Here is a 144,179-nt window from a genome sequence, read left to right on the forward strand (position 1 = left end):
TGTTACATGTTTCAAAAATATTTTAATTAGCTCTAAAAGCAGCATTGTCTGATTTTAAATACTTTAGGAATTTTACCCTGCACATAAACAAAAAGATAAAAACTACAAGATATTTCACCTGTTTTTCTATTTTATTTTAAAACTAAAACGTAAGTGACAGCTCACTTTTTTGCAGTCTTATGTTTTTTATTTAATTTCCAACACCTCATCTCTGTTCAAGCTTATGATAATAACCTTCTTACTCACACTTTTACGTAATTCCTGTTGAGAGAGGTAGTTTTTCATTAACAGGGTCAATTAACATGCAAAAACACTCCTACGTGTAAGTGAAAGTTTATATATTTTCCCATAATGTGACCAGTGTTCAATAACAGTGTGATCATAAAATACAGATCAAGAAATGATGAAGTAAACAGCTCAAACAAACATTGTAGGAGTTCCAGTTTAATGTTGAAGAACTTACTCAGTGTTTCATATCAGTAACATTGCAGGTTTCTTTCTGATTTCACAACATGCTTTGGGAAATCATACCCCAGGTCCTGAAAGCAATTTTTTATCTTGTGCGCATAAGATAAAACTGTGACTCTTTATGGTAAGAGACATAATGTATGATTTTTGGGCTTGTTCTCTCGAACCTACCTGGTTTGTTACTGGTGAGAAGGAAGACCACAATTGTTTTCCAAAGAAGTATGTGCCGTTTCAACATTTCTGGGCACCGTCCAGTGTGACATTATGTAACAAAGCTTGTTTAAAATATAGTCAGCAACCAAAAATACAGAATGAATGTTTTTTCCGCACTAGAGTGTTTTTACTTCTTCCCAGACAGACATGCAAACAGTCAAACATGCAGACAGACAGCCGTGCTGGTAGTCAGACATACAGCATAGGCAAACTGACTTCTACAGACAGTCAGAGCACATGTATAAATCTGGCATAATGCTGATTTTTTACTTTTCACAAAGAGGACTGCTAGCTTGGCAGAAAGGAAACAAGAATTATTCAATCAAACAGCTCTCCTTCCACATCCAGATTTGACTCCAGCTGCATAAAGCTTGCCTCATAATCCTTTTATCAAACCCTTCCGATGGAATACTCTTATTGGAAATGCCCAGAGAGAGAAATAATATTAAGGTCATTTCTATCTCTAGTTTATTTTGTCCTTTAAAAAAAATCACCCCTGCTTTCCGTTTTTATCTTGAGACAATAATTACTTCAGGTTTGCGGATGGAGACCTAACTGCTGATTATGAATGTTCTCTGACCACTGAGGAAATCTCTGCCCTCATCAGTAATAACTGAATCAAATTGTCCTCATTTAAAAAAAAAAACACCCCTGCATTTCTGGGAAAGTGTGTTCGTACTGTGCTGCGGTGAGCCAGGCAGGTTGGAGGGAAAATGTAATGTGGGTTGGCTGGTGATGATGCTGGTAGTACTAATATCTCTAAAGTGGTAGATATGGAAGCTGTGAGAGCTGCTGTTCTGTCCTGTCAGCATTTTACAGCTTTATATCTCAGCTCTCCAAAGCTCTGTGTGTGTGTGTGTGTGTGTGTGTGTGTGTGTGTGTGTGTGTGTGTGTGTGTGTGTGTGTGTGTGTGTGTGTGTGTGTGTGTGTGTGTGTGTGTGTGTGTGTGTGTGTGTGTGTGTGTGTGTGTGTGTGTGTGTGTGTGTCTGAGAGTTTAGGTTCCATGGTTATGTTGTATTAAAACAATATTCCCCAGTGGAATGAAATTATTTCAATTCTGCAAGCTGCTTTACCCTGAGAGAAGTTCTGGTGCATTCTGTGTTTCTCACTAATATCAAATTTTAGTAACTGCAATAACTTCAGGTGTAATGTTTATAACTGTTAGATGTCCACATTCAATGTGTACAAGATTTTCAAAGAAAAATAGGGGTGGTTGGTACAAAGCTGAATATGCATTATGTGACACAGATATGTGTGTAATCCAGCATTTTAAACCAGAACAAACCTGTCACTCTTAAATCACACCCTTACAAAAAGTTTCATATAAAAAACTCACTTGTTATAGGCACATGTGGTTTTCGGACATTTCCTATGTGAAATATTCACATGCACGTGCAGAAACAATTTCACATGAGCTTTTTTGTTTTGTAGGGGTGTTAAAATGTATTGTATTTCCTATTGAAATGTTAAATAAAAGGTTTTTCTTTGTTTGCCCAGTTGGCAAATATGCTGTAGGCAAATGGGGTGAATATTTTTTTAATTGTTTTTTTTTTTTTTTTTTTACATGTCCACTACATTTGGACTAAACTTAGCACTTTCTGGAGATTTTTCTTCTCAAATATATGTATGCTGAATAAAAATTTTTGCACCAGATTATGTGGGAAAACTCAATAGGGACAAATACTTTTCATAGCAAGAATATGAGACTTATTATCATCATTCTTCTCTGTCATATGGTTCACTGTAATGAAGGAATTTGTCATACAAATTCAAGGCTCTTTGTGTTTTTAATACTTTCTGGACAACAATGGAGTACTTAGGCACAGATGCATATGCTATATTAAGCTGTAGCTACACAGACAATAAATACAGGATACATTCATTGTTTGTTTTGGTCTCCTCAGAGGGAATGGTTGATAATTAAAGGGGCAGTGCACTGATTTTACACACCAAGTTTACAATTCATGAGTACTACTCAGTCTGTGACAACAGTTGAATAAAGACTTCTATGGCTCTGGAGAAAGTGCTTCAAAGTCTTAAAAGATTAACCTGATGATGTCATTGGGGTTTTGTGGGATAGGTTTAGAGACTACAAATTTACAACAGAAATCCTTAACAAACTGGGCATGGTGTTTAAAGACATATGCATTTACCCCCCAGGGTCTAATGAAAGCCGCTATCAAGTTACACAACGGGAAGTGTAGGATCCAGTGTTTTTGCAACTTCAACCGTACTAGGGACTAAAGGTCAGAATATCTCGGCCTCTGCTGCTTCAATTTTGACCATTATTTATTTTTTTTATCTGTCTTGTGAGAACCCCAACTTTTTGAAAGTGCAATAGTAAGTTGCTGGAGTACCCTTTTAATAGGTCAAGTAACACCAGTATTATCCTAGAATAGTGGTTTAGTAGTGGTTCAAGCGACAAGCTTAGTTATTTTTCCTTGACTCCATGTAGTTTACTACTACTACAAACTGTCAGTTACTTCAAAATTAGAGACAATCATGAAAACTGTTCACCCAAGTGTGAGCACACTATTAAAAATGTTGGCAATATTCCACCCTGCTGTGACACAATCTGGTAAAACAAGCCAGTGTCGATTGGATAGATAAGATAACATTTTGTACAGACATCCATGGCCCCCAGAGGATGAATCCTTCTGACTTTGGTGATCCCTGCAGCACCGCCAGCAGGTTGACATTTTTTGTTTTAAGTGAAATGCTTCAACAGATATTGGATGGATTGTCATGATAATTGATACACATATATATATATGTTTCCCTCAGGATGAATTGTAATAACTTGTAAAGTGATCCCCTGACTTTTCCTCTGGTGCCACCATCAGGTCAAAACTTCCAAAGACTCAGCTCTACTTTGTGTTAATGCTAATTTGCAAATGTTGGCATGCCAAGATGTTAAACTAAGATGGTGATCATGGTTAAAATTACACCTGCTTAGCATCATCATGTTAGCATTGTCATTGTGAGCATGTCAGCATCATGGATGTGGTTAGTATGCTAGTGTTAGCATGCAACTCAAAGTACTGCTGTGTATGTACAGCATCACAGAGCAGCTATAGACTTGTTTAACCATGTTAGCATTGTTAATCTAGGAATGGCAGTGTTGCTTGGTTGGTCCGACACTTTGGTCCAGACTAAATTATTTCAACAACTAGTGGATAGATTGTCATGAAATTTGATAAAGACATTTATTTCCGGCTCAGGATGAATTGTAATAACTTTGGTGATCCCTTAACGTTTCATCTAGCACCATCATCCGGTCAATTTTCTATTTGTCCAATACATTGGTTTATGACCAAATACCTGCAAATTAATGACATTCCCATCAGCCCCAGCTGTACTTTGTGTTTACTGCTAATTAGCACATTTTAGCATGCTAACATACTAAACTAAGAAAGTGAACCTAGTAAACATTATACCTCATAAACATCAGCATATTATTATTGTTGTTAGAATTTACAGCCTCACAGAGCAGCTAGCATGGCTGTAGACTCTTAGTATTATTATTATGTAAAATACTTGAATACAGCACAGATAAATTGAGCTTTTTCCAGGTGTAACCATGTTAAGATCCCGTTCTTTCACTCTGTGCACTGCACGTGGCTTGTTGGCATTGTCCCAGTTGTTCATTCCTGAGTAATAGAACAGTAGTAGCTCCTCGGTGTGTCAATCAGATCCTCTTTATATCAGAAAGAAGGAAAAACAAAGAGAAGGCTGCAGTACAATTTAAAGATTTACAACGATTGAATTTCTACCTGTGAAAGATGTCCAGTTGTTTTGGCCGATTGACCTCAGTGATGGTTACCGTTTTATCACACTGATGGAATGCCAGAGCCTGCGACCTGGACTGTGATGGTTGGTCAGTGGATTCAGGAATTAACTGACTCCTGTCCATTAGTCTTTCTAACCCAGAGTGGCCATGCCAGGTCCCAGATCATCACTTCATCCTACACTCTGTAGTGTGTGATGATATAGTAATGGGATAAGTCATAGTTCACTCTGGCTACTCCTCTGCTGCAAGTGTGTTTGTGTAGGGGGGGGGGTTGCGAGAAAGCTGGAGAGCTCTAAAGCTGTATGTGTGACTACAGACCTATAATTATCCTCCTGAGGAAAACAAGTGCAGAGTGAGTGGTCCATTGTGGAAACAGGATTATAGCCTGTGAGAGAACAGAACGCTCTACGCTTTGTGTTGGCTAATGTTTTCGAGTTCAGTCTAAGCTGTTTGATTTGAGCTCGATGTGTGTGTGCATGTGTGTGTGTGTGTGTGTGTGTATTATCAAATCTAGTGGTCAGAGTGTGTCTCATTTTATTAATTTCCTTCCTTTCCATTCTGCTGAATATGCGACTTTGTTGTCTTGGAATGTGGCCTAGTGTAGGGCCAGGGCAGGTGGTTATTAATATGACAACACACACACATGCAGGCAAACACAATCTTTCTTTCACAATCAAACACCTCACTTAGTTTGTTTTGATTAAGGTGTACAACCCAGAGAGAGTGCGAGGTGCAGAGACAAGGAGAGCGAAAGAAAGAGAAAGAGAAGGCAGGCTTTTCTTTCTCAGAGTTCCCCGTGTCAGTCGTGTAAGAAAGCTGCCAAACCAATAATTTTGTCAAGTTCTTTTTTTAGCAGAGCGGCTGAAGCGTCTTTGGATTGCCACATGTATAAAGGCAGCCCATATAACGCTATTCACAGCATTGAATGAACACGCCATCTGTGGGGCTTTCTTATTTCTTCTTCTCTTTTCTTCCCCTCCTTTTTCAAGCCTTGTAATCAAATTTGAGCAAAATCAAATGGCGGGAGGATAGAGAGTGAGCGGGGGTTCAATGAAAGTACCTTTTGTTGGTCTGAAACGAGCAAGTAATTTACAAAATGCCCTCCCTTTGTGCAGGGGGCTAAGGGAAGAAAGAAATCAGTAGCTTTTAGAAGCTAGGCCTTGCACTGCGACGGGCAAGATAATGAAAGCCGTCTTGTGTTTGTGGGCTAGAGAGCATCTCAAAGGCAGACCGGGCCCCGGCTCAGGGTTAGCTCGGCTGCTGAAAAAAAAAAACCACAACACTCTCCTCTGTGTATGTGCGTGTATGTGTGTGTGTTTGGCAAAAAGCGGCAAAACAGGACAGCTGTGCCCGGCTACTCTTGGCAGAGACACTCCGAGGAACAGACAGAGTTGTCGATGCTGAGGAGAGAAGAGGGATGAAAGAATGGTTTCACCGGCAGTGAAGGCTGCTGATCTTCTGACCTGTTGTCCTGTTGCAGGTGTGTCTGGCCAGCCCTACATTCAGAGGTGCAACACCTCCGTAGAGGAGTCTGGAGGAGAGATGAAATGCAGAGGAGGAAATGAAACATCCTGCAGGGATCATTGTGCTCAATGATTACGAAGGGCAGGAAGAGGATTTCAGCTGACTGTTTTCATCCTCTGTTCCTCTGCTTGGACGTCTCGGAGTAGAGCACCTGACTGCTGAAGAACACTCAGTGTTTACGTGCATGGATCTGCTGGATTATTACCTGAGTGACACCTGGGCAGACTGCTGTCGTGGATTATTACAGGTCAGACCACAGATTAATAGTACATTTCTATTTGTGCAAACTAAACTTAGCCTAACTTGTTGACTTGTTGACAGATGCTGCATGATGCCTAAACTGTAAGCAGGTCATTTACCCAGCTCACCTGAGATGTAGTCAAAGCAATGATAATTGGTTTTATAGTTGAGTTTAGTTATGTTAGGTCCAGTTCTGATGTTGCAAATTAGTGGCAGTCCTTCTTAAAGTTAAAATGATTAAATTGTTCATGATAACATGTCATTAAAGTTCAATTAAATGTCCGCTGTCTCTGGCCTATAGATTAGTTCCTCGTTTACAGTGAATGGGCTGTTACCTGAAGTCTCTTCCTGCGTTACAGAGACTGGTGAGTTTACAATTTATATGACAGCTATTACAGATATGTATTGTTTCTCTGTTCTTTCTTTCCTTCTCCTTTGTCTATATCTCTTGCCCCCTATCTGTCTGTCTATCTGACCCTTTACACAGTTGTTTCTGTGTATCTCTTAGACAGCCATTGCCTCTCTCCTCCTTACTTATTGTATATCTCCTGTGCCATCTGAAGTGACTGAATTGAATTAGGGTTGTTCACTGTAGTTTTGTCTTTATAGCTAAAAGCATGAATGAAATTTTATTTGAATAATTATCTTTGTTATTTCATGCTTTCCACCATGAGGTTTTGCTTACAGTCTCTTACTCACAAACATATGTAATGATACCTTGCTGTATAAGATAGTATATATTATCCTAGGATGGTGTCAGGCTACCATGAAACCTTGATACATTCACATACACAAGACATAAGACACAAGTACATTCATATCACATCCAAGCATGAATGAAATTCATTTAATACATATTACATTTGTTGTCTTATGTTTTCATGTACAGTATATATGTGTGTCAGTGTCAGTTTTGATGCTTCTCTCACTTGGTAGTGTTTAACTTAAAAAGTATTCCTGTTGTGCAAGAAAATCCCTTCATACCTGTCTTTTTATTGCTTTTTTAAATTCTCTTGAATTCAGAGATTTTAGTGCAACAGGATGACTACTGTCTTTGACTTTGTCTTGGTTAGAGTTACAGCTGGAGGCAGGAATCATTTTTACCACAGTTAAACAGCCAAAGGCAATACATTTAATTCAAACTTGGCAAATGATGCCACACATTGTGATGCTTCTTGTTAGTGGTGATACAACACTGTGATACTGTGAATACTGGGGTAACACTCCCAAGTTATCAGTATTTCTTCAGTACTTATAAGTTGTCAGTCATGGCTGCTAGCGTAACAAATAGCTGATTGTATTGTTTTTTGCAATAATTTCTATTCTAGTATAGTGCAATAGATGAAAACTAACTTATTGTTGCTTGATATGCCATATGCACCCATGATGAAACAGAATGCAATTAAAGTACAGTTTTTACTTTGCCACGTGGCTCAGACAATTTGTCAGATAATTCAAAATTATATGAAAAGTATCTTAAAAGTTCTTACCAAATCGAATCTTATCAAATAACTAGTGAGATGTAGACAATATGATGCCACTTTAACACATTTTCCATGAAGCTGTAGTGGATTGTGATGGTCAAACAATTGTTTTACTGCACAGGAACTCGACCCAGCAGGCACCTTGTATTGGGGTTGTTGAACAATATTCTGGGATGTGGAGTAAATGTCTAACTGAAGTAGACATAGATAACGAAGGTTGCCGGGAAGTAGGTACACTCAAAAAGTAAATGACATTTTATCACAAAATCCTTGTGTCTACTGAACATTACATGTTTATGGTATTGAAAACTGAGTTGTTTTTTTTTTCAATGACAAAACTACATTGTTTCTATACTACCTCAAAACCGCCCATTTCACCTTTCATATAATATTGTTACAGAGAAAATCCACCATATAACAGAACTTAACTGTACAGTGAAATCAATATTTATCAACACAAACAATTTTCTAAGTCAGGAATTTATTAAAACTGAAATATATGATGTGATCGGGTGAGCAGGCCTGCTGACAGTGAGATGGGACTCATAGAGGGTATATAGAGGGTTTATTATTCGAGATATTACATTTAAATGACTTCTATTGTGAATGTAGGATTTCAAGATGTGAATCTGGAAATGTGTCCATATGTCAGTAAAATCACCATTGCTGCTGTCTTACTTTCAGTGGTGGAAAGTTACTTCCTACATGTACTTGTACAGTACTTAAATACAATTTTGAGGTACTTATACTTTACGTGAGTATCTCTTCTACTTCACTACAATTCAGAGGCAAATATTGTATTCCATTATATTAATTTGATAACTTTAGTTACTAGTTACTTCAGAGTAACTTCAAAGTGCAAAGATTAGAGTAATAATACAAAATATAATGAACGAGTAAATGTGATTTATTATTATAGGTTAAGATAAGACTATATTGATCCCTGGTAATTAAAAGCCCAACTACCTTCAACATGTGATATACACATTAATGCATCAATAATAATATAACCTAATAATACAGTAAAATACAGTGCATTATTGTGAAATGGGCCATTCTGCAAAATGAGTAATTTTACTTTTTGTACTTTAAGTATATTTTGATACACATACTTAAGTAGCTTTCCACAAGTTAAAGATAGGAGCACTTTTCCCACCACTGCTTACTTTTCTAGCAGTTTTTCATTATTCCATTATTTACATAACGAGCAACTCCAGGATTTGTATTTAGATGATGCCATCACTACAGTGTGTTTCTGTTGTTTAGCTTAGAGCTGGTTCAAATTCACAAATTAAAATTGAGCTGTGCAAAATGTAGGCAGGAATGCACAAGGAGGTGTCCTGACAACTTTAATTATTACATTCATATCTCGGCTATTAATGACGAACAAAAGAAAGCTGTGTTTAAATCTAAGCTGTGTTGCTTATGCCATGGCCACTGAAAATGCAATGTTTCTAATTAGCTGTTAGGTTTCTGTTAAAATCACATAATGAGACACCTCAAGCAAACATCTGGGCTATGACTGAAATCACTCCCTAGTTCCCATTTTTTTTTATCTGAATTCTAAGTGTGAAATGTACAGTATGCTCCAAGTAGTGCCCTCAAAAATGACCACAGTGGAACAAAAAAGTAGAGTGAGCGAGAGTGTGCAAGGTAGGCCTACACTAAACTGTGGGTAACCATAGCAACAGTTCTTCTGCTTGATGCTACCACATAATAACTTAAACCAAAACTTTCTTAATCATGAGTTAAACTGAGCACAAACAAACTTTAAAGATAGATTATGATTTGAACATGGCCTACTTTGGTTTCCTGTGATTCTTGGCAATGGAATAAACGTGATAGTACACTCAGCAGAAAAAGACAAAGTGGAGGAAACGCCACTCTGCTTTGCGTCATTGTCTGTCATGTTCGCTTTCTCCGTCATTTTTTATTATATCAAGACGTCTGACTGTATTACACTTATTGGTAGTTCTTTGAACCAATTGTTATGTTAGTTTTATCAGTGAGTTAACTGTGACTTAATGTGAAGCACTGAAGTACTGTTGCCATGGTTACCTACAATGGATATACAGTACACCTACAGTACAGTTCAGTCCCCTAGACACCCTCCATTCCAAAGCCCCCCAAACCCAAGAGCTGAGCCCAGAAAACAGTCCCCTGTGTCAGTTGGTGCTTAGACTAACTGCCCCTCCTCAGACACACTCTGACCTCACAACAGCACTGCTTTCAAAACACCAATCAGACAAAACCAAATTATAATGCAATGTAAAGAAACCTATTTGGAACATTGGACAGAAGAAACTAAAAGCCAAAGTAGATCAGAATGTTATCTGGCCCTGAAAAGAGATTATGAATTGGCACAATATCTCTCTACTGTCAGAGACAGAAAGCAGAGACAGATCCTAACCAAGTACAGGCTCAGTGACCACAAACTGGCAATCGAACAAGGAAGACAAAAAATCCTGGCAACCAAAAGAAAACAGAATATGTGGTCACTGTGAGGTTGAGACAGAGATGCACTTCCTCTTACAATATGTAACATTCAGTGAAATATGAGCTCTCAAAATTAAAAATACTCCCAGGAGAAGGAGACAGGGCATATCTGCTGCCCAATATATATCAACATGCCACAACCTGAGGGACAGTGAATGACCTACACACACACACACACACACACACACACACACGCACATTCATAAAAAAAATATATATATGTTGCAGTGTTTATGTAGTTTTCACGTTTTTTATTTGTATTTTAACTGCAAGTCTACAATTTATTATTATTATTATTATTATTATTATTGTTATTGTTATTGTTATTATCATCATATCTTACCAGTCTGTATATATTTTAATATCACAATTCTTCTGTTTATGTATGTTTTTATTTTACACATGCTTTGGCAATGTTAACATCTGTCTTCCATGCCAATAAAGCCCAATTGAATTTAATTGATTTGGAATGTTAACCGTTCTCAAACTGTTGACTGAAATTCTGTTTGAGGTGTCCTGAAGTTTAACAGACACTTCTGGCTATAGTGTAATATAGCAATACCATGAGAGTTTTATTTTAGTGTGGATATTTGCTTTAAAATACATGTATCTTTTTTTTTAGATGTGGTTGAGGGCTGTCGTGAGATGTTATACATCTATGAACTACATGTGAGACTGGTGCAGCAGTGGATTGTGGATGCAGGGGGCTGTTTAATAATTTTTTGTGGAGTTTCAGTCGACGGCATCAAACCCGTAGCAAACACTACTGTTAGCTACAGTAACCAGGAAGCTCATTGATTCATAATGGCAAGTGTCAATTTTAGCAAAAACTTTAAGTTAAATTATTTTTTAAATTGGTTAATCCATCCGTCAAATTTCTGCCACTTATCTGGGTCCAGGTCACATGACTCGTTATATACAGCTGTGAAGTACTGACAAAAATGTGATATAAATGTCAAAATCATATTCTTAATGAATAACTGTAGTCCTTATTGTCCTTACTAGTTTTCTGTCATTCTTTGACATGTATGGCAGTGAAAACAGTTTGCAGTTGCATTCTATGTGGTCTTAAAAAGGTGTTAAAAAGTCTTAAATTTAATTTGGTGAGCAGTGCAGAAACCCGTTTAAAGTTGATTTTGCTTTACTTGAAACTACTCAGTCACCTTATCAGTAAAGTTTCACACTTCCTCCTCCACCTGTTTTTTTTTTTTATTAAGGGAACAATAAACAAGCAAGCCGCATTCAAATGAGCTGATTTCTCTGTTGGCATATAGAAATGTCAGAATTTGCACTGGAACAAATACGCTGGTTAAAATTCAATTGGAACAGAATGGGTAATAAGCTATCTGGGTGTTGCCACACACTAACAGGCAGAGTCCCAGTCTGTCTGGAGGGTTACAGTCACTTAGTCACATGGCATGCATCGCTGCTTTGATTGTTACCAACAAACCGCTCAACCCCTTGCTCCCCAGCACAGGTGTGTGTGTGTGTGTGTGTGTGAGAGTGGGAGAGGGAGAAAGATAGGAATACACTGGCTTTTCACTTTCTTGTTTCTTTAAATTACATCCCGTCACATGCCATAGTATTTCAGCTGTCACAGTATTTTAACTCTATTTTACTCATTACATTTTATCAAAAAATGTTGTATCTTTGGTTACGCACTAAAAACATTGCCAGTTGAACATTTTTTGAGGTTTGCATTATTTCTTAATTTCCAAAGTCCCTTTCATTCAATAAACTTTGAAAATGAGAATCTCAAAGACAGAAACATTAGTTGATGTACTGTTCAATAGTTAGTCATGTTATTCATTGCATCATATACATACAAGTGCTGAGCCCACATGGACTTATAAGTCTCCAAAAATATAATTGCAATGGTGATATCTTATATAAAACATTACATTGCAAATAAAGAATTTTGGACATTTTACAAAAGTTTTAAACAATTTAATTGAACAAAATTTTTCAAATAAATCTTCAATCTCACCTAAATCCCATAACAAAGCCTTTTCTCTTCAGAGAGCCCAGTAAACCTGCCTGTTTCTACAGCTAATGGTAATGTATCTGAACGTAACGTGCACTCAGAGATCTTTGACTTTTAGTTAAATTCTGCTTCACATAAGGTAATCTTTTTTTATTTTTTTTAGAGATAAACAACAATGCAAGTCTGTTCCCTAACCAACATTTCATTATTTATAAAACATCCAATCAGATATCCTATAGCATCAGTAGAACAAAATGATTAAAAAGACATTCACGCAGCTATGAGGCCAGTTAACATCAAACATGACTTGAAGTATCAAATTGAATATTTAATATTAAATTCCAGCTGCTTCTTGTCAGTGTCACACATTATTTTAAATTTGACTGTAGCAGCATCTTCTCTATTAACTCTCACGGGTTATTAATCTCTGCTTGGTTAGCAGTCTGTTGTGACCCATACAGCTCCCTAAGGACCCTCTAATAACCGCTAATGGGCTGTTAAAGTACTGAGCAGGGCCTCCGCAGCTCAGAACTGGATGGTCGGGTCTCACCACCAATTACAGCTCATCAAACAGGAGAGGCCCAGGGCTGATTTTGTCTGTAATTTGTGAGTGTATGTGAGAGTGCACCTGCATGTGCATGTGTGTGTGTGTGTGTGTGTGCATCTGTCAGTCAGGCTCCTTTTCCACACAGCTAGCTGTGCATAGGCAGTCATTAGCAGCAGCAGCAGCCAGTCATTAAGCCTGTCATTTCCTCTGTCCGGCAGCTGACCTACTGATTTGGACAGCTTCTGTACTTAACCTATGAACTCTGATTGCCATGCTCACTACACATGAGGAGTGTGTGTGTGTTTGTGGACGCAGTGGAGGGCTGTGTGTACAGAGTTTTACCATATACAGTGTACAATATATTTCTAAAAGAAGATGGAATATGTGCAGTGTTTGATTATGTGAATGTGTGCATGTTGATGGCATGCAGATATGTGCATGTGTGTTTTAAAGTGGGGTGTTGCTGACGGATGCCATGTCTACCCTAATGCTGATACATTTAAATCAATGTTAAATCAGTGTATGTTAAACCGGGTTCTGCACACAGCACTGTCTTCAGATGGTTGTCTAAAGGTCTGTTGCCAAAACTGAAATACTCCACCAAAACTTTGTGCAGAACACATACTCTTTGACATTTTTCTGTTTCCCTTGTGTGACTGCATAAGTATATCATACTGAGATGATCAAAGGCCATAAATGCAACCTTTTCTTCCAGACCAACAGTAATACCCAGGTAGTTCCATTGAGACCTGTACTAAAATCTGTATTTTTCACACATGCAGGTTTCTGACAGTATAAACAAAAAGATATGTCAATTAGAACACCTGTATGTAATATGTTAGAGTATACTGACATACAAAATGAGTCACAGCGAGGGTCAGTCAGAGCAAAGTATTTGTTAAATATGTTCGGTTTATATCCATTCAGACCGACTCCTTAGTAGATGATAGCTGAAATGCAGAATTTTGACAGTTTGACAGAGTAGGGAAGAAGAAAATTAACAGTTTCTCTACTGAATTGGAAACATGTGCTGAACCGTAAAGAAACTTGTTGAGAAACTGTAGAGGAAATCAGAATCAGAAATACTTTATTGATCCCCGAGGGGAAGCTCTTTTGTTACAGCTGCTCACTATCGAGTCAATGCACACAGGAATAGAAGTACTAATAGAATAGAAATAGAAATAATAATAAAATAAGTCCGCAATGAGACAATTATTTCTAGTAAGAAATAAGAGATGTGCAAATCAAAATATAATACACTATAATACAGCTAAGATAAATTAAGTACAAAAGTGGATGTAAAGTATAAAAGCTAAAATAAGTAAAAGTACAAAAGTGGATTTACAGGTTGTTAAGTACAGTATAATACAATGTAATAATATAAGTAATAAGTAATAGTAATATAAGTAATAAGTAATAGTGCAATAATGAGTACTGTCAAGTTAAGTGTAGCAGATTAACCAGAGTATTAGATGGTGGATATTGCACAGCAGTAATATAAGTATTAATAAATATCAATAAACAGGGAATATTAAACTGAAAACAGAGTATATTGCACAGGAGTATTAAACAGAGAATATTGCACAATATTTCAAGTATTGCAGTGATGTTAACGATCCAATGTCCAGTTTAGTGATATAGGGTCATATAGACTGACACTTAGAGGGAGGAGTTAAAGAGTTTGATGGCCACAGGCAGGAATGACTTCCTGTGGCGCTCTGTGGTGCATTTTGGGGGGATGAGTCTTTCGCTGAATGTACTCCTTTTTTTGACCAGCATGTCATGGAGTGGGTGGGAGATATTGTCCAAGATGGCATGTAGTTTGGCCAGCATCCTCCTGTCTGACACCACCGCCAGAGAGTCCAGCTCCACCCCCACAATGTCACTGGCCTTATGGATCAGTTTGTTGAGCCTGTTAGCATCTGCTACCCTCAGCCTGCTGCCCCAGCATGCAACAGCATACAGGATAGCACTGGCCACCACAGACTCATAAAACATCCTCAGCATTGTCCGGCAGATGTTGAAGGATCTCAGCCTCCTCAGAAAATAGAGGCAGCTCTGGCCCTCCCTGTAAAGAGCTTGAGTGTTCTTAGCCCAGTTTATTGTCCATGCATACTCCCAGGTACTTGTAATCCTCTACAATGTCCGCACTGACCCCCTGGATGGAAACCGGGGTTACTGGTGCCTTGGCCCTTCGTAGATCTACAACCAGCTCCTTAGACTTTGTCGCATTGAGCTGCAGATGGTTCTGCTCACACCATGAGACAAAGTTCCCCACCACAGCCCTGTACTCAGTCTCATCACCACCGCTGATACATCCCACCACAGCAGAGTCGTCAGAAAACTTCTGAAGGTGGCAGGACTCTGTGTGGTAGCTGAAGTCTGTGGTGTAGATGATGAAGAGGAAGGGAGAGAGGACAGTCCCCTGAGGGGCCCCAGTGTTGCTGACCACGCTGTCCGACACACAGTGCTGCAGATGCATATGCTGTGGTCTGCCAGTCAGGTAGTCAACAATCCAGGACACGAGGGGGGCATCCACCTGCATCGCTGCCAACTTCTCCCCCAGCAGGGCTGGCCGGATGGTGTTGAAAGCACTGGAGAAGTCAAAAAACATGATCCTCATCCAGTAAGATGATGGCGTTCTCAACTCCCAGCTGGGGCTGGTAGGCGAACTGAAGGGGGTCCAGGAGGGGTCTGACCATGGGCTGCAGCTTTTCCAGCACCAGTCTCTCAAGGGTCTACATTATGTGGGAGCTCAGTGCCACTGGTCTGTAGTCCTTGGAGCGACTGGGGTGCGGTGTCTTTGGCGCAGGAACGAGGCAAAATGTCATCCACAGAACAGGGACCCTTTGAAGACTCAGGCTCAGGTTGAAGACATGGTGAAGGACTCCACATAGGCCCGAACAGTCTGAAAGCCGTCAATGGAAATGTTATGATCCGGGATATCCTGGTTTCGCCATGTCTCTGATGTCTCTCACATCAGACTACACTCACGAAACTCCGTCTGACTCAAGAGAGCACTGTTTACAAATGTATCCACTATGGATTTTGGGTGTCTGCTTTGTTCGGATGGAACGCCACAACAAAGAGAAGAATAGTTCAAATTTACCTGACCTGAATGGCCTGAGTGTGAGTTTGTATATAGATGGGACACCATGATTAGGTTTCATGAACCATTTAGTCAAATATACTGAGAATATTTATTTTATTTCGCTATTTTATTAGTTCTCTCTGTCTCCCTGTTTTGATAATTTTGGCATCAAAGTCCTAATTGAGACCCAATAATTAGTCGAAGTACGGAGCATTTTTGCTCCTTAAAGTGAGATCCTTTTGAGTTGGCAGGTCACATTGAAAAAAGAGTGTGCAGTGTGAGTAAAGGTACAATCTGGGAACTTGCCTATCAAAATTGATTTTTCATTTAAAGTTCTGTGAGAGTTGGCAAAATTGTAGGAGAAACAACACAACAAAGGCACACTGGTAAATGGCCTTAAAATACAGATAAAATACATATAGAAATACATATGATAGAATCACAGTGAAAATGGTAGAGTTGGCAGGTATGCATTACATGCAGCCCCTCCATCGTGTTACAACCAAAACTGTACTGCAATGTAGAGACAAAGCACCATCAAAACGTAATTTCCTTGTGACTTCTGTAGGGCATGTTTCTGTTGAAGTTGGTTCTTTTCCTACAAAGCTACATTTCTCTACTGTCATGTTCCCACAAATATATCCTAATTTAATTCAAACATAGTGTACTGCACAGTTACTTTGTTACTAAACTTTATTTCTGTTTGCATATTAGTGTATGAAACCTTACTGTAGAAATAATGTATGTTAACCCACACTGAGTTTTTAAACAGGTGTGTGCTGGTCCCCTCATTTAAATATCCACTAATACCTTCTGACTTCTCCACTGCTGGGATTAACCTTGCGCTACTCTGTCTTAGCTGCCGCTCACTGTGGCTCTCAAGAAGCCTCCTGAAGCCCTGCTAGCAGCGATAGAAGCTGAAATTAGGCAGCTTTCTGCCCCAAAGCTGCTGCATTAAGACAGCCCTCACCTTGGCCTGCAGGAGCTACGTTAGCTGAACAGCTAATCCAAAAGCTAGCAAAGTCAATCAGTCAGACCTTAAGCTAACTAAAGCTACCTCTGCTCTGCCTTGTCTTCCCAAGATAAGGTAATGAGGATACAGAGGGGTTAAGGTGAAGTTTGGTGGTCTTGTATTTGAGTCTCAGGTGCCATCTGTAATGGATGACCAGTGAATATCTCAGTAAATACACTGACTCTGAGGTAGAAGGGTAGGAATCAGAGGGGTATTGTCTTAAGATGATAAGGCAATGAGAGGCTTACAGAGTTGTATCAGTGGACAAGGATGGGAAGACTCACACAGTAATACCTGCTATCTAGATGTGACACCACAGCTTGGCCCCTGAGCGGGCTAGGTGGTGTTAATATTCCCTTTTGTCTTGTCCTGATAAGTTAATGAGGGTTATAGCGAGGGGTGATGAGAGTGTTAAGAGCTGTATTAGTGGACGGAGAGGAACAAGGGACAGTCGAGCTGTTAAACCTCCTGGTTAGATACTCTAGGGCAGCTCTCAGCTCCAGAAATCAGGAGTTGTCTCGTGCTGATAAGGAGGAGAGGTGAAGGGAGAGTGCAGGGTTAAAGCTATGGGTACTAAAGGAAAAAATTTAATCCCTAAGGACTGTCGGAGATTTGTAATAACTGCCAAAATTGTTATTTTGATCCCATACAAATCTTCCAGGTCTTTAAATTGTAAAACAACATCTACCATATATTAGTCTTGACAGAGGTCTCTTGATTGATCTAATAACAAATTGAACTTTCAGTTGTTTCAGCCATAACATATATGATCTTCTTTATTGTCTTCTTGCTTCTTTTTGTTGTTTTACAACCCTGTCTCCTAGAAATTATTTTGATATTTACTACCATACTACTACTCAAAATGTTCAGTGACATGTACACTATCTGCTCGTATCGACTAAAGCTTTATTAAGCTTTTTTTATGGTTATGTTAAGGCACTCTCAGCTCTTGGTTAAGGTTAAGGAAAGATTGGGGTCTTGGTTAGATATTGAAAAAATATACAGTGACTTGAAGCACAAGACAGAATGTGTTTACTTCTTTACCATTTAACTGAAACCACGATCTTTCCCTGACTTCGACCAAAGTGCTTTTGCAGCCTAAACCTAACCACATGACTCAGGATGCAAACCCGGGTCTCTGGTGTTTAAGTCCTACGCTTTGTACAGGCTATCATTTGTGCACACACCCTACATTCACTCCTTACAGATGCAATAATCAATATTTTTATGTATCGACTGACAATGGGAAAACAATGTGACGATGTAAAAGGGGTCGCTCAGGTAATTATCACCCAAATCTGCAGCTCCCCTCGGCTTTACAGAGCTTTATAGTGAGTTTCAGCTCATTGTTTAGCTGTCCTGCCGCAACTTTACTGTTTTGGTTCACTTTCACCGCTCTCATGGTGTTGTTTTTGGCTGCTGCTGTTGTCATAGAAAACACTCTTAAAAACACACTATACACTACCTGCTCAGCAGAAAGGTGGCCAGAAACTCGACTCCAAATGAATGATAATGTTGCTCCGTAACTACTAGATGTGTTAATAAGCAACTGTTCGCAAACAAGTTTGTCTTATCAACTTAAAAGGAGATGATATGTCAATGTTGTGATCACAGCATGTTTCTGCTTCCCCCAAAATTCTGATTTACTGCTCAGATACAATTTCTTTTTTGTTAATAATCACATTGTGTTTTTAAATTTGGCCAATATCCCATAATAGTTGCCCTTCTGAACCAGCATGTACAAAAGAGCCAAACTAAAGATGAAACACCTGTCATCGCCCAGCTCCAGTGACTCTTGGTGAGTTTGTCTTTCTCATTGTAAAACAAACACATTATCCAGCCACCGACACTCTCTACTGAAGTGTTTAGCTTTATTAACTTTAGTTTTAGAGCTCTTAACATTACGTTGACACTGCAGTCACGTTCTGTTTAACCATATCTTTTTATATGACCCGCCAGGGCCACCAACAACATCTCCTGACTCCGGGTCAGTGTCTTGATAGGTAGGAGACAGAAGAGAGAGGTCATACAAGTCAAGAAATCACGACACCTACATTATGAATTTGTCCTCAAGAGATTTGTTCGGACACCTTAATGTTTCTTTCAATAAATAACAAGGCGGGTAAATGAAGCTAGAAGTTTTATGCAGTTATCTGCACCTTCTGTGCCAAATTAGTTTATTCTTACATGACAAACTCTGCATACATTTGTCACTTGTATTGACATTGATTTATTCTAACTTTCGTCCTATGCAACACTACCTATCCTACCTGTCTAGCAGTATACACATTTTGCTGTGACTATCTTGCCCCGTGGCTGTTCACCTCACCTTGCTAGCCACAACTCAGCTTACTGTTGGCCACACTGACAGCAAACGGTTGTCACCTAATGTCCACAGCTTAAAGACACAGACTGATAATGTAAATACAGTATCTACATAATTGTTATCATAAAAGCACATTGCACCTTTAAAGTGTGTGTGAAAATGGTAATTTTTGGCTTAATTGGTCACAAAAAAACATTTTTGAACAACTTTTTCTAAAATTGTACAAAACTCGTTTTTTTTTTGTACTTTGCCATTTTGTATAAAAGACATTCTCATTAAAGGAGATGCATCAACATTTTGGACATGCTTTTTCAAAAGAGAGCAGTTGGAAATCAGAATCTTCTTAATATGAAACTTTCTGAAATATTTTATATAAACAATAGGTAATAAGTTAAAATAGATTCATGACATACTTTTTAACTGAAACATCAGTCAAGAACACTTTTGACAAATCTCCTTTTTCTGTTGCATAATATTACAAATAGGGAAATGCTTAATTTCTAAATTGTATTAGTAAAATATAAATATATATTACCTTTGTCTTATTCATCTGTGTTGTTTCGCCGACTACTGTGGTGTTCTGCTACTGGTCTGTCTCTCTCCTCAGATAATTTTCTTTATCAGTTTATTTGCTCGTGTCTTGTCAGTTATAGACTAAGCTGTTATTTTAAGAGACTCATACTGCTGGTGTTATTTTGCTGACACACTGCTTTTTTCCATCATCTTGGCTGTATAGAGGGCCTGGTGGTGAAATCATAGCGAACATTTGGTCAGTAGGAGGTAGGAACACACACACACACATACATACACACAATGACTCAATCTCTCATATTCTCTCATTCATAGTTTATTTATTGAAACCACGTTCTGAGAAACAGAGTTCTGCATCACTCGACATTCAAACAACAATGTGGATAGTGGATTACCCATAATGGGCACACATTTAATCTGAGAGAGTGGTGAAGTGGATGGAAAGTAGAGGAAAGGGGAGGACAGGAAAGGAAAGGAGCCATACTTTCTACAGTATATTTAGGTTTTACTTTTTATTGTATTGTTATATACAATGTATTACCTTTTTTAGATTTCTAATTTTCTACTGTATGTCCCTTTATAAAGTTGGCTTTCTTGTTTTCTGTTATCTTGTTTTCTTCTTTATGGATCTCAACCATTGTAGCACTTTTATTTTTATTTTTAGCACTGTAGAAATGAAATATAATTTTGATTTGAAAGAGAAGAGGTCGATAGAGACAGTATGTAAGTGTGTAATAGATTAACTGATTGTGTGGGATTTAAATGAATAGCAGGAAAGGAGCATCACTGACCAAAAGACACAAAGAACGTCAATGATGAATGAAGATATAGAGAAGCCAAACAAAAACATCACTGTGTCCTAGTGTGTGTGCTGCCTAAAAGATACCGGCTTGATAAGCAGCAGCCGAGGTCTGTGTGTGTGTGTGTGTGTGTGGATCTATAACTAATAGTGGAGATAATGAGCCAGTGGATGAGGCTTCATATAATTGTCTGCCATCCATCAAACAGCAAGCTGACAGCATCACAATACACAGCCTGGGGAGGGACAAGTGACTCGAGGTGAACAGCTACACACACACACATGCGAGAATGCAGCTACACACTCATGCACGCATAAAGTGATGTAAACACAATTTAATGTCACAAAGAATTTGTGAAATCTTTACATTTTTACCGCTAACGAAGGGTTTCTGCTTTAAGTGTTAGCTTGATGTGTAACATTGTTGATTCATAACTGCTGAGAGATATGACTGTGTGCAAAACAGTCGTCTACTGACAAAAAACTGCTTCTACACACACACACACACACACACAAACACACATAGACACACACGCAACAGATGCTTCATGCATTTCAGTTTTTCAGCTGTAGTCCATCTGTTTGAAATTACAGTGATTCTTCAGAAACATATTAATAGTGCAATAAATAGTTTTTCTTGCTTTTTATGAGAGTACATTTTTCATATTTTCTACTAAGAAATAGTACTTGTAGTGACATGCCACCTGTGAGTTTGAATAGACCTACACCTAATATTGATTGTGTGCATTTGTGTGTGAGTGTACAGGTGTCTGCATGTGTGTATGAGCGAATCAGTTGTCGTTGATGACAGTGTGTGCATCCCTCAAGGCCTCTTGGCTATCTTATATATACACGCACACACACAACCGCATAGACACACACATCGACTGGCACCCCGCTCTGCTTTTAGAGCCATTACTGTCAAACAGCTGTTAGCACGTCAAGAGAAGTGGTGTTGATGGGATAGAGCGAAGGAGGGAGAGAGGCTGAGAGATAAATGGTCAGGGCCAATAGACAGATAGATAGATGGACGGATAATTGGGTGTAGAGGATAGAGGGAGGGGTGCGAGGGATGAAGTGGTGGATGAATGAATGGTAGGGTAGAGGGAGGGGAGGGTAGAGGGAGGGGAGGGTGGGGGCACAGGGCTGGGCTAGGCCTTCTCTAAGTAAAGACAGATTGATGTGGGTGTCAGAGAGGACTCCAGACAGGAACAGCCCTTTATTTGACGGTCAATTATCAGATAGACCCAGTGGCCTTGCAGTCCACGGCCGTCACCCTCATACAGTACATAAGTGGGTTTTAAACACTGGCTCGGCGCCCAGAGGTGGACAACTGGAAGATTAAATGAGGCCCATAGAGAAAAATTGTGGTTTCAATTGGTGAGGCTGCGTCAGTGAACCAAGTTTTTGTCAGTACGCTCTGTATCATGTTAATGTAACAGTAAAATTGTATAAAAATATCCAGTTTTAGTTCCATTCCATAGGACATTGCCACAAAAGTACAATCAGCTCGAATGTTAGTTAGAACAAGAGGATGCACTTTCAGAAGATGATGGGTTAACTTTGCTCATAGTGCAAGACGGACAGGACAACATTCATCACTGCATACTAATAAAATCTTCATATTAAAAAAAACATCAAGTACTGTCAATATAAATGATAAGCTAAAATAAGGTTTACAATTCAGGAGTCAAATATATTGGTGGTGCTAAACATATTAAAATACAAAAAATACCACAAATGATTACAAAGCAAACCATAAGCTAAAAACAAAATGTACAGCTGACTAAAGCAAGGAGGACAAAAGTATTAGACCTAGCATGTATAGTAGTGATTAGAGAAGCTTTGAAGTTATTGCATAGGTTTTTACATCTCAGTCATGAAACACTGTAGTGCATTGAGCTATAACTAATTAACTAAAGTCAATCAGCAGCCAACACATCTGGCATTACAGCAAAAACACTGACCTGAGCTTTATATAGTCCTCTCTCTCTTTTTAAATTGTTTTTCCTTCTGTTTGGCCCGTTTGATTTGGCATTTAAGAGAGTACAGCTTTTTGTTGAACAATTTTTATTGTTGATGAGTGATTATTAACAAGTCAAAGTCAACTCTAACATCAGGGAAGTTGCAAGTCACGTCTTTTGAGGTGCCACTGAAGTATGAGTTGTCAACTCACCAGTTTTGTGATTAACCATTCTCTGCAAGTACAACTGTTACTATCATACTATGTAAGGAACTTGGTTCAGCAGTTCATTTTAATATCTTAAAATTGTCAATTTCCATTGACAGTGCACCACTTTGTGTAACATAAAAAAATGGCCTTTCTGTGAAGTTTTACTGTTGGATTCTGTCTAAGTTTACAAGTTTGGCATTGAGTGGCATTACATTACATTTAGTTAAATTTTCCAAATGTTAAATTGTCAGGAATGCAGCTTATAACCATTTTTGCAAGGTTGATAGAGCTGAGTGTTTTGGAGTGTCACTGTCTGACAGAACGCAACATTTTGTAAACAAAAGATCACACTCCACTTTTACCTAAACCTCACTAGCTAAATCTACACCAACACAGCTTTGTTTTACATCTCCTTTTGTACTAGTTAACATTATGTTTTACCAGCAGTAGCTGCTTAGGACCAGTGGTGGAATGTAACAAAGTACATTTACTCAAGTACTGTACTTAAGTACAATTTTGAAGGTACTGCTACTTCATACTTCTATTCCACTACATTTTGGAAACCAATATTGTACTTTTTACTCCACTACATTTATTTGACAACTATAGTTAATAGTTACTTTGCAGATTTAGATTATTAATACAAAATATAAATTAACTAATAAATTATTTTTATGGATTAAGTTATCTAGCAGTATCTAAAGTAATCAAAATTAGCCCCACCTTTACCAGCTGCACCATTAGTGATGTTTATACATTGATGCATCACTAATTATAATCCAATAATATACATTATTCTGAAACTGGCCATTCTGCATAATGAGTACTTTTACTTTTGGTACTTTAAGTATATTTTGATATTTTGCTAATACTTTAGTACTTTTACTTTAGTAAAATTTTTAATGCAGGGCATTTACTTGCAACAGAGTATTTATACACTGTGGTATTGCTACTTTTACTTAAGTAAAAGATCTGAGTACTACTTTCACCACTGCTTAGGACTGAAATTCACTTGCACGATTCATTTAGCATACATCAGTGGTGACCTTCTACCAAATTATGTTCATATGTAACTATTGTGCAACTTGCAGAATGCAAGTAGTACTGCAGTATAAATGTCACACAGTACAAAACATGGGTGTGGCAGTCGAAGGGATGGATGGGCTTGGAAATTGGAATTGAAAACATCTACCTTCAAATGTTGCTGGTAATTGTTTAACCACAATGTTTAATCTTAACCAGTGGTTTTAGTTACATTAAGTTAACCATACTTTAACTGTACTTTAGTTGAAACCTGAGTTTGTTATAGGAATAACCAACTGAAACATTTTTGCAGATATGTACAGTATGATGATTAACAGAAAATGAATCCGCACGGCATGACTTCCCCCTCAAAATGTAACTGCACATGCTAAATAGTTTTAGGAGTTGTTAAAAGTCCCAGTACGTTTTAATAAGTTAAACTTTAATAATCTCAGTTTAGCAGTTTTGCAAAAGATTTTTGCAAAGATTTTTTTTTATCACCAGTGTGAGTCTCATTTGATAAATCCACATTAGGGCTGCACAATTAATGGAAATATTATCCAAATCGCAATATCCAAATCGCAGAAGCTGCAGTTTTTTGAAAAGGTAAAATGTGTGACAAAACAGCATTATAGTGAAGTACTGTAGTGCTGCGGAGATGCCCTGGCCTACAAATTTAGTTCTCCAGATGTAAGAAAACATGTTTGTTTGGTACAGACAACAAATGTCACATCACCATGATTTTAATAGTTTTTTCAGTAAAAATTAAAATTTTGATGAAAAAATTATCGTTCCCTCTAATTGTGAATCATATCGTAATCAAAATATTTGGCAAAAATGTTCCCAGTATGATTTTTTTACCATATCATGCAGCCCACAGAAAGCAATATTTCCCGTTTTTATTATCTCCAAAAATGATGTTGCCAATGTAGCAGGTCCTTTTAGTGAAGCAGATTATTAGGCACACTTGATGGGGATGGGGGAGTTTTTAAAGGGGCCTCGGTGTGCAGCGGCCTTTCAGACAAGGTCAGTGGAGTTGCGTTGCGATCTGTGGCACTTGACAATGGAGCCTCATGTGTGCTATTCAGTGTTCGGCCTTGAGCTGGGATGCCACGGGCACGGGTTGTGAAAAACCACATGTACACACACAAATTGACATGATTGGCACCCACAGGAACAGATATACTGCTCTTTAATTTCTCTGTGGTGGTTGTAGGCCATTTAAGCCACAGGGGACAGACTGGAATTTTGAAGCACAGTCTGTAGTGGAATACAACAAACCACTTAATATTTAATGTTAAACCATATACATATGTGTGACAAATTCAAGGAAAAAAGGGACAAAAGGGACTTTATTAAGGTGTTTGACCAAGATGAGCCACCATAACAGTTTCTGGAAGTTGAAGTTAGGTCTCTGAACTTTAAAGGAGGGATGGAACACCATTTTTCCAAAATACATTTCCTCATTTGGTCTTTTGATGTGGTGAAGAACACTGTCTAACATATCAGACCAACATCTCCCTTAGGTGTGCAGCTGGTTTGAGATCTGGTGACTGTGAAGGCCATAGCATATGATTCACATCATTTTCATACTCATCAAACCATTCGCTGACCCCTCGTGCCCTGTATGGAAGCATCTGCATTTGTTATGTTTCTCCACTCGTTATTCCTTTAATTTTTCACCTGTATGTACACCTCCTGTCTATCTCAACATACAGAGGCATACACAGTATTTTAAAGCTTATTACCTACAGTACTCTGATGCTTGTTATGAGAAGCACATATATGTGTGGAACCACGCAACACTGATTCTTAGATTACTTTTCAAAGTTACACTACATTTACATAAAAAATGCATAAGAATATGACTTACACATATAACCTCCAAAAATAACATCAAGACCTTCACAAACAAAACTAATTAATAGCCACAGGAGGAATTTTACCACCAGTAAAGCCATCAGTGAGCAGAGCGTATTTGACTCATGCTATTCGAGGGAGAAAGGCATTTCTCTGTCTTTCCTCGATTCAAAGTTGTCAATTTCCCACTGCACTTAATGTAATGTCAGTTATGTACTTTATATCCACAAACTAACTTCCATGCAGACATATATTCTTTACAGTAAAATGCCTCAGTTATGAAATATTTTGACTTTATTTAGAATTCCATCAAACAAAGAACATCAGTAAAACACCGGAAGCAGAAGCGTCTCACATAGATGATCACCCGGTTGAAAAACATTTATAAGCAGCTCATTTTGAGAAGGAGATCCAATCAACACCATTTAGAAACAAGACCAAATGAAATCAGAAACCCAATGATACAGCCTGTTTTGTCTTTACAGCTTTGCAGGGTTAGTGTTTGTTAATGTAAAGTCAAAACAGCCACTTCTATACATCAAACCTTTAACAGGTCTTAATTGATCTCGGTTCATCATGTCATCTCTTCTCACTATCCCTTCCTTGTCTTTGTAAGAAACATGTTGCTCTTCATCTTTATTAGGTTTTTGCACTCATTTTCACAGCCTAAACATCTTAGATCTTGCTTCTGTAAAGTGCACTGTTGTTTTTCATATCAGAGCCATTATTCTCAGTGTTGTGTGAGTTGAGTGATCACATGATGCTCATGTCAAAATAAGTCATTGTAGATTACCTTTTATTTTTCTGTGACATCTTTTTTGCTGGGAATTTAGGTAGAGGTGGAGCAGCATTGCTATAGTGTGGAGGAAACATGTAGAAGGAAACCAAACGGATCAAGCTTTTATTACCATTTCACTTTTCCCACATCTGCCTGATATTTCTCTATATTTCTACTGTATGCTTACTGTTCTGATACATGTAGCGTCTGTAGCTTGCTTCTTTGGGTCTGATTTTGTGTGAGCATTTGTTTGTTTGTTGTGTGTGTATCAGCAGTGTGCTATCAGTGCCCCCTGCAGTAAAACCAAAGGGAATAAAGAGACGAGGGAGCGAGAGAGACACCGTAGAGGAAAGATAGTGAGAGAGAGTGAGAGAACAAGAGGATCGTTTTCATTATCTCCAGCACACAGAGGAACTTAATCACACTCATACAACAGAGAGGTCTTATAGCCAAAGACTGGATCCTGTGTGCAGAGGTATCTGTAATATACAAACCATGCTGCACACTCTGGAAATTTATACCGCTCACACAAAAAAATACAAAAACTCCATTCTGAGATTTTGGAACTGGTAATGTACTGTATGTGTAGTTAAATACAGAACAGTATAAACCATATGCAGCATGAATGTTGCACATCACCTAAAAACAGATATAGAAATCTCAGATCAGTAGTGGCACTAGTTTGGTGGATTGTTAGTGAGATAATTAAATTAAATCAAATGTTTTATCCTTTTTAAAGATTGAACTTGTCAGTGTCAGTACTATAGGCCTAATAATATTGTCATTTTTACTATCAGATATCAGCTTGTCAATGTTGGGGTCCCTTCTCAAAAACAGTATATAGTTACATCTTTTCATGCTTGTTTGTATATGTTTTACAGCTGTTTGGGTTTCTGTGAAGACTTTTAGTGTCATGAAGGTCTAAATGCTGTTTCAAAGCCTTTACCACATTTTCCACATTCAATGTCTGTTTTTCATGACATAAAAGATACTGAATGTCTAGCAATTAACAATAAGTTCCATTTTATTCATTTGTTATCATAGTTTTTGCAAGAAGACTGTGAGCTGAGCATACACTCAATTCATCTAAAGATATTTTGGCACAAAATGTCACATACTGGCAGCTTGAGTGTAAAATGTTGAGTGCAATGACATCAAATTCTAGTTCGCATTTTTGTTGGTATAGGTTTATGTGCCTTACCTGGAAGAGATGAGGACATCTGGCATATCTGGCAGATTAGGTCTTATAGTACAATGACCGAGGTGCTTATATTTAAAATCTGTAAAACAATGAATGCACTAGCTTTCACCTTCTTGTAGCTGAGAGCAGGACTGACTTGTAGCCAGCTGCTGTTCATGGCTCATTTTTATAATTTTTAGATATCCAGGAGGTAAAATCTTTTTTTCCTCTTTAATCCAGAATCCTGCGGTATCTCATGACCTGGCTTCACAAAACAGAAGATCAATTTGTATTTGCTGCTATTTGAATAAGAAAAAATGCCACTAATAATTTTTTTTCAAAGACATAAATGTCAGTTGTTATTTTATTCATCCGTTTAAATTTAGACCACACACATCCAATACAGCTTCTTGCTTCTATAGCTATTTGTTAGTGATTTGAGTCTGTAAACTCACAATAGCAATATTCATTCAACAACATGCAACAATTTATTTTCTAAAAATTGTGCAAAGAATTAATTCAATATAAACGTTAACATTTGTTATTCTGCCAGTTGCCGCTTAGGTTTACATTTTACAAATCTATATTCTGTCAAATCTGTCAAAATAGGCCATCAGTTTTATTTACTCACCATTTATTTGTACGGCTATAATTGACCCATTATACGTTCATAATTCCCTTTTCTTTTGAACAAGATGAGGGCTTTGCAACTGCTTCTTTCTGGGTCTATCTGGCTCTGTGTGGTTTTTGCTTTGAAGAGGCTCTCCTCTCTGTCTTCATCCTGTTATAGAGGCAGCTGGGGCTCCAATAGATGGCATCACAGCACTAGACTTCACTCATCCTCTCTGTTCTGCTCTGCAGTGCTGTGGTGAGATGCTGTTCATGAGCCATGAGCCCAGCTGGGATATGGACTGCATTAGTAAACTAAAACAAACACTGTTTCAAATTTTAAATCACAATTTTCCTGGTTTTACTTCTTAACTGATGAAGCCAAAAGATTTTATTTAGTGTTTGAAAAATTATGAAGTGGTTTGATTTTAAATACCAAATATACACTGATTGTGACACAGATTTGTATTAGATTTTTATTTATGGCAACAGAAAACAGCAGACTGCTGATCTTTTGGTACAACGACAACTTGAGCACAGAAATGACACATTTGATAGATAAATCTATTCATACTGAATGCTTTCCTATTGCATTTTAAAAGCAGTTTTTATTTCTTCTGAATTAAAGAAAATGTTACTTTTCCAAAATCCTTTGTGGGAATCTTAGGTATTACAAATGCGTCTTTCATGAGTAACATTGGTGAATTAATTGGATATGACACAAAGAATATGACTCCATGTCATGTCCTTGCTAATTTGAGTGTTATTTTATTATGGAGTGGCCTGTTGAAGCCAGTCAGTCCTTTAACTCAGTGTGATCCACTATACCGTTGACAGTTATGACTCTGGATTATAACCTGTGTGTGTGTCTGTGTGCCCATGTCACTATACCATGTCTCTGTAATGTGATTAATCACACTCCATTATACCACCCTCATTTGTTCCACAATGCAGAGTTTTATAGGGAATTAACACAGGTTTTTATTGGCTTGTGCAATAAATCAACATCAGCACCTCGCTGCTCACATAAAATAATATTATTTGGCTGACATGAAAAAGCGTTTCTGTCAGTGTGGCTTCAGAGCAGCCATCCTTAAATCTGTCGCTCTCGCTTTAAACTGAAGATATGTGTGTGTCGGTTGACTGTAATGTGTTTTTGTGTGTGTGAATCCCCTGCTGGTCTGTTTCGTGCAGACACTCCAGACAGGAGAAAAGATAGTCGGCTTGGATAATGGAGCGTTTCTCTACAGCAAATGTATGAAAAGGGCTCCTGAAATGACAAATGATTGTGGCCTAAAACAGGCAGAGACAGAGAGAAAAAAAAACCGTATTCATTAGAAATTACACGTAGATGGCAAGGAGCGCCGTGTTGCCTTTCAGTGCGGCTGAATGTCGTGATGTGAATTTGTGTTTGATGCATAGAGACAATGCAAGTGAACGTACAGAGAGAAAAACAAACATCTATTTCTCTATTTTTTTCTCTCTTATACTCACACACACACACACAAACACAAATTTTCAGTTATCTTCAAAGGCCGTCTGCTATCTGAGAAACAGGAATTCTCATTTTCTTGTAAGTATAAGAACATACTGTTTGATCAAGCAATGTGTGTTCTCTTTAATTATTTATTTTTAAATATATATATATATATATATATATATATATATATATATATATATATATATATATATATATATATATATAAAATATATAAATGTACTGTTGTAACTATTATTTAGCTTAAATTATAATTCTACTATTTTGAACATGATTTAATTTTTCTATTTATATAGCACCACACTAATACTGTAGAGAGACTAAAAATACTCTCAAGACATTTTTTTTTAAGTAATGACAACAGACAGCTTTTGTATGGCTGTAATTTGCCTCAGTGATGTTGGTATCACATAGCAGCACTGTAATATTGAAAAGGTGAAAGCTCGCTGGATTTTGTCTTTTTCCTCAGATAGAGGTATCATATCAAAATGACAGCTGCTCCATTTAATGTCCTTTAATGTCATTTAAATCTCTAACTGTTGTGTGCAGACTGATAATCTTCCTCTTTGTGATCTGTGGACTAATGAGACCTCTCCTCTCTGCCTCTCTGTGGTGAAGTCTCCATCCTAATTTCTTAATGCTGAAACACAAAGACTTGGCTGCAGTGTGGCCTCAGTGGAGATCCGCACTGACCACGATTTGATTGAATAAAAGAAGACAAGAAAAAGGGAGAAAAGGGGGAGGTGGGGAGTGGGAAAAATAGAGACGGAGAGAGAAATAGCGGCAGTGCCAAGCATTTTTAAGGCAGTGTTGGTGAAAGGCTATTATTTTAGCCAATTAAAGGGATGTAGGGATGGAGAGAGGCTTGATTTTAACAGGTTGCACCTTTGCATGCATGGATGGAAAAACCCCCAGCAATCTTCTCTTTTCTGTGCACCTCCAAAGCAATGTCACATCCCTGATTAGTACAGAGAAGAAAATCTGGAATAATGTGTAACACCAGACAAGAGGAGGGAGACCTTTAGAGGAGAGTGTGGAGAACTGTGTCATATGCTATCCTGCTAACATCACCGCTCAGCCTAAAGGTTAAAGCACGGCCTCGGCTGCTAGGCACGAATGCAGAAATTAATATACATGTAGTAGTATTCTCGCTGTGCAGATAAATAATCTTCAGGAATCACGTTTTTTACTCCTTCAGTACAGCAAAATATTAAAATTCTTGTTACTATTTTTGTCTCAATCTGGCTTTTTTCTGTAGTTTAAGAAGCCAAATAGAAGAATATCAATCTCAACACTGTTACACGAAAACATTAAGTCAAACAGTACAATAAACATAATGTACAACATAATAAACAACATCAATGAAAGGGAGTAGGGGGGCAGCAAATTATTATAATGAGAATTAATCAATTCAACAAAGTAAAACAGAAATCCAGAAATTTTATATGATTAATACAAACTCAGGGAAACGTATGCTGTATATAAGACTGACTATTTTATAACTGTGACCTGATGAAGTCAAAGGGTCCATCAAATATGCTACAAGTGTCTTGTAGGACTTATACAGGACTTTTCATGTCAACAAGTCCAAAAGGTCCTTCAGCCAATTCTTAACATTAAAGCAGTTTAATAGTATTATTCGCTTGGCTGATAGGCAACCCATTAGTAACACTTCGGACTATGATTCTAAGAGTGTATAGTGTTTTCCACCAAGTAAACAAAATGTACTAGTCGACAATGCCAGAAGTGTATTAGTGTACCCTCCACATTGTAACCATACCAACAAAAGTTTGATACTCTACAGTCAATGTTCAAAGCCCTGTGCATTATTGCTATTGATGATATGATATGATAAAAAGAGAATCAAGGTATTTGCACTCTCTTCATTTCACCCCAAGACTTCATAATCAGGCCTTAGAAAATAAGTGCTCTCACCTCCGTCCATCTGTTTTATCTTATCCATCCTGTTTTATTTCCATCTCTCCATTTCTCTCTTTTTTTCAGCCATCCATCCTGAGAGGCCTGAGATTTCTGACTTGTCCCTCTCTTTTGCCTTTCATTCTTTTCATTCTTTACCGGGTAGGACATTACTACTACTATTACACACAGACTGTCTTAAGGTTGACTTTTATTGTTTATATTTCTTCTAAAAAAAAGTGTACTTTTACTTGTTTATAACTCTCAAATAGTCCCACTTTTTTATTTAATTTTATTTTTCATGTAAAATTCAAATTATTATTTTTTTGTTTCAATCATAAGACAATATGACAATATTCTATATTTTCTAAAACAAATCCCATGAAAAAGACTGAAGCCAACAATGAATCGAAGTATCGTCTGTGTATCGAAAGCCTGATATATTTTATTCCTCTGTGCCATAGAGCTCCATTGTTGTCCAAAAACTATTAAAAACACATCAGTGAGCCACACTGTCGCACTGGATGACATGTTCCTTCATTACCATGAACATGAGTACTGCAGTTTATTTTGATTTAATTCCACATAAGCCATCCAGCTGCCATAAAAGCGCACTATAAAGCACCAAATGTGTATTACTACTATGAATAGTCCCAGACAAATGCACTATTGAAACTACATACTTGTGACAAGTTTTTAAAGATTTACGTCTTTTTGAGGCTTGAGGCTGAGTGCCACAGGGAATAAGTGCTGAAAAATGGACTAACACATTGTGGGTTTTGGTCTTTTCATGAGATTTGTCAACAATAAGAAAAATATAGAATAACACTTGCCTTATCGTTTAAAAGAAGTGACATGATTTATTATTTCTGGTGTTGAATTGGCAACAGGAGAGTCATTTATAATGATGTTATGTCAACGTTAGATAATTGGATTAGTGTGAACTACATTTAGATAAAGTGTATTAAATGATTCCTGATTTCCATCTGCTTGGTGATTTACTTACATAAGAAAACACTGAGCACGGCCTCAAACCAGGCCTGTAAACACACACACGCACACTCTTCACACACACTCTCACAGACTATACTACTACTACTAGACTATAAATGTGTGCTCATACACATTTAATGTATTACTTGCAGATCAAATACAGGCTTCCCACCTCTTCCCTCCCCAGAGAGACTGAGTGTGTGTGTTATTAACCCCAACGCCACTGCTGCTTGTCTGCTGGCATTAACCCCATTATCCTCTCCTCTTTTCCCCCGCTCTCTTCTCCTATTTTCTTTTCCCTCTCTTTCCGACAGCAGTAATGAAGTTCAATAGGTGCGGTTTTCCTCTCCTCTCTCATGTGCTTATTCTTTCCTCGTTTTCTCTTTCCCTCCATCTCTCTACAGTTGGCAGTGGCAGAGGTTAGACAAGCACACTCCATCCACCCCTCCCTCCCTTCCTCCCTCACCAGGTCCCAGAGGTGCTTTCTGCTTAACGAGCCTGGATATCTGTTTCCTAAAATCAATCGTCTGTCTTAAATGAACATCCGCGACCATCTGCTTCAGGGGTTTTCACACACACACACACACACACACACACAGAACACACACACACACACACACACACACACAATTGTAACCTGTACCCTAAAACCAAGTCTTAACCCTCAAAAAGCAGTCTCTACCCATGGGGACCTCAATTTTGTCCCCATGGTGACACAAGTCCCCATGGGTTAGTGTGCATTCAGGTTAAAGTCACATGAACACACACACACACACACACACACACACACACACACACACACACACACACACACATTGCTCTGCCTTTGCCTCGCTGGAGCTCCAATCCCACTATTTGTCAAGTGTGTGATCCAGCATGCTCCTCGAGGGCCCCAGAAAGCCAGTGTCGGGGTCCTCCCGGGGCCCCTCAAACTGCCTTGGCCCCACTCCCTCCCTCATTTCTTCTCCCTCGCTCCCTCTGTCGCTTTTCTGTTTGATTAATCTCTAAATCTGTGTGACACATGGACGAGGCTCTAAGACTCTGCCAGGGAGCTGTGTGTGTGTGTGTGTATGTGTGTGAATATGTGTGAGTATGTGTTTGGGGGAAAAAAGTGAAATACACAGCTAATCCCTTTAGCAAGCTGTTAGCTGTTACATTGTATTTGGGTGGTAACAGTGGCACTAGAAGACCTGACAGTGTTAATCTCACATCTCTATAAGACACTCTCATCCATGTTGACCTTGTGACCTTCCATCTCAGTGATGCTCAAACTTCAAAGGAATGTTTCTAACGATCCAAAACTAATTTTTCCCAGGATACTCGTTTGAATCATTTCTCAAAACTCACCTTGACTGATAGCCATGGTGTGTTTTTTGTGTGAATGTGCCAGTTTTATAGTTGGTAAAAATTACCTTCACTGACACCAGCAGTAGCTTTAGATATCAGTTTTAGATTCACATCATTTAATGCCTCTCATGATCAAACCTATGGCCTGATCCAGACTTTGACAAGCCCTCTCAAATACTGTACATGTTCTTGCTACAAGTAATGATATATGATATTCTCATATCAATATCAGTTAAGGTAGTCTCTGTAACGGACTATAATTACATGATAGTGACTCACATCTTGAACACTTTAACCTTTAATCTTTAAAACAGCTGGGCTGCGTAAAAAATCATTCATTATTCACTATATGGAAAATTCTATGTAGAGGACTACACGCAGTAGGTCAAAGGGCAAAATAAAAAAAACTAAAACAAATAACTCAAACACTACTTAGGTCCTTCCTTTAACACAAGGTACATTTGTAGCTGTCTAAATCTGCCCAATTTTTGTCTGTGCTATGTGTGATGGTACTTAGCATACACTACTTTTTATGTCGCCTCATTTAAGTCCTATAAGGTATAATAATTCATACAATCAAATAACACCACAAAATGGTAAACTCATTATATAGTGGACTATAAAATGAATAATGAATGATTTTAGACATAGCTTTGGTGTCTGGCAGCTTCTTCCAGGGAAAAACTGGGAAGTGATGTATTTTCTTTTACAAGAGAAAGGGAAAATTTAAATGAGAACTTGGCCACTTTTACAACTGAGTTAATGACACCAGTGATGAAGTTTGTACTTTATTTATTAATGATAAGACTCATTGTATCAGCAAAGGAAACCCTATCGGTGTTCAGTGACTGCGACAGTGACTTTACTGTGCTCATATAGGTCTTCTGTTCTCAGCCTAAAATTGGAATAGAAAAATTCATATACCAGCCAGTCAACACCCCATATTTTCACCTGTTGACAATAGGAAGGTAGGTTGGATTCATCCAATAAAAGGAAAAAAAAGTCTAATTCTAGGGGAAACATTAAATGATCAGGTTTTCCATATTTTATGGGGAAAAATGTCAAATTCCAAGATACTAAATATGGGCTCTTGCCAGTTTCAACCCGAAACAGTTGGCATCACCCTTTAAATCTCATATCAGTTAAACCCCAGATTCCTCCCCCGTCCTCCCTCAAGTCTCTATTGTATTCCCTCATCCCAACCCCCTCCTTCAGTAATTACACCCAAAGTCAAAAGACGGTCCTGTCAATCAAACACTCAACTGTCACTCTCTCTGCTTTGTCGCTCACATCTCTGTCTGTCTGTCTCTGCTGATTTCAGGCTGGGCTGTCAGAACAGTGCAGGGCTGTTCTGCATGCATTTTGTGTATAAGTGTGTGCTTATTGGCAATCAGTCTTGTTAGTTCAGCTTTCTCTGTAGCCGATGTAGCCCAGTGAAGCTTTGCACATGCCCAAATCTCTTATGCTTTCAAACAGGTAGCCATGTGTGTCAAACAGTCAGTAAAAATTACCTGGACAGATATTGAGGTGGTAAAAACTTTTACACTGACAAAGCCAGCCACAGTCTTCTCTTCTCCTCTCTCATTGTGGTTTGGCATCGCCATAGATGAATTAACCTGAGAATGTCAGGATTGCAAGTAGACCAATAGATGATTTACAGGTATTTCCTTCATTCATATATCAACATGAACCTTTTCATGCACCAGATTGGACATTCACACCACTCGTTGACCTGTCATTGGTCTTTGAAAATCTGTCTTTCCCATATTAAACACTCACCACCTGTAGGCTTGAAAGGTGGCTCTGAAAAGTTTGTAGCCTCCTCCGTAGCAGAGGGTAGCTTCAGCTTGTATACACAGTAGTTACAATTTATTCCAATGATGACCCAGAGTCCCAATTAAAAAAAAAAAATCAAATTGTATACAAATATCCATAGAAACATCTTTGCTGTTGAACACAATGTCCAGTATGTTCCAAACAAACTTAATTTCTTCTAGCTAAATTCATTACCTCTGTGTCATAGCTCCAAAGCTCTGCTGGCAGTAGTGTATATATAACTGTTTATTGGCAAAACAATGAGTTTTGGAACATATACTGAACATACGGATCAGTGGATCAACAGTGGAGAAGTGGAATATGCTGCAGGAGTGGTTTCAGAAGTTTTGATACATTTTGACATGTTATTTGCTGTGACGCTGGGGCCTGTTTTACAAAAGTGATTTGTGAGCAAGTAGTGGCAACATCATGTTTCACAAATGACTGTCGCTTGCAAATTGCAGATACATTTGTAACTCCTGGAGGGGTCTTGCATGCTCATGTAGGGGTCACAAGTCTAGCGGTTGTTTCGATAAGTGAAACACACAAAATTAGCAAAGATTGCATGGTGCAAATCGCAGCTTGCATGTTGCTAGTTTGGTAAAAACGGGCCACTGGGTCACTGTTAGAATCCATTTTAACTGCTGTGATGCCAAGCTGACAAAAACTTTTGTCTGTGCAATTGCAGAATAAATTTAGAACTTAGTTTTAATTTTTTTTTTTGATGATCATCATCTGAACATTCACTAATTTGCCAAAACAGCCATTCAATTATTTATTGGTTGTGTCAGGACTAATATTTTGAAGCAAAAATGGAGCTTGTGAAATGTAGTCTGGCTGCACGGAGCTACTTCTATCAGGCAAATATAAACACACACGCAAATACTTTCAGTGAGCGCGGGGCTAATAGGGTTAATTGTCATGTAAAACCATCACTGCAGTCAACTTCATGGCCAATCACTCAAAATCTCCCTCTCTAACACACACACACACACACACACACACATATTTACACACCCTCCCATGGGATCTTGCCTTGCCCAGATGGCTTTTTTCCCGGTGGCTGTGTGCTCAAGCATGTGTGTGTGTTGGTCTGTGTGTGAGACCCTGGCAGGCCACAAGGGGCTTTGCGGTGAACAAGGCGCATCTTCTCCGTCTAATTAATTTACTATTATATAGCACCTGTTTCTGGCTAGATAGAGCTGGGGGCACACACACATACATACATAAGCTGATGAAATGGAGAGGTAGTGGGGGAGGTAGGGAAGAGAGGCAGGGATGGACAGATGAGGAGTAAAAAAAAGACAGAGGGAGGGAGACAGAGGTGAAGAAAGGATGGAGGATGAGGAAAGGAAGGAGGGTGAATGAAAAGGCGGGAGAAGGGAGCAGTGGAGGGAGAGGAGGGATAGAGGGAGACAGTAATAAATGGGTTTTGAACTGATTATATTAAGCCGATCCTTTGATCATGTTTAAGGCCTTAAAATGGAAATATGTTTTCTCTGATGGAGGGAGGAGGGGGAGTGAGGGGGGAGGGGTGGGGGCAGCTCATTACATGTCTACACTAGAAAAAATCCCGACAGCAACACACACAGTTAATATTCTCATCTATCACATGATTGTGGATTTCGCACCATTCAATTGTTCATCTTCATGACATTAAAGCTCTGGTGTCTGCTTAACTTTCTTTTCTTATTTAATTTTTAACTTTTCTCCCTTCTGTAAAGCTTCCCTTCTGTACAATGACAACATTGTAAGTTTATAAGTGACATAAACTCAATTGAGATTTGTGACACGATTTGTCACACATCTTTTGTGAAAAATATGCTTTTCTGCCACCAGCAGTTGAACATTTTGTTGCTAGTAGCAACCACTACAGACACAGTTTCATAGCAGTTTAACTGACATTTTTACATCCACCATTTTGTCAGATCTGTGACCAAGCAAATATTGACAGGTATATTTTATCTACTCAACGAATGCCCTTGTTGGAACATTATCTCTTTTAGTATAGCTGGTTTGTGATTGTTGATTTGTGATTTATTTTTTTTGTGATCAATTAAGTGTCAAGCAAGCTAGTCACTATATTAGCTGTCTGAGGCTAATGTGTTGCTAATACAACATTCTGAGTAACTGTTAAATTGCTTTTGGGCTAATTGTTATGTATTTTACTGGTTTTACTTTTAGTCTTGTGGGCTCTAGGTGTATGTTTACTAAGGCTAGATTAATGACTGTGTTGTGCTTCCTATGGAACTTAATGTTGATATTTCACTGGTGATATTGTGTCACATTTTAATGTGATGGAGCAGCCAAAACAGTAGCCAAAAAGTGGAGTATGAGTATTCTGAATCAGACTCATTCTGATGCGTGGATGATTTGGCTTCAGTGGCCACCATTACATACAGATACAGAATGGGTTTTGTGATGTTGTCAAGCAACATGGAAAAGATGGTTTATCTAACTTTGAAGCTGCTTAAGGGGAAATTTAAGGGAAGTATGGGAATATTAGGTTTCATGTGGTTAAATAGTGTTAACCCTGTGCATCAGTTTCCTGGCATTATTTCTTACATCAAACCCACATGATCTGTTAGTCAGTTAAGCGATCACTCGGAGTAACACATCATCCCAGAGCTGAATGCACTTTAATTACGCACAATGCGAGTTCTTTCCATCTGTGGGAACAAGTAAAATAAAGCGTCAATGATACAAGAACAACTCCGCTCCCATTACTGTGATACGCTGCCACCTCATCTCTCTCCCTCTTTCTCTTTCTGAGTTCATTAGTTTCCAGACCGGTGCTCCTCCCGGATTACCATAACCTGTCAGCCGTGAAACACCACAAAACAATTTTCTGCTTGTAAAAAAAAGAGAAGAAAAAAAAAAGCAGCCCACCTCGCTCTGCTGCCTCCCACAGCCACAGAGAGGAGAGAGGGCGGGGAGGTTACGCTACCTGTATGTTTTTCTAATGAACACCACACTGAACTAATAAAAACATGTCAGATGCTTGGAGTAAAGGGGTGGATTGAACTACTAGAAAGTGGAATTAATGCAGACAAACACCTGTGTTTCAAACAGGTGATAACTAGTTAAATATGAGTTACATGATTTCCCGCTGTGAGAAGCCTATCAGGCTGTATAATGAAACATAATGAAATCTATCTGCTAACACTGAAAGTGATAATGCTTAAAGGAAAATTCTGGTTTATTACAACTTTGATATAATTTGTGTACTTTTATTAATCATTTTTGTTGGTTATGATAACATTGTACTCAACAAAGTCATTGTTGAGACCTGTGCATATGTCAACATCACTACAAATCAAAAGGGGAAAGAAACATTCGGAAGATCGGAAGATCAAACAGGTTGTAAACAGACTAGTTCCAATCTAATCTCCAGATTAAATCTCTTTTGAGTTAAAACCAAAGTTGATTGTCTGACTGCTCACATTTTTTGCCCTGTTGGACTTCTTTTTTACCAATGTCACCACGTCCCAGATCTCAGTTAACTTGGTACGTACCATGTTATTATTGGAAATGATGGACAAATCTATGAAAATAAGTGTCTGGCACCATTTGGTAACTATCACAAGCTTTTCAGACATGGCAGTTAAACCAGGGCAAAATAAAAATTCTACTGTTTTTTAGCCACAAACAGGAAGGAAATATGGTATTATTTATCAACTCCACGCCTGGAACCTACTGCTTTTAGAATCAAATCTATAGTGTCATTAGAAAGCTCAGATCTTGCAAACCAACTCTCTAAAGGAGACTGTCCTCCCAAGAACAACAGCATCACTCGTTTCAGCAAGTGCCCCGAAACGACATATGTTTAAGTGACAAAGCCCACTAGTGGCCGTAGGAATTACGGAAGCAAACAGAGGAAGTCAGGTGACCTTATTATAGAGCAACAAAACCATCTCCGGTATTGAAGTCCAACACCGGAGATTGCTATTCGTTTCCCCTTTCCAGCCGACTGTCAACAATGCTTTTTTTTTTAAGCGTGACACGATGGTCGACTCAGTGGTGGCTCCAGTCACTTACCTGTTCTCTCATAGTTCTCCAAAATCATTCAACTTTTAGATGTAAGATGATGTTAGATGAGCTCTGTTGGGAAAATCTTTCACATCCTCTATATTTTCATATTGTTCAAAACTATCACACTTTTCTGTGTTTCTAAACTTGCTGCTGTCCCATGATGCTCTGCGCTGTTGATGTTTGATTTCCTGATAACCAGTTGGCGCAGATAATGCGACTTTCTCCGTTTAAGGTGGACTCTCACCTTTAACGCCTCGTTGTTTCAACACTGTCAGTTTACCTTGTGGTTCGCTCTCTGTATTTGTTCTGATAAAATATTTATCCCTGCAAATTAAAAATTTGAATCCTTGGTGTTGACAGACCGCTGAAGGTGCTTTCCTGTGAATATTGACCTATTAGTTTTGGCTGGGTGGCTCTTTTCTTCTGAAACATGCAAGGTACTTTCAAAATTGGACATGTTTTCTCTCACACAGAAACAACATCAGCAGGAGCACATGTCCTGTCCAGGTACTTAAAAATAGAAAATTAACTAAAATCTAAAAAATCTCTTCAATACATGTCCTTTGAGGGTAATACATTATACAAAAGATGTTTTATTTTTTATTGTGTCCACTTTACTAAGCACCAGTGGACCTAATGCCCCTTACCTTTCCATGTCCTGTTGTCTTTTTCCTTTCCTGCCCATTTGTAATTCAAAAAATTTCATTAGCTTTGTTTGGTCTGTTTTAGGAGCTTTATTTCCATTTCAGTTCAGCTTCAGGTAGCATTAAAAAGGTCAGTTGCTTCCCTTAGAGTGATATACACAGCATTTACTGAGTACGATGCCAGTAGCTCTGTATTTGTGTGTGTGTGTGTGTGTGTGTGTGTGTTTGAAATGTGCTGTAGATCCTCTGGAGGTTGTGTGTGCCTGTTTATCCTTTCTGATCCCTCTCTTTTTTGTCAGGCTGTCACATACACACAGACTCTGGCATTGGTCTATTACTGTCTGTTTTTTTGCTGCAGCTCAGGTTCTCCAGCAGGACAGTGTTCACATCCAGACATTCACACTGGGAGCTGACCAGCAGAACCTCCATCTTTTATTGGTGGACACTTAATAGGAGTGTTATTTGAGAGTCATGTTCATATACTGCTCCAATCCTGCACTTACACAAGTAGACTCGCTATTAGCTCTGATGACGTGATGTGTCATAATCATCACAGGAAAATAATGTGTATTTTTTAGACAAACTGTGATGGTGATCCTTAGGACATGTAATGCTGCTCTTTTCAACTTCTACTGCCTGTTCATTGGTGGTGCATAATGCTGCTGCCAGTGTTGGTGTTCTGTCTGTTTGGGTCAACTGCGTTTTGCATCGAGTCTAATTATTCTGAGGTCTCTTTCAAACTGTGTTTGACTATCCTCGGGTCCCTTTCAAATCAGTTGTCTTTCTTTTGAAAATAAATTTATGCATGTCGGATTCTGGCAGGTTTCCGCGGGTCAATTTTTCAGATTGGAACCTAACTTTTTAGACTTGTGAAGACCTATGTTTTCGAGGACCTTGTTTATTGGAAGTATGCAGCTGAAATTAGAACAGCTTTTGGGTGTGTACAGAAAGAAAATCTGGGTCGAGCTGCAGCTTTTAAAAAATCGAAGTATGTTTTCGTGAAAATTTAACAAAAAACAAAACAAAAACAAAAAACACACTCATGTTTATGCACATACCGTCAAAGTGTTGGTTGGTTGTTATTTCCATTTGTGGATCACAGTGATAAAGGAATTAGACTTTATGTTTTTGTTAGCAAATATAATTCTTGTTACTATACAGTAAGTAGTAAATACATTTTTCTTTACAAAAATGCATGCACACACAGACATGTACACCTCTAACATGCGGCTGTTTCCATCTTAATATTTATTTTCTCACTTTCTCCTTCATCTCATTGCCACATCAATGTGTGTGTGTGTGTGTGTGTGTGTGTGTGCGCAGGTGGTTACAGTCTGAAGGCTCCCCTACTTACCTTGGTCTGAACAATAGAGAGCTGTGAATAGGAGCCGCTCATGTGGTTTACTATAATGGCCTTGCATGACCAGACGCTCACTGTTTGTGTGTGTGGTGTGACTGTATATGTGTGTGTGTGTGTATGTGTGTGTTTGAGACATATAGAGACAATGCATGTGCTGTTGGCTGTATAATTACAGGCGTAATCTTACTATGCAGATGGTTTCATTCACCAGAGCGAGGTAGTGGGGGAGATGTAATGACATAAAGAGTATAGGTTGCAATATATTAAGAATAATATAGGCTTACTCTGGTTTGTGCAGTTGTAATGGCACCCTGTAACACATGGCATGGACTGAGAAAGGTGAAATTACAGTGTATCATGGAAGTGTGGAAATGATGAAGAATAATGGCCATGTAGTTCAGCAGACACATGTGACACTGTCCCAATAGGGTAAAAAGGGAAATTTCACTAAATCTCTGTCATTTAGCAGCTCTGTTCCCCCTCTACCGCCATACGGCGACTGAATCAAAGCCATGTTTGTATGTCTTATTGGTGTTGTGTTTTTGAATGCACCTGGAAGATGCATTTGTTAGATACATGCTTTTACTTTTGACTATATAATAGACAAGAAAACATTGATTAGTTCACTGGACTCCAGGGATATAATTCCCTATTTTTCTAGTTTAAAACAGCTGTAACGTGATCATAATTCAAGTGTGCTTCAGAAAAAAATATTTGCCTCCACAGTATGTTTGCTTTCTTTTTATCAGCAAAAGAAGCCATTCATGATCAAATGTATAATTAAAATGTGTTGGCATAGGTAAAGTAAGAAGTGTTTTTATATAGATATACAGTATGCCCCTCACAATAGGTCCTTCTAAAACAAATCGCCAATGCGATAACAAAAACATTAAAAAGGAAAAATTACTCCTGATCGTGGTCAGGTTTAACAGAAAAAGAGAATCACCATCCTACAATAGTTCTTGTGAAGGAAAATAAACATTTTCTTTGCAGAGTTCCCTGTAGAGCTGAAATGATTGGTAGATTAATGGATTAGTCTATTTACAGAAAATTAATCTTCCATATTTTTGATAATAGATGAATTGTGTAAGTCATTTTATTCAAGTTTCCAAAGTTCACTGGTTCCAGTTTCTTGAGTCTGAATATTTGCTGGCTTTCTTGGTCTTCTATGACACTAAACTGAATAGTAAATTGGTTTTGGCCTGGTTTTGGAATGTTAACTTGATCACAGAGAAATTATGATGGGCATTTTTCAGGATTTTCTGATATTTTATTGACTAAACAATTAATCGGTATTTGCAGCTTGAGTTCAGTGTGAAGTCTATTTCAGGAAGCCCTTTGAATGGCCATGGAGGTAGCAAGAACACCAGTATACTGGAAGAAGTCTCTAGATGGTCTGACGCCTTTGATAAAGTTTTGTTTTGGATGTGACTCCTGGCTGTTTGAAGTTTATCTGGGTTTGGTCTGCATCCTGGCGCTAATAAAGCTCTCAGTCATTCACGCCTGCTTTCAGATGATTGGTGGCTACTCCAATTATTTGTATGAAAAGTGAACTATCTTTTTTTATGGGCTCATTTTGTTGACACTATATTTGCTTTCTAATGATAAACTCTCCTCTCATGTGGGTTAAGATCAGTGTGTAGCCCACAGTGTTAGATAGAGATAAACCCAACACTCAGACTTTCTACTGTAGATCTCTCTCCTCCTTGCTGTATATCTCGTCCTTCTCTCGCTCATTGTCTAGAAAAGATTACTCCTCCATCGCTCTCTCTATTTTGAGAGAGAGCGATGGAGGAGGGGGGACAGTTGGAATCCTCAAGCTAAGTATTTAGCAGCAATGTACTGAGGGATAATACAACGTGTCCACAGGCAGCGTCTTTATGTCTGATGTGTTTTTACCAGCTTCTCAGCAGCTTGGCAGTGTTTACACACTCTAATAACAAGTGGCGTCTTTCAGGGACCCTTCGGTTCATTCACCATTCAACCGCCAGTCCAGCTTTAGCCTAATCCCCCCCCCCCTCGGCACACCACTCCCATACAAAACACAAGATTTCAATTTTTTCACTGTAATTGCCTGGTTTTTAATTCCACGCACCCCATCAAGCCAAGATTGGAGCTCTAGCCAGATTTCAGGGAGGGGAGGTCATCCGGGGACTGTTGGGCAGTGAAGATTTTAGGGCGGGAGAGGCGCAGATTTGGGCGGCTTGGAAGTGGAACTGGGCGAAAGGGAAGTAGTTTGAAAGTGGTCTGCGTGGCTACGATAAAAAGTAAGAAATTAAAACGTCTTAGTTTTTGAACGGAGGCGGCAGCTGAAGCCGTTGTCTGTAATCTGCTCTGTGCTGTGAGAGAGGCCTGCTGGGGCATGGATGGAGGGAAAAGTGTCAGAAGATGAAAAAAAATGAGGAGTTTGTGGGCGACATTAAATGTAAACTTTCATCTTTGGTATAGGGCTGCTGTGTGGTCAATGAGCAGCTAACACACACAGATTAAAATACTTTACTGCATCGTTGAACTGTGCTTCTCCAGTCATGTCATGTGGAAGGGTTAGAATGGACAATCAGTATGTTTAAATGCACATTTGTCCAGGTCTTATTTTTATGCCTGTTTTGATTCTATCCAGGATGTTCACATGGTTACCTTGGTTATTCATCTCCCTTTGCACATGCCATAACATTATCAAAGTTTCTAATCGCTGTCTGCTGTCAGTGTCTCTGACTTCTCACCACCCGCCTCAGTCTTGGCCATTTTTGAACAGATTTACCTGAAAAGTGAAGGATGACTCCACTTACATTTTAGGTCCTGAACACTGCTGCCATCTAACACTCTCTGGAGGATTTGTCTATCTTATCACGAGTATTGGAAGAAGAGTGTCAACCAAAACTGAGCTGATCCTCCTCATCATCTTTAGTTGTCATATTTTTGTTTTTTCTGACTTGCTACTGCATGCTAATGCTTTTTTGTTCTGAATAATCTATCTGGCCTATTCGGGTTTCTAAAAACCTTAGGTCTTATTTACATGTGGATATGATATTTCAATACACAAATATACATTTACTACAAGACTATGAAATTAATTCCTTACTAGAACATATCAACTTTGTCAAAAGTCACTAATACTCATATCTTTGTTCCACTGCCCCTGCTTAAGAAAATAATAATAAACCAAACTATTTGCAATTGTCATATTGACAATACATGAGCACATTTGAAAGCTCACCTTGAAGACTTTTCTTTCAGTCACCTGAATGAATAGGATCTGAGAGTGAATTAATCTGTGTATCTTTCGGTTGAGATATATGCATGTTTGAGTAATGCAAAAACATTTCAAAACAATACATGTATTAAGTAAAGTTTATGAAGTAACCTGAAGTGACCTGCAAGCATTATTAGAATTGGATATATAGTCAGTGGCCACTTTATTAGGTACACCTGTATAATCTCTTGCAAATCATTACAACAGCTCTGCTATAAATTCTACTTTGACAAAGTTTTTGTTGACATTGTCATAGAGGGGTTAATTCAATTATATGTTTTAGCACTGAGGTCATAGTTGGTGTGGTGTTGTACTGGACTGCATTATATTGAAAGGTGTTTCTAATTTTTTGTCCTCCCTATTTACATACATGAGGGGGGCAGAATATTAATTATGATAAAAGTAGACTTTATGGCAGAACAGTTGTATTGGATTGCATTAGATTGTACAGGTGTACCTGATAAAGTGGCCATGGAGTGTATCTCACAGGATCTATAGTATGTGCTCAATATATGCTCTATAGCCACTATATGGTGTGGTTTTGGTCCGGGGCTGTTCTTCATGGGCTGGGCTTCTTGGTTCCAATAAAGGGAAATCATAATGCTACAACTTACAATAATGAATTTAGACAATAGAGTGATTCCAGCGCCCTTGCCTGAAAGTGATGTCCATAAAGGATTATTTTTTGAGTTTGGTGAAGAAATAACTTGACTGACATGCACAGAGTCCTGACCTGAACCCCATCCAACACCTTTGGGATGAATTGGAGCACAGAGCCAGGCCTACATTGGTGCCCAATCTCACTAATGCTCTTGTAGCTAAATGGCAGAAAATCCCAGCAGCCAGGTTCCAAAATATGGTGGAAAGCCTGAAACCAGAAGAGTGGAGGCTGTTATAGCAGCATATCGATGCCCACCGTTTTGGGATGAGATGATCAAAAAGCACAAACTAATGTAATGTTAAGGTGGCCACTGTCCACACACATTTAGCCATGTAGTGTGCTTTTACTGGGATAAATTGTGTGACTCACCTCTGTAAACATTACCAGCATATGTTGAGTATTTCCCAACATGCAGCCATCTGCTCTTCCTGCTGTGATGATCGGATTGTTGCTCCTCTAAACTGAATCTGCTCATATTTAGCAGATCTAAACACAGCTGATATAATGCAGATTCACACTTCGCCTCTCTGTCTCTCTCTCATATACTAACAGCCCTATCATCTTCAAGTGGACATGAAAAAGGCTTTGATTTTCTTTTTAATTTGGCTTCTGCTTGGCGCTGGGATGGTTTCCAAAACTCACTTTTCTCTCTCTGTGTCTCTTCCACACCTGTTAGTGCCCCACAGATGTGCGCGTGCTGTGCCGTATATTCGTTCGAACAACAGCACCATCTCCATCATCAAACCCAGGATGAGCTAAAACAATCAGGCAGCATTTAAGCTGAGCGCAGGCCAGCTGTACTGCCCATTACCTCCATTCACACTCAAACACACACACACACACACACACACACACACACACAAACACGCTTTTGTAGCTCACAGACGCACAACGGCAGCGAATATGAATACATCCACAAGAGAGTAGTTATTCTTCTTTTCCCATCACTCATTAAGGTTTGAGCTGTTCCTAATTTATCTTCCTCTGCTCATCATTAAGCTGCTTTGATCGCACCTTAACGAATGACGCAGTGGCCTTAAACAAAAGAGGCATATTGTGACAGTCACTGTGTTTGTCTCTTGTCTCATCATAGTCTTTGATTTATTGGTAACGAGGATGAGGGAAGCGTTGATTGTCTAAGAGGAGGACAGCCTTACCTGCCAGACACCATCGCTCCTGTTTATTTTTTTTCAAGTGTTGTGAGGGAACGCTGCAGCTCTGCCATCTAATTGTTACACAGAACTTCTTCCTATAAGGACAGGAGATTCATTTAGCAACACAATGAGAAACTGGAGGCTGTTCACAATGACAACCTCTTAGTTTTACAGTGCAGGATGAGAGCGTTTTAGCATTCAGCTACAATCTACAAGAATGATAAAGAATGAATAAAGAATACACCACATTTCTGGAGACTGTCCTCACTAGAACATCAACAACACTTAACATTTGTTCAAACACTTAAAATCACCAATGTTTACATTTTCGTGACAAGCAACCTCATGCGGTCATGAGTGATACTAGACCACCGGTATTACCTATAGGTAAGGGATAATGTACAGTGAGTCGGTCATTATTGCGAAATTAACCCCGACAGGGTTTCTAGAATCACCCTGAGGGAGTTAATTTTGCAATAATGACCAACTTGCTGTACATTATCCCGCTTATTACACAGACACTTAGTACAGAAATCAACAATTTGACACCAATATTGATTTAATTGATTTATGGTTTTAAAACGTTTTGGACTCGAGAGTCTATGATCAGAACTACGTCCATAGTAATGCTCTGTTATTCATAGCAGCGGTCTGCTCTTCAGAAATGAGTGAAATTTTTGGCTTAAAAATGCAGAATATTTTTCTGCCGATTGATTTGTCGATTTATTTGGAATTATTTTCTGTGTGCGTAAAATCCAAAAACCAGGATAGCTGTCCCCATTAATTAATTTGTCTTTGTTTAATATTTCATGGTATTTTCCAGTCTGCTAAACTAAATGCATCACATAAGACTTGTTACCATCTAGATCTTTCACCAACATATGCAGTAGAGTTGATTCATGTAAACCGGATTCTCACCTGGAATAATCTCACTTCCATTTTATGTTCCTGCGCATCAAAATTGCTGTTCTCTTTTGCACAAAAAGCACAGTTCAGAATATGCTTTCACTAATAGAACATGAAGAGAAAAATGGGGAAAGTGCAGTGCTGCTGATTAGTTGCAGACCAGCTAGAGTCCCTCAAAGAAACCATAGAATTGTGGTTTCTGCTGCAAATCTTTACAGTCTTACGAACGGCCTATGGGACACATGGTTGAAGGTGAATTTACCAGCTAACCAGTTTTCCCAAAACTGAAAATTTTTGTGTAACTGCCGGAAAACAGGCTCATTTTTTGAGCTGAGGTTGGCTTGGTGTTGCAGACCTGTAGGCTTCCACAGGCAGTGAGAAGTCTTCTAAATAAGCTACTGGTGTATTTAAAGAGGAAAAAACTGCCCATGTGTTATAGTGGTGTGGAGATGTGGTCGTCATGACACAGTGTACTTCATCAATTACCTTCAGGTCCTAACCTGTGGTACTAAGATGACCTACAGGCCTGAGAGGTTAATAAACTATCTCAGCTCTGTAATTGACAACACAGAAATAGGCAGACTGCGATGGTTTTTCCCTCTCCAGCCCCCTCCTCTTTTTTTCTCTTTTCTTTTTTGTCCTTGGATTCTAGCATCTTTCCCTCCATCTCTGCTCCTACCTCCCATTTCATACTGGAGGAGGTAGAAATCTGTGTGTGTGTGTGTCTGTTGTGTATCATTCCTCATGCGAAGCTTTGGCGAAACTATCAGTGTTATCTGCTAACTTTACCACCTGTGTTAAATTGAAGGCAGTGATGTGGAAGAGGCGTCTACCCTCCTTTTCTGTTTATCTCCCCCTCTCTTCCCTTCCATTCATTCTTCTCTACCCTCCCCTCTTCCCCTCTTTTTGTCTATTTCCCTCATCCCATTTACCCCACCCTTTGCCTCTCTCTATCACCCCCTCCCCTCCCCTCTGTATCATCCTCCTATTAAAGAGTTTGTGTGTGAAGCAGCCAGGGAGGTTCAGGGGTTTTAGTTGCCCATAAATGAGTAGATCTGATGTGAGGCTCGCTGAGGTTTTTAAGTTTAGCCCGTCTGGGTGGTCGCCATAGATATATAGTACAGTGGTCATTTTTACAGGCTGCCCTTGCAGCTTTAATAGGTTGCAGACCAGACATTGCCTGCTCACAAAGTTGTGAATTCATGTACTAGGAGTACATGAGTACATGTACTCATTTTGATATGTCATGTCGTATAGGGCCATCAACTTAAGCAAAATCTCTTCATGTTATATCATTTGACAGCAGATTTCTTCATAGGCGCAAAGTGACCAAACCTGACAAGATATTACAGTATAACTTGGTCATTGTGATAAAATATTAGTCATGAATGTCGCCCTGTTTTCTTTTAGATTTAGAAGACATTCTAAATAGATTTTTGGCAATTTTTCTTGCAACAACTGAGAAACCAACATTCAAATTTCATATAATAGTCCTAGCCAAAACTACAAGATGAAAATATAAAAAAAAATAATAGAAAGCCCACAGAAGTCGATGAGTGTGTGTGTGTGTGTGTGTGTTCAGTCATTCTCTATGATCTCAACAGAGTTGTATACTTGGCTACAACACTGTAAGTAAGATGTTTATCAACATAGTTGTGCATATACACACAGAATCAGATACACTCCTAGCTGAGTGTGTTGTTTCAATGCAACGGTGCAGAGTGGATCAGTAGCAGAGCAGAAAGATTCGATTTATGTGTGTGTGTGTGTGTGTGTGTGTGTGTGCATATGTTGTGCCTGCTGTGATAGAGCATGTACTATGACTCTATAGAAATCTATCTCCCTCAGTAGATTTCACCCCTCACTTCATTTCCTTAATGACTAAAATAACCCTCTCTTTGTGTGTAAGCCAGAGCTGTGACACACACACACACACAAGCACACAGGAGTATGCATGCTTCTGTTTCTTAGAGAGTCGAATATGGAAGTACGATTCCATTCATTTTTTACGCATATTTTAAATTTGCATAACAACCTGAATGAAAATACCAGATACCAAAATATATTTTTTTTACATTTGGGTGGAATAGAAAATGTGATATGGATAAATGAGAAGATGCAAGAAATGCTGACGATAGCAGCCTTTTTAAATAAACAGTAATGTCTTCTTCTTGTTTTATTTCCAGGTGTACGTAGGCTAAGCTTTGGTGTGTTGCTGCCACCCACTGTTACATGTCCCCTCTCACCATACATTGCAGTTCCCGAGTTTGACTTTTAGAGATTCAGGTTCAGAGATTGCACAAAGCTGCCAAATTCATTGACTACTGTCAGAAGGAATCTTGGATATCCAAGGAAGCATTTCAAGCTGCTCAGTTCTGTTTTAGCAAAAGAAACGTTAAAAGCTAAAATGAGTTGTGTTTTATTTTTTGTTGACTTACAGTACTTGCGTGTGACAAGATTAGACTACTGTAGACTGGCCCAACTTACCAGAGCAGTCTATCATATCTTTGTGCAACTAGTACTCCATCAGTAGTCTTCACTTTTTTCCAAATGTCACGTTTAATCTCTACACTTTACATCCTAACCATGTGTCTGACCTGAAGGTACGAAATCAAACAGACACACATAGTTCACCTGTCTACTACCACCTCTAGGAAATACATATAACAAATAGGTGAATCTTCAGTGGAAGCACATCAGAATGTCTCTCTTTAGTCTTAATATAGCATTTGTCGTGGAGCTCCTTGATCAAGCTTTCTCCCATTACAGCTGTCAGAATTTGTGCATCTGGGTGTCTGCATGTATCTGCCCTCTATATGTAGTGTGTGTATGTGGCTTTTTGGGTGGGTGAGGGTAGGTAGGTGGTATTTGGAGCGCATATATACATATATACCCCCAGTCACCCCACAGAGACAGAGAGAGGGAGGGATAGGGGTGAAATCTATTGAAGTGGTTCTGTAAAATAGACTTTGTTCAGGTAGTCACTTTGTTTTCATGCTGATAATATTCATTTAGAGAGGGAGATCTCTCTTCCTTTTCTTCTCTGCTCCTCTTCCTCATCTTGCTCTCCCTGGTTTAGCTCCTGACCGCAGGATTAGCCGCCAGAGAAAATGCAGGGTAAAATTAGCCTCCGGCTGTCCTCGCGGGCCGCGACCATTGATTTTCTGCCACAGATGGAGAGAAAACGCTGGTGCTTAATGTTCTTAATACCACCACAGAGAAGGAATTTTTTTTATTGCTTTGGTTTTTGTTTAGCTGCTCTCCTTTCAGATTCTTATGGCCTTGTATGGAGCTACACCTAAATTATTCTTTTTATTTTCACATAAATTCAAAACTATTGCACCACGCCATTGAACAATATCAGTAATTATATTTAAGGTACAATCTGATTAAAAGGTTAGTTTGCTTCACAAAACACAATGGCAGTCAACCTTTTCCTTAATTGTATTGCCTATATTAGACATGAATAAGTAGTTATAGTCTCCTAATGCTACATAAATTGTGGGTGATTTGGACTCAAAGTGAAATCATTTGTCCAGAAAATGCTTCACAAGATGTTCAGAGAATTTGAATGGTCATTTTATGCTGAACTGGTGCAGCAGAAAGATGGAACAACAAGAGCTCACCTGCTGTGAGTTTGTGGGTCACAATGGAGTTTCCATTGACACTTGGGAGAACTCATAATGAACACATAATCATAATGAATTTTCAACTTGCCAAGAACTTCTCCTAGCTTAGAAGCATTAATATTTTATATATGTAAATAGTTTTGACAATGTGTTGGAGGTCTTGCTGGCTATCAAACCTCAATTGTTTTTTTTTTGGCACCGCCCGAAATGTCTCCATATCACTGAGTACTGAAAACTGTCAAGAACCAAAAGCTGCCATCGAAGATTTGTCAGATTTGTAATCTTCTTACTTACTCTACGATCAGACAGATTCCAAAATCAGTTCATCATCATTAAAATCAGTTTTTGGGGCAGTTTTAGATAGACTTTAATTTACACAAAGTTCTTCTACAGCTTCTTTGGCCTCTTAAGTAAGTATAGTTTTGGTATTGGTAGAGAAACTCCGGTACTGTATTAGCACTGTTTCCTACAATACCCAGATCTAAGAACTGGAATTGCAGAACTCCAAAAACAGACACCAAAGAAAATCTCAATATAGATGATACCAAGCCCTAGTTAAAGGTAAAAACAACATATTATTGACCATATGCAGTCTCACCCAGATTCTCCCCAAACACACTCATACTTGCACATACACACACCACAACTGGTTTTCTATCATATTGAGATTATTTCTCCACTCATATTCCGTATGACTGACCCATGGGAGTTAGGTGCTGTGGATAATTGCTTTGAGACAAACCACCTGATTGTCTCCTGCCTAGTCTTGAGGCTTCTGTGGCTTCTGTGAAAACTAGTGCAGATGTCTGCTCTTTGTATTCAGTTTCTTGTCAGCAGCTTAATTATTCCATTGTTAGGCTAGTGAAGGCGTACCTGGTATATTAGTCTGACAAGAGGTTCATGCGGCACAGAAAGGGAGGCTTCAGCTGAAACTATCGACCACTGATTACTGTGTTTTGACGGTATTCAGTTCCTTCCTAATTTGGATCATTTATGAGGACTGTTTGGTGACTCTATGGTCTCCTGGGCAGCTACATATTTCTCATCTGGCCTCCCATGTGAATTTGCTTGTTAGGTGACCAGTGTGGGTGCCACCTTAGAAGTTTAGTTTAGAGAGCAGCTCAGGCCTTCGGGAGTGGACCACACAGTGGGTTGGGCACCTGTCTACCGGTTTGGTGAGGTGATGTTGGTCAGACACTGCTCAGGTTTCCATCCAAATGTAGCACACATTTTAACCGAATTTCCAGAAAAGCAGCAAAAGAGAATGCAAATTAATGTGTGTTTCCATCCACTACCGTTATGCGAATATCAGGAGTTGAGCACATCGACATAAACAGCTGGTGGCACTAATACTCCAGTCAGGTACCATTAAACCATTGCAGAGGAAGAGGGCACAATGAGATGACATACTGGTGAATTAAAAGAGCACCAGTCAAACCTCAAATGGTGGAAAACCATGTGGAACACATGATGGAAATATGGCATTTTGTTTTTATTGATCAAACGTTTCCACCTCAGCCAAAAGGAAAAACGTTTTTGTGATATTTGGACTTTGTTTTAGAATTTTTGGCATTTCCACTACGTTCTTTTATGTGGAAATTGAAAATATGCATAAAAATAAAACCAAATTTAGTGGCTCATTACTGGCTGATCTAGAAAGCATGTCCTCGGTAACATTTGGTGAGTTGGCTTGAAGCAGCAATACTTGTGTCCAGCACTGCTCGCTATTGTTTTGATTTGTATACTGTGTATGTTTTCACAAATCCAGGAGAAAGATGGCACTCCAGAGGCAAAAAAAGCGAAATAATCATCTCGTCATGATCATCTTGGTGTAGCCTATTTAACTTTCAACTGACAAAACTGAAAAAAAATTAACAAATCTAAAGCCCTCATGAAAGCACCTGGTGACTTGGCTTGAAGCAGCAGTACTTGTGTCTAGCGGTGCTTGCTGATCATGGAATCTAATGTAATTAGGATGTAAGGAACCTGCATTTGTGGTTGTATTCATGATATTGGAAAGATGTTTAGTACCATATGCCTGCTTTGAGACTGCTTCGAGAGTCCAACATTAATTGGAGTTGTACTATAACAGAGTAAGAGTGAGGCTTATTGATATTTATGAAGCAAATGGAATAGTTGTTGAAGTCTTTGTTTGTGCATGCCCATAGTTAATAATTTCAGCTCAAGAGAAAAAAATCAAGATGTAAAGCGTAAAAGCTCTTCTGTTTCTTTGGGTCCAGACCATAGACTGTATAAAAACGTCCAGATGAGCTTCCCTTAGTGGTATTAGTTCATACATTCATGTTTTAAGTGCACATGCAGTATGTAAAACTCTGTCAGAGTCAGAGAGGTTGGAATATCTTTCTTTTTCTTTCAGTCTTCCAGTTTTCCACTTTTAATAATCTTTGCTCTTTTTCTCTCTCCCCAGCCCTTACCATTACCCACCCCTCCTCTCCCTCCAGTTGTGTCATCTTGTCCGTACCCCACCTATCTGTTCGGCTACATCTCCAAGATGCTGTAATTTCCTTGGCCCGGCTTGATGTTTATTGTGAAGCTGAAATTGAAAATGGCCTGTAATGGAGCGAGCCGCGCAGCCCCGGGACCAATTCACAATCTAAATGACTTGCTCCTTTTCAATGGCATCGACTGGAGGGCTCTTTGTGCAGCCTCGTACCTAATCAACCTCTGGTGTGACCCCCAGCTCTCGGGGGCCGCTGTCGGATTAATGATAAAATCATTGGTTCAAACAATTATTCGACCTGAAATGGCCGGCCATTTTACTCTGAAAATTAAAGAATGTGAAATTAATTTCTTTCTGCACCATGTTGTAGCAGCGCCACTTATGGCTGAACTCTGCCCCCTAAACTCTTGATTTCATATGAAAGAATGCTTTTACTTTATCTAGTTTCTCCTTTTTAGCTTTTTTTCATATCCCCTTTCTGCATTGTTGCAAATAGCTTCCCAGGTGTCAGAGTAGCAAGGCTTCAACTATATGCTTGTCTTTCTGTCACTCTGTCTGCCTGTCTGTCAAACTTTCTTTTTATCTGTCTGTTAACCCATCTGTCAGACTGCCTGTCTGTCTGCATGTTTGGCTATTAGTTATGCTCAATACATAAACATATTGTTTACTCAACAAAAATAGAATGGATTAAAAATATGAATAAGAATAAATTAAATGTATTCAAGTAAAGATAGGGACATTTTATATATTTTCATTATATAAAAATACAACTGCAGTGAGGTATTTCAAGCTATATTTAAGCATGACCCTATAAAATACTTTGCTCTGTTTCAATAGCCTCCAGGTTAGCGCTGCTCATATGCTTAGTGGGATTCAATTTATTAGTACTGGTCATTGAACCAACAACCTTTAATCTGCTCATCAGTCCAAAATACCTGCCTTTATAGGCTGTTGTTGTGTACCTCTACCTCTTGGAGGTACTCTGTCAGGGTCCAGTTTTGAAGACATCTACCATCTCTCAAAAAGAAAGGAGAATAACAAAACGTGTTGTTGGTGGTCTGACATGAGGAGATATTTATTACCATTAGCGTATTAACCTACAGAATAGTTTGCTCTTTTTTTTTATATTGTACAGGTTGGTGCTAGCGCGCTCACTGAGATAAAAACCTGCCAATGAACAACTGTTAATCTGTTTGTCAGTCTAGATTACCTGCTTTTGTTCTTCAGCTTCAACTTAACTTTATTATCCCTGAGGGGAAATTTGTCTTGCAGCCATGTGAAACATAGAACACACGACATAAACACAAGACACATAAAACATACAATAATGATATGTAAAAACAAATGATAAAACTCGGAGCTGTAGGTTGTTGTTTGGTACCTCAACCTCTTGGGGGCACTCTGTCAGAGTCCAGACTTGTTAGAAACAAGAAAGACCGGAAAATATTTAAATACAGGAAATATTTATCACTATCAGTGGACATGCCCAAATGTATCATTGAGGCAGTCCGTCCGTCTCTGAATCAGCTCCGTCAAAACTCTCCATAATCTTTCCCCTTCATTTTGGAATGACTTTCAGTTTTGCGTTGCCCTCTAAAAACTGAATTACAAGAGATAGTAGTACAATAACTCTGTTATGAACTGTGACACCACTCATGACTTGTACACATCATCAGAAGCTGAATTGAAACCATGTTTAAAGGCTGATGTTACGGAATGGAGAACCTTAATTTTTCTTTATCTTCTTTTGTTTAATGGTGGATTGCATCCAGTTAAATGCCCTCTATTGTCTGTCTGTTTTCTTGAGCTGTTTGCAACGTGTTACGGTGATGCTGAAATTCTGCTGGAGGGAGAAGAAAGACTTAAGTGCCATTATTGGGTGAAGTCTTGATTTGGGACACCACAACATTTCACTTGATGAGGTTAACAAAGGTCGAGGATGAGGGTGAAGAAATGGGATGCAGCATGAATGTGTTTACCTGTGTTATCCCTGTGTTTGCCTGGGTGGCTGGCCTGTCCAGGGTGTTTCCCTTTCTCTTTACCAGTGCATACTGGGATAGTGACCCCGAACAGGGTAAGCAAGTCTCAAAGATGGATGGATTATAGATCGGCTGCCCATGTGCAGCTAAACTCTGATGAGCCCTGCTGTGCACTTGTGTCCGTCAAACACCACTTGATTACTGGCTGTGTATTTATCATCATCATCGTCGTCATCATCATTATCATTATCAGTCTGCACCCCACTCTTAAGCCTGAGACAATGGGCTCTCCTAAAAGGCTCTTATTGAACTGGAGCTCACTAGCCTTCGCAGCCTCAGCCCGGTCCTAGTCCTCCTCAGCAGCCTGCAGTATGGCTAGGTAATTACCCGGGGATTGATTCCCCTAACAGAGACCATTTCTTCACCTCCTGCAGAATCACTAAGAGGCTTATAATAAGCCCTGCTCACCTCCATAGCTTCCTAGCTAATGTCTCGGCGAGCCAGAGCCTCTATTGACTTGTTGATGGAGATGCTGTAGCTGTGCTAAAGGCAGCGGAGCGAGGGGAGGAGACTCTCTTCGCTGTAGAGACTTGATTATTAAAAGGCAGCCAAGTTCTGTTTTCATGACACCTAAGATAATATATATATGTGCCATGGAGATTTCTCCCAGAGACATCAATGGAAGGTTTTTCTGGACTTAAAACAATCCTGGACCTTTGCCCTGTGGCTCAAAATTAGCTTATGCTGTTGGTGACTTATAGGAGGCTCTGGGACAGTGGTGAGAAATAACAGTTTTTGCATTTAAAATGGCAACTAAACTCAAAAAGTTTGAATCCTGTGTTGTTTGTAAAGTTTCAGGGTATCAGAAGTCAGTCAGGTGACCAGAAAGACCAGAAAGTTTGGCTCACATTATGCTCCTTTAAACAAAACCGCCTTCATGGCTTTGCTAATTATCATTCTGAGGACGCAGCAATTTGTTACTTCCAATCTGCCAGTCAGCAGCGGGGCATGAAGAGGGCCGAGAGCCAGAGAGAACAGAGGCTTGCATTCATTCAGTGGGAGCAGGAGCCACTAACAGAGGAGAGAGTGTTGGGGTGTGTGTGTGTGTGTGTGTGTGTGTGTGTGTGTGTGTGTGTGTGTGTGTGTGTGTGTGTCACTAGAGATAAAGCTATCTTCTTGTACATCTTCATCACTCATATCAGTCGGTTGTTAGTCATTCAACCATTGTAACACCTGGAGTTAAAGGCTGCAACTAATGCTTGTTTTTCATTATTGATTAATTTGACTATTATTTTCTCAATTAATGGATTAATTGTTTGGTCTATAAACTGCCAGAAAATAATGAAATTGTCCATCACAGTTTCCTAAAACCCAAGTTGAAGTCTTCACATTGCTTGTTTTTCTCTGACCAACAGTCCAAAACTCAAAGATATTCAGCTTACTATCACAGAAGACTAAGACAGGACATACATATTCACATTTGGAACCAAAATGTAAGCTGGAACCAGTGAATGAAAAAATGTTATTAAAAGATTATCCGGTTAATTTTCTGTTGATCGACTAATCAATGAAATTACTAAGTCACTGTGGTCCTAGACTAGAACAAGCCAACTCAGGCCAACCGAGGCTAAACCTGATCAGCCAAAGTCGAGCAAGACTCAGATACTTTAATAAGGGCACCATTTTTTTTTCAGCAGGTCAGATATACACTGTATATTTATCATAATACATATCCAACATTCTTATTAATGCTTGTAAATTATATTCATTAAACCTTAGTGTGAATGACAAACCATAGAAACCTATATATTAACTGTACAAACAAAGTGCAGCTGCTTGTTATCTTTTTAACTTCTACAAGGTGAAATGTGAGTAATGTGTGAGAGAAGATGGAAATCTCAATACAATCATAGCGAATCTGCATCGACATGTGCATCATTAATGTACATTTTCATTATTCAAAATCGATATTGGGTCCAAACATAAAAATATGAATGAAAAGGAACAAACAACAAGGTGCAATTACAACTAAAGAGCTGCAAGTTCACAAGTATGAAAGGACAATGTAAACTCTGAATAATCTCTGGTGGATTTGTCTTTCTTTCTTTCTTTCTTTCTTTCTTTCTTTCTTTCTTTCTTTCTTTCTTTCTTTCTTTCTTTCTTTCTTCCTTCTGTTCTCTGCTTTCTAAGAAGAGCAGAACATGTGCTGCTGACCTGCATTTCTTTTTTTATTACACTGACAAACACCTGAACTACTACTGTCCCCGTAAACATGAACACTTAGAAATAACTCTTTCATTTAATTTCTCACTCTTAGATTGATAAATGTAAATGTAAATGTTCGGCACATCCATACAAGCTCTTCTCTTTTCAAGTGTGTGTTTTCTTTCCTGCATTTGCTGCTTTGCCGTCTCCTGAAAGGTAAACATTTTTTGCCAACGTGCTCAATTTTGTGGACATAGTGCAAACTGCTGACTGTCCGTTTGTTTGTGTATGTGTTGTGATGAATATGACTGAGCACAAACATGGTCTCCCACAGAAAAAAGACTTAACTGCAAAAGTAGTTTTCAATTGGAGGGGACTCGCATTTTCATGAGAATTTCTCTCACTACTGAAAAGTCTGCAACCTTTTGTGGAAGCTTTAAGTGACAAAATTTGGCAAGAAAGTAGTCTACTGCAATTAGTCATTGAAGTCTCTCAGACATCCTCACTTTCTGTAATGACTGCTCTGTCCCCTCCCTCCGTGTTTTTCTTCGCTGTTTCTCACCCGTCCCACCTTCCCAACTGGGACAAACATTTCCCTAATGAGGGGGTCGGTTGGGAAAGCTGTGGGGAGTGGAGCGTGGATGTGACCTCTGGCATAGTTGGACACTTATTATTCATGGGATGGGGCTCTGTTTGTGAAAATGTGTGTGTGTGTGTGTGTGTGTGAGTGTTTGTACAAGTGCAAATCTTGCTATAATGCATTTAAACAATCTGGAATCATATAATCATGTTTAGGTTTATTGATGTTTGGATGCAAGAGTGCTACTCAGCTGTTTTTTGAGAGGGTTGAAACTGGCAGGGAGTGTGAGTGTGTGTGTGTGTTGGGGGGGGGGGCAGTTTCTAAGGCAGCTCTGTCTCTCTTTCTGACTGAAGCACATTGTTTCAGATCAAGGGATGGGAATGAGGCCTTTGGCAGCAGGGGAAAGATGAACACACACACACACACACTAAAGACACACACAATACACAGTATGAACAAGAGGAGCAACTCATTGAGACACAAGCCCGCATCTATTAATAGTGTGTGACAGTTCAGTCAGCACCAGTGTTTCGAGAAAACACAGATTTGACTCACACTCTGCTGTAAAACTGTAAATGTGTTATGGCTCAAGAGCACTTGGGTGGATCTCAAAGCTTCCCTCCTCTCCTCTCTTCCCACCTCCAACTATTCTCCTATGACTCAGACAACGAGGAGGAGATGAGGGCAGTCACTGAGGAGGAAAGAGGGGAAAGTTGTGGCAATCTCAATTTACACAACGCAAGATCATAATACATATATTAGCATACATTTAAACCAAACTGCACAGTAAGAGACGTTGTATGTATATCCAGACCAAAATATGTAAAGATTAAACTTTTAACCTGACTTTAATGAGCAATGTTACAAGTTAGAGAATAGCAGGGATTGTTATTGTAAAGTAGTTATCATGACTGTTGTGTTTTAGCAGTAATAAATACACAGATAAAGTGCTATATTATGTCATTTTGGTGCTGGTGCCAAAGCAATGAAATAAAACCCAGAATCCTTAGTAAGATTAATCTACTGTATATTTGGACGGTGTAGTCCCTCATTCGTCCAGGAGTGTTCTATCGTAGAAAAGGTTTCAGTCGTAGTCATGTGGACACTGTTTCCAGATGACTACGACTGAAACCTTTTCTACTACTGTATATTGTATGTTGTTGGAGAAAAGGCAGTGAGAACTTGAGCTGTTTTAAATCATGGGAGTTATTAAACAAAACAATGAGCGATAGTTCAAAGTTCATTCTTGACCTTTAAAACAGCAGTTGAGAAAACTTTCAACACTTTTAAGCCAACATGAACAAAGTCTTTAAAGTGCTCAGAAGTGTGAACAATTCCATGACAACTGGGCAAACTCCATTTGCTCATGAAGATCATGTGATATGATCAAAAGCTCCAGAACAGCAGCTAAATGGACCTTGTAGTAGTGAGATTGTCTTCTCAAATGATAAATAATTAAACAAAACCAATAATCCCTAGTGGGGCTTCTGGGACAGGATATTGTATGTTTTCATGTTAGCATTCTACAAAGTCCTAGCAACGGCCAAACGTCTGTGGCAATTAATTGTTGTATTGACTCCATAGCCATCACCTAGGAGAACCTCAACAGATACTACATTAATTTGGCAGATGCTTTTGTCCAAAGCAGCTTTGCTGGATACCATCAAAAATTTAAAGTGCAACCTTCCTAAATTGACAGCTAAAGCTTGTTCAGAGAGCTATGGTGCAGGTGCTTAGGTTTTTTTTAAAATGAGTATATTTTTAAAAGGACCAGTGTATAGGATTTAGTGGCATCTAGCGGTGAAGTTGTAGATTGCAACCAAATGAATACCGCTCACCTACCAAGAGGGTAGGTGTAGAGTTTTTAGAAAGCTCAGGAAAGTAGGACTCAGACGAGGACTCAGAGTTCAGTTTATTTCACACACAGATACCAGAGTGGCTTGAGTGTAGACTGAGATCTCACATTGGTGTTGTCTGGTTTGGCAGGCAGTCTTGAGTTGACACGGAGTTTAGGCGGGCGAGCAGGTCGGCAGGCAGGTCATCGGCAAACAAACACACATGAGAGTGTAAGTCCAGGCAGACAGACTGGCAGGCAGGCATGTTTGTAGGCAGACAGTACACAAGTGAGTATGATCCTGAGGCACAAGAAGAAGCACAGGTCACCGGGATATTCAAAAACATGAGGCACCAGGATGAAGACTTGGCCGTGTGCCTGTATCACTTAGGTAAACTGACAACTGAGCTGGGGTTATATACTGCTGGAGTTGGATGATTGGATGGATTGCAGGTGTTTCAGGAGGCTTGGCAGCAAGGCTTGATTGGTAGTTGGTTGCAGGTGTGTAGGAGAGGGAATGAAGGCCACACCTAGACCAGATCTCTCACACACACACACTGATACAGACAGAAACCAACAGGGGGCAAACATGAAACACAAGGGAAGGGGGAGAACAGCTGGAAACACTAGGGATCGAGGGAGAAGCAAAGCCAGACCATGACAGTAGGAGAAACTATGGTGGCCGCGAAACTCTATCTAGAGCCAGTGTTTGGTTTGTCCGTTCTGGGCTGCTGTAGAAACATGGCGGTGCAGAGGTTGTTCTCATTCACTTCACCGTGTGAAACCAAAAGTCAACGTTGTTACGTGATTTACTTCACGTGACTTAAGTGTCTATGTCACGTGACTTACTTATTTTAATGATAACAATGAGCTTTTCCTAAACCTATCCAAGTAGTTTTGGTGCCTAAACCTAACCAAACTACGACCGTTTCACAACGTTAACTTATGAATATTATATTCCATTTCTGCCAGTTAGGTGTGGCAATATGGCCAAAATCTTCTATCACCGAATATGTAATTTTATATTACGGTAACAGTATATATCACGATACAGTAATTAATCACATGAGAATCCAGCCCTGATTTGCACAGCCCTCGTCTCACAATATAGATTTTAGTGCACTGTGCATAGTTTTTTGTTGCACTATGTGGAGTTCTAAAACCAAACCACAACCATAAGCTAAACTCGCCAGGTGCCTTGTCTCACCATCTGAAACAGCTGTCAAGCAATAATGGGTGGAGTTGGGGTTTCTCTGTGTGTGTGTGTGTGTGTGTGTGTGTGTGGAGCCATGGGACAGTGTTGTAGTTTCGGCCTCGCACCTCGTCACATGGTTGAGGACGGGTCAACTGTGGGTGGCCTGTGTAAAGGTCAGCTGGCTTAGCAAGCAACCAGGAGGCCTGTGTGTGTGTGTGTGTGTGTGTGTGTTTGATCAGACCATTTCCCTTGTGTGTGTATATGTGTATGTGTCAGATCTTAGGACACAGTGCTTCCTTTCTCCTCCTGAAGCTGCAGTGGCTTCTGGGTAATGGCTGACTCAAGTCAGTGTCCAAGACGTCATTCAATAACACGCGCACACACACACACACACACACACACACTTCCCTTCCAGTAAACCTTCTCCCACAACTACCACGACCACCACCATGGCAGAACAATCAGCGTTACCATGGCGATTTCTCTGTGTTTTAATGGCAGCCCCACTGACCTGTGACATCATCAGACGAACTGACAGTTGATTGGTGCTCCAGTAACCATGACGCATGATGAGCAGGGCTGCCGTTAACTAGTAGGAGCAGGACTGGGTCAGTGACTGTGGGAATGACAAAGTGAACTGGAATGACAGGAAATTAAAGCAGGCAGAATACAAAGAACAGCTACTGGTGAAGAAAAAGTGTCAGGAACGACCTCCGCTTGTTAAAAATCAGAAATGTAAGAATAATTTACAACATAAACCATAATAGGCTGTGATGTTCACACAGCTAGTCGTTTAAAAAACATAGTGGTTCTAAAATCACTGTTAATCATAAGCTTATTGGTTTATTCTATTTTAATCAGTGCTAATTAGATTAATAGTGAAATGTTAATGCGCTAAGCATTACAATCTTTGAACAGCAGCCAAACAAAGTGGTTGTTAAATGATAAAGACATTAAGTGACTGGGTGGATGGTTTTATGACTAGTACATTAATATTTTTAATTAATGGTTGTAGTTTTATGTTACAGCCGCTTCATAAGTGAGGAGTGCGTAAGTATGTAGAACTATTTTCACGTGGATGAGAATATTTTGTAATCTAGTGCAAGAAATGACACATTTCTTGATGCACAGATTAATACCATCCCTCCCTTTTTTTAATTGTTTATGCTCTACATATTTATTCAAACCAGTCCTGGATTTTGTTGCACTGAAGCTTCCTACTGCTTCAGGGGAGCTGCAGTAGAGGACTGTCTGAACTGGTCAGCTAAAGCAGCCTGAAGCAGTCCTTTTTCAATGATTTTTGGAAAAAGTACTTGGCGCTCAAGTGATATTGCAGAGATAGATGTAATAAGAGAGATAGAAATGTACACTTTACATATGGGTAAAGAGCCAAGATGCACCTTCAGTGTGGTTTAATATTTTGGACAGCTGTGAGAAGGTCAGAGCTGTGCCTCAGTGGGTCAAATGAACCTGTGACTTCCTGTAAGCTGAATTGGTCCATTGAGTACAGCATCGAGGCACTCTGAGGCAGATGTGAGTTGCCACACGTCCTGGAAAACCTTCAATATAGGTTTCTAGTCATGGAAAAGTCCAGAATGATGCCAAATAATACAACATGTCCTGGAAAATGATGAGCTGTCGTGGGATGTTTTTAATGTGCAACACATTTATCATGAGACTGTTATATTAATTGTCACTAGCACTTCAATTAATTTTGTTTGATCATTACAACAGCTGGTAACGGATATTTTGGGTCTGGGATGAGTTAAAATTGATATTGTATGCGCGGCAGTGAGGGTCATTACATGGAATTGTGAGAAGTCTTAAATGCCCCCTATGCCAGTCAATGAAGCTAGCGAACCCAGCCAAACAAAACATTGTGTTATTTTTAAACTTCAAACACATTATAAAAAAGATTTCTTGGAAGGAATTTACATAGATAACATTGAGTGGTCACCTTCATCACCTTCGTTTTTATCCCGATTATCATCTTCACCCAAAACTGATCAACATGGCTGAGCCTTCTCTCTCTGAGTCTTTTTGTCTGTCTCTGACTGTCTCCCTGGCCGTGTTGATGGCGACAGGAGACAGTGGCGTGCTGGCAGGTGCATGCCACCAAATTAACATCCACACACGTACACACACGTACACACACACACACACACACACACACACACACACACACACACACACACACACACACACACACACACACAAAGCAGGCCTCTCCTGTGCTGAGAAGGCTGCCATTATCATATCAAAGCGTCTCTCACAGAGACGTGGCAGCGCTTCAATTTAAGCAATTAATGCAGAGAGAGACTCTGTCACACAGCCCAGCACCCCCCACCCCCACCCCCAATCCCTCACCCCTCACCCCCTAACTCCACACACACACACACAACACACAAATACACATGCAGGGCTCTCTTGTGGCACTCTGAGACAAACAAAGGTGTTGGGAAGCGAGGATTCATATTCTCAAGGCCATCGGGCTGTTTTTCTCTCTCCTAGTCCTGCCCCCCTGTTCTGCCTTAAAATGAAGCAGCTCTTATTCACACTCTGCTCTAGATTTTTACTCAGTTTATCCACCTGAAATGGTAAAATATGTTTGCTAAGGTAGGCTTGATTTCAGCAGGTGCTTTACGCTGAGATTTTCTTGGATATTTGGTAATAATAGCTCGGGAAGTTGGAATACTTCATGCCTGTATATGAATTATAACTATTATTACATATTATTTTCTAGAGCTTGATACACCTGTTTGAGTTCAGCAGGTCTCAGGACAGCAGGCAAATAGTGGTTTCTCCTAGGTTTTCCACTATAAAGTGATAGAGGACTGAGAGATTTGTCTTCCGTGTAATTATGTTGACCTCCTCACTTTGACCTGGAGTCTGCATGGTGTGACTGTGCTTACATGAACCTAAATAACCTGCATACTGTTGGGTTTCTGCAGTAACCACATTTATTTAACGTCATGTAAATGAGAAACTTGCTTTATATAATTCGGGTAAAGGATTAAGACAAACCTAGTTCTGTAGTTCACACAAGTAAGTTGGTTTATAATAGTTTTTACAGTAGTGCATGTGCATGACAAAGAAAGGGGTTAAAAGGATATATCATTACTGTAGTGGTGTGTCCTTGTATCCAAAATAATTCAATCCAATTTAAGTCTGAAACTGAAAATTAAATAAATAAAAATACAAACATCTCTTTCCACAGCTAAACAGTGGATTTATATATAAAATTCAAAAACTGTGTTCCGAATGACGTATGGATCAACCACTGGGGGCAGCAATCAGGCCTTGGGCAGATAGAAATGCATAGAGGAGCAACTCATGTATATGTTTACAGCACACTGAAACAAACTGTGGGCTGAGAGGATTCATCTCATCACATTTTAATAAATAACACTTAAACTGAACCATTTATCGTATGTTGTCTTCTGTATTGTCTTTTGTCTTTCACATCACATCCACTATGTGCGTGCACTGTTTCCTGTGAATGCCTTGTGCTTAGGAAGGCAATTTGAATCCCACACGGGAAAAACTAACTCCATCAGTAACAATGAAAACATTATATAGTTAATCCTGATTGGGTGTGTGTGCTTGTTTGCATGCATGTGTTTTTACATACAGCAGATGTAGAGCAATAGGTGTTCAATTATTTCAGTTTTTTGTTTTGATTTAGCTCAGTTTTAAATACTTCCCTTTGTGTTTAGAGCATGTAGATCTCTTCAGCAACAGGATTTGTGATGTAAAATTCTCAAAAGCACACTACAGTGTGTCAGTATCCTGCAGCAGGTTTGACAATATTTTGTCGTTCCACATGATTTCCGGAATGCAGCTGCATTGTTTCCATTTTTACCCCCAAATCCCGCAGTTCTGACGCACGCTACATGCAGGATGGAAGGACTTTGACATGCTATCGATCTAAACAGACACTGGAGAATCCTCTTCGAGCCAATCAGTAAGCTTTTAAACCTGAGTATCCACCAATCAGTAGACTCATTGTACCTTTTCCTCCTGGTTAGTAGAAAGTGGCCCCTGTCATTTAAGCTTTTCAACAAAATCTCTCCATCATTCATCCCCCTCTTCCTCCTCTGCTGCCTTTCTCTGCGCGCCGGATTGTTGTGAAGTACTCCATTTTTTTCCTTTTTCTTTGAGGCGAGACACTTTATTAGACACAGCTGTTCAACTGAACCCAGCAAGGCCTGGATTCACTGCCAAGAGCCTTTCTCTCTCTCTGTTGGTCTGTGTCTCTCTCTCTTTCTGTCAGGTGGGATGTAGAGGGATGAATAGGCAGTGATGGGGAACAGCTATGTGAGGCTGTTTGCTCTGGAAACCTTGGCTCCGGGCCCCCGGTTCTCTGCACAGCAAGCCCACATAAGAGCCATGGTTTTATCTTCTAGCCTGAATGGATACAAACTCAGTGTCTGGGCAGTTCATGGTCAGCTCCAGTACTCCAAAATGGCTGCCTCAGAATGACAAGACTGTCAATTAATTGACAGAGAGGGCAAAATAGACAAAAGCAATAGGTACATCTGCTTAAATGCGAAAGGAATTCCAGATTCAAGTTGATTTCCTTGACTTTTTTTTCATGGATAGCTCATTGCTGTAATGTTTTGACTGAACACTTGTTAATCAAACAGAATTTCCTTTTTTCTTCATGTGTCCCCTGATGAACTTTTCTTCTACAGGTCACACTTTTATGTGTTTGTCCTTTCACTCATGACCGCTGTCACTGCTCATGCTAATTAAGTAAACAAAGTTTTGAAAAACCTGTATCTGCCCCTCCTTACAAGGGTTAGTATTAGGGGTTAGGTCAGTACCAGATTCAACATGTAATCAAATGCATAGGCTACACTTTTACTCAGTTTAAAGTGCTTTATTTGTTACCTGTGGGAGCACCCCCGTAGCTCAGGGCTTAAGATACTAACCACGAACCACGTTGGGTCTCTCTCCCCCTCATTTCCTGACCTTTCAGTGATGTACATAATAACAAACAAACCTATAAAACAACAAATTGTAAGTGTACTCTAGCTGTTAGAAATTGATAGAATTGTGCTGGGATAGTTGAAAATGAAAAGGCTGTGACACATTTTTAAAATTTCATTTTTAAAAATCCTGTTTATTTCACCTGCTCACGTCTTTTTACCCATGCAAGTACCTGTGTGAAAATTATAATATTTTGCCCATTACTTTTGTGGGTACCACTGATCCAAACCAAAGTGGTGGTATGTTACATAAAAACAAACCCAGGAAATAGAGTAAATGAGTCGTGTTTTGAAAATAATAATTTAACAATCATTATATGAGTGAGGATGTGATAACAGCAGAGACATCAGTGACTGAAACACCCTTGTTGCTTCTGATGACTTGACCTTTCTGACCTCACCAATCTGTCTCTTTATTTTTCAGCCATTAAAATAATATATTCGTTATTACTCACTTTATCTCTGTCTTACTTTGGCTGTCTCACTTTCCTCTTTGTACCTGTATCTCTTCCTGTCTGTATCTCTCTATAAGTTCCTCTCTGGTTGCAACAGCTGCTTGATGTTTGTGACAGGCGGTGCGATAGCACTGACAGGCTGGAGATGGTTATCAGTGAGGGCTGCCGTGAGAGGCTCCGCCTGGCTAAATTGAAAATTGCAAATGAAAATCCTGCTCAGCGCGTTTTTTAAATTCATCAGCCATTATGTCAGATGACCTTTTGGGCGTCAGGCTCTGCTGATAAAACTCCAAATGACAACACTCAGCTCTGATCCAATTTTCGACACTGTCCCCTTCCTCCCATCCTCCCTCCCCACCCTCCTCCTCCTCCTCTCCGTCAGTGTTCGACCCAGTGCCAGTGAAAATGATAGGCTTTCAGGAGAGCCTCCATTGTGCTCCAGATGAAGAGGTTTTGTTTAGAGGAGATGGCCCTGCGGTGTGTGTGTGTGTGTGTGTATGTTCTGAAGGAAGTGTGAGGGGTGTGAGAGTTTGGGGGCACCGAGCGTGGCCTGGCCTGGCCTGGTCCTGGTTCCACTGTTGTTGTCCAATCACAGTGAGGATCAGAGGCCAGGAACGTGTGAGCATTTGGAAATACAGCGGCGGTACGGGAGGAGAGAGGTGTAAGGGTATAATAAACACTAAGAGTAGATGTCACTCTAAATGGCTTTTCCTGGGTGGGTCAGTGTGTGCTAGCTAACATTGACTGACGTGTGTGTGTGTAGGGGGGGGAATGTCTCAAGAGCGGATAAAGGAAAAGAAGGAACAGAGCTGATCGTCTCAGTCTATCAGAAGCTCTATCCGTCTATAATTGAATTCTCTCCCTCTCCCATTGTTGTTGTCTTTGTCTCTGGGGACTGGATGGTCAGATTTTCCTCAGGTGGTACTGTATTACAGCTTCTATGTTCTACCTTACTGATGCGTTATAAAAATTGCTTAGTGCCATTTTGTCCAATAGACTTTTTTTGTGTGAGATTGCTGCGAAGGTCAAGTGACCTGAAAAATCCAATGCTCCATGCTGACATTTAAAGGATAGGTTCTGATTTTTTCAATTTTAACACCATACTCACGTCTAAAGAGTGATGGGTTGCTGTAATCATTCCTCCTCTCCATATTGGCCATGAAGAGATCCTCTTGTGCTGTGGCTGCAGTGTAAGAAGTGAGGGACAAAATCCACAGTCCTTGTTCTGTTGAAAAATGCATTCTGAACATCAGCCAAAGTGTCAAAGTCCTGAACTTTGTGGGCCTGCCATCCACCCCAACCACCTCCCGGTGACTCCGAAATTAGCACAATTTAGCTGATGAGCCAGATTTACATTTAGAACTACTACATTTCAGGAGGACAACCATGTGTTTCTGTGCAGCCCACAAGTTCATATTGGACGATTCAGAATTTTTATGTCTAGTGTCAACGTTCAGTGTCATTGCAGAAAGTATTATCCTTTTTGTATTGTAGTAAAGCCAAAATTAAGGGTGGATGGTCATGTAATGTGTTTGACTTTAATGCCAGGCACCAGAGTTTATGTCCTAACACTGATAAAAACAAGAATGAATGTTGCCTTTTTCTAAATCATTTTTAGTGTAAATATGATCTTTCTCTAACCTGTATGTACCATGCAGATATTGTCATAATAGGTACAATATTACCATTGAACGTAATCCATTATCAATGCTATGTCTTATGATGGGGTTGTTCTTTGCTATAAAATAATTTTTAGGTGTTTTAGGTGTTTCCTACCACCTTTACTTCTAGTCAAAACATGGAAAGTAGTTTCCTGTAGTTCTAACCCTCCATCCATCCATCCCTCTCTGTCTCTCTCTGACACCAAACTACAGGTTCCATCTGTCATAAAGTCATACATGCATGATTTTGCTGTTGTCAGTTAAACATGTTAACAGCTTAGCAAGCCAAAGTACCTAAAACTTGTTCTTTGGACTTTTGTTCATTAAGCTTAAAATGAGAAAGAGAAAGACAAGACCTGCTTCAAATCTCTTATTATTTGTTCTGAAAGATTGCTAAATTTGTGTCAGATTACTTTTTTCTGTTCAGTTGTATGTGCCTATGAATGGTCCTATATTAACCTATGAATGAGCATATGTGTGTGTGTTGGTACAGAGTGTCATTGCGTTCATCAGTGTGTGCACATATGTACGAAAATTGTATGCAGCAATGTGTTGGCTCTTTCTCTGTTTACAAGTGTGTCTCAGCATGCGCCTACATCTGCGTGAGTGTGTGTGTTTGTGTGTGTGTGTGCGTGTGCGCAGCTGTCCCAGGTGTGCGTTATTAATCAGTTATCAGGGCAGTTTATTTGCTGGGTGACAAGTTGCAATTTCCCCCCTGATTCAAGGCCTCTTTGTCAGGTGGGAATTACACTGAGAGCACATGACAAAACACTTCACCTCTGCTTCGTTCCCTCGCTTCTTCTCTTTCCTGATGCTGGCGTCACGTTTCCCACTCAATGTTTTCTTACCTCAACATCTCCCACATCTTCACCTCCATTTCTTCCCCTTCCCTTTTTCTTCATATTCTCTCCCTCAATCTTTTCCCCTCTTCTTCTTCTATATTTATTTTTCCTCCCATGAACAACATCATCCTCAGCCCTTGGAGTAAAAAAAGGCGGACTGTATAATTAATCACACAGCTTGGTCTAATTAGAGATGAATATGCGCTGTCCCTCTTGTCTCTCACACACACACACACACACACACACACACACTCTCAGCTTCTCGGGCCTAATAGCAGTTGATGCTGTATTAACGGCAAATGGTGCAATCCCCGAAAGAGCCCCTCTTCCTTTGATGAATCTGATGAATGTGACAATAATTAGTGAAGACAGATGAGAGGTAAATTACCACTGACAATGTAATGCTGTCCTGTCTGCCAATGCAGAGAGAGGGAGAGATAGGGAGAGAGAGATAGTTTGCCAGGACATGGCAGAGAGAAAAAGAGATGGGGAGTAACAGACAGTGAGGGACACAGAAAGTAGTTTGGTTTCATGCAAATTATTATTTTCATGCAAATTATGATGCATTGATTTAGCTTAATGGAAACCCTAATGGAAAATGTTGCAATTTCCCCAACATTGCAAAAAAGGTTTTTAAATGTATTCTTTTAATAGACGCTAAAATATTATGCAATAAAAGTGAATGTGACACATTGACCTCATTTACACCTGGTATTAACATGCTATCTGTGTCTGGATATCTTTTTGTGCAAAAAAAATGCACAATGAACACAATGCAATGGGAACAATCTGAAGGTGGTCTAACTTGCTTTGTGATTGGATCTCAGCCAGGTGTAAATGACATCTGCACAGTTTGGCCACATATCTGCAGAAAGTAGAAGAAAATCTGCCAAGTTGAAAGTTCACCTAACTCCACCTCTTTCTGCAAGCATGGCAAGAAGCTACTGACATCCCCTTCTTCAGCTAAGAGTAAATACATAGAGCCCAAACAGAAGCATTGCTTCCCAAAGGTCAATGATCAATACTCCATTTTCACCTTGTATTAACATGCAGTCTGTATCTGTATACTTTATCTGAATAATGAAATCTGATCACAGGAGTTATTTAAATTCTGTCTGCATGTATGTATGACATTATGTGGTGCATTATAATGACATTAAATGCAGATTTTTTTTTGCCCCTACAGTTTAAAGCCAATGAACAATGGTATAGGTAACGCTTTATTTTACATTTTTCCTATAATTTCCTAGAAATAAGCTGATATGTAATTTTTTATTTAGTAAGGTTCTTGGAAAGGATGACTTCCAAAGGATGGAAAGGATGATTTGTTACTAACTATAGGGAAAATGATACCAATTAATTTATTCCAACGTCAGAATGGTTTCTCTATTTTCCTTTCTGTTAATTACTACCAAATGACATAGTAGCAGGAAACTTCTTAGGAAATTATTTGGAAATTTTCTGACCCGTGAAATATAGTTACCCCATACTTTCTTAAGGAAATTTATTTTCTTGAACCAAGCAAATCTAATTCACTTTTAACTTTTTTTCATCTCAGAAGTTTTCAAAAACTCTTCTGATAGTTGGATTAAAAGCTAGAAAGCCATGCAGAAAGAAAGACTGATAGTAAGTGTAGCAGCAGCAAAGCCTCAGGACTAATTACTGCTCTCTGCTAGAAGAGAAAGAGCAAGGGATGATGAGGGAGAAGAGTGAGAGAGAGGTTGAGAGGGGAGAGATGGTAATTGTTTTTGTCAGAGGCAGTGGGGAACTAACAGGGTAATAAAGTTAATTAGCAGAACAAACAAGGAGAGAGAGAGAGAGGGATGGAGAGAGGGAGAAGGACAGAGGGATAGATTTGATGATAATAAACGGCAGCAGATCTGACACCAGAAGAAAACAGTGAAATCAATTATTTTTATTTTCTCCCTCCGGTGGGAGAAAAACACACAAGAGCCACTGAAGAGCTCAACTGAACGGAACCAAAACTCCTCCTCCTCTCTTATCAAGAGCCCATTTACCCTCCATACTGTCTCTGTGTGTGTGTGTGTGTGTGTGTGTGTCTGTGGGTGTGTGTGTGTGTGTGTGTGCGTGTGTGATCAGCTTTCTTATCGTATTTGTTTTTTCTACACATTTACACTTGTCAGAATCAAAGCGAACATAAATACAAGCATACTGTAAATGCATGTTTGTTTGTTTTGCTGCCCTGAGTTTAAAGTAACTCATAGGTGCTGCAGATTTCAGCCCATATTTTAGCCAATGAATGTCACAGACATTTTTTTTCTTTTTGGTGCTATCGGGATAAAAAACCTCAAATTTTGTTACTTTTGAATTTTGTTTGGGACTGTGGCTCTCAAAATCAATCCAAGCATTGGCAATCCATTCATTGACTGATCGGAGACATCCAAATTTGATTCAAAAGGTGTGATTTTCACATCACTGTTGGTAATCCACAAGGACTGAATACACCTATGCAGCACAGCAAATAGCCTTATTCAAAGATATCATGTCAAAAGTCAACATTCTCTGTCAAAAAGGAAGAAAATAAAGCTACTTGATGTTTAGCAGGTATATTGTTTAACATGTTCACCACCTTAATTTAGCATGTTAGCATGCTAACATTAGCTAATTAGCACTAAACACAAAGTACAGTGGAGGCTTTTAGAGATGTCATTAAATTTGCAGGTATTTGGTCATAAACCAAAGTATTGGACAAATTAAAAATTTTGACCTGGTGATGACGCTAGAGGAACCGTTAAGGGATCCCCAAAGTGATTAGAATTTATCCTGTGGGGGACATGAATGTCTGTACCAAATTCATGGCATTCCATCCAATAGTTGTAACACATTTCCCTTAAATCTACAAATATCAACCTCATGATGGCGCTAGAGGAAAAGTCAGGGGATCACCAAAGTCATTAGGATTAATTATCTGGGCACCATGGATGTCTGTACCAAATTTCACGGCAATCCATCCAATATTTGTTGAGATATTTCAGTCTGGACCAAAGTAGTGGCCTGACTGACCGACATGCTGCTTGCATGGCTAAAAATGCTGCAAACAACAAAAGACAACAATATCTCTGTAAGGTTGTAAGATTTAGCAGACCGCAAACTGACATTGTAGTAACGAAACACAACTTGAAAACAAAGTTTCTAACTGTCAAATCCAAAAATCTTAGCTCAAATTTTCACTTTAAAACACCTCTGCAATGTTTTTTCCACGACATTCTTAACCTTTTCACTGGTTAATTTTTTACAATTTTTGCTAGTTTGGCAGCAAACTTTGACATTTAGGTTTATCTATGGATTAGAACGCCTCACAGGAATCTATGTTTTTATAGTGTGATGTTCTAAATCCTACATAGAGAGTTGAAGGAATCTTGTAACCTGGGATTCCCCATCGTTATCTCACCATAGGTATGATCTCAGAAAATATTTCATTTATTTATCTAATGAGAAAAATCTGGATGTGCGAATCAGTTATGTTGAGGTGTCTGTCCAGACTTATCCCTAATTGTAATCTTAACTCCAAATCCAACTAACAATAAACTATTGGAGAAATAATGACCAGCAACATTTTCAAAGTTCTTGCAAGAATACAAGTACAAGTACACACACATGCTAATTTTCAACAGCCAGACCAATCCAAGCCTTGCATTACTGAATTATGTGGATTTCAATGTCTCTCGCCATGGCAACCAAACAGTATCTGACAAGCCATCACCAGGACAATGTGGTGACAGGCCAGGTAATGGAACCTGTGTCACTGACATCACATGCACAGGACAACACTTCATTATAGAAACAGCTCTCTACAGTGCTAGCATGCTTCCTCTGTCATGTCTCATTTCCAAGATGCTGTAATTCTGTAATTTTACAAGGCATGCTGAGAGTGGATGTGTGTGTTTGTGTGTATAGTTTTAGGTGGGAATTATTCTCTGCAGTGCCCCTTGATTATGAAGCATTGAAGCACAAAGTAAATATTGAACTCAAGGGAGATAACAGAGATGGTTACTTACTGGATTGTTTACGATAAAGCTTCAGAAAAATCTCTTTGAATCTGCTTGATTTTCTTCCCCTGAAGACATGTCCGCTGATAATCTACAACAATTTCAAATCAACATTGATGTTTTGCTACTCTCTGTTCTTGGTATCAACTGTGATTCATACATGATAATAAAGGGGAAGTGAAGTCCATTATTTTCTATATTAGGACACTTTAGATTGAATTATTGTCCTTACACACTTACTTACCGGGTACAGTTTGTTTGTAGAAAGTACTGTAATTCATGGTTTGGGAAGATTTGAATAGTGAGTTAATTGGACTGTTGAAGCATCAGTGTTGTTGCTTCAGCTCCTTGCAGTTTAATATATACCATATGTAGCCGACTGATTTACTGGTTAAACTGTTCTGAACTCATGTATTTTTGAGATGTAACCAACTTTCCCAGTTCAGGTAAAGGTTTATTTATGTTCTCTCTGAATGCTAGTTAATGTTAACCAATACCTCCATGGTTACCATAGGCCTGTTATCAGTATGACTTGACACTGTTTCAGTTTTTCATTTGAATCATGGCCCCTACAACTACAATTTATTACAACTTGGGTTTTATTTTCATAGCTCCAGCCATTAGTTATATCAGTTATGATAACATTGTACTCACAGAGTAAGTAAGGTTAAGTGCAACCATGAGTGCGCACAACAATGGCAAGTATGGGAGATCAAAGTTTAACCAGGAGGTCTGGCAGTAAGCTGCTGAGGATGTTTACAAAACACAGTTGGCAATAATTTTTTTTGTTCGCCTTGGTTTTATCGACCAAATAATTGTTTTCTTTTTCAACTTTTATGATTGTCAGACTTCTTGAGTTTCTTGTCCCATTGGGTCTTCTTTTTGGGATGTTGCCCATTCCCAGATCTCAGCAATTACTTTTGTGAGTACAGTGTTATAACCGATAGAACCAATCACTCAAGCTATGAAAATACAATCCGAGTTGTAATAAACTTTAATTTTCCTTTGAGTGCTGCCCTCTAGAGGTGTTGGAATGATTAAGATATTTTAATCATGTTTTACCGTTTCATTGTTGGCACCCACATTTAAACCAAAACCCACCACTGTAGAGTAGAATAAAGCTTTAAAGTTACATTATGCAGTCAATACTAATGAATACAGAAAAATACAGCAGTGAATAAAAACAACAATTCGTTGTGCTTTCTGTATTTACAGCTCGTCCTGTAAGGCTAATATTATTATAAAATATATAAGAACATGGTTAGCAGGAGCAGTGAAAAGTGCACCTTTTAAAGATTGGAAGAAAAAATGTCAAAATACTGGTTTGATTGACAAGTCTTTAGAAAGTGCAGTGCAGAATGATCACAGCAGTGAACGCTTAGCATCACTGTGGCCTGCTGGACTAAAAGACCCTCCTGTGGCTCTCCTGGCCGACATGGTGAACACAGTAGTAAACTGAACCACCAGTGTGTGCCTAAAATACACTTTCTTATCAGGGATGTTTCCGTTTTGGGTAACCAGTCACAAATAAAAGGTTTTCCTTTTGCGAGTGTGTTTCAGGGAAATGTATGTATAATATATATTGTCAGTTTGGGTTTGTTTGGTTTGGGTTGCCAGGATGTCTGGTCTGGGTGCGTTTGATTCGGTTGTCAGGCAGTGCCTTTGGACTGATGTTGTTAGAGACCATCACCTGGGACATGTGATAGCTTATCAAAGTCTGAGCAGCCCTTCTGGCACACTGACACACACACACACACGCATATATACCTTTCACCTACTACTAGAAGAGGGTGTGTTTGGTGTGTATGTCCTATGTGTCTTTTTGTGTGTGCGTGCCTGTGTGTGTTACTCTAGTCGTCAAGGGAACCCTGGTTGGAAGGACAGTTTGACGTCTCGCTTGGCATCATGGGATACGGCTGTCACCTGACGATGCTGCCACCATGGAGATAACCTTCAGGGTGACAGCCGAGACAAAGACACACACACGCACGCAAACATACACACTCAGAAGAATGTATACAGGCAAACACACACACACACACATATGGAGCCACATACATGCATGACTGCCCAAACACACACACACGAGACTTCACCCGCTGAGCTAAACAGAGTGGGATTGATCCTAATTAGTGCTAATCAATATGTTGATTGATAGTCTCACCTCAAAGAAATCGTCCGACCACCAACAAAAAGAGGTCAGAACATGCTCTCCTAATTCTTTACAAAAGTCTGATAATCAGAGTACCATGAAACAACCTTTGGGAAATGTTTTCAACAATCTGTCACATTTCCATCAACGAAAAGACAGTATCTAATGATAATCTCACAGGGAAGCCCTGTGAAGAAATGGTTTATTTTGTGAACACATCTTTTTTTTCTCTTCACGCTGTGAGAGTAGCGGAAAGGTGGCAACAAAAACTAACAATGACACAAGTCTCTTCATATGTTGTGGTGTCAGCAGGTATTTGCTCGGCTGTAGGCACCATGATTATCCAGTGTTTGTATTTATTTATACTCACAGTGGTGATGATTCAAGTCATGGCATTTACAACCCTCCACAAGCAAGGATATAGCTGCAGTGATGGCATATTAAATACTATTTTACCCATATAAACACATTGTACAGAGTGCAATTCCACCAGACTGACTCTGTTTGATCCAATCGCACTTCAATTTCAAAATGCCCCTTCCCTTATCCAGACAACTTTTTTTTATGTCCACGTCATATTTCAAATGGGAATTATGTAAGTGAAGTGACCTCAGTAAGTGGCCTCTTTCAAAAATACTATTGGTGGAGAAGGTTGTGCATGTAATTGTGTCACTGCAATCTTAAATACACGTGCCTTATCTTTTTCTTTGTGATGAATAATGTAATTTTGTTAAGTTCTGCCCCCGTCTAAAGATTTTCCTAGTTGAATATTAGTCGTTTGTTCAAGCCACTAGTCGTCAAACGTTTAGAATATTAAATTTATTTAAATTAATATTTTTGGAGCATCAGAAAATGGTTTGAGTTCCAGGGCTGAGAAAGAATGTTATGTAATGTTAGAAAGTAAGTAACACTGTGCAACATTACAGAGAAATACAAAACCGTAATAATGAGCCTTCAAAATATAAATTTTACACGGGTAAGGAAGCGGGCCGCCTGTTGCTAACTGCAAAAGCAGTAATGATTCTGAATGTGTCGGAACAACCAACAACTCTGAAAACTTCCTCCTCCCGGCGGTCCAAAGCTCCTGTGCTAGCGGTGTAAACAAACACTCCCCAGTACTCTGAGCTTCCAGTCCGGGCAGAGTCAGCTAATAGGACTGCTAAGTTAGCTATTTTTGGTACAGTTAGCAGCAGAGTGCCGGTAAGTGACTTCCTGTGTTACAAGAGAAAATGTCTATTTTGCAACAATCCCCTGATACATTTGTCTCGGTGATAAGGCACAGCTACCAAATGCAGTTTGAGGGGGTTTTTTTTCAGCGACTACCCGAATAATTTAAACTTGGTCTGCTCTCATCGACACTAGATTTAGTCGACTATTAGGGGGCAGCCTTAGATCCAAGTCACTGAACAGAAAGCATCTGTCAATTCCCAATACAATATTTTATAGTTTCCCTCATATATGTATACTACATATCACACTGAAATCACATTAAACATAGTATTTGTAAGTAACATAATATTGAACATAGTAGCCGGAAGCCATTCATGTGGTATGTATATCTGTAGAGAGAGAATGGATCTGTTGAGGAGGTTTGAACAGGATCTTGACAAATTTTCCTAATCACCAGAATCAAGAAAATAGTTGAAAATAGAAAGGAGTCTTAAATCAGCAGCAACACTTTAAACAACCCTGTCTCCTAGAAATCACATTCATATACTACTTATTTTTAAACACACTTGTGCTTCAAGTCAGTGTTGACTTTTGACAAGAAGACAATCTTTCTCTAACCAAGATCTGTTAGCTGCCTTCTTGTTTTCACACGATGAAGGTTTATGTCATACTGGGCTTGCAGTATAGTTTTTACTCTTTTTTTGTGTGTATTTGAGTTCAGCTGTCTCTGTATTACTGTCGTGTGGATTTTCCTGTCATGTTGACAGGTTATCATTTGACTTTTTTGTTCCAAACTCCAAATAATTTCACTTTTTCCCTAATTTCTGACAGAACAAATCAATACAGTAGGGGCACTCTAACTATTAGCTTTCACTTCTAAATTACTATGACTATCAGGAGTTTTTAGAACAATAGAGAGACTTGGGTGACCAGGCTTGTTTAACTGAAGACTTTCCTCTGTCCCTTGACTTTGTTTAAACCTTTGCATGTTTACACGGAAAATGAATATCTTTATGTTCAGATCCAAAAAATCATATTTCACACTGGTCAATAAATAGGTAAACATCAAAATATTGCCTTTTTGACTCTCTTGATGTTAGAGGTTTAACTGCGGTAAGCAGTTAATATCACCTTTTAACAGATGTTAAAGTTTTACCAGGTGCTAATGCCAGTGATTTATGCGGCGTTAATCTTAACGGTAAAGGTAGTTTGAATTTTAAATGTTTTAAATGTGTTATTCTTTAGCTAACACACACACACACACACACACACACACACACACTGTGTGAATACAGGCCTGAGGGCTAACAGTAACCCTTCCAGGGGTTTAGGAAGCCCTGTCGTTTTCCTGTTGTGCTGCACTGTCATGTAGATGTGACCCAACGATCATCTCCTCCATTCATCACGCTGCCTTTGTTTTAAGTCCCCGCCCTTTATGTGTGTGTGTGTGTGTGTGTGTGTGTGTGTGTGTGTGTGTGAGAGAGAGAGTGAGTCTGTGTGATGCAAGTGTGTAAGTAAGTACGTAATTCAGTAAGTAGGTAAGTATCCCTCCCAGCATTTCCTGTCTTATGGAGCTCAGGCGGTGTTAGCCAGAGTTAGCTGAGGCTTTAGCACCTGCTGTCACTAGTACAGTCCCACTCACTTGTCCAGACACAACGGCTTTAGCTTGGTGATGAGGATTACTGCTAGTAATGTGTGTTAAGAGCATTAGCTTGGGCCTGGGTGGTTAATAGATTGTTAGAAAGTATCAGACAATAACCAGGAACTGCCTTTAATTGAATAAAGTTGGCAGTGCCAAACAAAAAGCCTGAAAAGTTTGCTAAATAAAACTCATGTATGTCAAGGAAAGTTTGGACTGTTTGAGTAACACATGTATGTTACATGTATGTTTGAATGTTGCAGTCTGAGCCAGTGAAACAGCAGAGGAAAGTGGACTTTATCAGCTTATCCAAAATCCCGGAAACGGAAGACTCAGCTGAGATTTTGATGACTATTGTTTCTCTTTCAAAACGTGTTGCTCGAACATGTGTCATCAGTTTTGAAAATTATTTTTGTATCTATGCACTCACTGACTCCAGAGAATGAAAGGAAGTTGTTCATTTCATCAGATCCTTAAATATATAGTATAGTGTACACTTCCACTGTTGAATTTAAAGAATTCCATTCAGATAGTATAAACTGATGGACATCTTCCACTTCACATAGCCACAGAAGAGACATGTTAGCTGGGTTATCAACATGCACAGGTATGGCATTGCACAGATGAAGGCCATCTTTAGAGTGTGGATCCAACTGCTGTATCAGTTAAAACAGTGTGCATCACCTTGATTTCCCCCCACTACATTCAACTCTGACCCAAAATTCAATGAATAAAGGATGTGGAATTTTATTGGTGCCAAATATGACAACAAATAAGAATGGAGAATTTAATTTGATGTAACCCAGAGTTAAAGAGCTGCACTCCCAGATCATACCAGGATGTAACTGGCAAAAGGTCACAAGCAAATATCTGAGAATGTGGATACCAGGTTAGAAATGTTAAATCATTTTCGCACGTATTTCACATTCTGATTCAAATAATCTTCGATAGCGGACTGATCAAGCTGCTTTGTATGATGTTAATACCTGAAAGCACTAACATAGCAAATTAATTATCACACTAAATCTATCCAGAGTATTTACAAATAAAATCACTGTATATGTAGTCTATTTGCCTTATATCCTTGTCCATGTTGACTCTGATGAAGAAACAGTAGTGTGGAAGCCGCCCTTCCGATTGGTGGACGACCCACTCTACCACTAAGCCACAGTCGCCCCTGATTGAAGCCTGAGGTTCATTATTATCTATAGCTGAATATACACTTACAGCTGTCATTTGTTTTAGAAATTTGTCATAATATATTGGTTGACTGGACTACAAAATCTTTGCTTACTTTATAAGAGGAACCAAAACGTTTGTTTCCAAAAAGCATTGACACAATACAATTTAGTGAAGGAATTAAGTTGTCCAGTTTGCTGGAACTCTTTGTCCTTTCAATAAAATGTCATATTTCTTTCAACCCTGTTTCCTAGAAATTACATTACATGTTACTAATTTACAACAGCAATACGTTTTGAAAGGAACACAATGCTGCCCGGATTACATTTTTTTCACTTGCAGCAACTAAAGCATGATTAAACTTTTTTATGGTTATGTTTAGGCACTCAAAGCCTTAGGTTTAGGTTAGGGTTAGGGAAAGATTGTGGTCTTGTTTGAATACTTAAAAGTTAACACTGAACTGAAGCATGAGACACAATATGTTTACTCTATTAACTTAATTAACATTTAACCAAAACCACGATCTTTCACTAACCTTAACCAAAATGCTTTTGTTGCCTAAACCTAACCACACGTGGATTCAGGATGCGAACCCCGGTCTGTCAAAGCCCTACTCTTTATACTCCCACAATCTACCGCAACTACCTCCCTATGTATTTGTTAAATAAATGTAGCACTTCCCTCAATCGAACAAATGTTGTAACCGAACGTAATATAAGCAGCGATTATGTTTTCTTATAAAACACCACCATCTGTTTGACCATGATTACGGCATGTCAATAAATGGTTTGGTAATTTAAATGGGGAAATAAAAACTTTTACACTCAGGGTGGCAGTGCAACCTCGAGTCTCTTTTTGATATATTTTTAGATATTTAAAAACAACACTACACAGCAAGATGTATGTGTTCTTGCCTGAATCATTATATCACTGCTCATCTGATTAGCATTCATCCTCCTCTGGTGAAATATTATGATCACTGGCCTTCTGGAGACCACTGGTTTGACTGGCACACACACATACACACACACATACACACACACACACACACAGACATCTCAGTGGGTGCCAGCAGCAGACCAGGTAATGATGGCTATTTCAGTTTCTCTACTCCTGATGTTCACATTGACTGGCAACCTCACACTGAGACAGATAATCTTCTCTCCTCTCCTCTCTTGCCTTGTTGGCTTGTTTGGGAGAGAGGCAGATAGGAAGTGGGCAGAATACTCTCCTGTTGTGTATCAGCAGCGGGCCACTCACACTCACCCCTAGGATTCTCACATGTGGATGAGCAAGTACACACACACACACACACACACACACACACACACACACACACACACACACACACACGCACATTTACACAAACACACCTGCACAGAGATAGTGTTGAGCAACAGAGGAAAACAGCAGAAGAGACAGTGAAGGAGAGATGCAAACATGAGTCAGAGAAAACAGAGCAACAAATAGACAGATCAGACATGAAGAAAAAGGAAGATAAAGACCATATATTGGCAAAAAATAAAATAAATAAAAAATACAAAGAACAATGAACCAGTTGAAGATATCTTACAAAACAAAACAAAAATCTAAATCAATACCACAGTTAGCTGCTACAAACATTAAAATCTAGAAGAACTCCTTGCCTCAGTAAAGGAAAAGAAAATCCTCAGCAAAGGATCAGACCCTGTGACTTGAAAATTGAAAAACGTTGTCATAGAAACTCATGGCAAGAAAGAAGCATCTAAAAGTGTCTGTTGACTCCGCAAATAAAACAACATTGAAGATTAAGCCCATAGCTTTATTTAAAGCCACAAATACCTTCCAATCTGGTTTGTATTTGAAAGGTTTCCCTGGCAAATCAGATAAGGATGAGAGTCAAACAGACAACAGCTGAAAAAAATCAGTGTTGCAAATATGCATATACACACTTGCACTTTTGTATTAATTCTCATAAATTCCCAAGAGGCAATGTAAGCATCCCTGTCATGCTATTAAACCAACTGACTCTGAAAATACAATGTGTTATAGATATAGAGACAGAAAGAGGAAACGAAGGAGGGTTTCCCCATTTCCTGCTGAACTACATAGTGTCTTGGTGTGTAAAAGACACAAGACTAATCATTCTCATTGTGGCCTATTTCCATGGTAACTCTCCACCGAGCGGTAATTCAGCCTTGCTAGCTAACGACACAGAGCGAGTCATTATCTTAGCGCCAGGCTAGGGCCTCCTATTTAAAGATTCACACCATGAATGAACAATTAGAGAACAGATTGTTGGCCTAAGTGGGGGAGAGACAGGAAAAGACACAGGGAGAGAGGAGACGAGGCCAGTATGTGATCACCACTGTCCATCCATCTATCCATACAGGGATCGCCTGTGTATTGCTTTAGTATAACATCATTGTTAATGTGCTCACACTTCAAACCGTTAAAATGGACAATTTAATTCAAAGTCAATTCATTATTCTTACTCAGGATTTTGCTAACAATATCAAGGTAGAATTAATATGCTGTAATAGACTACAAATAGTAGTAAATGTAAATAGATCAACAGTAGAATTACATGGTAATTTCATGTTGCAAAGTAATCACGTGAGCTTGCACACATCTCACTGGCCAATGCAGTGCTATACCAGATGACGTTGCATTGCGTTGCTGGAAAAGTTAAGCAAGGTTCAACTTTTTCATGGGACGTCCCTGCAGTTTTTTGCTGGAGCCCTCTGTGTTGGCAGCCCCACTGCGTCAGTGCAGTAGCCTCATTGAAATGAATTAAGGGGCTGTGTTTATTCATGCAGTGCGTTAATCCTTAAAACGCTCGGTTGGTCCAACAAAGCATGCCATCCCATTTCCTACCTAACAGTCAATGTTGTTTTCTTGTTACCATGACCATAATCTTTTCCTAACTTTGGCCAAATAGTTTTGTACCTAAAGGCTTGGGTATACCTGAAAATAACTTGTTTGTGCAAAGTCTTGCCTGATCCCATCTGAAGGCAAAATGTTTATCGCTGTTTCGAATGGCCACACTTGATGGTGGGCGAAAAGCTTGCCATTGTAGAGAGGGCCAAGGCGCGATGAATCATACAAATGTGGATAACGGTGCACAACAGGCTCTCCTCAAAGGCATTCATAGTGTTGAAGGTTTCAGACACTGTTCGACAATCTGGCAAGCACTTCATTTGAAGCATACTGACACCTCGAACCTCACCAAACCGTTTTTGAACGCAGTAACAAACTGTCATCCTGCTGATATGGAAGGAAATTGCAAATTACCTATTTTGTTGTTACGTTTGGAGGACTTTTTGCTTTAATTAGATTAGCAAAATATGAAGAACAAGGCCCTGGTCTATCCCAAACCACACCACAGCAACTCTCCCTAAGGCCAGTGTCTTATTCAAATGATACTGTGCATGTGTGTTTTAACGTCTCTCTCTCTCTCTCTCTCTCTCTCTCTCTGTCAGGCCTTTTATGTGTCTCCTTCAAAAGAAGCTGTCAAGTTGTTCTGTTTAAGGGCTCACAGGAGGGACAAAAAGCATACTTTGTTTTGTTGTTTGCCTGCCGTGGCATTCGGCTAAATGAGTGAGGGGAGAGAGAGAGAGAGAGAGAGAGAGAGAGAGAGAGAGAGAGAGGTAAAGAGAAGAGAGGGTGTAAAAGAGAGAGGGGAGAGGGGGGTAACATGTAATTTACTGTTTGCCCCACTCTACTGTACATTGCTTTAGTTATGCTAATGCTGCTCTTTGTTGGGCTGAGGAGATAGCCATCAATCAGCTGTCAATTGGTCAATTGGAAGAAAAATAGACAGAGGGAGAAAGCGAAGGCCCCTGTTCCCTCCCTCCCTCGTCGTCCTCTTCTTCTCCTCTGCTACCTAGCGGACTTGGGGGTCCTGGGAAAGCCTGGCAGCTGGATCTGGATCTGGATCTGGAGTCCAGGTGGAGGATTTGGAGCAAAGTTTAGTAAGAATGCAAAAAAAATAAGTCTGTTACAGTCTGTTTTTGTCGCTTCATGATTAGCTGTCTGTGTGTCAAAAAGCCCTCAGAGTCTTTGTTTTCTTGTTATTGTTGTCAAAAAGCATTTTTTAAAAAGTATCTAATTGTAATATGACACCTCTGGAAACTTGCTGTGCCACTCACAGCCGTCGGCCGCTGTCAGCAGAGGATGAACCCTTCATTATGCTAGCTAATGTTAGCGCTAAGATAAGCTAACAGGCCCATTAGTGCCAGTTCATTTAGCTCGTTAGCAGAAGCCTCGGGGCTGATGACATTCATTACATATCATTAGTGCACAATTAACATGTCTCACTCTGACACCATTGCTCCCAATGTTACACGACACTTTTAATCATGTTTTATGAAATGTTTCTGCTGGCGTGACATGATTTATGAGTTTTACATGACATGGCGTTCATTACATCAAACAGCTGTAATCATAAAGGCTGCTGCAGACTGATTCCACTTCCAAAGTCAGAATCCTGCTTTGTCCTGACTGAAAATTGTGATTTTTCTCAATTTATTTCTCATTTTATTGCTTCCTTGACTATTAATCTTTCAGGAATGCAATTTACATTTTGCAGCACATTCCAGCATGTCAAGGTAAATTTTCTAAAGCTGATTCAGTTCTCGTTTTTGGAAGATTGCAGAGTACGCTACTGTTTGAAAAGACCTTCAGGATAGTAACAGTAGAGATGAGGTGTGTCAGATTCCAACTGCTTTTTAGGTTAGTTTTGTAGTTGTTTTGTGATTTATTGGACTGACTTCCCAGTTTTTATTTAGAAATGTGCTGTCAGAGAATTTGACACTGTGGCAGCCAAATGTACTTGTGAAAGTAACTAAGTGCCTTTACTCAGGTATTATATTTAAGTTGTATTGTACTTAAGTACAATTTTGAGGTACTTGAACTTTACTTGGACATTTCCATTTTCTGTTACTTTATACTTCTACTCCACTACATTTCAGAGGGAAAAGTTGTGCTTTTTACTCCACTACATTTATTTGATTGCTATAATTACTGTTTACCGTTTTTAATCACTTGTGTAAAATTGACCAATAGTTAGGTATGACGTAGTAGGCTGCAAACAGTTTGCTTTAGCACATTTACAAGTCAATTTCTTGAAGAACCTTAAATCTAAACCTACATTTAGATTAGGGCAGAGAGATTTGGCTGAAATTAATATCACAATCTATGTATAATAAAAATACAGAGCCCTTGAAGTCCTGAGAGGTAATATTTTTAGTTTTATTAGCACAAAATAATGCAAAAATTATTATTATAATAAATTATTATCTGGTGTGTAAAAAATATTTTTATTTGGGGGCTGAATGGTTAAATAGTTGTTCAATACAACAAACTTTCACTGTTATGCATTATCTTAGAAAAAAACACCACATGTGTAATACTAAAACGTCTTTAATTATAATTTGTTTGGAATCAATAACTTCTGTTGAATTTTGTAAATCGATAACATGATATGATTATATATCACAATACTATTCTACTGAAAGTTGACAGTATTTATCATTAAGCATCAGCCAGCCTTAATTTAGATGCTCACTTAAATAATCCAGAAGACTATTGCATGTTTTGTTGAGCATTTCATAGGAACTGAAATTCATAATTTCATCAAAAAAGGTTTCACATTCATTTAGCATCTTTTTTTGTTTGAAGTAAACTTGTCGTGACGTTGCTTTAACCAGTTCCAATGATAGAGAACCTTTTGAAATTCTTTATATACAAAGATCGAAAAATGCTTATGTGCCAAGACCAACATCCAACATCACACACACACACACACACACACACACACACACACACAGAGGTACAAACAGTACTGTTTTCTTTTTTCTCCCTATCACACTCACCCACCCACTGATCCACACACAGACATAGAGAGAGAGAGCAGTATCGATTTTGCTGTCTCCAGGCTGTTGAGAGTGTGTGTACTTGTGCGTGTCTGTGTGTGTGTGTGTGTATAAAAGGGATTAAGGCCCTCGCTCAGCCGAGATACCATCAGCCATCAACCCTGCTAGTCCGCTTCGGGCTTTCCCGGCTGCCGCATTGTCTATTCTGCTCCGCTATGTGAAAAATGTTGAATATCAACAATGGCTTTCAGTGGTGTATTGTTGAGTTTTTGTATGAACTAATCTTGCCTCAGTGAAAGAGACCTAGGGCTTGGACAAAACGTCTAGAGCCACAGCATTCCTAGCTGGCTCTCCCCTTGAACACTGAGCAGAAGGCTGGGGCTGAGGGAGGCAGAGTAGAGGGGAAGGCAGGCTGGAGGAGAGGCAGGGACAGGGAGAGCCGGGGCCGGGGTAGGAGCTGACGTTAGGGGGATGACAGGCCGGGGGAGGCTGGGGGGAAAAGTGTGCAGGTGGGAGGGGGGTAGGTGGGCACGGGAACCGGGCTAAGGTGGGAGAAAGGTGAGAGACAGGGAGGCTGAGGAGAGGCCGCCTTTAAGGTGCCATAGCTGGAAGAGGAATGCTAGGCTAAGGGAGGGCTAAAGATGAGGGATAAGGTTAGAAATGAAAGTGTCGCAGGGGAAGATAAAGGGATAGTGAAGAAAAACTGGGAACTGGGAGAAAGAGTCAACTGAGACTAGGTTGGCAGGGGTTGATATAGACAGAAATATATTACTTTTCCTGCGTAGAAATGGTGGATTAGTGTAGGAGAAGACAGTTTTTAAGCTGAAGATGTCTAAAACCAGTTAAGGTATATGAACTAGACTAGGCTGGAGTTGAGACAGGTAGCAAGACAACCAGAGACCAAAATATAGGCAGAAAAAGAGACTTTAGGTATGGGGATTCTGTTTTCCTTTTCCTGCCATGGATGTTATGCTGGTTTGGACAGTGGCCGACGTCCAATCAGACAACAGGACCGTAGACCTTGTCATAATGACAACCATGACATCACAGCAAGGTAAGCTGACTGGAAGCTTGACTAACTCTGTGACTGTTACCAACTAACTGAGTGATATAGAATAGTTTCATTGGCTTCCATTGAATTTCTGTTTTTGTCTTCTTATTTTGCTTCTTTCTCAATGTCTCTCTCACTCTTCTTGAAACAAGCTCAACCAAGAAAGAGACCAGGTGTGGGTGCAGATGTGTGTGAGAACTAACTGTCAGAGGCCATGAAGAGTTTCCATGCAGGCTTTCCTGGCTGTGCTGGTGTTTTCATGCAGATATATATAGTGGCAAAATGCCTGTGGTTCTGCTTAGAGTGAGGTTTCTGTCCCTGTGTGTGTTGCCATCTCTGTGTCTCCCTCCGTGTGTCTCCTTCCTGTCCCGCTGTGTCTGATGAGGATCCTGGAGATAGAGAGAGGAAGAGCTGGGATGGAGTCGATATTGATCTTTTTCCTCTGTTTGTATTAGATTCTGCTTTCAGATGACCTACGTTCATCTTGGAGTCAGGGCAGAGTGACACCATGTTAAATTTGTATATTTATTAACAGTTTTATCTGTATTGCATTTCAACCAGTTTACCCACCTAGAGCAAGTCACTGGCACAATTTATCCTGCAAACATTCATGCAGGGATCTAACCAGTATGAACACAGCCTTCTGTTGAGCAGAAGAGAGTTCCACATGCCTTGCTTAAGGGCACAGCAATAATGGTTGTTGAAAGAGGACAAATTCTTTACTGTGTCCCATTTCCATATTACATTGTATACAGTATATGCTATAATAGTGTTTTTGCAGTTACTTTTAATTGTTTATACTAACAGGAAATTATACAATACTAGGACCATCACATATCAATTAAACTCCGACTTAAGAATGACTCCACCAATTACACTTGATAAATGTTTATCCAAAAATGTGTTTGTTTTTGTTTTCTTAGCTGATCTTGGAGGTGTTTCACCACCATCTACATATGATTAGGTTTATTTTTTTCCTCAGTTTCCTTTGCATCATGGCAGCATAGTGTATAATAATACCACACTCAAAAATCAAGATTTTTTACATTTACATTACATTTATTTTGCTGACACTTTTATCCAAAGCGACTTACAATAAGTGCATTCAAAGGTGGACAACCCAAAAATTGCAAGAATCATGCAGGTACATCAACTTCATGAAATATGCTGAACTCCTTGAAGTGCTATATTTAGAAACAATAAGATAGAGAGAGACTTTTCTGGGGAGGGGTTTATAGGTCAAGATGCAGTCTGAACAGATGAGTGGTTTTCTAGTATGCATACTGATACTTGCAATACTACTATATTAATATTTTGAGTATACGTTATTTTGCCACTTTTTCACAACACACTGCATACTGAAAAATCTGATTTTCCAAGGTTCTCAAACATTAAGCTGTTAGAACCTTTAAGAAGTGAGGAACAATTTCAAAGTGTATTCTATATTTCTATAAATACCCTTTTCTTTTCACATCTTTCACAAGGTCAATATATAGGAAATTATGTGGTATTTGTAGATTCTTCTTCAGAGAAATAAACACTAGTGGAGTGGTAGTTTTCGCTTTTGTAGTGAAGGTAACACAAGTGGTTTCTGACACTGTTTTCAATGGCACTGCGGGGCCTATAGGGGTCAACATGGTGTGTGTGGCAGTTTGGGGTCAGTGCCACGGAAACCTGGAATTGAGAGATGGTTGGCTTAACCTCTCACCCCCAATACACACACACACACGCACACACACACACTCACACACACACGGACATGTGAACATCAGTGCAGTCTAATTGGCGGCCCCTGGTGATTTGTCCTCTCAGCTTGAAGCCCTGTCATTGCTCCCTGCTCTCCGCACAATTACAGCCCTGAACTGAACTAGAAAATCTGCTCCAATCTAGCAATTAGTCCTGAGGCCACTGGCTGTGTGTGTGTGTGTGTGTGTGTGTGTGTGTGTGTGTGTGTGTATGCTCTTTGTGTTCCAATCCTTGTAAGGACCAAACAGGAAGACTGAAGTTGGTGACAGCCACATAGTGATTTTGTCCGTTTGTGTTTCTGAGACATCAATATGTCATTGTCAGTTGTCAGTTTCATATTGTTACCTTCTTGTGATTATTGTAAACATATTAGTCCACAGTGGGTACGATTGTTAGCCTCACACCAATGATAGTGTTTCTCAAGATTAAGACCACTTTCATGAGCCCCTTTAGAGGATGCTGCAACTTATTGCTCTCCTTCTGTGCGTTGTTATGTCTTTTGTCAGTCTGTAATTACTGAAGAGGATGAACATTTTGGAAGAGATTTTTCCAATTATCAGAAACTTTAACTTATGCTCCAGTTACGCTCGAAGAACAGCACCATCTTCCTATTTTGTGCTGTAAAGCAATACAGAAGATTTTGTGCCAAATTGAGAAAGACTGAGGCTGATGAAGCCCAAGTGGAGTTTTTGTTCCTTTGTCTTATAAATATAATTTTTAAACATCAATATATCTGTGTTAAGTATTATTAACTTGGTGTAACTAATTTGTCTGTGTGCTAGGGAAGACTGTTAAGGATGTCAAAATGAAGATACAATTCTCATGGCCCATCACATAGTGAAGCAAAGAAGTTGTTGCAACTTGTCTCAGTCTGAATTTAGTGAAGAGGACAAAGATTTTATACCCTGGAAGGACAGCACCCTCATCCAAAGATTTTGCACCAAATCCAAAATTATGCAGTGTAAAGACTGTTGCTGTTTTTATGAGTGCTCACATTTTTGTATATTGGAAATTGTACTTATGTCTCCAAAGTAATATAGTAAAATACTAATTTTAAATGTGACACTGAGCACCTTTAACCCTTCAACCCTCTGGATGTAAACTGCAACAAAAAACTTTCATAAAAGGTACTTTTATGATTATATTTTTTAAGATTCTTCTCATAAAAAGTACTCAAGAACATGCATAGTACCACACACATGCCGAATGATGGCATTCCTGAGTAGCCTAACTTGTCCTCATTATAACAACTGAGACATGTAGTGACCACACCAGAAGCCTATAAATAAAGAGAGTGAAAGACAGCCTCTGTTTCAATAGGTTTAAAGTAATCCAATGGAGAGTCCTTACAAGTGTAGCAAATCCAAATGAAAGTGTGAGTGTGTTGAGGATGAGAGGACGAAGTGGACAGGGGAGGAGAGGAGTGCAGCGTGGTCAGGACGGGATGCGGTGCGGGGGAGGATGGAAGGTTTTCATGGCCAGGGGGAAGGCAGGCCTGATTGGGCAGCGACAGAGATGCTTAGTGCCGCCTGGCTTCCTCCTAAAGACTCGGCCTCCTTTTCCCCCCGAGCATCTCGCTCCTGTGTCTCTTCTCTCTCCTCTGCCACCACTCTCTCCTTCACTTTCCTCTCTTCTCCTTTTGTCTCTTCCCTCCTTCACCCTCCAGTTCCTCCCGCTCGCTCTCTTTTTCTTCCTCCATTCCTCCATTTCTCTCACTTCCTTAGTTTCCCCCCCTCCTCGTCTGGGCCATTACAGACACTCAGCAGCGGGCTGAGAGGCGGGGGTGGGTGGCTGTGGTGGTGGGATGGGGAGATTGAGGGGGGACAAAAGCCCTGAGATGCAGCGGTCCCACGAGAGTGGCTGGCTTTGAAAAGAAGCCGGACGGCTTCTTAATGCAACGAGTGGACGGACAGACTCGGATAGATAGACAGAGCAGACTCAGCCTTTTATCCTCGTCCTTTAGCTGATGCCTGTTTTGGCCAAAAATGCACATCATCCGCCTTGTGCCCTTCCCTCTATGCCTGACGTTTTATCAAACACATTAAGATGTGATGGAGGGATAGGTGGAGGGAGAAGGAAAAGAGGGTAATGTAGCTGAAGGCCAGACAGTTAAGAGGCTGACGGAGAAAACTTTTCTGCTCCCTAAGAGGAGGAGAAGCAAATGTGGATGGGATAGAGGAGTGTGTGAGTGCATTTCTTTTAGAGGTTGCATCTCTTTTTATTGTACATTAAGACATTACACACTAGAGTTTCACCATTCCTGCTGTGCAGCTGGTGTTCAGGGTAGTGTTAAGAGAGAAAAACGGTGAAGTTGGATGCAGCACATTAAGGGAGCTTAAAGTCCTGCCTACAGGTTTTACAAAACTGCTTTTGAAGATGCAGCTCAGCTAATAAAGCCACCACACCAAAACACCAATATGCAAACACAATCAAACTTGCATCTTGTTATCATAATGCTATTTTTGGTCGGAAACCTAAAGCTTTTTACACTGTTGACTTTCTTTCAAGCAGTTAAGAGATCAATAAAAAATAAAGTAAAATAATTTTACAAATCCATAACTCTGTGTGACACTAATCTTTGTGACACACCATCAAGGACAAATAACACTTTTCTTCAAAAGCTTCAATAGTAGACAGATGAGCTGAATGGATTTATTGTCCAACTCCCATATCTTATCAAACTAATTCTCCTACCAATTATGGCAGTTTGTATTCAGCGGTATTATTTTACTCAGATGGGAGGGGTCCTCAAATGATATTTTCTGCCTATGTTTATTTACTTGTGTTGGCTGTCTCTTTGTTGTGGGTGGTGTAAGAGTATTATTATGGATTTGGCTTTGAGAGCTTAGCCGGTCTGCGATTCTGATATCAGCTGGACTTTGATCAAATGCAACAAGCTCTAAATCCACTTTAATCAGTGCAGCGTTAGTTTACTGACGAGGAGACTTCACAGCAACTACAGCTCAGGGAGGTTTCTGAGAAGTTGGGGGAATAAACACATACTTCTTGACACTTTAGCTTCATTAAAGTTTATTAGTGCATGGAAACAATTTTGGAGATCAGTGTTGTAATCTGGATACAAAGGTTTGATTGATAAAAGTGTGAGAGCACTATGAACGAGAATGTGAAGCTTCATTGATCATTACTGAATTGTAATTTGTCTTACAGTTTTGTTTAATGGCTATAATTAACATCTTAAATTATGCAAGATCAGGTTATTTGTTTGGTCTCTATCTATGCTATGCTTTTATTGTTTTTGTGTTTCAATATTTCGCTTCCCAGAGATCACCTGTTAATTAAGTCCAGCTTATGCAGTTTCATTATTATATTAATTATCAGTGAGAGTTAAAGAAACAGATTTCTGTCTCTATGAAAATGTTGTTGATTATCACATAAAATATCTTCACATGGAAAGAAAAACTGTCTCTACTCAGTGACATATGTGATACAGTACAGCTTTCTCATGGAAAGATGATACAAAATTATAAAATCACTGGGAAGTTGTAAAGATTTGTCTGTGATTATTAAACATACGGACACTATAGTGACTTTGATAAAACCATTTTGCTGTCAGTCAGAATAAATTAACATCCATTTCCCAGAGTTTTTGTGTGTAGAGTAGAGTTTGTCTGACAATGCTCATCTTAGGTATGAAAGGATGAACATTTTATTAACTAACTACTGGATTACCATTTGGTTATTTAAAGGGACAATTCACCCCAACACAGAGAACTGTCACCAACTCCCACAGCTCTACTGAACTTTTTAGCATCCTTTAATACATTGTTCTGGTTTTACTTCCTGCAACTTTAATGTTTGGGTTCACTCTCACCGCTCTCATCAGCGTCGTTTTAAGACGCAGCAGGCAGCTGTTTATAGTAGGGGGAAAAAGCTCTGTGCCCACTGTAAACCCACTGTACACTACCTGCCCAGCACCAAAAGGCAGACAGGCAGTTAGATGTATCCTAAAAATTTATATCACTTCATCTTCTCTGTCTGCCATGTTGACACTTTGTTTGGTAAATCCATTTCTATTGGAGACACCACTGTTAATTCTTTAGTTTATTCAGAGATGTGTGTCGGACTACAGCTGCAGTACTGGTTTTTACTGCATCAAACATTGGGTTTATGTGTGAAAGCAGCATCAGTAACACAGAGTAGCTCAGTAGATCCTCATGAAATGTTTAGAAAGTGAGCCCAAAGCTTGTTGATTGATTTGTGAAATCAGTTCCATGACTCTAAATCCCTGAAACCAAAGTAAAACCTAAACAAAATCAAGAAACATGTATTTTTTTGTTTTTGGTTTTAATACCTTAATTTGAAAAAATGGAGGCATGGAGGCACCACACAGTTCTGCCTACAGCAGTGTATTATAGTATTAGACCTCAGTGTGTGTGTGCATATTTGCAGAAGCATGGATAGACTATCAAACAAAGAGGTTATAAGAGATGAGAGGATGGTTTTATTGCACAACAATAGGTTTATAAGGCTTAAACTGATCTGCAGCATACCTACAACAACGGCCAACCCCCCCCCCACACACACACACGGATGCAGGCATGCACATGTATGCATACAGCGAACCCAATCAACCTGAGCATGTGCCAACATGTTACACACACACACACACACACACACACAGTCAGAATAGTCAAATCCGGCTAGCCTTCTCCTAAGTCCGGCCAAGTCCATCTACTGTTGCCACATACACACACACACACACACTGCCCAACAGCCAAAACCCAGTGACACCCAGGCCAACTTCCCATTTAACACGGAAACACACACATATGTAAAATAAATGTGACCACACAGCTTAGCCCCCCAGTAAGACCCACAGAGCCGACCATAGCTGTGTGTATGTGTGTGTGTGTGTGTGTGTGTGTGTGTGTGTGTGTGTGTGTGCTCACCGCGGTCAGTACTGAGGCCTTTCCCTGCGGTTGGGGAGTGCGGATGGAGGGATGGAGAGACAGAGAGAGAGAGAAAGAGGATTAGAGTGATATGGAGACAAAGAACAACAATAGTTTGTCACATTTTGTCAGAGAGGATTTTATGGAAAAGCTGATTTGGAGTCTGCCACCAACAAACAACAATCGGAAATATGGGATTTATTACTAAATCAGTTTGAGAATTTGCATGAAGTTTAACAATGCCCAAGTGTGTGTGATACTTTCTAAATGCATGTGTGTATGTGTGTGTTCATGCAAACTTGATTAACATCTTAGCTGGAGTAAATTTGAATAGTAAAACATGATATTAAAGCTGTTTTATTTTGGATGTCTGAGCACTTTGTTGGTATTTCTTTAATGTTGGATACTATACTCACTAGTTTGCACTAATTACTGTTAGTGAAAGCTTAGCATGATGTGTGTACATTACATTATTAACATTTCCTGCTTTGTCAACATGGTTTTCCATTAACGCTTCTTCAGCTATTGTTGGAAGTACATTACATCAACATGTGTCGCCCCTCACGCTGGACGTGCTGGAAATGACACATTTCTGTGAAAAGCAGCTGCTGAACAGGATGATACACACAAGCTAAACACACCAATGCACCCCATCATTACACCTTGTGTTTTCACTTTTCTAGCTTTTACTGATCACGATTCAAGGAGAACCAGTCATGTAACGTAGTCTCAGTTGTGGTGAGGTTTTATTTTGAGGAATCTTTTTTTTTAAATCTCAGATTTTCACCCAATAGAGGCCTCTGTTTTTCAAAAGCTTGTTGACATTGGCAGCTGAGACAATCACCGATTTCAGACTGTTGAATTCACTTACACTGTTAAGTGACTTATCATGTTTTGGGGATTCTTTATAGATACTATAGGTAATACCATCTGACAGTAAAAAATGGTAAATTGCAGTATAGTCTCCATCTGATGATCATAATAAGGCAGACCAAAACCAATGTAAGCAATAGAAAGCACTCAGAGAGTGTATACCTACGCCCGAGACTACACAATCTTCTAAATTTATTTGACTAATAGAAACATTTTGATCTACATCAAAAGTGACAATAATAGCACACATGTGCAAAACATTTTAAACCCAAGTAGTGCAATAGTGAATGGAAATATAACAAATGTTTACAAAATAAACTATATTAAGAATTCTTGTGAAAACAATCTGGATTTGTGTTTGACTTTTCCACCAAATTTCATTACATTTTTGAGATATTTTGCTATCTAATACAAATAAATGACAATAAAAATGCAGCATTCATAGAAGGTATAAAAACAATTACTTACATCTGTCTAGTACTCTTTTATCCATGAATTTAACTTGTGTTTAATGTCAGCCTTTAACGGGAAGGCAGTATATTATCTAGGTAAATTACTCTGCAGAGAAATGTGTTAAACTTGAGTTGCTGTAGATTTACTTCCATTGCTTCCCTGCTTTCCTCTAAATAAACCAAATTAACAGCAGTAAGTTGATCACATAATCAATTTACTGAAACATTTCGTGCATCTGTTGAAGGATTATTGCTCTTTCTCCTCTTTGCTTGCTAAACGAGGCATTAATGCAGTATCGAAGCCGCTGAGATTTAAGCTACTTTCATCCACAGTTTAGCGAAAATGTCGCCAAACCAGCAGGCAGCCGGAGCTTTCAGACGCATGCAGTGTGAGGAGGGAAACAGCAGGATCGGTTTGAAGTGAATGAAATGATTTAATGTTTCAGAGTCGGCCTCGCCCCTGGGGAATGGAATGATATGGGCTCCTAATTGACACCAGGTCAACTGCTTCCCTCTCTCACACATTCACACACTCTCACGCACACACTGCTTTCTGTTTCACACTTTCTGTTTCAGCTGTCTCTCTCTCCAACTCTCTCACTCTCTCACACACACACACACACACACACACACACACACACACACACTATGGTCTCTTAAGTAGCCAGACCAGTCCAGTGCTGGCCGGTGCCGGACAAACAAAGGCCTGTGCTGTCTGACCATAATGATGGATGACCACCAGTCTCATATTTTATAGGGATTTCACAGGAGTCAGTCCGTTCCCAGGCTGAGCTACCAGTCAATAGCCTTCTATGAGGCTTCCCAAAATCTCTAAAATGACATGTTTATGAAATTTTGAAAAAAAGGAGAAATGTTTTATGATTTTATTAGGCCTGAATCAGCCATTGATAGAGCAGAAGTTAATGACAGTTGAATGTGATTAGCAGGGAGTGGAATGTTTTATTAGTGTCAGTATTGGCTGATTGACAGAACCCCAGTGGTCATTATTGTTCACTTTTAGAGTGTGTAGACAGATTATGCACAGCAGTTGTCATGGGAAAATGTGTTTTGTGCTTTTAATGGAACTGCATTGCTGTGATACCTTTTTATAGAGTAAATCTGTGTTTTAACAAGTCATTTAGTCTATTATTGAGTCCTGAAATCTTGTTTTCTTTAGACAAGCTAGAAATAAGCTGCTAATGGGGTGGATTATTACATTTAAATTCAAATCAAGTTGTTTGAAGCATTTTCTAAAAACCAAAAGCAATTTTTCTTGATTGATCTGCCTTATTCTGTCTTGTTTTTACATATTTATTATATATTTCTAGAAAATAACACTAAAACCACGAATTGGGGCCCCCTGATGTCCTTGGGGTTTAAGATCATGACCATGGTCCATGTGTTCAAGGTGTTGCATGTAATATCTTCCCTCATTTCCTGTCACGTCTCTTCTGGTCACTATCAAAATAAAGACGAAAATGCCCCACAAACTACCGATAAAAAGAAAACCTGCACTGGGAGCATGTTTCCTAATTTTGATTAATACACTGTATTTTGTAAGTCTTTAAAGCCAAACAACTTGTGAAGATGGATGTTATTTTGCAGTGTACGAGACCAAAGAAGCTATTAAAACTGTTATCTATCATATGCAAGGGGAAAAGGGCTGTAATTTAAAAGACACAGCTGTCTAATTACTTATCCAGGTTTTAAAGATTTTCTTAGAGAAACCTAACTTTGAATCCACATTTTTGAGTAGATGAGATGTAGGGGCACTTTATTATACTATCAACTCATTGTGGACCTTCTCTATAGTGTTCATTGCCACAGCAGTTTTTTTTCCCCTTTTCCAGAGAAAAGAGTAACTGTGTCCTCTAGACTCCAAGAATATCTGTCATTACTTTGTACACCACTCCCCTGAAGTGCAAGGCAACGTTACATTCAGTCTCATCTGGGCCACGCCCTCCTAATAAGACATTGATATTGGATGATTCTGCAAAACCCTGGATTGTGTTTTCACTTTCTACAATATCTGCACATGCTATGGTATGGTTAAGGTTAAAGAGAGATTGTGGTTACTGCAAAATAAACTATGGTTAGGGTTAGACAACTAAAACACTTGTTATTTTTAAGGAAAAATACTGATTATGGTTAGTAAAAACAAACAAACATTTATTTAAATTCTTTGATAGGATGTGTACTCCGGTCTCCTGCATGAAAGTCAGACACACGTCACGCCTTTCCAGCCACCCTGACCTTCACAAACTTGAGTGTGGTCTGTGAGTTACAGAATTGTCCAATATGGATGTAATTCCTGGGGATACTGGACTGACTTTCTGACCACCACAGATGGTAGAATTCCAGGCACTTGTTCAAAGTTTTATTTTGAAAAGGGATCAAGAGATGGAGAGAGAGCACTTAAGTGTAGTAGTAGCAGTACCACCAGTAGTAGTAGTAGTAGTAGTAGTAGTAGTAGTAGTTGTAGCAGTAGTAGTTTGCAGTGTTTGTGGCAAATTTCCATCCTTGACACCACTCAGACACACCTTCTATCCTATCAATCTCTGTTGCCTCTGCTGCATGTGCTGAACCCTTTCTAACATTAGCTAGAGGTTCAAACAGGTCTGGACCAAGGTCTTGGCCTTCAGTGAAGGGGGGAGACTCAGGGGGAGAAAAGCCTTCCACTTCAAATGACCTTTCAGTTGCAAATGTCTGGTCACTTGTGGCACTGGAGTTGGAGCTGGAAATTATATTCAGTCTAATCGGTGTGACCTGGTGTATTGCTGTGCGTCTCAGATCTTTGTGTCAATATATCCAATACCTGAGTGGACCCAAGTGAACCCACAATCATCTCTGATCACATGGCACATGATAATATTTTGACACAAAAACAAAGCGTGTGAAGTGCAGGAAAAATGACGTGTTACTGCTCTGTTTGACTGTGGCAGCTTGTTAATTGGATGAGCATCACGCTGCTGCCAGTGTTAGTGTTCCCTCTCTATTGGAGTCAATTATCCTTGCGTCTATTAGGAGAGGGTCTGACTGTCCTCAGGTCCCTTTCGGATCAGGTCTCTGTGGGTGTGGACAGATTTTCCACAGGCCTGTTTCCTATTGGGTCTAAAGACCTGTGAGGACCTGCAGATCTTACCACAGGCAATGAAACCCAAATGATCCTCTCTTTTGTACCCTGCTCATTATTTCAAACCAACACCTAAGTGACCCTGAATAAGAAAATAGTCTTTAGTAACCTTCAGTCACACAGTTTTGCAAACCCCCCCCCGAGGAAAAAAAAAAAATCTGTTGAAGTTAAGAGACCCAGAGATGTGAGCCGTGACATGGAGAGAAAGGAGTGCAGGTGTCAGAGGCGACACCACCAGATGATCAGCTCCCTCCATGACATTTTCAACCTCTTCGATTTTTAACGTGCAGCAAGAAAACACGTCTCGCACATCTGAACAGCGCCACGATGACATCTAATCAGATGCCAGAGGAGACGATGGTGTCAGAGCTTAGAGAAAACACACTGATTCCCCACCGGCTGTATTGTCACTAAACGTCGCTTCTCTCTATGGACTGTAAATGATTTAATTTGAGCGCCAGATGTGGCGTTTAGATTCTGCTAGCGCTCGTTGAGAGAGACAGAAGGAGGAAGAGAGAGGGAGAGAGAGAGAGAGGGATAGAGAATGAGGAAATGACAGGAAGGAGAGAAACAACTTGGCAGACCGACAGTCAACAGCAGCCCAGGCACTTGACAGAGCTCTCAAACGCCACGAGTGTGTGTGTGTGTGTGTGTGTGTGTGTGTGTGTGTGTGTGAGTGTTTTTTTTCCACTTGTGTATCATGACAGCTGAATGAAAATCAATCTGCTTCTACATCTGCCATCCTGAGTGTCGGGGAGCGCAGATGGGCCTTCCCTGTCACACTGAGCTAGCTGGCAGCCGACCAACTCAGGTCTTTCCACCTCTTCTTTCCTCTCTTTTCTAATCTCATCCTCTTCTTCTCTTCCCTCCTCTCCTCTCCTCTCCTCTCCTCTCCTCTCCTCTCCTCTCCTCTCCTCTCCCCGTCTTCTCCACACTAATCAGATGCCAGGCTCTGAAGAGGAGTTTTTTCCTGAGTTGACGTCTCCAAGTCACTCTGACAGCAGATGTTTGGGGCCTTTCGAAGCTGCAATCTGGGCTCTAATCACCCTCATTGACGGCTCCGAGGGCCCCTGTTGCAGCTCTGAATGGCAAATTAAAGCGTTTTTAGATAACGTTGGTAATTGGCTAAATCGTTTATAAGCCCGGAGATCACACTTTTAATCTGCAGCCTAACATGACGGATCATGCAACCGAGACAGATCTTGTCCGTATGTGTTTTGTGGCGCGTTTCCTTGCCCCTCCAAACCGTTTTGGTTTCTTTCCTGATGTGTTACAGTATGTTTGATTAATGATTTGCCCATCAGATTAACAAACACTAATCGTTCTCTCTGCTGTAGTTTGTCTCAGTGTCAGGCATCCCCGCTATCCTCTCTCCTCTCTCTCCTCTCATCTCCCGAGCCCATCTCATCTCTGGCATTAACTCCATTAGCCTGGTAATTGGCTCTTAAAGCAGCGGCAACAGACTCCGAAGGCCACTTAATGTCCATCTCTTTCCCTTCCTTCTTCTCTCTGCTCCCCAGTCGATCATCTACCTTCCTCAGTAAATAGCATTAACTAGTCCCACATAGAAATCTGAGGCCATATTAGTGTTATCCTCCTCTCTCAGCCTATTGCTAGGCTTATGAGTCCCGATCGTAGGAAATGATATGGCTAAGTGGATATTTTTTTTCTCACATCACTCCAAAATGGGGCTCCAAATAACCCCCAACTGTCACAGATGAATATGTAAATTCTGCATATGGAGATCTTCCTCCATTTTTTAACAGAGCCAGAGAAACTAAATCTGTATTTAAAAGATGTGGATGTGGAAATTCAGTTCATCATCACAGCCTGCTCCCCCTCAACGTGGGCCTTGCTTTTCATTTCCTCATAGAAGATGAAATAAAATGTGAAGGTATTTTTCTTTTGGTGTGGAAATTCAGACTGTTGAGGCAAATAGTTTTCATCCACAATTTTTCTGTCTATATTGGTTTAGTGTTCTTTCAGGAGGCTCAAAATGCAAAATCCCCAGGTTAAAAGCACCAGCACGTGTTTGTTTTTACATACTTAACAGTAAGGTTAGAGGTCAATTTGTTTTTTGTTTTTTTGTTATTTTGTTATTGTTTCATTCATTTAATTCTACTAGAGCTTTCACTTCTGGTCTTTTTATTTCATGAGTATGCATAAAATAAGCAGACCAGAATATTTACAAAACGCAAAATGGTTTGTAGCTTTACATAAGTCTGGGTGTGTGGACTTAAAGTCAGTTAGACACTTTATGGGAACTAAATTCAGCAGCAAACAGTAGGAAAAAACATTGGGCGCAGAAGTTTGTTTGGTATTTGTTTGATATGTACTGTTTGTATAGAACAGTGGCTCCCAACTCTGGATCATGGCTCCCCCAATGGGTCACAAGATAAATCTGAGGAAAGGTAAGACGATTAATCGGAAGTGAAAGAAGGGGGAAAAAACATCGCTCTTCTGCATAAATTTATATTCATTTTTTTTGAAAATTCAGGCAATACTGAAATACTATGTTTCGATGGGAGAATCACTGCTCATAACTCATAGACATATGCAACCTGTGACAAGGGGTCGCAAACAGACACTGTTACATTTTAAGGGATCAGAAACCAGAAATGTTGGGAACCACAGTTCTAGATGGCTTAAGCTGTCTAAAATAAAAATAAGCAGATTCAAAATTCTCTTTGTTCTTTGCACTATTATGTTCCATGTGCGTGAGAGTTCATCCTTGACAGTTTGACAAAAAATTAAATCTAAACTCAACATCCATTTACTTTCTCAATTGTCATGGAGTATTGCAATACATTATAATAATAAGAAGTTATTGCATTACATTCATTTCTTTTGTTTTCTTGGGTTCCTGCATCTAGCTTTTTCAGCTTGTTTATTTTATGGTGGTTTCTGTTTTTTGGGGTTATATTTATTAAAGTATTTATGTACTGCATGTATTGTGATGTATTTTGTAGTGGCTACTGCAAGGCAGGTTTCCCTTGAAGGGACAGTGAAGTGAAGTGACCACCTATAAATACCTTCATCATTTTTGTCTTCATTATGAAGACATATAAAGTTACAGATGTTGCATTTTACTTTGTAGTGTTGAGCTACTGTATCTCGGTCTGTACATATTGCAGTTGTGTGGCCAGTAAACTTGCATATGTTTATTATTGAGTTCACGTTGTGTTTAGGTGTATTCCATTCAGATGTCGAGATGTACCAGAAACCTTGGATTAGATTCACACTGTAGCTTCTCTGGGCAGCTTGGTGGTTATTGTTTAGATTAATGACTTTCCGACAGCATCAGGACTTCTACACTGATGGCGCTGACAGAAACATCAGGCCAAAAGACAAACAATCCCATCACTTACCGCATGTTAGATACCAAGGCTATCCAGAAGAAGCCTTTCTCTTGTTGTTTACACTCTCTGATGATTCTCTAATCCTTCAGATCCCTCCGTCTCTCTTCGGTTCTATGTATGTGTGTTTTTCTTGTTTGCAAAGCCTCTATGAAACCTTGGTGTCTCATCTGAGGGATTTTAGAAACAGAGTAATTAGTTAGTGATAGAGGAGCTGTTGGTGTGAAATGATAGCTGACACCGCCCTCCACCCCCACCCCAAGAGAGAGACAAATCAATCAATAAACTGCTGATTTATTTCACGTCCTTATCATCTAATTTAATTGCTAGGTCTTTTGTATCTGTGGAGTTGTGGGGGAGGTGGTGGTGGTGTTGAGGGGGAGATAAATGGGGGTGTTGCAGAGTTGAAGAAGGAAAGAAATGGCAAGTTTTTTGTGTTGTTTTTTTTTTTGTGTTCATGTTGTTTTTTTCATCCATGCGTGGCAGCGTTTTGCCTGAGGCGTTTCGAGACACAGCTCCGTTCGACAGCCTCTGCAGTGTATTTACTGCTGCAACACTGCCTCCATTGGTTCATAACTCTAGAAGAAGCAAACACATACACACACACACACACACACACACACACATGCACAAGAGAGAAAGACAGAGAAGAGCAATCCTTCCACAAATTATCAGAAAGAAAAAATTTAATTAGCAATATAAATGCCAGGCGGAGTACATTATGTGCAATTGTCTTGCTATCTTTCCAGAAATTAGTCTTTTAAAATGAATTTGCTGTATTAATCATCTCCTGAAATATTTTTTGATCACTGAATTAATAGTTTTGCGTTGGGGGGCTGTGTTTTTTTTAGGTATTCATTGACATAGGTGATTGCCTCTTAATTATGACAGCGTCCTCCTCCTATCCGTGCCTATTAATTCCTGTGTTGTGGCGTTGCAGCAGCCCGCTGCCTGGCCCTGTATCTACTAATTACTTCTCTAATTGAATTTGCTCTCTGTTGCCAGGCTGTTTTTTAAGTGGCTGTTTGTTGCCGGGCCTCATTGTGTCTTTGTGTGACAGCTAGCTGCTCGCTGCCACGCTGACGGGAACAGGACGCACTTTCTCTTTTCTGTGCTTTCTCCATGTCTCTCTCTCTCTCAGTATTCATGTCTCTCCCGCTGAATCATTACCTATAGCTCCCAGACCTATGTAGTGTTTCCACTATAAATGAAGGAGGGAAATTAATTAATGAGAGCCGGTGAAACAATTACACGCCCCTCCCCACCCGCCGCTGCCTGCCGCCCTGTTGTCATTGGTTCAAGCCTCTGTAGGATTGTTTTGACTCAGAGCCCACCACTCTTCAACCACAGATTCAAGATGTCATGTCTCTGGCAGGCTGATAAATAGCATACAGGCGAGTTATTTAGCTCCTTTTCCATCAAAACACAGCTTATCAGGCCTCAGCTGGATGTCAACTTTATTCTAGTTTCACATGAAGTTGGATCTTCTCTGCGTAACGGTTTTTGTACCATGGTATCTAGTTGACATGACCATCCTGTCGTCTGTAAGATATTGATCTTAATAGTTTAGAAATATGGCCTACAATCTTTTTTTTTTGTAAAACATATGGAAAATTCTTCTCTACTGTACAAGTGACATAGTTTTAAATGAAAGCCAAATAATTGTCTTGATTCATACTTGTTCTTGGTACTACTACATTCATCTAAACTAAAACTGCATTTGAAGTAAGTGGTATAACGGCACCCTAATAGCAGAATTTTTTTCAGTGAAGAAAGAACGGACTGCTACCATGTGATTGAGGATCCTCTGAGAATAACATTTGCTCACTGCTTTGGTTTTCACTGTGTCACAGGTAAAAGCACTAAAAAGAGTGTATGCATCCTTTGGCATAAGACAGTGAACGCTGTTTCTCTGTGCTGTCCTCGGAGGACGTCTGGTGAGTTAATTACAGAAACATCCCAATCTGCCATTTCAATCAATCAGTGAAAGAAACCATGGTGTACTTTACAAAAGATGTAGCGTCCTTCAGGTTTGTGTTTGACCAGTAAGTGATGGTCAGTACTGCAAACTCCACCCTGATATTCCTTGGGCCATCGAAAAGTACTACCCCCAGTGCAAGCACTTTTTTGTGGCCACAAACTATGGCTGAAGACTAAATTTGTACCCTGGTTCCTCTGTTCGAAATGTAGCTACAACTCCTGGGCCTTGGAAAAGTTCCTGCGGTGGAAACAGGGTGGTTGTAACAGTCTCGAGGCTTGCCTTTGACCAATCAGTGAAACTCATTACAGCAAACTGTGTCTCGAAAGGATCTAAGGCCTTTTGGGGGGCCACGACTATGGGCCAGCAGCTAAATTTAGAGCCTCGTTTCCTCTGTTAGAAATGCAGGCAGAGTTCCTGAAAAAGTTCCTGACCGGGAAAAGCGTCATTACATAGCCTGCTGGAGCTCCAGCTGAGGTGGACAAGCAGCTAAGCTCAAATGTGGAATTACACGGATGGGATTGACATTAATACAAGGAAATAATGATTTTACAAACAAAGAAAGCATGTGAAAGCATGTTTTAGTTATTTCTATGTTTTGTTGTTTATGTTACTGAAAGTGAAGTGAAAGGAGATGTGTAGTAGAAATACAGACTATTTGGCAGCCACTCAGACAAGAGGCCTCCTAATCCTAACAGCAGAAGTTTATAAAGACTATTTAACAACTTCTAAGTTGGTAAGTCTCACAGATACATTATTTTTTTTAAAGAGTACATGTGTCCTGTTTCTCTATTCATACAAACAAATTAAATAAAAAATGACCTCAAACTTTTGACTGCAGCAGGATGTAAAACAACATTACTGCTATCATTATCGACCCATCTCAGTCAAACCCTGCTTCTTACCTACATCCCAACTCTTAGCATCTTCTCCTCCAGCCTTCAATCCATATCCTCCTCTCCCTCATTCCCTTTATCCTCACCCAACCTCACCCTCATCTCAGTTGTCTTTGTGAAAACTTTCTCTCCTCCTGTCTCTCTTGATATTGATCCCCTCTCTGCCTCTCCATCCATCCATCTCTCTCTCTCACCCCTCCTCTCTCCCTCTATTGATCCTTCTCTCCCTCCCTCCCTCTCTCTCTCTCTCTGCTTGCTGCTATCTGGCTCAGCCTTTGTCTTCTTATCGAGGTTTCAGGGTTTATTCTGGCTGCTGTTATTGACAGGCCTCTCGCTCCACAGCCAACTAATGCATCCCTAATCCCACCTTTGTTACTCTGGAATGTTTCTCTCGCTCTCTCTCACACACACACACACACACACACACACGCATGCGCACACACGTTATGCCACTGCATAAGTGTGTGTAAGGTAAAAAGGGGCCACGAGGATGTTGATCCCAGCTTTCTATTTGTTGGGAAAGCCATCTATCAATCAAAAAGGGCCTGCTGTCTGTGTGTTTTTGTATATGTGTGTGCGTGTGTGTGTGTGTGTGTGTGCATGTGTGAGCGTGCACGTTGGTCTTGAGTGACAGGCCGAATCGTGGCTGAGGACGTTTGATAAGCTTGTATTGTCGGTCGTCCCCCCCCCTCTCCACACCTCCACCTCGATAAGAAATACATTCGACTAGAGCTGATAACGGTGTCAGGAGCAGCAAAGCCCCACTCTAAAGAGACACACACACACACTCATACACCATGCCACAGGAGAGGTGTCTTTCTTCAAACACCTTGGCTGTAAATGATACTCTCAACAAACAGTGACGACAACTCGGGAAAAAAAAGATTTAGATATAGTTTGTGTGTGTGTGTGTGTGTGTGTGTATGAGACAGACGGTGTGTTTGTAGGGAGAATGATGTGCGATATGGTTGGAGGATATGCTATAGGCTTATTGAATAAGGTCTTAGTGATAGCACCACTGTGTGTGTATGTTTGTGTGTGTGTTGTGGACAGCAGCGAAAGAATACAGTAATAGGCTTAGAGCGGCTAAGGCAGAGTGTCAGACTTAACAAACAACACACTGCTCTCAAAGACTGACTGACAGCTGTCTGTGTGTGTGTGTGATGTATGTGTGAGCATATATGTGTGTACATGAATGTTGCATGTGATTCAGTGTGCAACAAGCTCTTCAGATTCAGGTCTAGGTTGAACATGTTGTTGTACATCTTTGTCCCAATACACAACAGGTTTTATAATTAGATCTTTCCAGACATCGTCACTGCTGTTTGAAACATTCCTCACGAAGGTTAAACATGTCATCACCCAACCAATAAAGGCCATCACCAGGCGAGTTAAACTGCAGACAAACAGGTGTTATAATTACCTCAGAGACTTCATCGCCAAGTAAAGGAATGTCATTGCTGTGAGTAGAAATTTCATCACTGTGGCGAGAAACATCATCACCAAGTTTAGAAAGGTAATCACTGTAAGCAGACAAAAATGTCACCATCGAGTGGAAACATCATCAGCAATGACAAAAATGTAAATGCAACGACATGATCAGAAACTTTTCCTGTCGAGACCAGTTTTCAAAGTGTGAATTGTGAATGCACCCTCTATATTTTCAGACTTGACCCTATAACTTGGTCAAAATCTGAGATTGGAGGTGTGAAGGCTGCTTTCATAAAATTCTTTTTCTAGTTTTAGTACTAGTGGTACTTCACTCAGTCACTTAAAACTGTAAGTATTGCAGGGAGCAAACTGTTTTGTTTATTCACTGTCAAATGTCCTGAGCTGCAATGATTAGTCTATTAATCGATCAGAAGAAAATTAATCTTTCAAGCAAAAATGCCAAAAATCAGCTGGTTCCACATTCTCAAAAGTGAGGATTCGTCTTACATCATAGTAAATTGAATTATTTTTGAAGTTTTAGACATTTGTTGTACTCTAGGATATTGTGATGGGCATTATTCACTGCTTTCTGATGTTTTATAGACCAAACGATTAATCGAAAGGCAAATTAATTGGTAATGAAAAGAATTGTTAGTTGTAGTCCTAACTGTACAGAAAACATGTCTTTCTCTAGTGAGAGGTTCTGTGACACCACAAGCTAGTCTCTGTATAGACTGGCAGGTTGATGGTTGTCTCTTCAGAGCGACTTCACTCCTGCCAGATAAGTTTGTTCACGTCCCCTTTTTTAAAAAACTTAATTATATGAGACTCAAGCAAACACAAGACAATACTTTACTTGATCGTCACGATAAGGAAATTATTTGAAATTAACTTTTTGGATGACCAGCCAGTACATATCATAGTTTTAGGACTGTGTGAGTCTGTACAGAACGTGAGTTACATTTCCCTGCCTCTGATGTTATACTGTGGTTTTGATGGTTGGATGTGGGAAGATGCATCATTACTGATCTTTGTGCATTCAAGCTACCAAGATGGCAAAGCGTTTATTATTTATTCGATAATTCAGAAACATCCCTTTCTGAAAAAATAAATCAAATATCAGTGTTTTTAAATGCTTACAGTACTGTAAGTACAATTTGTTTACTTTTGATTGGGCCATGTTCCTGTGATGTTACACATTAACTGGAGATTGACCAAACATGTCTGTCCACCAGATTTGAATTGACTTAAACTTAAAGGCTGTTTAATCTTATATCTTCTATATGTAGGAAATCCCAAATTCTGACTTGTAATCAATTGCAGAGTCACTTTTGTTTCTACTGTTGGGTGTCCCGCCACTTTACAGCTCTGATACATTTGGTTGCATGGTGTTTGGTGACCTCAGTGAATTATCATTGTAGCTCTACCCCACTTCAACCTGAGAAGAGGTCCAGTCACAGTAACTTAAAACACCTGTGTGGGCTGACAGGGCCTGTAAGCAGAGGTGGAAGAAGTACTCAGATATTTTACTTAAGTAGAAGTAGCAATACCACAGTGTAGAAATACTCAAGTAAAAGTTATACATTCAGAATGTTACGGAAGTAAAAGTACAAAAGTATCACCATCAAAATATATTTGATGTTCCAAGAGTAAAAATACTTACTATGCAAAATGGCTCATTTGGGAATAATGTATATTATGTTATTGCATGGGATAATGTGTACATCACTTTAATGTTGCAGCTGGTAAAGGTGAGACAGATGTTAATTACTTTATATGCTGCTGGGTAGCTTGTGAATTTCCCCAGGGGATCAATAAAGTCTTATCTTAATCTATAATAATATATCATTTATTGATTGATTATATGTTGTATTATTAATCAGAATCTGCAAAGTATCTAGTAACTAAAGTTATCAAATAAATGTAGTGGAGTTAAAAGTACAATATTTGACTTGTAGTGAAACAGAAGGTAGCAAAAAAAAAAAGAAATACTCAAGTAAAGAAGTACCTCAAAATTGTACTTAAGTACAGTACTTGAGTAAATGTACTTTACACCACTGCCTGTAAGAGACACATGTATGTGGGGATTCATGACATTTGGTTTAGGCAACAGTTTACCAAGGGATATACTGTATAACCATCCATCTGCAGTGATGGTGGTTAATAATAAAGACTCCTCATTTCTGTTTAGCCTATTGACACTACAATGAGTCACTCTGGTTCATGAAGCAGCTTCAAGAATATAATTTTAGCTTGATTCAGTAAAGACTCTTCATTATGCACTGAATATACTGCAGTGGTTATTTGGTTAAGTAAGTTTTGTGACACAAACCCCCCAAAACAGCATTTATTTAGTTGTTTTATTTGGTTAAACATTATAAAATCTTGGGTCAATATTGTAAACTTAAGATACAGATTGTATTATATGCAGTATATCTGCTGATTGGACAAGAACAATAACTGAACGTTTCTGTTTTATCCTCATTTTTATGATTGCTAAATAAACTGCTGGTAAAATAGGTAAACATGCTTATATTGATGCATTTGGTTAGAGGTTTAATGATGTGACAAATTCATCAGTAAGTGTCTTTAGATAAATAAAGCATTACAAAATGAGTGCACAACATCAATCAAGCAGTATTAAAATATCTACACTCATACATAAAGGTTATCCGATAAAATGTATCGTGTTTGTGATCATTTCAACCAGGTGATGAATGAAGATGAAAAAAAGATCTGAGATTAAGAAAATAAAAATTAAATATTATGTTGAGGTTTGGTAAAAGTTGATGGTATACAATAAAAAAAAATAGATAAGTAAGATATTACTCATAAAAATAAAAAACATATAATGTTCAGAAATGGGATGTTGACAACATCAATATGTTGGATAATCACTTCAGAAAAAGAAAGGACATAGAGAGATGGGGGAAAAACAGGTGGGGCACACAACAACATTTGCACAAGTCGTCCATTACTGCAGTGAAAGAACAGTGACCTGTGAAGAGATTTCATGAATAGGGCCGGAGCACGTTGGAGATAAAGGAGGAAAAAGAGAGAAAGCAAAAAAGATAAAGAAAGAGTGAAATTACCAGAGGGCAGGAGAAAAGAGGGTTATTGTGCATGTGCATTAACAGGGTGTATGATGAAGTTAGTTTTTTTGTGTTGTGTGCAGTGACTAGGGGCTAAGGAGTCAGGAAGAGAGAGCGAGGAGGGGGGAAATCAATGGCAAATTACACACGCTCGGCTGGCCCATTGTACAGTATAGCCGCTATATCCTAAAGAAGGCACTTCCAAGATGATGCAGCCAAATGGTAGATGGACTCCAAGATCATTTTTATTGATTTTGATGGGCCGTCAATAGAGGCGAGGGAGGGGAGGGAAGAGGAGGAGGAGGAGGTGAGTGTGTGTGTTGAGGTTGGGATGTGTGTCACAGGGCCAATACAATGCCCCCAGACCCCAGCTTTTTGTCCCTGTCCACACATTAACAACACACCCTGTCCCACTGCTTTTCATTTACATTAGTGCCTGGATGGCCGAGTGAAGGACACAGACACAGAGAGAAAAAGAGAGAGGGTTTTCCATTAAAGAATTGGTCCGGCAGCAGATGCTGGCATTGTTTGGGTTCGGGAGCCCAGAAATATTTGGTACTGGGTCTGATGATGTGAACATCAGTGGAGTCATCTAGTTTTCCACATCAGAGCTAATGGGTGTAAAGCTGTTATGAAGATTGGATTTTTTTATGGTTGTCTGTGTGTGAGAAAGAGAGAGCCAAGTGATTTTTAGGTACTTTGAAATTATTGAAGTCCAAAACAGTCCAGCTGTGTTTAAGTCTGAAGCCCTTAAATTGTCCAAAAAGAAGTCATCCAAAAAGCTGTTCCACTCTTTGTGGAGCCTTGTTATCTCGATGCGATCCAAGTCAGATTAAATGTATACAGTATGTTGTGATGATACAGAGATATTGGCAAATGAGTGCATACATGTACTCACACACATAAAACTCATATAATGCCAAAAAAGGATAAATTAGAAAGGGAAAAACATACAGTTGGCAGTGGAAAATATCTGTCATTCTTGGCATCAACATTCACCCATGTTTTTAATACAATTAGAATATGTCAACTTAGTTAATATCACTGCGAATTTAAAGATGTAATGTCTACAGTCCTTTAATGTTTCATATTTGAGTTCTGTATGTTCAGGACAGGTTTCAGTGGTAAATAATCCAGCAACTGGTTGGTACACTGGCTGACAGAATAATGACCTTCTGTGTCTGTGTCTGTGTGTGTGTGTGTGTGTGTGTGTGTGTGTGTGTGTGTGTGTGTGTGTGTGTGTGTGTGTGTGTCTTACATGATAAACTGTGGCAGAGTGTGATTTTGATTCTATTAGACGGCAGGTGTATCACAGAGCGACATGGCAGCACTAAATGTAGCAGATGTTAACCATAGGAGGCTAAAACACGGCAGCTTGGAGCTCTTCGGGAGAAGGCAAACACACACACGCACACACTTTCACATTCATACATGATGATAATCACTGGAATGCACTTGTGAAATACAAGCAAACACGGCAGCAGTTCACAAGTATGAACATATTCTGGCAATATGTATCAGCTGGTTGAGCGCTCACACTGACACACATGCACTCATTTACACAGCACAGACAGATGTTGTCATCTGTTGCATGTGCCACGAGCTGTGTTTCTATCAGCGATGAAAGAAACACTGAAATGATTTGCTTAAGTAAAACCAGCAGCACCACAAAAAAATAAAAATACTCCTTTACAAGTAAAAGTCCTATATTTTTTCCTAAAGTAACATTACAGAAGTATTAACAGCAAGATGTACTTAAGTATCAAAGTACGAGAACTTTCAGTGGGCTGGCTAAAGTAGCTGGTCCAAGTGGTGGTGAAGCCCAAATTATAGCATAGATGCGCCAACTGCACATATGTGAACATGTTCCCTCTATGCAGACTCCCAATGTAGTATTAAAATAACCTTGTGTGGGGCTGTAGTCTGTGCCTGCATCCATTCTGGACTGTATCCTGGCCCTGAGTCTGAGAATTTTATATACTAGTGGGTTTAATCTGCAGCGATGTATAATATGTTCTAGTTGTCCCAGTGAGCCAGCACGCACAATACCAGGATCCTGAAACTGAAGCAGCTATATGGAAGATCATGATGGCCATCATTTTTTTTTTTTTATTTACACCTGATCTTTTCCTACTGTGACATGTCAAAATGTCTGCTGTGAGAAAAGCACTTGTAACTCTTGTAAATGATAGAATCGCTTGTTTTCTACCAAAGATTTTATTTTAATAAATTCAAATTTCTTCATGTTGGTCAGCCACCCTTTTTATCTTTAATTTTTGCGTTTTCTGGCTGGTGGAGGCCTTTAATGGAGGGTGATAGTAACAGGCTGATTCTACAGTAGCAGAAGTGAAAGCATGTCCAGCAATGTCTTTACTTACTGAAAAAACATTTTTACCTTTCATCTTTAATTGCATCTTCTCTTTATAACGTTTTCTTCTCATTTTTGCAATATTTGGACATTTTTTCAAGAATTTCTGGCATTCACATTCAGGGTTTGAATGCACAAATTCTAAGTGCACAACCAAATGGTGGATATAAACATTTTTACAGCCTCTTTCTTCTTACTGAAGATGTTCTTACCGATAATACTATTTTAATGGTGTCTCTAGCAAAGAGGCACATGCTCACACAGTTTTGTCATGCAGCCATAACATTATGCCTTTGAGTGTCACACTTTCTTTACCTTTCACACACATGCATACACACACACACACACAAGTTAGGCAAACAGCCTTGATTTATTTTCCCGTGGACCTCAATGCATTTCTGCGTCCTTTATGAGCTGGTTGTGAAATTCAACAGGCACTGTTTAAATAGGATGGAGACAAGTGTGTGTGTGTGTTCAGGGAGTGTTAAGTCACGACTCACTCTGACCACAGAGTTTGAGGCCTTCCTGAAACACACACACATTATCAGTGAGGTGCTACGTTTCTCAGCCTGAAGATAAACACAGAACATTTATGACTACTTCACTTTACAGCTTGTTGACTCTGTGATTCTGAGTGTTAGACATTCTGTAGGCCTTCTGGAGACACTGTAGGATGAAATAACTTGGTGTATGTGTGAGTGTGAGCACATGCAGCCTGGTGTTGCAAAAAAGCAAACATACCCACTCAATCAGTAACTTTGTGTGTGTTGGAATTTTACATGCGTCCAGTTGGACCAAGGAAATATTAGCCACAGATAGTTCAAGTCCAGTCTGAGCTCAGATATCCAACACATTTATTTGAGGGCCTGAATGAAGGTGAATATTTGAAGTTAATGGCTGAATAGCCTATCGTGACTACTGGTCTTGCAGCAGAACTAAAAGAGGGCCCTTGACCTATATGATAGGTCAAACAATAAATAAAAGATCAAGAGATAAAAAAAGTGTTTTTACGGTGTTTTAACAGTGAAGTAAAGCAGTGCTTGACAACCATATACTCAATTTATTTTGTGAAGAATTTGTGTATTTTTCTGGTCCTAAAGATATTCTGTCTGTGCAGTCAGCGAAGCCTCTCTGAATTGTTGAAGGAATTTATTTCCCTGTTTAACTTGTTTAGTAAACCAGATGCTAAATAGACGATGAACGCAGTACTCAAATATTTACGTGTATGTAAGGAATGTAAGTTTCTCAAGGTGATGTCCTGCAGTAAACATGACACCATACTGTAACAGTAAATAGGTGATTGGTGGAAAAGGTGAAGTGTGTTTAGTGCATGTCAGAGGGTAGTGCAAGTCTCCAGATTATATATTTTATTTTCATTTTGTGTGGTTGTCTGCAGTTTTATTTTGCTTTTTCTTGTCACAGATTATAAAAATGTCTTGTGTTTTTGTTGTGTTAAATTTCTTCTGCTACTCAGTATAATGTGAAGGTGACAGCAGAATGGTTAGAGATGGTGAAAGTAAAGTGATTTTAGAGGAGCCGCTGCATTAAGTAATCCTGATCATACAGCAGCAGACCACTGTTCCTTAGAAATGAAACTTCTCTTTGTTGAACCTTTTGTATATGTACCGGTGTACTGTGTACTCTGTGTGTGTATATGTATGTGCGTGTGTGTGTGTGTGTGTGTGTGTGTGTGTGTGTGTGTGTGTGTGAAAAGCCAGGGGAATGTCCTGGTTCATTACCAAAGCACTGCCATCCCCTTGCTGACCACCCAAGTCCACCACAAAGGTCTGAACCTGCCATGATCATCCCTAGACCTGGATAAAGATCAAAATCCTCTCCTCTCCTCAGTCCTTGCTAATCAGATGCCAGGCTCAGTCACTTTGTCAGAAGACAAGCCAACATACTCTCAGTGTGGACCGCTGCTATCTGTGTGTGTTTCTGCCAAGCTTAAATCTTCCTGCTTCTCCTGTTGCCTCTGTGCCTCTTTACCCTGGTGATCATGGCTTATATTCTCCCCCATACACATTGAAACCAGTCAGCATGAACATTGATGCATGTATTTTTTCTACTTAGGAAAACATCACTTTTGCTGGTTTCCGACGGACACTTGAAAGTAGTTCTTTAACTTTTTGCAAGAGTGCTGTCTTTTAATCAGGTTTCTGTCTAGTGAGCATTCAGACTGAACATAACACCATTCACGTGACAAAGTAATTTACCAGGAATGTGGGTTTTCCATGCATTTGATTTGTCAATGCAGTGCAACAATCCTACCATTATAAATACATGTTCAAATCTACAGAACTTTATTTAAACCTGCAATAAAAGATTTTGCTGATCAGAGCGGTGAGAGTGAACCAAAACAGTAAAGTTCCGGGCTGGACAGCTAAACAGTGAGCTAAAACTTGCTCTTAAGCGCTGTAGCGCTAAAGGGAACAGCAGAGTCAGGTGATAACTCCCTGTGGGTTTGTCATTACATGTGACCATGTTGTCAAGATTCCACATTTTCCAAAAATTCAGATTTTAGAGAAATGTGATCAAAATAATTCACACATCATATGGAATTTTCCATCTGAAGGATGCTGCTGCGATAAACAATGACATCTTGGATATGTGCTTTTCACTCAACATGACCACCACAGCTTCAATTAAGCGTTTAAGCAAACATGATACAGACTATGACTGGGACAATGTTTTACAGTCTGCAGTAATGTACATTTCTAACTTTGAAGCAACTTAAGAGGAAATTTAAGGGCAACACTTGTGGTTCAGCGTGTAACTGTGAGGGATAAGAAGTTCAACAAGAAATGTCATCAGTCAATGTCCTCACATGTATACCAATACAAACGTGTGTGTATGTATCTGTGTGTGTGCAGGCATGTGTGAAGGTATCATCCCGGCTTGGTAGCAGCTAGCTAGCGGCTAAATGACTCTCCACACTTCATTAGCAGCGATGAGGTGAGCTGCTCATCTCCTCATTGTTAGCTAGCGCTAAGCTGCAGTAATCCCAAACAAAGGGCTGGGGCCTCGCAGCAGCCTGCGTGGATTAGACCGCTTTCTAGAAACATCCGAGAGAGATTCATTCTCATTCAAATTGGCCTGTAAACAAAACCAGCGGTGGCCGGGAGAGAGATGAGAGAGATGAGTGTATGATGGAGTGAGTGTGAAACATCTGCTATGTATACATGTGTAATATAGCTGCAGTTTGTGTACGTGTGTCTGACACATGTGTGTTGAGGCCTGTGTATATTACTAAGAGTGGGTTTTAACACTGGGTAGAAGCTCCAGAATCAAGGAGTGTGTGAGAGAGAGGCATAGAAATGGATAAAGAGTTTGAATTTGAGCCTATAGAGTATATTTCAAATTATGAAAAAGCATACTTTCTCACTTCTGGTCTCTGAATCGACATTGTGCAGGAATTCATCTTTCTCTTTTACGAAATTATATTTAATCATCAGCAACATTTCTTTCTACAATCAATGTCCCCATTACTCTGGATAATCAGTCAACAGTTTTTATGGGGACTATACTATTTACTATTCAGTAAAAAGTTGTTCTGCTCACTGTTACAGTGAGATGTGTGGATTATCCAGAGCAGTGGTTCCCAAACGTTTTCAGTCATGCTCCTCTTTGGAAGCCCCCCAATAAAATTGTTACGTTTCCAAATGAATCAGATTTCACAGCAGAAATTTTGACTTGTCAAAGCAGTAAAATCACAAATGGAACCAATAACTAGCAATTCAGTGCAGCAAATGATTATGTTATTAGTTACACCTGTGCTTTGAAAAAGGTCTGTTCAACTTAGTTTTAATGCACATTTTTCTGATCCAGAGTAACCAGTACATGTACACCAAAATTCCATTCACTTCTGGGGTCAAGGCACAAATCTCAGACAATGATATCTCAAAAGCTGGGCAAATGAAACTATTGACCATTTCAGCATTTATCCTGACCTGCGCAAACTTGTGGCAGCAGTGTGTTGTCCATTCTGAACCTGCTTTGGTCTATGTGTCTGTGTGTTGTCAAGCGACTGTCAATCTGTCATATAATTTGGTTCTTCTTTCCATGTGACAGATGGCTGCAAACCAGACTAAGATGTTTTCATTTTCTACTTTTTTCAGTGTGGCGGATGCAGCCGCTTGTAACAGGCTCTGGGGCACATTTTTTAAAAGTCACTCAAATAACGAGAGTTGCCCTTTCAGCCATTCTGCTAATCTGACTTGATCATTAATAACCATCAGTCAGTTCAGTGAATAAGATATTTTAAAGTAGGCTTCTTAATCTGGCTGATCTGATGTTTCGATTAGATGTTTTTGGCTTAATTCTGTACTGAAACGCCACCAAATGCTCTGGCATATTAGCCATCAATCATATTTTCTGATGCTCGTCAATTATATAAATAATCAGTTTTTATTATTATTGGTTTTGATCATTATTAGCTGTCAATCAAATTAACTGAGTTATTATGTAAATCATCATTTTAATACGATGTCAGTGGAATATTTAGCTGATCTGATGATCATGCCTCTGTGTTTTCATCTAGTATTTGATCAATCCAATGATGATAATCATTGTAATTTGTTGGTTTATAATGTCAGTCACTTAATTCGTCAAATAATCTGATATAGCCATTAGTAACCATCAGTCACCAATTGTGGTTTGGTTGTCATGTAGTGGTCCTTAAACGGTACAAGTTAGCCTGTAAAGTATTTAAACATTATAAATAATATCCATAAATACTAAATCCACTAAAATGTCATTTTCATCATCTAGATCATCTAAGTCTGTAGTAGTGACTGCATTCACTTATTCACCCTGCCAAATTTCATATTTAATCTTAAATCTAAACTTCTATCCTCTAAATGTTTAAATTTTTGATTCATTACAGAGTGATGTTTAACTGGTTCTTTAATTGGTGTTTTGGTTTTATTCCTACAGTATATCCGATCTCTGTATGTAGAAAACGTAGCACGTAAATCTTCTTTTTAGTTCAGAGTGGTGTTTGTTTTCATGATGGAGTGTACTATTGTATTTTCTTGATGAAACGTGCTTCTTATATGTACCTGGTTATTGTAAGTCAGTACATCCTCTACGCACCTGGGGATGATACCACTCTCGATTATTGAGAGATCTTTTGTGCTTTTGGGGTGTCACTACCATGCTACTGTTCATCTGCAGTTGTATATTGAGTATAATGAGTGTGATTTATCTGCAGTTATTGCCTCAGCTGTCAGACCTCAGTTTTTACAGCCTGTGTGGCTTTTTTTTCTCATGATTATCGACTTCCTTGGAAGAGCCAATTAGATGACGAGGATACTGAGAGAGATGAAAATGGTTCATTTCATTAAATACATTATTCTAATTTCATAATTAAAGATTTATCTACTATTTGAAAGTATCTGACAAACAAAAAGGGAAGAAAATTATCAAACATACTGTACATTAGCAGTTTAGAAACAAGGGTCTGCTAGCAGCTCTGTGAGGCTAGCATCAGCATACTAACATGCTCACAATGACAATGCCCACATACTGATGTTTAGCAGGTACAATGTTTATGTTTGCCATCTTAGTTTAGCGTGTTAGCATGCTAACATTAGCTAATTAGCAATAAACAAAAGGTACAGCTATGGCTGATGGGAATGTCATTAGTGACCAGATGGTGGCAGTAGACTCAGTGGATCATCAAAGTGATTACAATTTATCCTAAAGGGGACATGAATGTCTGAACCACATTTCATGGCAATCCATCCAACAGGAAAAGTCTGTGGATCACCAAAGTCAGTAGGATTCATCGTCTGGAGACCATGAATATGCATCCGATAGTTGTTGAGATATTTGCTATTGCCATCCTTAAAGCCATGCTCTTAGTGTGGCTGAAAAATGCAAATGCAAATCTGTTTCTGTTTTGCCTGACCATATTCATCTATTAACACTCATATTCAACCTAAAACTCCAGACTTCTTCAACACAGTCATCTGTTAATATGAACCATAACTGAAAAGCATGGTGGCTTACAAGAGGCAACCAATGGAAACTTCCTGTATCTACTCTGTTTAAATTGTCGATGTTGCATTCTTCATTAATGAGATGCCAGTGAAGTGTGTTGTTCTGTAAATATCTGACAGCTGTGTCTTTCATCCTGCCTGGTTCCTGAGCAAACAGCTGCAGGACTGACCAACCACCTCCCTTCTGGTGGTCAGCATTTTCGTATCTTTAAAGCTAATCCTCAACTTTACAGTGACTGTCCTGCACTTCAGAGTCTGACCATGTTCATACTACAGCAGATAAATTTGCTGTTTATGTATGGAAATTTATGTCCACACTAGCATTTTCAAGTCTTTTTTGAAAAGTTGTCCGTCCACAACGGAAATTGTAAAGCAGCATCAAAGTTGTGCATTACATCATCTGGTAGAGTAGGACAGTCATAGGCTGGTTACTTTGCTGAGTATGAGCAAATGAAACCTTCACTTTGTCACCTACTTTTCTTCATGATCACATATTTTGATTCAATATAGCCAAACTCGTATACATTGACATATTTTACTGCTGTCAGACAAGTAAAAGAGTATAAAATAGGAATTTGATTGCATCTTATAAATGCAAGCTCTTCACCCAGGTGAACAGTACAGTAAACACTGCACTGCAGCACTAAGAAAGCCACTTTTTTATACTGCAAAGTTGTCTGACAACTTAAATAAACAGCTGTGTGATTTTCTATTTTGACATTCAAGATCAGAGACCACAGAGAGTTGATAGTAACAGAAAGTTGGCCTCTAGTTTGTTACTTACTGTCGGTCTTGTCTGAGCAGGCATGCATGATAAAACATGAGACCATCGTTTGCAGATTCATCCATTCTGGAGAGTTTTGTCGAAAAACTTATATAGTTATAGTATAAAAATACTGGCTTAGTTTGGAGAGGAAAATATGCTTTTTCAAATTTAGTTGGCTTAGTTGGTGCATTATTTCATCAAGGTTTAAAACAGCAAAGATTCATGAACCGATAGTCGCATTGTTGTAAGAAAAAAACAATATGCAGATATACTGTATGTCATGACATATATTATAATAACATTTTTAAATGCTTTAGTGTAGGTGATATTATTGTGTGTTCTGAAAAAGTATTAAGAATTAAATTCATGTTGTTGCTAATGTTAATGTCGTGGTATTAAAATGTTAACATTTTCTGGCCAAAAGCTCATTGTTAGATAAGTTACCACCACCACCACCACCACCACCACCACCAAAACCAATGCAATAATGAATGGATCTTGTAACTTTTCAGCCTCAAAACAGCCATTTGACAGAGTTGCTATTTAGGTGCAAGTATAGCAGTGTTAATGAATGGATATTTGTGTGTGTGTGTGTGTGTGTGTGTGTGTAATATTTGTGCATGTGACATGATTGACAGTTGGTTGGCCACATCTCCTTAAATAGGGCCCCCCTTTTCACTGATTACTGTGTCAATGTGTCTGTATGTACACACACACACACACACACACACACACACACACAATACTATGCAGATACACAAAGGGAGAAAAGCCCACTGTGGATCTCCCATCAGGGCAAGCTGCAAGAAAACACACAAAACAGATGCAGCAAATGTGTCCACTCTCATGCATATGGAAATGCTAACTGGAGTGTGTATGCATATATGTGTGTGTGTGTGTGCATAAATGTGTGTGTATGTATATGTCAATAGACAGATTCAATGTAAAATGCATTAGCATTCAGTGATGATGATGATGGTCTTTCTAAAGGCTCTCATGGTGCCACTGGTGCCTCCCTCTCTCTCTATCTCTCTCCTCTGTGGATGGGTTTATAATTAAAAAGTGCTCCAGCTCTCTAATATGAGTGGTATGTCTGTGATTTAGACTATATGGCACAGATTGATCAGATAAAGAGCCAAAGTCATATTTCTTTCCTTCTAAGCCTATTCACACTGAGAGCACTGATCCTCTCTCTCTGCCTGTCTCTCTGTCATCCTCTCTCTCTTTCTCTGCTTTTGTGTTTGACTCCGAGGCTTTAAATCTTCCTCTAGCGCCGATTCTGTTGCTTTTCCTCTCCTCTTTTTCACTCAACCTGTCTAACTGACTAGTCCTATCTGGTCTTTGCTGTGGTGTTTCTGGACTGCACTTCCAAAGATCACCTGTCAGCTCTGTGTCTTTGGATTATTCATTGTAGATGTAATTCCCTTATACGCTCAATGATGGGTAGACATTGGGTATGTTGTGTATGAATACACAGTGTCCACGGAAGTCTTTCTCATTTTCAGTTGTTTTAATTTCTATAGGTGGCGCTCTTTTTTGCTCAGCCATCGTGGCTAGTGCTGCTGAAAACTTCTAAACTCTAGAAATGTTAAAGTTTCAGTCTGTGTGCAAGAGGGTTTTAGTCAGAAAAATGCTGCTAGGCGATGAGTTTTTTGCAGCCTGTGAAAAAGATTTCATGAACTAATGGAAATTCAGCAAAATGGGAATTTATTTATAAAAATAATGCAGATTATTTATTTTTAAAAGCCATTTAAAAACCATCTATCACTATTGATTGTGTCAGCTGAATAACTGGAATACCTATTTATATTATATTTTATCTTTGCAATGACATGGAGCTGGAGGAACTGATTCAGTTCAAACAAATGTGAAAGGGTTTGTGCTCTTAAATTCAGGCTGTATAGGAAGCAATGGCAGGTGCGTGTAGCAAAGTACAGTCTCATATGACAGGGGAAGATTGTGCTATGACCGAAATGCATTTGTCACCTTTTGCACATGTCACATAATTATTTTAGCATCTGAAAAGCCTCATGTTGTTTTGTCAGTGTATAGGCATTTTTCTTATGATATGAACTGATTTAGTCTTCAAAAGTTTACGAACTCTTTTGTAAACAGTGTCACAGCTCGTGTCAATCAGATTTATTTGTCTTTCTAATATTGTTTATTTAGATACATTATTAAGTTATTACATTTTACTTAAGATGTCAAGTTTCTTGTCTAAGACTTAAATTTACACATTACAGAAAATAATCATTTGCAAAATATAAAAACTAACAGTTCAAACGTTTAAAAGGCCACTGCCAAATATCTGTTTGTTTTTTATGCTTCCTGTGTGACGAACGCTGTTGTAAGATGCAAGGCCTTGTTCTTAATCCACTGTTGATACATGTGATTGGTCTAGGGCTGAGGGATAACGGTTGCAGAAGGAAACTGATTCTGTGTGTGTGTGTGTGTGTGTGTGTGTGTGTGTGTGTGTCTATGCCAGACGAGTTGAAATGGATTCTTTGCTCTCTTCACCTCACCTCCCCAGTCCTCCATTGTTCCCCCCTTTATCCCCTCTCTCCTTTCTGCCCTCCTCTCCTTCCTTCCATTCATTTCTCTCTCCCCCTCACCCCTCATCCCCTCATCTAGTGCCCCTATCGTCTCCTGCTGCATTCCCCTCCAACCTCACCCTCCACCCCTGTGATAGACAGGGTGTCCTCACCTTGTAACGATCAGTGACATCCAATATGTTTGGCTTGGGATCATCCCCTGTGTGTCCATTGTGCTTTCTGTTAAACGCTTTATTGATTAGCCATGAGTTAATTACAAATTACATCAACCGTGGGCAGACTGAGGTGGCTTGTACATGGCTGCAGGATCCATCCTGGAGGAGCTAATACATGTTGACTACAAATGCCTGCATGGTGTGCATCTCTGCCTTAGCAGGTTACATTAGTCTACCTGATTCTCCCCTCATTAACATCCATGCATTTATGACATTTCACAGTGCCTTATCAATGCTTTAAGGGCATGGAGTATTTTCTGGGCAATTGTAGTGAAAAGAGTAGAATTAGAAACAGGAGGTTTCTGCAAGACACCAAGGGTATGCACCCTGAATACTTAATTATATCAAGCTCAACTTGACTCACCCTATGCAAAATTATGAGACTGTGCCAAATCCACAGCAGACCTTTGGAGGCTAATGTATTCTGGATTTAAGCTCCATTGTAAAATCCACCTGACCTGCTCTGCTGCAGCGCCAAAAGCAACCTCTCACCTCTGACTTTTGCACAAAGTTAAGAAATGTAAATATTATTATTATTATTATTATTATTTATTATTATCGTTGCAACCTGCAACAGCGATTACTTTTTCGAGCCTTTTTCCTTTTCATGCCGTGTCGGTTTCTCTTTGACATTGCCGTGTACTTTGTGCAAAAGGAAAAAGGAGCGAAAAAAATCTTTATCAAATCCCCATTCTGAGGCTTTCAATAAGGCAGGCCATTACCTCACTGGCGCTTTTGTTCTGCCTATACAAGAGAGAACAAAATGGTTATTCAGGAGGACGCTTTAGATTTTTATTGTGGGCTCGCTATTCACAAAGAGCACCGTTATTGTATTAAAAAGAACCATCTGTGGCAGAAACAATGGCTTCAAATTATCTGTGAATACCCAGTGAACAAAATATAAAGCTTTTTCCTGCTCATTATGTGGGCTAAGCTAGGGGGTGGAAGATAGGAGAGGAGAGGCATAGACTTTGCTATAACTGACTTTTGTTGTTCTTGCTTGCATTCTTCTCCTTTTTAAATCGGCCCCTTTTCACATTGTGTGTCGCCATAAACGGCTTTTCTTGTTGCAGGGCTCGCGGAAAGAAGACAGCGGAGCTCCAGACAGACAGCGGGGCTCCACGAGGCTGCACGCCGGTCAAAGCGCGCCGGCTGCTGGATCGAAACCGCGCGGACTACCGGGGAGGGGGGGGGGGACATGCGGAGGTTGCCGTATAGACGTTTCTCGGGCGGCGTCGGGAGCTCTGTCCCGGACAAGTTGAGGCTCCCTCACCGGGGGAAGCGAGAGGAAGATATGGAGGAGGCTGAGCGAAATAGCATCTTGTTTTATTTCTGCCAATCAAGACGAGAGGAAGACAACTCCCAAACTGGCAGTAAGTTGGAGTGCGGTGGAGAGGAGAAGCCCTGTGTGTGTTTGTGTGTGTGTCAGTGTGTATGTTAGTGTGTGTTTGAGTTGGTGTGTATGTAAAACATGCAGTGTTGTGGAATGACACCGCATGGCATCCTGAGCTTGACTGACTGCCTGAGCTGTTGTTGGCCGGTTTGGTTTTCTACTCAACATACACAGAGATCATTTGTGCAGACAGAATATAGCCCATGTGGTCATCGGATGTGACATTTGTTAAATTGATTCAATTTAATTTAATTTATTTATTTTCCTCTTTGAGTAGCCCATTTATTTTCAACAGTGTTAAATAATATAAGGTTTGAATGTCAAATCAAACAGAACGCTGGGTTATTTTTTACTCACATTGATGCGCTTTCAATAGACTGTGAGAGAAATGTATTTTATTTTACTCTACCGACTACCATGTTTTCTCACTTTATATTTTAATTCATTATAGCCTAATATGTTGAACGACATCTTGTCAATTTTACAACCTAATAGACGTTTATGCTTTATGCTATAATCTGATTCGTTTCAGTTTATCGTGTCACTAACCCAAATAAACATGTGGCCAAATCTATTTCGGAAAGAATTCTTTTTATTTATTTATTTGTAGTAACATTATAACAAACCATAACTTGAGTATCTGCCTAAAGACTCACCGGTCTTAATAAAATGATCCTCAGAAATTGAGGACAATTTTATTCCTCCATTTAGGCTGTCTGAAAAATAGCCTGTTTTCCACAATTATTTCCAAGCAGGACTTATTAATGATAATGATATTCCCGGCTGCGTCTCCAGCCGCTGGTACGGCCCCTAGTGGCAAGAAAAGACACGTTTATTTCCGTTTCACCTGAAATCTGTCTCTCTCATTGGCCTATGTAAATGATCATTTTCTTTCCCTTTAAAATAATTTGTTATTTTATAGATTTTGGCATGTGTATATTTACATTTTATTTGGATGAACTGACATGCACCAATATCACCTCAGAAACTGTTTTTTTGGTTAATGTTACTTTTATTAGAGTTCAAACAGGACATCCTTCCTGCGCGCCTGTTGTTAGATTCATTTTTCAGTTATATTGTTGCTCTTTTTGGCGCTTATTTTTGCAGTGCTCCTGTCACTTAAATTTGTGCAACCACAAAACAGTATTTTGATATCTCAGCGTGCTGCTCGCTGTATTTGCTGCATCCATCCCAACCTGGTGTAGCAGGGGGCTTACAAGTGGTCCGAGGGAGCCGCCCCGCCAGTTTCTCCTGGTTTTTGTCAAACAACGGCTTTAATTCAGGATGATTGTGGATGCAGGGCCATTCCCGGCTGGATGGGGCCTGCTTTCAGAGAGCTGCAGGGCCCCGCTGTTCCTTTATTATCATAAGCAGATTAGAGGTAGCGGGGAACACACTCAGATGCAGATAGCAGCCGAGCGGCCCATTTCAACCTTGCATTATAATGGACCGAGCTGCATGTGTCGCCTCTCGCAGCCTATTAAGCACAAGATGAATCTTATGTAAGGTTGCCGGGGCCGGCATAATGAGAGCACGGGGGCTCCGCTCCTCCATTTATTATCATCAAATGACTAAAACAAAATAATAAGGCTTGATCTATTCTATTTCAATTATGATTTAATCTAGAGACACGCGTTTAAATTAAATTATTTCAGGTGTATGTACTTGATCTATCTTTAATTCTTGGGATTGTCTGGCTTGCAGATCCAGACAGGCAGATGTGTGGCTCGGGTGCTTTTCAGTTCTTTTAGGCCTGCTGGTGTTGGATAATAAATATATTTTAAAGATATATATATATATATATATATATATATATATATATATATATATATATATATATAGTATTTCCTATAGCTTTAACCGAACTTCAGCCATCATCTGTTTCCTTCTCCTGTACTTTAAGAAAAACCCGACTGGGATTTTGGAGTTGCTTGTAGTTCTCCCTCTCTCCAGTAGGCGGCGCTGGCGTCACGCAGCAGGACGCCTTGTCCTTTAGATGGAGATTCAGGAAAAAAGCAAAACAAGTGGCACCAACACGTCCAACCTCAGAAAACTTTTTTTTTTTTTTTTTTTTTTTTGACATTAAAACCATATGAGTGAATAATTTAGCTTTAAATAGGATGATGTTGGTTTCATCTCATAATAATCGCAGTCTGGTCGGTTTGATCCAGAATAAAGTGAAGCAGGTGGAGGCCGCTTTTCATTCACACTAATTGGCTGACACGCTTGTTCAGGCTTATATGAATGAGCTGTGCCTTTTGTGCAAACACACTTTATCTTAAAATATTCCTCACCTTTATTTCTCCTCCCCTCGTGTCCCCAGTAGGCCGTAGGCTATCCCTCCCTCCACTACAAAGCCCTAACAACAACAGAAGCACTGTGACAGTGGACGTGGAGTGGAGTTGGGTCTTTGTCCGGACAGATGTAGCGACAACATCCCAAACAAAAACCGCTTATTTGTGCTGAGATGAGCCCGTCTGCCTTCTGTGTGTTGGCATTCAACTTCACTAAACAAAAGGACTGGGGGAAACATCTTGGATTACCTTTCCTCTTTTCAACGCTAAAAACCAGCCGTGGCTTCCCCCCTCACACACACATTCATACACACGCTACCGCTATTCAATGCTTTGAGTTAACTAACAAAGTTTATTTAAGTGTTGTTATGTTATTGGAGCCGTAAGTGGGGGAATTAGTGACTTTTTGATTTTGAACAACAGCGATGTCACGGGCCGGGACTTAATGTCAGGACAATGCTGCTCCCACCTTCAAGATAAGATGATACCGACACAATTAATGTCAACATTTGATGGATTTATTTACCACTTTTTATTGATTTTATTTTCATTTTATTATATGCGACCCTTTGTACTTTGGATTTGCTGTTAGAATTTAGTCTACACGTTTAAATAAAAAAATAAACCACAACATAAAAGAATTTCCTTATTTATTATACATTTTAGACATATTTTCTATGTAGGCTAGGACTTTTTTGTCCTGTTTTACTAAGTTTGCAAGACGACACTTTGTAATTTCCCTACAGCCCGCAAGCTTTTGCAACTCCCCTTTCCTCTGTATAATGCTGTAAAATGTTCATAAAGTGCCACTATATATATATAAATATTGCAAGAGAAATATCTCCATAAGCATAGAAATAGTAAATATGTACTTTGGATTGGCTCATATGGGCAGCCTGAGTGTGCGTTTGTGTGTGTGTCTCGGGGCAGAGCAGACCCCGCCCATTTATGCTAATTAAGGCCTCCCATTGGTGTGTCAGGGGAGCAGGCTGGCTCTGATTGGCCAGGTCGAAGCCATTTATTCACTGACAGCCCAGTCACATGAATGGTTGTCTATTAACTTGTTCAAAAACTATCTGGAGTTGTCAAGGCTCAGGCGGACAGAGGCGAAAAAGTACAGTTTGTTGATGCTTTTTCGGAGAAGCGACGGGAGAAGTTTTGTGGACACAACATAGCAGGGACCTTTTGGGAGAAGGCTCTTTGTCACACGCACTCACACACACTCTGACACACACTCACTGAGAGGGAGAGAGAGAGAGAGAGAGAAAGAGAGAGAGAGAGAGAGAGGGAGAGTGTGTGGAGACGCGGCTTGGTGCTTGTTGTTTTTGTCCAGAGAAAAGTTGCAGAGAAAAATCGACAGGTAACTTCTGGTCGCAGCTCTGCGCTCCTCACTGTCCTGCCTCTGGCTTGTGGAGTTTGTCTCTGTGTTTTTTCCTCTGCTCGGGAGCTCCAACTAAAAGCTGTTCCTGATGTATAACATGATGGAGACTGAACTGAAGCCCCCAGCTCCCCAGACCAACACGGGGGGCTCGGGCAACACCAACACGTCCGGCACCGGCGCCAACCAGAAAAACAGTCCGGAGCGTGTAAAGAGACCCATGAACGCGTTCATGGTGTGGTCCCGGGGCCAGAGGAGGAAGATGGCGCAAGAAAATCCCAAAATGCACAACTCGGAGATAAGCAAGAGACTGGGCGCAGAGTGGAAACTTCTGTCGGAAACCGAGAAGAGACCTTTCATCGACGAAGCCAAGAGGCTGCGGGCCCTGCACATGAAGGAGCATCCGGATTACAAATACCGGCCCCGGCGGAAAACCAAGACCCTCATGAAGAAGGACAAGTACACCTTGCCCGGCGGGTTGCTGGCTCCGGGAGGGAACGGGATGGGATCTGGGGTCGGTGTCGGGGTGGGGGCCGGGCTGGGCGGTGGGGTGAACCAGCGGATGGACAGCTATGCGGCGCACATGAACGGCTGGACCAACGGTGGCTACGGCATGATGCAGGACCAGCTGAGCTACCAGCACCCGGGGCTGAACGCGCACAACCCGAGCCAGATGCAGTCCATGCACCGCTACGACATGAGCGCCCTGCAGTACAACACCATGACCAGCTCCCAGAGCTACATGAACGGCTCCCCGACATACTCCATGTCCTATTCCCAGCAAACTACGCCGGGGATGACCGCCCTGGGCTCCATGGGGCCCTCCTCGGTGGTGAAGTCCGAGTCCAGCAGCTCCAGCCCGCCCGTCGTCACCTCGTCATCCCACCGGGCCGGCCCGGGCTGCCAAAGCGGAGATCTGAGGGACATGATCAGCATGTACCTGCCCGGGGCGGAGGTCAGCGAGCAGACCGCCCAGACCAGGCTACACATGTCCGGGCACTACCAGAGCACCGTGCCCGGGACGACGATCAACGGCACGCTGCCGTTAACACACATGTAAGAGACACAAAGCAGAGAGGAAAAAAAAAAAAAGAACTTTTATAAGAGAAACTGTGGACTATTAACGTTGGACTATTTTTGTACAGAAAAATTTTGGGGTGGGAAAAGTTGTATAGAAGTCTCCAGGAAAAGACACACGACTCTTTTTTTCTTTCATTTTATTATAAGGAAGTTCTAGAGGAACGGTAGGAGATCCCCTCCTCACTGGTGGATGAAGTTTGGAAGACTAGAAAGTGGGAGTCGCAATCAAATGTTTTATTATTGCAATCACCTTTTGTACAGTATTTATCAAAGAAACATTACAATCAGATGAAATTGTTTGTTAAACTGCAAGAGGTTGCATTTTTCTTTTCTTTTTTTATATAAAGCAACGGCAGTTCTGCAGAAAATATTGAAAGTGAAAATGTAAGAACTGCAATTTATATGGGAGCGATCAGTTATGCTCCTTTATTACTGCAAACATTGGAAAGAAAAGGGACATAAAACGAAGCAGGTAATGCTGTTTTTTCATTTAAGGTCAATATTACTAAACATTTTAATTTCTTTAAAAAAAAAAGATAAGACACCTTTTTTCTCTCATACAGCTTAAAATATAGGTTGTTAATTTATATTTCCGTCTCCCACTTTTCATCTGTTAGAGATATGACGCTTGTGCTCTTTATTTTCTAATTGATTTGTACAATTTCTGTATATTTACTGTGATATTTTAAGTTTTTATTTCAAAATTCATTCCCGTAGTTGTATTTTAAAAATTGTGGCCTGTACGCAGAAGCCAACCACTCCATGTATATATATACCGGAACTAATACCATCCTTATAACAGTTACAATTTCAGCTGAGTATATTTTTTTTCAATATGCAGTTTGAAATGAATAAATTTTGGAAATTTGGATACTTGAAATTGTTTGAGTTTTGATTTTATTTCTCTGTGTGTTCTATGTGTGCAGGCAGTTATCACATGTTGAGTTGTCATCTGTGGAGCTTTTCTGTCTTTCTTCTGATGTTAATTATTTACTGTAAATGTAACACTGACTTCATGAATATAACGTAGGCTATTAGATTTCAGCTAACATGAATAACATTTTTTTTGGGGGGGGGGGGTACATTGCCTCCATTGATCAAATAATTCAGCTTGTGCATCGTGGTTAACCACGTTTCTATTTTCTAGTACCTGCGGATGGCCCCATCAAGCCAAAGTTTGTTGCCTGTTTCCTAAAAAGGGGAAGATTTTTCCACCAAAATGCCCAACATCCTCAGGTATAGACTGCCATTTCTCTTCTTCTATAATCAAAAAACCTAATCAGCATTGCTGTTGAGGCCCAGGTTACATTTTAAAATAGCTATTTTCTTTTTAAATGAATTAAATACTGCATTATATATTATTTTTAGACTCAGGTTATTAGTATTTTGGGCCTGCTTTTGAATGGGACAGGATACTGAGGGAATAATAATTAGACAGCGCTGATGCCAATATCTTGTTCACAAACAGGCATAAATCAGGTTTATAACCCTCAGGATGGCAGGAGGATTTCTGTCACTGGTGGATTTTTATTTTTGAATGTTGACTGTGACAATAGCATATCTGGACAATTGTGAGTATTTACAGCAACCTAATCTTATGAGGTCAGGCCTTTTTTCATGCTGTAACAATTCCTCTTGTTGTTTGGTTTTATCTAAAAAGGTGTGTTACTTTTTGGACGCTTTCCCTGCTATTTTTCTCTCCAAATCATTGAGCTGGCTTATCAGCCCAAATGTTCAATTAGGTCTAAATTGAAGGTGAGCCCTCTTGAAAGGAGCCAGGCGAGCGGGATGCTTTTTCTCCCGCGATGTAATAGCTCCATATAGAGTGTAGCCATTTTAATGCAATGTTTAATCAAACGGGCCCTGCTGTTTCCCGTTAACCCCGGCTCTCACGGTTCAAGCTCTCCGGTGACTCCACACCCCCACCCCCACCACCCCTCCTGCCTTTTAAAAAAACACGGAACCGGTTCCAAAGTGTTCCCATGCATCTCTCTGCCAGCCAGGCTGCTTTCTCCCCACTATAATAATAATCCTTATGATGAGCTAACTGTTCCCTCTGAATTTAACTAACGGTTTTAAATCTGGGGGGAGTGTGTGTGTGTCTGTGTGTGTGTGTGTGTGTGTGTGTGCACAGCGAGGTAGATTAGGGCCGTTGTGTCTCGCAGGCTGGGTCCCGGGGGAGCGGAGCTCACATTAACCGGCAGATGAATATTTGAAGAGGCCCCTCGGTATTTATCCCCGCACACCCCCCCTCTCTCTCTCTCTCTCTCTGTGTGTGTGTCTCTCTCTCCCAGTCGGACCTTTAAGAGGTCAAGGGATCGTTGGTTGCTCCATTAATTATTGATCCGAGCAGCTGAATTGGTTGTAATAGCCGAGAACACCGGTGATAAACAGAGTGTTTTTAAAAGGTCTGACGAGTAGGCCTAGACGTATTAAAGTCTCATTTTTTCTTTCCATGAACACCGGGCCCCAGCAGGCCCGGAGGCCCCGCGAAATGATTATTTTCTCCCGGCTGAGCGCTGCACATTTGATGTGTTGGAAAAGCGTTTTTGAATGGAGGGAATACTTGATTTGACTACTTAATGGCCAACTTTTATTTTCTGGGAAGTAGCCTATCAGAAAAAGCTGTGGCTTGTAATGCCTGTAAAGAGTGCTTGTTGACACAATCAGGATACTCAGCTTAAGGCCCAGGAAGCTTTTAAAATTGAAAACAAAACCAGAGCCAAAGTATTTTACACTTGTGTTGTGTTTTATGTGATACTGATGCCCTTTCCTCAGGATGTTAGATTTTGGTTTTTATTTGACCGACTAAAACCACCACGCTTTAAATTTGTAGTCTTTATTCGTATTTCCGTGACAAAACTTGCCTTCAAAATAAAAATAAAAATCAGTCTTTACAAAATAGTTTCTTCCCATGTGAGTGAGGCCAAGCAGTCACAAACTAGGACACGATAAATGTTCACTCTGAAAACACTGATATCGCGCTATCTCGGTAGAAAAATATTAGCCCGCATTTAGCCCCTGTGCTTTCCAAAATGTGATTTAATCTCAGAGGCTCTCCTGTTCAAACATTAAGTCAAGGCGCTGCACAGCACAGCAGCGCTGCCGGTCATACAGGGAATCGAGTGTAAAATGGTCACCTCATACGTGATAATGTGTCGACGGGGACTCCACCGTCACACTTTCTACTAATCTCGGTTAAAATAAAAGTGCAGTAATGTGCAGCCTGATGTTTCTGATTGTTATATCGGCCTACAGAAAACAAACTCTGGTGCTCTTCTTAAATATTTATGTACAACGCGAACAACCGGGTGTGTTTTGTGTGATTTGGGTAGAAGCTGGGAGGTCAAGGTGTTCCCCCACATCCCCTTCACCCATCCATCAATCTACCCATCCGTCCGTTCATCCATCCATCCATCTCCCCTTCTGTTGCTCGCGTGCAGAGTCTGGCTGTCGCTGCTCGAGGATATTTGGACTGCAACAGGTGGTAAGCGCGCGCCTCTGCTTTTTTTTTTTTTTGCCCCCGCTTTTAAAAAAAAAAAAAAAAAAATCTCCCAGATGTGATCTATGATAACCTGGGGCGTGTGTGCGCGTGTGTATATCTACAGCTCGGGCTCTATAGCTTTCAAGTGGCCTTTATCGCAACACTTTATAGGTGTTACACTTTAAATTTCTCGCAATTGTAGGCAAGAAAAGGTTATTATTCTACATGTTAGGCCTCTAATAAAGCATAAAATACAATTTAATGTAAGATTTGACTCGGTCACAGCAGGTCATGAACCACTTTAAACAAGCCAGAGACAAGGCAGGGAAGCAGGCCTTAGGAAAAAAGTAAATAAAATAAATCTAAAACTATTAGTCCACAAGTCCTGAACATATTAGGTGTGTCGGTCCACAGTTTATAGGCCTACTGGCCGCTTTCCAAATCTTATGTTTGTTGTTGAGATTATATGATTTCTAAAATTAGGTCAAATGACCCCCCCCCTCACAGGCGTGCACACACACACAAACAAAACGAGTTTAGTGGCCTGTAATCCCAAGAGAGCCACTTTCCTTTTTCACCATGTTGCCGATAATAAGGAGGAGGGGGCATGACGTCATCCACACATGAAGCGGTCCAATGGTGCTTAAATGTGTTTCCGTTGGTTAGTTTACTTTAGTTGCCTATATTGTGTCTTCTGTAGCAGCCAAGTAAACCAATTTTCATCATGAAAACCAATTGGTAATGCAGAGGCCTGTTCGACCTGGACGGAACAGTGGTAGCCTATTTGGCAAGATAGGTCGGCCTATATAATCACCCCCATTATCATAAAATCACTGCACCAAAATGTGTAATATTTTCAAAATCATTCTCCTTTTACTCCATTCGTTGTCATTATGGACACAACCCTTTTCTCAAATCCCTATCGGCAAAAAAGATAGAAAAACACAGGACTGTAACGCGCTCTGACTGATTGACAGCTATTTTAATAGCAAGTTTTTTACAACGTGTAAACACAAGATTAAACCAGGCATGTATTTTATTAATTATGATAAGTTGAAAAACACAAAAATATTTTTCATGCCGTTTTCCACATTTTTCAGTAATCATTCCTTTTACGTGAACAAAGGCCACGTCCGATTTAAATGGCCGAAAAAGTTTTGGCCTTTAAAGTGGCCTACGTGCTTTAATAAGTTACTACAATGCGTCAGATGAATGTAGGCTTTTCTGTCGCATATGAGGATGGTTGTGCAAGTCAAAGTGAGTAAGGCGAATCTAGCCTTCCCATAGGACTGGCGCTGAATGAACAGGATTGAAAACTTCTAAAATAATCAACCGTACAGTGTTTACGTTTCCCCCTTCTTGTCGTGTTGTTAAAGACTGCCCGACATTGCCTTCATCACAGAGAAAAGCTGCAAGAATGGGTGAATAGCAAAACTGTCAGAGCAGAGAGCTGTCGTGTGTTTCAGCTGCGTGTGTGTGTGTGTGTGTGTGTGTGCGTGTGTGTGATTGGAGCGTAGAGGGACTGAATGGCAGCCAGTAGCCTGCTGATGTAGCGCAGGTGCAGGGAAGGGAAGCGGGCGGTGTGTGTGTGGAGAGTGTTTTCTCTCTCTCTCTCTCTCACTCTCACACACACACACACACACACACACACACATACACTCACTTCCATTGAATAGGACCACACACTGACACAGACCAGCATGCCATCAGCCTCGCGCTGCTCTCGGCCTGCATTCTCAGCGGCTCGAGGCCTCTGCTACACCCCCCCCACCCAATTCCTCCTCTTCTCCCCCCCCTTCCTCCTCCCACCACGTCACCAGCGGCTCGAGCTCCGTTTATCATTTCTGCTCATTGATGCTGACAGATTTATAGAGCGCCATCATTAAAGGAATGCACGGTTTACAGCGGATCGCATAAAAACAACAGTTTTGTCTCTTTTCGTTTTTTATGAAACTATAGGCTACTTACTGTCGGGCAGAGGGGGAGTAGCTATATGACAAAGTACATGTAGTCCAGTAATGCAGGCTATAAGTTATGTACTTCCACTCTATAACAGGTATCTATAGCACCACGTAGGTGGATGTTGCTTCACGTGAAGATTTTCCGTGTAAATTAGTATATAAATAGCTAATAATAGGCCTAAAGGCTAGAAACTATACAGCAGTAGGCTAGTTAGACTCTGCATCACCTGCAGCCGCTTGAACATTAAAATGCTGGTTACATGTTCATGTAAAACACTTTTTAACCAACATTTTTCAGCAACTTCCATACTTTTATTTCGCATTTTAATTTAATATTTTTCTAGTCTTTTTTTCTTTTTTTGTGGCATTTACTTTGTACACAGTAACCATCACTAACTGCCAGTCATCACTAACTCTGTGTTGCGTCTGGTAATTGTGGTCCTCGGCTCTGATTGGCTCTTGTAAAATGCCCGAGAGACTAATGTTTCACACCCATTTGGCTGCGTAAAAGTTCAAATGTCCCCTGTCTTTGTTTAGCTTAATAGTTTATTATTTGGTCTCCACCAGACAACTACTGATTCAAATGAATAACAATTATTGAAAAAATGCGTTTTCATACATCATTCTAGTTTAATAACGTTATGGAGGAGGACTGCGTGGTGTGATGGCGAACAATGTCTCTGAACAAGCAAAAGATGACTTGTGTTGACCTGAGTTAAGACCTTAAGTTCTAATAGAGTTTATTGATAAAGCCTGAGTTTTCAGTCCTCTGAAAACATTTGCTTCTTGGAGAGATTAGGTATGCCGGGAGAAAGTGCAGGAGAGGGCAGAAAGAAGAGAGAGAGAAGGGTGGAGGGGGGAGTGCAGGGGGATTGTTCTCTGAGAAGAGCCGACAAACAACAATATAAGGCCTGTTGTACTGTGCCTGCCAGGGAAATCCTTCAGCTCTGCGCTAAAACTGATCTGAGCTCTGCCTAGGGTTGCTAATAAATCAGTGAGCGCCTTACACAAAAGCTGCTATTACTCCCCACTTTTTAAGTAGGCCCAATGTATTACTCCACTTAGTGTACTTCTTATTGAATTATAAACTCCATAACTTAACTCCCATACTTTGTCATTTTGGATAATCAATTTCAGTCTGATATTCAGATAGGTGATAATAAATATTTCTGATTCTGCTAAACCAAGAGACCCCAAATCACACCGTTTTAGTCCAAAATATCTAATTATAGGCAGTTTTTCATATTAATTGTTTTTTTTCAAAATGTGTTTTCTGGTTTGTATTCCATAATATATATATATATATATATATATTTCAAGTATTTATTTTATGTCCAGGCCTCTATGTCACTGTTTTACAATCACTGATTTTCGCATGCCATCATTTCAACAGATTTTCCCTATAGTCAAAAAATATAAAATGCAAGTGTCAAAATGCATATTGTCCTATAACTAATTCGAGTTAATACAGCCATAATGGCAGTATAACGGCACGCTAATTGGCCTTTTTTCCTTCACAACAATGCTAACAGATCAGCATCTCTTTATTATTTAATAACGTCAAACGCTTGGCTGGCTGTGCTGGCTGCTGAGCCTGCTGGCTGCTGTTGGGAAGAGGACAATGCAGCTCCAATGCAGGAGATCAACTCACAACCTATATGGCCACTGAAAAAAAAACTATACAGAGCGAGGAGAGGACACAGGCTTTTAAGCTGTAAATTTGAACAGATTGAGTGTGAAAAGCAACCGTGGGGGAGGGGTGGGGGGTAGGTCCAAACAAACCGTCTCTACATCAAATCATAAATAAAGGCAGATTTCAACAATGCAGACATCACGTTTTTTTTTATTTCATATTCTTGTTTCCTGTAGGATATTTTCTGCTCTTTAGCGCATTCAGGCAGCTTGAAGCAACAGGTGACTGCATGGGACCGGCCCATCATGCAGCTACAAGTGAAAGTGGTGCACGGTCTGCTGGTCCTTTGTTGTCCGTAAATTTGGAGACTGTGTTTGCTGATGTCCCTCCTCGGGCCTGGGGAGGGTTATGGGAGGCGGGGAAGAGGGCAGAGGCGGGGGTACAATCTGCACACCCAGTGTAAGCAAAAGGAAAAAGACCAAATCCAACACCTTCTTGACATAACTTGTCAGGAAAATCAATGCAAATTTCGGATAAATAGACAGAAAGTATGGTTAAAGCACAAACACTGTAGTGATGCCGGAAATGTAAATGACTTGTGTAAAATGGCCCAGCGCATAGACACAGTATAAGACCATTTCTACGTTTTTGTCTTTAGACTTTGAAGCAGAACAACACTTTCCCTGCCGTCATGCAACACGTCGCTCGTCTGGAACAATATCAGCGGGTTTCCAGGCTGACTGCCACCCATGGCCGGCTCAAGGAGCCTGGCAGACCCGGGAGGGGAAGGGAGGGGAGCGGAGCGGAGAGAAGAAGAGGACGGGTGGGTCGCCTGGTGGATACACCTTTTTTTTTTTTTTTTGCAGATTTTGATCCAGTTTGTTGAGGTGTTGCAGCTGTGTTGGTCGTCCAGCTCACAGCTTTGATTTTCAGCACCATCACTTGTTGAATCAGGACGAATCTCTGTAAAGCAGGTCTCAATTTTCTCTGCTTCTGGAAATCAGTCATTAGATAAATAATGCTGTTTTTCGTTAGACAAAAGTCTGCCAACGAAATTGCGGACACAAGATAGCCTGCACTCAAAAGCTATAACCTTTTACTATTGTTTGAAGTGTCGAGAAAAAACGTCAGAAGACTGATATGTTTTGTTCCCTTGTTGTGAACTTTATTCAACACTTGATACTGATAAAAGGATACAAGGTAGTTTTCTTTTTCTGAAAACGAAATAAGTGATCGATTTGACAAGAAATACACATCAGAGGGATTCTGATGTCTGTTTTTATCGATTGATTTTAATTTCTGAACATATACGCGTATTTTAGTAGGCTATATTTAAGTGTTTCAGTTTGGAGTGGTGATCTAAAAAGCTTTTTATAATTATAATTGCACTGTTACAAATGTGTTTTTTTTTGTGATGGCACCGCTGAGCGGGAGGCATTCAGAGATTCCAGGATAGAGAAGGCTGTTGAGCTGATGGGACTGAATCATCATTAACAAGCCAACAGACACAGGAACCCCCCTCCTCTGGTCTCATTTCCCAGCATAGACACTAACCTCTTTCACTCTGTCATCAGCCTGACTCTCTCCCTCTCTCTCCCTCCACCGACTCCAGCATACAACAGCACAGTCCATTGTTCCCGGCCCTCCCTCCTCTGCCTGGCCCCCCGACCCAACTGTTGACCAACAACTCCGCTCGCACATTAAACGGGGAGGGGGACGGCGGGGGTTGTCCTATTTTAGAATATCACACATCCAGAAATTGTTAGAAAAAGTGACTGAAAAGGTGTGGCTGTCAGTGTTTTGTTCGAACAGTGGAGGGTTGTATGATCTAAAAGAGATTAAAATAAAGTAAATAAGTCGAAACAAAAATATCAAATACGCTCATTTAAACTAAAATACAACATTTAAATATATGGCAAGAGAATAAACTGGCCTACTTTCAATTTTAAATAAAACCCATGCTTATTATTTCAGCGTATTTCAGCACTCCTATATTGTGCAAACGATATTGGGGGGTGGGGGGCCTCCAGAGCCCGCGTGCCTTTCTAGCCCTGGGGGCATGCGTGAGTCTTCTGAATGGATGCTGGAGAAACTCAATGTGTGTGTGTGTGTGTGTGTGTGTATGTGTGTGTGTGTCTTTACAGTAAGTCTATCTATTCATCCATCTATCTAACCTGGTGTCTTGGAATAGAATTAATTACAATTAAAACTATTGTATGATTTCTCATATTTTGTAATTCTTATAATCCAAATGACACTGCTACAAATGGGATTATGCAAATTCCGGATTTGTCAAATTAAAGAAAACAGTAGTGCAGTAGTGAGGAGGTGTATGTTAACCTTTGTGTTTTGTTGATATTGGCTTTGCCCTACTGACTCCACAGCTGTATGTGTAAAATAATAATAATAATAATTGCAAAATCAACTTTTTTTTTCATTTATTTTTATTTTCTTCTGACCTAAAACCCAATATGTGGGAAAGTATTGAAGCGGTAACCCTTTCTTTAGCTACAAACCGAGCTCTTTAAGTTTTGATGAAGCTGGCAAAATAAAGAAATGACCATAAAGAAGAAGTAATGAAGTAATCATTTTAGCTGTCTTCTGAAACATGTCATTAGATCAAAAAGCATGTTTATGAGCAATTCTCATACAATTAGAAAAAGTCAGCAAGGTGATAAATAATGTTAAAAACAATGTTCGGTATGTGTTTTTCGTGTGAGAAGAGTGTTTGGGTTTGACAAAGACTACAATGTGGTTTAATGTATAGTACATAATTATACCAAATCTGGACAACATCAAAATGTGCTTATAGAGTTGGTCTCTTTACAGACTAAGGCACAGTCATCAGAATTAAATACTTTTACACTGTTTAAAAGAGTTGAATCAATGTTGATAATGTGTCTTTTATACAACTGCAGTTTGTTGAACTGTAGCTGTCTTCATTATATGATTTAAGATCACATTACAAACTTATTATTAAAACTTTATTAATGTGCCTACACTTTTAATGTGTAGATTATCACCATTGATGCTGTGTTTTTTTTCCTGTACAGATTGATAAATAAACAATTAAGCTTCAGTGTTTTAGAGGAGAGTACATTTCCATGTGTCATTAGTCGACACTGGTAATGTGTGTTTTGTTGTTAAGTAGACCCACATGACAAGGTGTTAATGTGTTTTAAGGGTTGGCTTACATTACAAAGTGTCCCAGAGATACTGTAGTTGTTCAAAGGCTTTGTCAGTGACATCAACATGACAGCACTCTCAGCTTCACACACACACACACAGAGGCTATACATATATGTAGGCCATCCTTCAGACAACACCCTTCACTTGTGTTTCCCCTCAGTCTGCACTTATTTCCTCCTCTTTTCAAGATTCGGTATATCAGATTAAAGCATCCCTGCTCAGTGGATGAAAGCATCCTCTAAATGTCAAATTTGCCAAATGTTTTTGTGTCACAGGCCTCACTGACAGACACATGCTGATCACATGCTGATGAATTTAGACCTGTCAGTGCTGAGATGCTGGGCTGTTACAGCAAATCATGTTGACACACAGGACATCACCCCAGATTACATTCCTCATGTGGAAATGTCATATCTCTTTCAGTAGTGAATTATTCATCTGACCCACGGACCTCTGCTGGTTTTACATTTTTGACAGTATGGATCACAGGTTATTCTAAAAATTATCACAAAAATAGAGGAACTGCAACTGTGCAACCATCGGATTTAATCTTGTTTGCTGTATTTTCCCTCTATAATTCAAATTTGTTTAAAAAAAGTCAAATAAATATAACTTAATATGAGTGAACTATACAGAAAAATACTCATAAAACACGTTTTCCTAAGCCACAACTACAGCTGTGTTGAAAATGATGTTGATATCAGTAGCAGTGGCCACCATGGGTTGTTGTCAAGGAGGAACTCCCACTTAATTATTAACCATTTAACATCACAGCTCATAAAAGCTGTTACATGATCAATTTACTGGCACCATTCATCTTTAAGATGATAATAATGTCATAATAATATCACAATTCATGCTGTAATGTAATCAGACATTGTTTCATCCTACGGATCTCACATCTGAAATCGAACGTAGAGCTCATTTAGACATTAAATATCTATACATGAGTTTGTTTTGACTGGTTCAGACTGCTGTGACTGATATGAGTCAGGCACTTATGTTATACATGTGGTGAAATAGTGTGGTAATACAGTTTATAAACTGCTGCTTCTCTGAAAAGCAGTTACAGGATGTTCACAGCTGACTGGCTAAAATCGTATCTGTTCTTTGCTCAAAATGAAACATGAAGATTTGGAAGACTGCATGGGCCTTTCTGTCTTTACATTTCTGCATTTGTTCGGCTCCTATGCAGAGCAATGTTCCTTTATTAAGTGTAAAACCTCATTCCCAGTCGATCATGTTGACTGTAGTGTAGATTTCGATTGATTGCATCAGTCACTATCAGGCTATTCTGGAGCTGGTGACTCTGAGGTCTCCCTCTCCCTCTCCCCGTCTCTCTGACAGAAGCTGTTGTTGAATGGAAGAGTGGCCTCTTTCAGTGTGGGTGTCCCCTCGGGGCCAACTGGGAGAGATAATCAGACAGGACAGTTACAGACAGACAGGCAGACAGATGCATACTGAAGTTGTTTCTCCCTGACTCAGACCAAGGCACATTTTAGAGAGCATTTGTTATTTCCACAAGGACTTTTAATTTTTTTTAAATTGTTATTTTCTGCCCCCCCCTGAGTAAGTATTGGGAAAGTCTTCTCTATCATTTTAAGAGTAGTCATAACCATTAAAACACCTTTTAGATTAGATTAGATTAGAAGAAATCTTTTTGGCCCCTGGATGAAATTGGGTTCCTGCAGTAGAAAGTTGTAGCACAATGCTTTAAAATAGAATAAAGCATAATGCTCACATAAGAATATTTGCGCATTATGAAAATTTGAAATGGGCTTCATCTTCAGTCTCACCTTACTAAATCTCATAACAAAGAAAGTCTGTGGTAATGTCCCTTAACGTAACTTGACATTTAGTCAAATTCTGCTTCACATAAGGCTCTACAGTGTAGTTGTTTTTCATGAGATAATATGTTTGTATGGTAATCCCAGAGATCCTCATCTGTGGAAGTTTCCATCACAACATTTCTGAGTACACCTGTATGTATGCATGGGTGTGTGTGACGGAGGGATAAAGACACATTGCAAATATAGGGCAGAGAGAGAGAGAGAGAGAGAGAGAGAGTCTGGCCTGGGTTGGGTTGGGCAGGTTAGTGCAGCAGCATTTGATTGTAAATAAGAGAGGAGTCAGTTCACACGCCGATCAAGTGACTGCCGGGAACAAGCGAGCCATTTGAATCAGGTGGCTATCTCCCTATCTGAGAGATCAGAGCCCTGTCACCCCCCCCACCTGCCTCCTCCCTCTGCTCTCGTCATTGTGTGTTGCGCAGTAAGGGACACACACACATGCACACAAGTGAAATGACATGTCCCTCCCTGCTGGCTATAAGGGCAGGCAGAATGGCTGGATGAGATTTCACTGTCTCACATTAGGAGAGGTGAGGAAAGGAAGAGGAAAGAAAGGAAAGGAGAGGAGGAAAGAGGAGAGGAATACCCCCTGCAGTAGTATAACATCCTGAAATGCTTCCTGTCATTGGCTCTGTTATGTGTTAGAATTATTGCAAGAAAACCATCTATAATGTGAAGATATCATATGCTTTGGAATAATATTTTCTTTGGGATACAAAAAAACAAAAACAAATCTAAAGTATTAAATGACTTTGACAAAGTCATACTGTATTTATTCTATTTTTTCATAGACCATTGTGCACCACTATATTTGAGTAAACAACTCAGCATACTCAAGCTCTGATTTATCATATAACTTTAATTTGATCTTTAAACAGCAGGGAAAGTGCTCTGAATTCATATTTCCACTATCGATTAATCTGTCAGTTATTTTTTCGATTTAATTGATTACTTTATAAAATGTCAGAAAATGCTGGCAAAATGCAAATCACAATTCCCAAAGAGTCCAAAATGTCTTTAAATTGCTTGTTTTGTCATATTAACTGTCCAAAACCCAAATTTAAAATGACATTAAACAGAAAAAAAGCAGCAAATCCTCATCTTTGAGAAGCGGCCTTCTTCGCCTGATAAATGACTTAAATGATCAATTGATTATCAAAATATTTGGCAATTGATTTTCTGTCATTTGACTAATTGATTAATCAACCAATTATTTCAGCCCTAAATGAAATAAGTGCTACTTTTAATATATAAGTAATGGTCCCCTTTGCTTTGACCACAACACTACAAGAATTCATTTAGCCTGGTTGTCACAATAAAGGCCTATGAAAAATGGATCATCAAATAAAACACGAAAGGAGACACACACCCTCATTCACACACGTATGTTTTTTATGGTGCGTCTTGACAACGACCCCCGGGGGAGATGATGATGTGTGACAGCTGCTGCCTGTTCATATTGATTAAATGACAGCCGGGATCATTTACCGATTTACCGACTGATGGAGCTCAAATGTGCGACGCAGCCCTGAGGGAGGGCTCAGGACTGTTAGCCTGGACAGCCTGCAGTTTATGTTCAGTGAACATCATCTATATCCCACTGTGACCCCACAGGACACACATTAGATTACACTGTTCATTTTTGATGTTTAGACACTTAATACAATAACTTGTATACAAGTGCCAGCTGCAGATTAAATCATCGTGACACACAGTTTAGTAACAATAAAATTGTTAGGAATAAAACTTTGATTTAAAGGAGTATTAGAAATCAAGTTTGTATACCAAATAAATGAGTACTTATATTTTTGTATTTTAGGCCATCACTCCTGTTGGTTATAATAACACTTACCGGTATAGTGAAGTTGATTTTACTTCATCTCAGAGTTTAGCAATACATTTTGTGAGTAAAATTGTATTGTAATGGTTAAGAATGATGACCAAAACTACTAAATAAGACGCAGGTTATTCAAACTCTTAAAGGAAAATATTCCTTTAAAATATATGTAAATAGAAACTGTAAACTTGTTAAAAACCTGATTTACAGTATAGAGAAAAATGATGCCAAAATGAACATTATATGAAAGAAACGAAATAAACAAAATATGACAAAATTTGTCTGAGCAAAATGAAACACAAATATATCAGGACAAAAAACTGCAAAATATAAGAGAACAGGAAAGGCCAGTACAGGACATAAAATGGACTGATTACAGCAGCAAAAATATGCCAGAACAAGAGGCAGATGTGTTAATGACACCTACTCACATAAAGGATTTTATCCAACAAATTCCACACAGAAACTGTGTTGAAAATGTCTTTACAAAGAATGTACTGTTAAAAATGAATAATCTGACTGAGGTGAGGAGAAGGTTAATGTAGAAGAGGAAATTTGATTTGCAGTTTTTTTTAGCACACCGTAGTGGCCTGTTGCTTCTTGTTGATGGAGAAAAGCTTTTATAAAAGATTCTATTGGCATCCTTCACAATTTATTCTATTGCAAATAATTTGGTCCGTACATTGTCAGTGCAAACATACAGTATAGAGACAGGAATATAGACAGATCAGGACAAGACAAGAGTGGACTGGACTTGACAGGAAAGGAAAAGAACAAGCTGGACAAGTCAGGACATGACTTTACAGAATAGGACAGAACAGTATATTACATGATAGAACAAGACAGTACAAGATGGGACAGGAAAGGGATGGTTATGAAAGGTCAGGACAGGACAAGATAAAACTGGACTTAACTCGACAGGAGGACATGGCAAGAAAAGAACAAGACAGGACAGTATATTATGTGATAGATCAAGAGAGGACATAATGGAACAGGACATTACAGGACAGGGGAGGGTTGGTTATGATAGGACAGGGCAGAAAAGGACAAGACAAGCAGGACAGGACAAAACAGGACAGGACTGGGCAGGACAGGAAATGATGTGATAGACAAAGATGACACAAGATGAATAGGACAGGATATGAAAGAACAAGAATGGACAGGACAGGGCAAGATGGGGCAGATCAGGACCAGATGCTAAGATAAGACAGAACAGGACAATGCAGGATAGGACAAGACAAGACAAAATGGGCTTGTAGGACAGGACTGGACATAACAGGACATTACTGGACAGGAGAGGGAAGGATAGGACAAGACCTGAACAGGACAGGATACATTGCTCTCTCCTTTTCATCTTTTAGTATTATGTCCTTATGTGTGTGGTGAGTCAACAACACTGGCAGTACTGGGACAGACAGGACATTTGGAAACATTTACTGCTGCCAAGTGTCCCAGTACTGAGAGTTTTGGCTCGTTCTGTGTATGTAGAGTGTGTGGCCTTGGGAACAAGCCAGGTGAGGCTGTTGAGCACAGATTAAAGCAAAGATGGATCAATCACTTCAGTCTCTGGGCTGGTGAGTGACAGCTTGCCTGGGGACACAAACATGGAGACTATTGATTTTGAGTCGCCTCCCATAAGATCGCTCTGAATTGCTCTTCTCAAAGCTCACACACACAGTCAAACATTTACAATTGCATATACACGCACAATGACGATAGACCTTGTTTCTTTAACTCTCTTAACTCTCTTTCTGTCACTCTGTATATGTCTCTCACACACTCACTTAATTGTCGGGACTCTTGCTGTGTGTGAATCTCTGTTAGCAAGAATGGCCCTCTGGCCATCTTTTCTAACGGGCCTACAGGATATTTAGCGGCATGGAGGGAGGGAGGCACTTGAAGGAAGCTATTAGCAATAAAATGTCATATACTAAGTAGTTTACAGCTTGTGAAGAAGAAACAAGAAATCATGACGAGCTGTAAATGATCTAATAAACGTCACTTCTATAAATGACAAAAGTTGCAATGTGCATTCAAGAAAAACTGTAACATGAAGCTCAAATTGATCTTGTGGCGTGCTTTCCTAAAATGTTCCTGTATATTCCAATTTCAACGTTTTTTTAATGAAATTCTCAATGTCTCCCAGATAATAACAGTACAATAGGTTTATGTTGTGTCCATCAGTTGTAAATATTTAAACTTTGTTTCTAAGAAGTTGTTTTTTCCTGTCAGTTTGGTATGGCAGATAGCTCTAAATACCCATTAGCCTTGGATTTGGTTGCTATGGAGAAGAAGCCAGTCAAATGTGCGAATCAGAGCTGCAGTAAATTCAAAACACTTTGTCTTTACAGTTGTGAATAAAAAGCAGCACCTCTAGACCTCTAGCGGTTTGTAGGAATTATGACTGTTGTGCACCGGGAGCAAATGAGGAAATAGTGTGATAATGTTATAGATCCAGAAAGTTCACAGATGAAGGAGGTCAAGGTGGTTGGATGGATGGGTTAACAAAACACTGGACTTTAACATGGGAGACTGTTGTTTGCTTTCCTCCTTCTACTGACACTCAATGCTGATGTCTTTTAACCATGACCACGATCTCTCCCCTGCCTTAACCAAGTAGTTATTGTTTTAACCATGACTGCAAAGGTCCCCTAACTTTATCAAAGTGTTACTTTTATCCAAATGACAATGTTTCCCCAACCATAACATTTTGTTTTTGTGCCTAAACCTAACCAAACCTTAACCAGAGCAGTATCAGATCAGAAAACGCTCATACTGTATGTGTCTTTCTGTACTGTGTCATTTCATTGAAGGACTTGTCCAAAACTGATCTAGAATCCAAAAGTAAACTGATTTAAAGTGCAAGCGTACTTTTTTGTTTCAGCTCGCCATTAGCAGTGCACGCAGCAGAATTTTAAGTACTGAACTTCCAATCACTTTTGGGAGTCGTAGTTGACTTCTCTCCTTCAGTTGTTATGTACACAGGGTTATACCTTTGACTATTTATCAAAGAAACAGATATTTTCTGACACACTTGCTAATCTTTTGTAGTGATGATACAACTAAGAGAGTTTTATTTTCATCCAAGCTTTGGAAGTGCTCCAACTGCCAGTCACTTAACATTGTCTAAGCAGAAAATGAACAGGACTTTTAATCCATATCCCTGGATGCCCAAAATAACTTTTCCCACTTTGCAACTATATTGTAAGCTAACAGCAGAAAGGTAACAATGTGCGTTGGATAAAAGTTTTATATATACTGTCTGAAGAGAGGGAAAATGTAAAAAAAAATAAAATCTAGAAACAAACAAACACAACAGCCTCAGTATGGCCGTGAATGATGGGAGGGGAAGTCTGTATTGGGAGCAGTGGCCTAATAAGGCTAAATACCAGACTGTGAATAATCTCCCAGTAAACTGTCTACTCATGAAAAACACAGAGATGCAAAAGCAGCAACTCTCGCTTTCTGCCTGGCTGCCCTCCCTCTGCCCCCCCTCCCCCTCTCTTTACCGGTGTGTGTGTGTGTGTCTCTCCCTCTCTCTCTGTCCACACCGTTCTCTGTCCCTCTCTTCTTTCTTTACTTTCTCTCTCCTCCTCCTCCTCGCTCCTCGTCTCGTCTCAGTAAGTAGGATAAGGCTTGGAGAGCTCAGTCGTCGTGGTAACTGCCAGAAGTATTCAGTTTGAAGTTTGAGGAGGTCAGTTTGCGGGTCAGAGT

The 144,179-nt window shown here is 39.7% G+C and overlaps 1 protein-coding gene and 1 long non-coding RNA gene across 2 annotated transcripts; both read left to right on the plus strand.

Moving 5' to 3' along the window:
- Positions 1-6,206: 6,206 nt before the first annotated feature.
- Positions 6,207-55,445, plus strand: LOC122877127. The gene is made up of 3 exons (XR_006378192.1): positions 6,207-6,242; positions 6,537-6,600; positions 53,766-55,445. It is a non-coding gene; the product is annotated as an uncharacterized LOC122877127 (long non-coding RNA).
- Positions 55,446-121,600: 66,155 nt separating this feature from the next.
- sox2 (SRY-box transcription factor 2) lies at positions 121,601-127,391 on the plus strand. Its single transcript, XM_044198219.1, has 2 exons — positions 121,601-121,739; positions 124,083-127,391. Exon 2 carries the CDS (start codon positions 125,523-125,525, stop codon positions 126,489-126,491), a length of 969 nt encoding a protein of 322 aa, XP_044054154.1. The 5' UTR covers positions 121,601-121,739; positions 124,083-125,522; the 3' UTR covers positions 126,492-127,391.
- The last annotated feature ends 16,788 nt before the right edge of the window (positions 127,392-144,179 follow it).

The sequence above is a fragment of the Siniperca chuatsi genome, linkage group LG6 (assembly GCF_020085105.1).
Source record: "Siniperca chuatsi isolate FFG_IHB_CAS linkage group LG6, ASM2008510v1, whole genome shotgun sequence".
NCBI lineage: Eukaryota > Metazoa > Chordata > Actinopteri > Centrarchiformes > Sinipercidae > Siniperca > Siniperca chuatsi.

Excerpts from the sequence above, each read along its gene's own strand:
- sox2 (XM_044198219.1), top strand. The coding sequence starts at position 125,523 with ATGTATAACATGATGGAGACTGAACTGAAGCCCCCAGCTCCCCAGACC.